Here is a 137,928-nt window from a genome sequence, read left to right as displayed (position 1 = left end):
TTAAAGTCTTTTTTTTTTTTGTATTCAGTGCTATTTGCCATTAATTACTTCCCATTGATCCTTTTTTCTTTAAAATGCTGGTTGTAGAATTTGATTTCACGTCAATGTTAGAATAAATCAATTAATACACTATCGAGTCAGCCCGGGATGCTATGTCACATTACAAAGTTGAGTGCAGCATTTTACAGCCCAAGGTGATGCATAATATGTTCCAATGTAGTGGGATTATTCTTTAAAAAATGTGTACCATATCATGCATTAGAATTTAATAAAATAAGAGTAAGTTTATGAAAAGGGGTAAAGTGAAGATTTTCTCTTAGGATCTATTTGTTTTACATGAATAGGGGTCTGAAATTGGAATAGGAATATTAAAATCCTATTCTCATTTTTGGTGCAATGACATTCTCCCGATTAAGGGATTGATCATTTCCTCTCCTCATTTAAAAATGAAAATCGTTTCTAGTTGATTCCTATTCCAATTCTAATTCTCTCTAAATCAAATAAATAAAAAGAATATACCATTTCGATTTCAACTGCAAACCGAACAGACAATTAAAAGTAAAACTGAAACTACAGAGCATTATACCTCTCCCACTCAATTAACCTCGTAAGTAAGACTCTCCATCTATTCCCAAATCCGAGACTGCCAGGTCGATATATCCTAAAAGCAACCTTTTTTTTTGCTCATGAAAAGTTAAAACATTCTCTATATTTTTGTGTGTTTGCACTAAATCATGTCTTCTCTTGATTAATTGAAATCAGAAGCTTTCTAATAGAACCCTTGTAATAAATTAATAAAATCTAGGATTTGACTCCTGTTGGATGCCCTACTTCCTCTCACCCTTGTATCACACTCCCACCACATCCTCCCAAGCCCCAAGCTGGTAGTTGGAATTTCAATGTGAAAATGTGTAGGAAGTACTTTTGTTTTAGCATGTGGGAAATTGAATGATGGAGAATGATATGATGTCATGGCGAGCATGTAGGGCTGTTCAAATGGTAGGTAATATGATGACTGTAGGGCTCTACTGCCTTAGCTACCACGTGGAAGATTCATTGGTTGTCTGTATCTACGGCCACACAAGTGGTCTGAGTTAATCCGTCTAAATTGATGTATTTGGGCCACCCTAACTTTTAAGAGTCGGAAATAGTCGCTGAGTTATTTCCAATTAAAACACTATTTCTAAGGAAAAAAAAGTCCGTATGATCACATGTTTTTAAACATTTTTACTTGAGCATTACGTGCAGGGTTTATTGGAAACATAAGAATCACTTTCCATTGGCATGTATACTCGAATATAGTAACCGGTTCTCAATTTTGGTCGCCGATGTAGTGTGTTTGGTATATTATTGCTGTTTCTATGTGAAATGTTTTGGATTCATTCGTGAGAGATATTTTGTCACATCATGTATATGAATATGAGAGTAAAATAATTATATTTCATATACTAACAACCACTATAAACAAATTCAACTAGATGTATGTCAATTTGTATTGATCAACATTGAACATTTGATATACAAACAGTATCAGACACAGCCTACATGGTACCCAAATTACCCATAAAATGGTGGGTTTTCATCAATTGATTTGAGTTGTAAAAATGGAGATGTGTAGCAACTAATGGGGCGCCACATTGGATGTTTGTGAAAAATAGCATTAGCTGTTTTGGAAGTTTGATACATAATGAGTTTGGGTAAAATAGTATTTACATTTTATAATTTTGAATTAAAAAGGCAAATAAGGACCTGAATTAGCAAAGGTGTCATCTGTAGAAGCCGTCAAGACAGCTTTGGCTGTTTTTTTCTAAACTGTCAAAGTGATCTCCCCCAAGGTTCAAAGTATCGGAAACGTTATGTGTATTGGAAGAGCAAATTTAAGAGACATATCGGTATACGCCTTGGATACGCATAGATACGGACAAAAAATTAAAATACATATAAAAAACACGTGAAAATGCTATAAATACTCTAATAAATCATAAATAAACATCAATATCAATAAATATAAGACTTAAATGAGCTATTTATACATAAAAATCACGTGTTTTAATGGGTTTTTATAAAAAAAAAACATATTATAATCAACAAATGGGAACAAAAATATACTATTTAATAAAATACTTAATTCAGTTCCAATCTTCAAAGTTCCAACTTCAAATTTTAAATCTATTATAATTTACAAATTCAACATTTGAATCCCATTATGATGTTTAAAAGTTAAAACTTTACATGAAGTCATGAATCACATAAAAGTTCAATTATTATATAAATTATCCAATTTGAAGTGTTAATGTGTTAGTAAATTAATTTTCAATTGTTATTATGAAAAATTTTATTTGTTTAAATGTTTTTTCAATTATTATCTACTACAAATATGCAATTAAACAAATAATAACTGTTTTCATATTTTTGAGGCCACAATTATATTCACATTCAAATTATAGATCATCATGTGAAATATATCAGTGCCTTTTATTTTGTATTTTTTTTAACATTTTTAAATATTACTGAAAAATCTTTTTAATCGTTTTAAACATTTTTCCAAGTGTTACCTAATCCATTTAAGCAATTAACAATCATTGAATCAAATAATTATATAAAAAATTGTAATTATTGAATCAAACATTTTTCTGTATTTTTTAAATTATTATTATTTTTACTCAAATAATTATTTTGCATGTTTTGTTCTAAAAACTAAATAATTATTTATTTTTATTCAAATAATTATTTTTCATGTTTTATTCGAAAAATTAAATTAAAATTAGAAAGAAGTAAATGTGTAACAGAAAATTTGAATGAATTTATGGACATAATAGATGAAATACGTATTTTTCATATTTCATTCTAAAATCTAAATAATTATTTATTTTTATTGAAATAATTATTTTGCATGTTTTATTCTAAAAATTAAACTAAAATTTTAAAAAGTAAATATGTAACAGAAAAATTGAATGGGTTTATGAACATAATAGATCATCCATATATTTATTGTAAACATTTATTATTAGAATTTTATCATAGCAAAAAATTAGAGAAATAAATAAATATTTATAATTTAAAAATAAAAATAAAAAAAAAACAAATTAGAATTTTCATTTAATATTTCAATATATTGATGTCATTCTTAGCTCTACAACATACTCAACCTAAAGGGGTAAATCACAAAAAAACTGAAGAAATTATCTATATATTATTCTAAAAATAAAAAATAAAAATAAAAATAAATAAAAAATTAATTACTTAGAAGAAATTTTAATTGATCTATGGACATGATAGATCATCGATAGATATACAATATAATCAATATTTAGAGGTAGATCACAAAAAAAAACCCTAAATTTTTCATTTCTTTCAGATTTTTAATATGCTAGAAAATTTTGAAATATTCACAAAGATCTACATATAGGAGCAAAATAAATGAATTTTTTTTGCACAAGAATAACATATCAACATACACAAAGATGTTTCTAAGCATCCAAACTAAAAAAACACAAAAAAATTGGCTGAGATTGTAAAAAAATTGAAAATATATACATATTTTCGCTCATTTTTTAATAATTTTGAAAAACTTGTGGATATTGGAAATTTGTGGATGTTTTGGTGGGTTTTGGCTAGATTTCAATCTCCAAGAATGGTATCAAGGCTTCTAGAGGGTTTTGGGAAGAAGGAGGACTTCTAAAATGGGTTTAGAAGCTCTCTTTCGAATGAAGTTTTTTTTTTTGTTTTCCGTAACAGTAAAATCGCACTGTATCGGCCGATGCACTACCATATCGGTTGTGTATCGGCCTATACAGCATTGAAATAGGCCGATACTCACCGAAATGTTATCGATACAGACAAAATACGTTTTCGGAACAGAAAAAAGGAACGGTACTAAAGATTTGGTACCGTTCCCTGTGCCGGAACCTCAAAGATACGATACGTATTGACCAATATAGGCCGATACATAACGAAACTTTGAACCTTGATCTCCCCATAGATATACACACCCAAGATAAGTTCTAAGAGATTTCTTGTGTATAAAAGAACATTTGCTGTGATTTTGATTTCAACACTACTTTGTGCCCCTCCCACCCCCTAGTCCCTAGATTTTTAAACACTTCGGCTGGCCCTTTTGGTTCATGGGAATAGGGGTCTAGAACCGGAATGGCATTCCCCTATTCTTATTCTTAGTAGAATGGAATCCCCCCATTTGAGGGAATGCCCATTCCCTCCCCCTCTCTACGGAATGAAATTCCATTCTAGCTTATTTTAATTCAGACTTTGATTCCTATCTAAGCCAGACAAACTATAGGAATACAAGTCCAAAGTGCACTAATATTCCTTGAATTTCTAAATTAATCTTTTAACAGCTGATATTAGTTGAGATGCTTAGGAATCATCAATTGGCTTGGATTGGGAAAATAAATTACCTTCTAACTTCTGCAGGCTTTCTTTAATTTAAGGGTGCTTAAAAAGAAGGATTTGAGCCTAGCTAGGATATAAAAAAGGGTAGCTTCTGAGGCTTAAAATTTAGAAGTGAATAAAGTGTGTTTGTATGTTTATTTGTGTTTTGTGGGATGAAAGGAGGATGGGATGATTGGAACCTTTTTTTAAGGCCAAAATCATATTTCATTCAACTATAGAACTTGTATGAATACAGAGTATTGGTCACAATATCAAGCAAGAGAGCACAACAAAGAAGTGGCAACATTACAAAGCAAGAAAGTACAAATACAAGTCTATAGAAAAAACAAATTATTCATAGTGGATAAAGGAGAAAAGGAAAAAACTGATGTAACAAACATAAGGTCAGGAAGTATTATCAATAAAAGAACAAATGAGCATATCTCGAACCACCAAAATAGAGGGATAAAGACAATAGTGATTCACCATAATTTTAACCATCTGGAACTATAACCACTAGAACTTTAACAGTCTAGAATCATAACCGCCGGAATTGTTATCACTTAAACTTAAAGCAATTGGAACTTTAACCAGACGTATAATAAAAACATATAATTAATTAAATAGAAGGGCTACACAACTGGAACCAACAGTTGAACAAGGGATACACAACTGGGGTAGCACAGGGTTAGCAGCAATGTTTATGGCTACTTTGTTATCACAGAATATGGTCATAGGTCTGTCCACTAGAAAACCCAACTCACTCATCATATTCTTTATCCACATAATTTCAGCCACTCCATGAGCCATTGCTCAATATTCAGCTTCTACACTGGATCTAGCCATCACACTTTGCTTTTTTGTTTCTCCGGGTAACTAGATTTCCTCCTATGAAGGTGCAGTAGCTATTAGTTGACTTTCTGTCATTTAGGGCTCCTGCCCAATCTGCATCAGTGTACACTTCGACTTTCAAATGTCAATGCCTTTGAAACAACAAGCCAACACCTGGAAACCTTTTAAGGTATCAGAGGATTCTTTCTGCTACTTTAAGATGAGTGGTCATAGGGGCATGCATGAACTGGCTAAGGACACCAAATGCATAAGCAATGTCTGGGCGAGTCATAGAAAGATATAACAATCTCCCTATAAGTCTCTGAAACTATTTCACATCCTTGATAGGTTCACCTTGGTTGTCACCTAATTTATGGTTAGGATCAATGGGGGAATCAACGGGCTTCACTCCCATTTTTCCTATATCTTGGAGTAAATATAGGACATACTTTCTTTGGGAAATGAAGATACCCCTTTTTGAGGGGCAACTTCAATTTCTATGAAGTATCTTAGAGGACCTAGATCCTTTACTTCAAACTATGTGGCAAGAAAACTCTTTAACTTTTGGATTTCATCCTTCCATTCGCCAATGATAATTATATCATCAACATATACTACCAAAGTAGTAATTTTACCTTTTCCTCTTTTCACAAACAATGTGTGATCAGATTGACATTGCTTCTATCAATTCTATTGAACCGTTGCATGGAATCTGCTGAACCAGGCTCTCAGTGATTGTTTCAGCCCGCATAAAGACTTCTTCAACCTGCACACCTTTTGTTCATTGCCTTGAGCTTGAAACCATGGGGTTGTATCATGTAAACTTCCTCTTCAAGGGCACATTCAAGAATGCATTCTTGATATCAAGCTGATGTAGATTCCAGTCAAGATTAGCAGCAAGAGAGAATAGAACTCTAATGGAGTTCATCTTGGCAATGGGTGCAAAAGTCTCTACATAATCAACTCCGTACACTTGTGTAAACCCCTTTGCCACTAAACGAGCTTTATACCTCTTCATCGTGCCATCAGCCCTATGTTTAACTGTGAACACCCATTTACATCCAACTGGATCATTTTCCTTAGGAAGATCTACAAGTTCCCATGTGCCATTTTTATGAAAGGCATTAATTTATTCCTTCATAGCATCTATCCATTCAGGTACTGAAAGAACTTCTGCCACATTCTTAGGGATAGGGACACTATTAATGGATGTGAGAAAGGCTCTAAAAGAAGGTGAAATGTTTTCATAAGAAACAAAGTGGGAAATGGGGTGTTTAGTGGTGCACGATCTAACACATTTCCTGTGAGCAATAGGAAGATCAAGGTCGTTAGCAACAGAGGTATCAACTACAATGGGGTCAGGCATCGATGCGAACCAAGATACCTGAGTGGGTATGATCCATCCCCGAAGAGTTTAATGGCATTGGAGGTATAACTTCTAGATTCTCCACAACTCTTGAATTTTTTGGCCTTTGTGACGACAGAAGAATACACGAAAAGGAGGAGGATTAGAAAGAGGTGGGAGATGAACTAGTTTCTCCTCATTCCATTCTCCCCCTGAGGAGAAAAAGGAAAAAAAAAAGACTCACTCTCAAAGAAAGAGACATCCATGTAAACATAGAATTTCTGAGAAAAATGATCAAAACAACGGTATCCCTTCTGAGTGAAGGAGTACCTTAGGAATATGCAAGGAATAGCACGAGGATCCAATTTCCCATGAGTGGGGGATAAATTTTGGACAAAGCAGCGACAACCAAACGCACGAGGAGGAATGGGAATAAGGGGATCCTTAGGAAAGAGAAGTGGATATGGGGCTTTGCACTCTAACCAAGGAGAGGGTATACGGTTGATGAGGTAGGTGGCACAAAAGACAACCTTAATCCAAAAGCGTTTTGGGACATTAATATGGAGTAGTAAACCTCGGGCCACTTCAAGGAGGTGTCGGTTCTTTCTTTCAGCAACACCATTATGTTATGATTTTCGGGCACTAGAGCTATGGTGACGTGAACCACGTGACGCAAAAAAATCTATGAGATCACTATGAAAATACTCTTTGGCATTATCTGACTGAAAAATTTGGATTTCAGTTTGAAATTAGGTGAAGATCATCCGTTGAAAATCTTGGATAATTTTGGGTACCTCATCCCTGGTCCGCATTGGATATACCCATGTATATCTAGAATAATCATTGATAATGGTAATAAAATACTTGTAGCCATTCTTAGATGGTAAACTGATAAGGCCCCACACATCAGAATAAACAATGTGAAAAGGAAATTCAGATTTGTTATTTTTTGAAAGAAAATGAGTTCTACACTACTTACTCAATTAACAAGTTTGACAAGAGAAATCTAAAACAGGCACTGACTTAAACAATTCTAGAAATACCACTTTCAAATACTCAAAAGATAAATGACCAAGATGGCAATCTCATAAATAAACTTAACTCTTATAGGACTAACTCTTAGACTCTGTGACTTGAAGACCAGCCTTATTTTCTAGCATTGTAAAGTCCATCAACCATACATCCTCTACCAATCGTCCTCCCCGAGATTAGATCTTAGATCACATAGTAAGAAGGAAAAAAGGTCACTGAGCAGTTTAAGGAATTAGTATTAGTACTAATAGAGAACAAATTAATGGAAAATTTCGGAACATGTAAAACATCAGAGAGGGTAAGACCGAGAGTGAGATAAATGGTTCCTTGACCAGGTATGGTGGTATATGATCCATCAGCTAGTCTCACATTGTCTCTTCCAGAAAGAAGGTGATAGGTTTGAAACTAAGAGGGCGTACCAGTCATGTGTTTTGACACTCCATAATCAATGATCCAGGGAGTGTCAGGGTTATGAGAAGTAACATGGAAAGCTGTGGCAGAGTTACCTGATGTAGACGTAAATGAAGTTGAGGGAAAAGCATTCATCTAACGAATTGCTCTACCATAGAGCTCTGAATGGTCGCAAAAGGAATTTATAATATCCTCCCTTGGGTTAGATCCAAATGAATGTGTCTGAATCACAGTATGAATGGGGGGTTGATTCTCTTGAGTATCCATGTTTACCATAGTGTGTTTCCTTGTAACTTGTTGTCCTAACTTTTTATTCATATCTGAACTGTGCTTCTTATTCAGATCTTGAGTCCATTCCAGATTCACATGAAGATCCCAGCATGTGTCTCGGGTGTGTCGGGGTTTCTGGCAATGAGTACACCACAATTTGTCCTTGTCATCCATCTTTTTCTGAAAATCTCATTTCCTAGAAATATTTCCCTCATCGGTAGTAACACTCCCTTTCACTGCCAACACAATTGCATATCCTCCAGAACTGTTCATCAAATTTCTTCTACTTTCTTTTGATTATGCAAGAGCATAAACTTCCTGAACTGATGGAAGATCCTTGCTACTTAGGATCTGAACTCTCATAGATTCATATGTAGGGTTCAAACCACATAAGAGCAAACACTTTCTACTGAGAGTCGAGTTTTTTGTACAGTTTTGCATATTCACCACACTCTAATAATGATCTAATTCCTTTCAGATAGAGGTGAAGTCTGAGTAGTACACAGATAGACACCTCTCCCCCTGTTTACAAGTAGACGATTCTGCCTGTAGTTGGTAGATTTTTGTATAGTGTCGCAGTGTTGAATATGTTGATTTTGCTTGTTCCCAGATCTCATTTGTCGTTTCAGCCCACATGAAATTCCTTCTTATTTGATGTTGCATAAAAACTAAAAGCCAAGACATGACCATGTTGTTTTCCCGGTTCCATCTGTCATATTCAACACTCCCAGAATGTGGTTCTTCGATTCTCCCATTAATATAACCTATCTTTTCCCTTGCAGTGATGTACAGTTTGATCCATCTTGACCATTCTAAATAATTTAAACCATCAAGAGGGATAACAACCATGGGAAATGATAGGTCCACACCCCCACTCATCTCATTCAGCATTGAGGAAACACCAGATGTAGCGGAATCTTCACCACTCAAGATTTCAAATTCAAAAACAACTCTTAAATGGGGTACACAACCTTAAAGTGTTGTTACAGGTGTTGTTACAGCACTAACAAGTCATCCCTTGACTTACAAGTTCAACACAAGTGTTGCCACAATGCATCAGGTCATCTCTTGACATACGCGTCAATAGGACTACTGTTACAAGAAGTACTTATCACTTTTTGACCTTCAGTTCACCATAAAAGCTGTTGTTGCAACACACAAGAGGTACTGATCACTTTTTGACCCACAGTTCACCATAAAAGCTACTGTTGCAGCACACAAAAAAAGTTCTCACGACCTACAGTTCCTTAGGGATCAGTCGACCCCACAAAAAAAGAAAGAAAGAGGTGTTGATCACCTCACATCCAATCGACAGACCTAGTACAGGTTCTACCCTGGCACACGACCAGAAAAAAACGTAAGAGAGAGAGAGAGAGGGAAATGTTACTTCAATGTGTGAGATCTTCAATAAGCCGAACAACATATGAGGGCAACAGATCTGGAAATCTGGTGCAAAGAAGAAAAAGGATTGTTCGCTCGACTTCTTTCAGATATGGTAGTCCTGTTATGATACCATGTTATGTAGGAAAGAATAATGAAAGAAGAGAGAAAAAAGAGAGAAGAGAGAACTGACAGATCCCTTTGCAACCATAACAATAGAAAAATAAAAATATTTCACAAAGGTACAAATCGTATAACAAAATCAACAAAACTATCAAAAAGATTAAAAAGTAATGTTTTTTTCCCCAAAATTTCTCAACAATAAAGCAAAAGATATTCTCCATGATTCCAAACTTTAGCCATACTTTTATATTTTTCCTTTTGTTTTAGTACTTGAACTTAACAAAACAAGAACCCTTGCTTGTGGATCGTACGATTACGTACATCTTAGAGCTTGATAATGACAGGGATCATACACAATAGTTGACTGACCTACTCAATTCGTTCATTCTGTGCAATGTGGACCATTTCCTTTTATAGAGAGAGAGAGATTTTACTCCAAATTATAATTTTGGTGAGGACTAACAGAATTGCCCAAGAATAATCTTGAATATGAATGTCAACTTTAGCTAATTTTCTCGGTTTCTCTTCATTCTTCTTCTTGTTTTTATCTTTATATTTTATATTTTTTATGCTTTATATTTATACATCTATAGCTTGAGCAAGCAAGGAGATGGATGTGATTAAAAGTAGTTCTAACAGTTATTATAACAATTGCGTGATACTTTTACTTTTAATTATCATATTACTTTTCATATTGGTCAAAATTTTCATGATTGTTATTGGATATTGACCAATGCTAGTTCCAGGTAGTGGCTCTTGACTCATGAAAAACATGTATTTTAATTATTATTTTAAGTTAAAATATATAATATGTTAAACTCTGCAATTATAAAAGTGTGAATTATCTCCAATGTAAGACTGAGGAGATTCGTCATAATGGATTATGGGTCCTCACTAGATAAAGGCTATTGGCTGAAGGAGTCGCGGATCTCATGATTGACATTTTGTGATACAAGAAACATGTTTCAAAATTTCTACTGCGGAAAGGTAAGCTAAACAGGAAAATAAGAACTGAAACCTTTTTGGTATGTCATGAATCTTTTCTTGTAGACTATGTGTAATTTCCTTTATGAAAATCTAATCAGAAGCTTCTTTTTTTATCCTTTATTTTATAACCTATGTGACTAATTCCATTAGTCCATTAATCAAACTCACTTTCATTAATTATAAGTCCTCAAGTAAAAAAAGATATAAGGAAATTTGAAGTAGGAGTTCTAGGAAATCTTTATGATCTTATTTGTGTCAAAAAAAAAAAAGCAGAAAATCTTAAAAAGAAAACTGCTTCAGCTTCTGGAGTGAGCAGACCTGTAACCTGTAAGGACTTGGTATGGCATCCCCGGAATCTCCCTGAAGAGTTCCCAATTGTTAGTTCCACAGTTGCATAATTAATGTAATTTACAAGGTGAGCAGATAGGTTTGTGTTGTATGAGTAGAGATATGGAAACAATTTGTGGGCAGCAGATCGGTGTATAAGTAGTACTAACATTAACCAAATATTGGATAAAAGACATCACTAGAAAAGCAAAGGAATCTGAGAATTTTGGGGAGAAAGAAATTGGAACAGGATTTGCTCCTTACACTTGGACGCCTCACATGCATATCCACTGTGCATTTGGAACATCTAACATGAATAATAATTTACAAATACGAGAGATATTTCCAATGCATGGTAGGATGTGCGTGTAAGGCACCATATGTGAGGAGCAGACCCGGTCTCAAAGAAATTCATCTTTATGGCTTTTGTATATGCTAGTTTTAGTTCCCTATTATAGATGTCTGTGATTTCGATGTTTCATACCTTTATTCCAAATCCCTATTAGATAGAGCACTATTTGCAGTTGATAGAGAAAGGTAATTGAATGTGTCTTCCAATTATTGGAGTTATTTAATTTGGTCATTTATTGTAGAATTCCTTCTTTCTTCAATGGAAAAATATTATTATAGGAATTGGGTTACTGAAGTGGGGTCAAACTCAAACCTGCGTGGTCAAGATTAAGGGGAAGGTGCAATATCGATAAGATGGTTTAGATTAATTAGCATGTAGTTGAACTAATGCTATAAGGAGGTGAAAAAGGAAGAAGCAGCTTTCTACCACATTAATCTCATGAAATAAAGCATGGCCAATTACTGATTTATATTTAACTATTCATCTAGTTAAGCAACATCCCAAATAAGGTTCAATATTTCGTTACCTGTATCCATCGATATGTACGGTAGATAAGCCTAAAACCTAAAAACTATAGGTATTTCGGGCATTGGATATATTTTAGGGGTAGACAAGCCTAAAACCTACTCATGACCTATTTTTCATAAAAAAAAAAGGTAGATGTGAATACACCCCTTGCACCGTATCAAGTTCACCTTTGGAGATATCACTTAGAAGGTCAAGCATCTAGAGGAACATATCCTCCTCCTTCAGTAGAACCCAACTGGCTCCTCTCCCTAAGAAGAGCTTTGGAACCTTGAAAGCCAATATAACCGCTGGCTATTGTATGAAAAGGAGCTTTGGAGACTAAAGTCTCGGGAGCTTTGGCTCAAAAAAGGGGATCGGAACACTCATTTCTTCCATCTTAAGATAAAGCACAGGAGGAAGTGGAGCAACATTGAATGGATCAACCTAGGAAGTCAAAATTGGGTTTCTGGTAGAGATCAGATAGGGAGGGCTTTCAAAGAGAACATCCTCAGAACAAGTGGATAGGAAGAAGATTTCAATGCAGACTCTCTAGAGGGACTGACCTCACCCATCATAACTGAATCAAAAGGTGATCAACTGATTTCAACCCGAAATGAGAAGGAGGTCAAAGCAACCCTTTTTCAAATGAACCCCCACAAAGCCCCAGGCCCTGATGGTTTCTCATCTTTCTTTTTCCAAAATGTTGGCATATTCAAAGGGGGGACCTGAGAAACCTAATAACAAATTTCTTCACAACCAACACCTACTTGAAGAACTAAACCGAACTCATCTGGTGTTCATTTCAAAAAAGTAGGAGCTGAATCTGTGGACCAATGCCGACCTATCAGTTTATGCAATGTGGTCTATAGGGGGCTAGCCAAAGTCATGGCAAACAGACTTAAACCTTAGCTACCCAAAATAGTTTCTTCTAATCAAGTTGCTTTCATCAAAGGCAGGAATATTTCAGATAATATAATCCTAGCAAAGGAGATAACCCATAAGATTAAACATCAAAAAGGGAAAATCAGATGGGCAATGTTAAAAATTGATGTGGCAAAAGCTTTTGACAGAATGGGTTGCGATTTTATTATCCAAACTTTGAGAAGGCTAGGTTTCGCAAAGAAATGGTGTAATTTAATAAAACAGTGCATTACTATAGTCACCTTCTCAATAAAACTCAATGGGAGCCCTCTTAAAATGTTTCATACTAACAGGGGACTCCGACAAGGAGACCCTCTATCACCCTATCTCTTTATAATTGGCATGCAGGTCCTTACAAAATTACTGGAAAGAGAGGAATTGTGAGGTAGACTACAGGGAATTAAACTTGCCCTAAGTTCCAAACCACTCTCACACCTCCTGTTTGTTGACGATTGTCTCATTATCAGTAGAGCCTCTCTGGAATCTCTCCTTGCAGTCAAGTCAGTGCTCCTCCAGTTTGAACAGCTAGCAAGCCAATAGATAAACTTCCATAAGTCAGGCATCATCTTTAGCAAGAGCACTCATAGAGCTCACCAAAAACTCATCAGCCGTTTGATGGGTATGAAGCTGATGTTGCCCAACATCGAATACCTAGGTTCATGGATGGATGAAGCAAAAAGCAAGACCAAGTTGTTTGAGGAAACTCTCTCAAATGTTGAAAACTAGCTAAACACCTGGAAAGCAAAAGTGCTTTCGCAAGCAGGTAGAACTATTATGTTAAAAGCAGTAGTTCAAAATGTTCTAGTTTACCAGATGCTTACATACTTATTCCGAATGAAGATCCTTAAGAGATTAGACCAACTCCAAAGAAACTTCTGGTGGCAGGGGGAAACAAATCAGCATGGGGGACACAATATCTCCTGAAACAGAATTTGCAAACCAAAATCAGCAGGTGGTTTGGGCCTCCTAGGGCTGTGCATTTGGTTTGTTTGGTTAAAAACTGAACCAAACAAACCGAATTTCATAAAACTGATATGCTATATTCCAAAGCCGAACTTCACCTAAACCGATCAAACCGAATTGAATTTTTTTTCGGTTATTTTGGTTTATTCACTTAAAACTGAATTTTGCCTTTATTTGATTATTTCTTCTTGGATCAGTGGATTGTACTCTCCTAAATCACAATTCAGAAACAGTCAAATCTGGAAAATGGTCAACACATAGAAAGGTTTGAGGCAAGCCATACTCTTCTAATGATCAAACAATGGAAAAAATAAGTGAGAAGTCTCCTCTTCTTTATTACAGTTTGCATAAGGGTCTGACATGTTAGGATCATTAGGAGATATACTTTTCCATAGGCAGAGCACCAACAATACAACTTAGTCTTAGGGGTCAGGTGATTGATTTTCCAAAACAAACTCCAGGAGGTATCTCCCAACACATACTGTTATACTAAAACGAAGATGAATTTGTGTTGCCTCCAGTTCATACTAGCCCAAGTATGAGACACATTATGCCGATTAGGTGCAGTCTAAAAACTTTCATTTGTTCTCAAATACTTTGGTTTTCAAACTCCAGGAGGTCACTGTCATCGCCTTGCCAGTTTCTAGAATATCACTTGCCACTGCCGTTGGTGAGTGAGTGACTGAGTGGTGTGGCTGCCGCTGGTGCCAGACTGAAGAGATGAGAAGACGAAGAAAAACTCAAAAGTCACTAAGTCAAAAACGAAGATAAGAGAGAAACCTGAACGAGTGAACTCTGAAAAAGTGAAGAGTAGAAGACGTAGTGGGCAGTGAGAGGTGTTGTCGCAAAGGGAACTGGGATGGGTGAAGGGAGACTAGAGAGTGGAGACGTGTCAAGCTTGAGCCCTCAAGGGTTTTGTGTTTTGGCCTAATGGCATATATAATTACAAATTTGCCCTTACATGTTCGGTTATTTCGGTTAACCGAACCTCTAAATATCATAACCGAAACTGAAATCTGATAATACTAAAACTGTATTTAAAAACCAAACCAAACCGTTTAACATGAATTAACCAAACCGATTAAACCGAATCTGAAATTTCGGTTCAGTTATTCGGTTTCAACTGAGCTAGCTCACCCCTAGGCAAAACCAATGAACAAGGCACTCTTTGCCAAGCAATTCTGGACTCTTTGCAAGGGATAATGAGCTTTGGAAGGAATAGATTCAGGTGAAATATTTGGGACACAAGACTCTCTTCAAGGTCAAACCTAAAAGGCCCCATTCCTATTTGTGGAGAAACATCCTAAGTGTTAGGGACCTCCTAACCCCTCATCTTTGTTGGAAAATTGGAGATGGGGTAAAAATAAAATCCCAAATGGATCCTTGGATTCCCGGGGTCCCCACCAATAAACCTCAAATCTGACAGTCCCAACTCTCCACTGATAGACGTTGGATGGTAAAAGACTTCATTACAACTCTAGGAGAATGAAACTCTCAGCTCTTACACCAAGTTTTTGAAGACTCCTCAGCCGAAGTTGTCTTAAACCTACCCTTGAACCCTTGACACTAGGAGGATAAATTGTTATGGAAGAATTCAAAGGATGGTAACTACTCAGTTCGCTCGGTCTATAGAAGCTTCTCAAGAATCGAAATAGTGTGTCCTTACAGAGAACAAATCAGGTGGTCATGGTTGTGGACCATAAAAGCTCCTCTCCAATGTCAACTCTTTGGCCGGAAAGTCTCAATGAATGGAGTCAAAATGAAACAGTCAACCTGGTTCCTACGGCACTCAGGGGACTTCTCTTGTGTTTTTTGTGGAAATGCTCCTGAAACTCAGGCGCATCTCTTCTTTGAATGTTCTTTGGCGAGAGCAGTAAGGATAATGACTCAAATTGGCTTTGATCCAGATGCCTTCATCGCATCAGGGTCACTAGACTTCCTAACCTGGTTGCTAGAAAGGAATCCTGAGAAAAAAGATCTCCAAGATTTCTCCATGACTAGACTATTAGCCATTCTGAGAGCATTGTGGGATGATAGGAGTGATGTGATCTTCAAAGGAAAGTCCCCGGACCCCCTTGAAGTCATGAGAAACATAAGGTGGAATGAACAGACACTGCTCGGGCACATCAAATATTTGCTTTTTTTTTGGCAAAACTAAATATGATGTATGTAAACAGGAATTATGTCGGCCCTAGACCCCTCTCTCCGAGGCATAACTCATATCTCCGTATGAGGGGTCTTATTTTGTATCCTTAATTTTTGATGTTTCCAATGGATCCTTTGCATATAAAAAAAAAGGTGTATTTGATACTTTGAATCCTAATCTTAAATAACTAATATATAAGGATTTTAAAACCGGACCAGATAGGAAACCATTTTGGGGTCCGGTTTCTAGGTTGAATGGTCTGACTATCATGTCCGAATGGATGATCCGTTTTGACAAAAAATAAAAATATAAAACTAAAAATAGTTAAAAGCCATTGTTTGGATCAAGGATTTGACTACCTGGATCAACGGTTCACTGACCATATCAATGTTTTTTTGACCAAAAAATGGTTTCAGATTAAAACGGAACCAGTTAGGTGACTGGTTTCTGCTTTTTTCTGGTCTGACCATCCGGTCCATTCCTGTTTTGAAAAATATGAATATATATCATCTGTCGACTGTAATCTGGGTTGGATTTTCTAACCGCTACTGGCGATTACCAATTAGTTAAGCGGCTGATGGTGATGATGATGGCTCAATAGTCATGGTCCATTGAAGGTGAATTGGAATGAAGGCTGAAGCAAAAACTTGGAACCCATAACATGTGGAGCCCTAGTACAAACCGCCCTTTGTAAATACATTGTTTATACTTTGGACAAAGAGTGTGTGAGAGACAATTTTGCTGGGTTGTGCTTGTGTATGGGGGCGTAGGAACAACAAGTTCATTGATGGGGGTTTTAGAGCAATGAAGTGAAGTCACCGTCGACCCGGGCCTTTCTATTTTTCACGTGGAGATCATATATATTATATACTATATATAATAAAAATTGAAAGTTGGATTGATTCAGTTAACCGAATTTCTAATTCTAAAAACCAAAATCGAAAACCAAATTAATCAAATCGATTTAATCAAAAATCAAAAACACCGTACTGAAAAAACCAAAACCAAAATTTTCAATTTAGTTCTTTAATTTTAACCGAATAGTGTTCATCCCTACCCCAAATGAAAGGACTAGAGGCAATAAGGTTTTAGAGAATTGAATACTTGAACAGTCCTCAAATACAAATATGGGAATTGGGATCTTGTGCCAACAGAACATGTTCCAAAACCCTACCATGGACACTACAGATCTCGTACATGGCGAGCCTGATTTTTATGGTTGGTCCCCGTCTCATGGTGAGATATGCAATGTCAGATCGAGTGTTGGAATGTGCTTTCTTGGCAGAAGATCTGGACTCTATATATGGTCATTTGCATTGAAAACCTGCTGGATTTGGCAACAAGGATGTTGAACTTTAAAGTAATAAAGCCTTTTTCTTAGAGAATTTTTATGCCATTTGAATGCATAAGTTCATGTGGTGGAGATTATAAGAATGCTTTTAGAAAGCAGGACCACTGCTAACAGTTTTGGATCCAAATAATTAACTAATTGCGAGTTATGAAATTAAGTTATAACTTGGGGGTATTCGCCAATGTGAATGTATATTCTAATAAATCATACATTTTTCAAAAAAAAAAAATCATACATTTTGGTGAATACCCCTAATTTCATTCAAGCACTTGTCAGCTAGCCTAACATTCCTTCAAATATGAAAGAAAGAATATGCGCCTTAATTAGGTTCCATTGGGAGTTGTTTTCTTTACTTGTTCAAAAGTTTATGGTGTGTTCAAATGTTTGTAAATACTTTATGCCATGTACTTTTGAGGGTATAAAAGTATAAAATACATGTTCTGTTTTTGCTTTTGTACTTTTGGTGTAAAATATATTTGACAAAACTTTTTTAAAGACATGTTTTTCCATGAAAAAGTAGAACATGGCATTTGAACATGACAAAATGTTGTTACCATGTGAAATATCACATACGTGATGGGATCTGTTTCTCACAAATGGATGTGTTACAGGTACATTTATCGTACATTGGGAACATCTCCCATAAATAATAATAAATAAATAGGGAGATGTTTTTAATACATGATAGGATGTACATGTGAAGCGCCTGTGAGACACCAGGTGTGAGGAGCAAATTCAGTCTGTGATATATACATATGCTATTATACGTGTATCCAAATGTCACGTGGCATATCCTTAAGTATTAAATACATTTAAATGCCACGTATCATCCATGTATATCACTAAATGGCATATACATGTCATTGGTGCCGTGTGGTAACTGATAACCATATGTGGCACAAAATGTCACTAAATGCATTCAAATATCAGGTGAATATCTGCTGACATGTGCATAAATATATCATTAAAAATACTCAAATGCATGTACTATATTGACACGTGTCATCCAATACATTGATATGTACCTTAAATGCCATAAGGGATCAATATATGTTGTCACGTGGTGGAAAGCTTAAATACCGCACGTATAGTTAGTATACATTTTGGAAAGCGTAAAATATTTTAGAGGCCCGAAAATGCAAAGCATATTTGGTGCTTTTAATCCATTTACTTTATATTTTTAAAGTGAAGACACAAAACAAACATGACCTTGTACTTTTCATATTTTTACTTTTCATATTTTAAAAGTATGAAAATACTTTGAAAATCTCTATTTAAATAGCAGGAGAATAAAAGTACTTTCAACATGAATGTATATTTTTCGTACTTTTATACTCTAGGTCTGACTTTATTTTGTTTCTTTGCGAGTAAAACAGAAGGTAAAATAATTTGGCGCTCACTTTAAACAAAGGCCAATAAAAGCAGGGATATTTGTCTAGATGAGTGAGAACCAAGGTAGACGAAGGTGGTACAAATTTTACATCAGTTTATTGAAGATAAAATTTTAATTGACGATGAATACATTGGGACAAATACAAATTTTGCACTTGATTAAGATTTATACTCCAATATATATATATATATACACACACTACCTATAAAAGAGTGAATGCCCTTTTTTTTCTGGAATTTTTACTGAATGTTTTCTATTCTCTTGTCTAAGAATACAATAAGCATAAAGAGTACATATATGTCATTTACTCTCACTTCAGAAACTGTCCACTTATAACCATTTAGAAACTGCCATGAATTATGAATTGTTGTCTTAGAGATACTGTAACGTGTAAATGTATGCACATGTTTACTAATATGTTCAAGAAACGTTATATTTTGTTTTATTAATTTGTTTAAACATTTTTTTTGAATTAAACATGTTAAAAAATTTTAGCATCAAAACAAACTTCTCTTTAGTTTAATCTACTGAAAATTGCATCCCTCCCAAGACCCCAGATAGCTGGGACTAGGACCAACAATGAGTAATGATCTTTTCGACGTACTAAAAAAATGCCATTGATATAATATAAGAAGGATTGTTAGTATTACACTACAAACTCTAGGCGGAATCATGGGATGATTTGAGGAGTACAAACTCCAGGCGGAATCATCGGATGATTTGAGAAGTTTCTCATTTTAATAAGAGGGGTTGTAGTGCTACGAGCTATAGTTACCTATGGCCTATGAACCTTTAATCACAAGTTAGACAAAAGCTAAAGGGGATTGTTAGTGATAATGCATAGGGTTTAGGACCTGCTTAACTTTTGTGTTTTTGTTATTAAATAATTTAAATTACACCTGCTTCCAGCCTCTTTTCTTCAATAAATTAAAGAATATATAAGAGAAAGAATCAATGAGGATATCATGATCCCCACACAGTGAAAACAATGAATCTAGATACAAAAATAAATGGTTGGTCAGCACTCATAAATCATAACCCCAGAGAGAGGACGTGGCTAACAGAGATAGGTTTGTTAGGTACTCCACAACTAAACTCTTTAATTACCTAAGATTCAGCGTCTCTATCTCGTTGGATGCTTCTGATTCTTGTTCAAATTTAGAAACGTGACTCATTTCTCCATTAAAATATCATAAGCTAGCAAGGACATGTGCCTGGTGATGAAGTGTCCCGTACATTTTTTTTTTTTTTATGTTTCATTTGGAGCGTTGTCCAATTTTGGGGGTGACACTGTGATTCATCTAAACAAAGCCTTCATGTACGTTTATGGGTTGAATTGATTGGTTGGTAGAGCTGATTCACAATTCACCACTTTACACGCACAGACGGCCCATGAATTAATGCCACCAAGCAGAAGCAGTTGACTCACTTCTCAATCTAGCTAGTGTTTTTCTTGGCTCATCATATAATCAGGTTCGGTTGTTTAAGACCACAAAACAAAAGAAAGCCTAGAACTCCACTCTTGCTCTGCACAGTAAGCCCATGTGCTATAAGCTCGATGATCAATTCTTGCGTGCAGGAGGCCAAGGTAGAGCAATAATCGGAGCAAATGCTCTTCCTAACGTGAGACATGCCGTGTGCCTACTAACAAGGCAGAGGTGGCACAAGACGATATAGACTGAAAATAACTAGAACGCAGAATTTGTTCTGCCCAGGAGACCAATTTTTGAAATTTGAGTTGGTGGGTGGTGGAGGCAACCAACTGATACCCATTACTGAAAAAGGATGGAGAGAAAGAGAGAGAGAGCAGCGGCTTAATCTATTCACAAATTACCGGGTGGAACCTTTCCATTCAGAGTGTTTGACTTGGCTCACCACCAACCAATTTCACACAAATACGCTTCTAGCTATCTAACTGAACCAACAACAAACACATGGATGTCTAACATTGGCGTGGAAGCAGAGACAGAAGCCGTCGTGATAACAAAGAGTCTACTACATTGACTTGGAAGGCTCAAGTCCAAAATAGACAACCAAACCTAATCAGTACTCCACGTATTTCCAGATTGATGATTGAAGTATGCCAGGTGTCCCGCTATTAATGTTAATATGACCAAACGCAAACCTAATGTATTATTCAAATAACTTGACTAGTGCTGGCCTGGTTCTAGATGATTGGTGGATGTAATTAATTCATTATCCTATTGTAGTCAAGGTCAAGGAACAGAATAGACTAGCTAGTAGAGAAGGAAAAAAAGGTTGGGTTCTGTAAGGTGTAAACTATGTAGGGATGATTGCCGGCCGGTCAGCGTTTAATTTCTAGTCTTGACTAGAAACCATACTGCAAAACATGCTACAATGAAAGAATAAGTAGAGACTAGAGAAAAGATCAAATAAGAGGAAATCGTCAAAATTTGGCTGAGATTTATGCGACCTTGCCAATTCAACAGGTGGAATGTGTATACCAGTTATATCTTTGGGTGACTTAATTAGAACGCCACTGTTGAAAAGCAACTAATTTGAACCCCTTCCCCATTATGTAGTGGGGTCTTGCATGGATATTGGAACCAGAATTCGGCCCATAAATGTTACTGAGAATATTTTTCATCATTAGCATAATTGCTTCAATAAAAATGACATACAACTGTTGTTGTTGTTCTTAGTTATTTTTCTTTTTCTTTTTATTTACGGGGGTGCTCCATTTGGTGGGATGTGAGCTTGATGGAGTTTCAAGTTTCTTACTTGAATTCAACTACTTTGATTCGATTATGAAGTTCAAGAATTCAAGAGGATGTTTGGTATGATTTTCATTTATTTGAAAAATGTTTGTATTTGATTTAGCTTAAAAAACAAGAAAAAGTGGTTGATAAATGTTTTTTATTGCTGTTTAGGTGCTATTATACCACATAAGCTGAACAGTAAATAAATACCTTCATATTGGGGGGACATTAAAATGAAGCGTCCTCCAATGGATGGCTCTCACATAAACCTAGACAGCGTTTGTTTAATATACAATCTTACCAAATAGTATTTGAGATATACCAAACACCATCCAAATTAGATTCGTTCAAGCTCAAGTATTTAGCAAGCCAAGCTTGAATAACTCATGAGTAGTCTCGACTAACTTACACCCCTGCATACAGTCTTTCAAGTCCTTTTATGCTGCAGATGATAACAGTAAACAAGGTTAAACTAATAGGAAAAATAAGGCATCCAATCTGGTTAATTTGTGGTATTGAGATCAAATTGATGGACCCAATGTATAATCGTATATCAATTTCCATATGCTTCACCAGGTGTATGGTGCCGGCTTGTTTGGAGCAGTCTAGATCGGATAGGCATAAATTGTAAGCACCTTCAATGAGTACTAAGAAAATTTTTTGACACCTATCCCTTAATATACCCCAAGCCTACCCTCAAAAAACATTAGAAACCATCTTTGACAGTTGTTAGAATATTTATAAATGCTCATTAAACGTGCTTACTATATTATACCTAATAGATCCGGTCCCTGTTTGGAGATATATGCGTGAAATTCATGACTGCATTGGTCATCCAGTATCGTTAATCATTTTGCAATTAGCCAGTTAGTCTGTGCTTATGCGTATGAATGTTACTTGGGCATATTGGCTGGGCTTAGGGCCAATATGGGTCCAACGGTCCAACCATAAGAAATTGACTCCACCCTGATCAAACTGGGCTAAACGCTATACCACAGTTTGGGCAAGTTCAGTGGGCTTTTTGGTTGGGCCTGGGTGGGTCGACTATATTTGAATAACTTCTTGTTCACGTTTTACACTTTTTTTATGGACTTCTGTAAGTGAGTCAAATTCCTTAAAGGCTCCTAACATTTTGCGTGCAGCAGGGGTGTTTAGTCTGGAATGGTATGGCTAATTTTTCCTCTTCCATGGATAATTTTCAATGATGCATATATTGATAGTAGCATTATCAATAATACACTTTAGTGATTATGTAATTATGTCACATTTATAATTCTTATTGTTAAAAAAAAATAATTTTAACATATATATCTATACTATATTCTAAATGCAATTGTCTACCTCATTTTACTCTCTTGTGTTTCCTATCCCTTTAAAATTTTGTGTTTTTTATTCAAAGAAAAAAAAAATCAAACAGCAGCTACTTACAATCCATTCAATCATTCCCTGTTTAACATCGACATCTTTTAACACCAACCACGGTCTCTTTTAGTATAGTACTATTTTTTCAAGAAAAACTACTATGTTAAATTCAACAACATATATAACAATCTAGGTGTTGTTTGGTATAATGGTAGCTTGCAGCTGAACTGTAACATGTAAGGTGTCACATTGCAACTATAATGGCTAAATTCTTGTTTGGGGTTAGTGCCATTTTCTCATGAATCATTTGAAAAATGGGCTACACTAGAAAATTTGTAGGGAGTCATTCGTGGAAATGTCGAAGAGACGTTTTCCCAATAGGCTTTGTAAGTAATCAATTGAGGGGTAGTCCAGTTGGTGCATTTGGAATCTTGTTATTATCATCTTTGTAAGAAAAAGAATTGTTAATGCGATATTGTACTATTCACTTAAAAGAGTAACAACCCCTATGAGTATGTCGGGAAATGATTAATACCAAAAGGAAAATTGTCTAAAACTCACCATGAGTTTTCAATATTTCTTTTAAACTCACCACACTTTTCAAAATGTCTAAAACTCATTATGCCATTAAGTTTTTATTTTCCAAAACTCACCTTTCGTTGGTGCACCATTAATGCTTCTAAACAAAGGTGTCCATGTCAGTATAAATAACAATTTTCATGACCAAATTACCCTTGAATGGTGAGTTAGAGGGAAAATGGTCTTTTTCAGTTTTCAATTTTCTTGGTTTTTTTTGCATTTTTAGTGTTTTGTTATAATTTCCAATGTTTTTTTATAATTTCTGCTTTTACATTTTTCTATTTTCTACAATCTATAAATTTTCCTGTATTTTTGTTATTTATTTACAATTTCTGTGTTTTTCTAAAATTTTTGGTGTTTTTTCTACAATTTTTATTTTCTGATTTTGTTTTTCAATTCCTATAGTTTCTATAATTTGAAAATATTCTTTTTTATTTTGTTTGCAATTTCTATAATTTTTTATATTTTTTGTAATTTTTATGTATTTTATATTTGAAATTTTTTTTTTGAACTTTTCCTTTTTTTCATGTCTAAATATTAAAATGGTAATATATTAACATCCATTAATTTATTTTATATATATTTTATATTTTTCTATGAAGGTTAAAATGATAATATATTAATACCCGTCAATCTGTTTAACGTCAAGTTAATGACATGGTGAACTTTAAACATTTTAAAAAAATTGTGGTGAGTTTAAGAGAAATATTGAAAAGTTATGGTGAGTTTTAGACAATTTCTCATACCAAAAAAAAGGCCATGAAACGAGTCATTACTCTAATGATGTGGCATCGGATGTGGTATATTGAAGTTACGACCAGGTGCATCAAAGAGATGTATATTACACTTGCATTGCAGAATGTATCCTTCTCTAGTTAATATGTTGCGTAGACGTCAATTAAAACCTGGGACAAGGGAAACTGGAGCAATGATTTGTTCTTCATGCTTGCTGCCATGATTAATTGCTTTTGCTGCTGCAATGACGGTGGTGGTATATATGATGGTTGCTGTTGTGGCCGCTAGTAGCATCATCGAGAGGCCTCTGCGTTTCTGTTTTAGTGTTAGCTTTTCTTCTCTCGCCATGGTTGTTGCAGTAATTAATTAGGATTAGGGTTGATCGGTATTTGGGTTAGAAACGGAAGATGATCCCTTTCTCCTTGTTTTGTCGCCTTTAATTCTTTCTTTTTTTTTTTTTTTGGTAAAAAAGGAATTCATTAATGTTATGTTTGGTTTGGGGTAAAAGGTAAGGAAAGGAAGGAAAAGATAGAAAAACCTATACAAAATCTGCAAAGATTTCCCTACCTTTCCCTATTTGTTCCAACAAACCAAACACAACTTAAAGGAAAGTAGATAATTACAAGAAGAGAGAATAATGGTCCACCGGATCAGCCAACCAAAGTTGCATGGCCTCAAAAAAAAAAAAAAAAAAAAAATCCTTAAGCCCTTTTTCTGATTGCAGCTATCTCCCTATCCTTCAAAGGTTTGATGGGAGAGAGATCATCACTCTTTAAGACAAAAGGACTTGTCTAAAAACTATTTAGCTAAAAGTCAGTCGTTGTGGCAGGCCATAGCTTCAGATTGCAAAGCATAAGAATAAGCACACAGACCAAAATTAATAGCCAAAATAGCCCCCAAGTTGTTTTTGATAACCACTCCAAAAGTTGCATTGCCATCCTTATCAAAACTTCCCTCAACATTAATTTTTTAAAACACACACTCTTGAGGAGGATTCAAAAGAAATGCCTCTGACCTTCTTCCTCATGCACTTGTAAAGAATTTTGCCATTTTTTCAGCAAAATCACCTCTCTCTCCTTCTAGTATATATTCAAAGTCATGATGGAAGAAGCTGGATCAAGAGGAACATTTTTAAATATACATTTATTCCTGTTTTTCCAAATAATACACAGTACAGATTATCCAAGAAGTTCAGCTTTTCTAGACGTATCGAATGCACATATTGTTATCCAATATTCCATCCAATTTGCAGAATTTGTAAAGGCCCAAACTTGATCAGAATTGTAACTAAAAACAGAGACAATGAAGAAAAAAATTACAGAGAAACGGGGCATGTAAAACAACTTCATAGGAATTTCCACAAATCTGACTTAGGTTAGAATTCACAATACCTCTCTTTTCAATATTTTCTCTAAAAACAATAGCATTCCAAGCACATCTCCAAATAAAGTGCTTGATTTTTTTTTTTTTTTTGCCGATTTTTAAACTCTAAACATCCTTCCAAATTTTAATGCTTATCTATATTCTTTGGTTAATTTGTGATGAGGTATGGTCCTTTTTGCTCGACAACATAGTTTTTAGCTATGTAGTATATAGACTTGTGCTAAAATTTCCAGAGGAATTTTCTTTCTTAACCAATCGATCCTCCTAGTCCCAATGGCTAGTGATGGGGCGTGATCTGGTGGCTCTCACTTGGCAAGTGACTCGAACGCTGAGTCAGAGAATTGGAATGCTTGGAAGTTTAGAGAACACGATAGCTTAGTCATGTGTACCTCTTGAAGTGGAAATGATACCTTTATATAGGTTTGAGAGATTAGAAACCCTCTGTAGCATGTCTGAGATTCCTGGAGGGCCGTTTCTGCTAGGTTGGGAGAAAATATCTCCACCAGTTACATTATTTGCACAAAGAGTTAATGTCCGTCCGATCAATGTTGATGCAGATGATGCAGGTAGGTTGACTTAACGATCGAGTATTATCACTTCGGAGAACTCGACCTAGGTAACAAATCTATGTAATAGGTCGGCAAGAACGCCTTGTAGGTCGCCACTTATACCCTACTTAGGTCAGGATGCCACGTGTCATGATTCGAATGACCAAATTACCCATCATCAATTTCCCCCCACTCCCGAGTCGATGTTAGCTCAATGAAGGGAGTAACTCGTAGTCGCCTTTCTTAATTTGGTAGTCCAACTAGCCTATAAGTCGTTCGGATCACCCACTTGACCCAGCTTGAAGGCAAGCGGGACTGTGGTAGGATTCAAATTTTAAAATTTAAAGGGGGTGCACAAAATTCAAATTTCAAAATAGTTCACGCACGGTGCTGTCTTCTTAGCCATCATTTCACCAATAGTGTGCCTTAGCCGTTGATCTTTCTCGCTAACAGACTATAAATAGGGGGTCCCCACTAGGCCCGTACTCTCACTGCTTTGAAACGTTCACCGAGGGAGAGGGTGATCGGTTGGAGGAGAGCTCTGTCAGAATACCGTTGCTTGGTCTCCGGTCGAAGTTTTGCTTGCCGTTGGTTTCTGTTCCTCTTGCGACTGGTGAGTCCATTTGTTTTGTAAGTATGTCTTTGGGTTATTCATAGGGTAGATCTCTAAATTTCCGTTGGGTAAAGGGGGGAGCCTCATCGCAAGATCAATGGGGTTCTCAAGCCGAGGCCTTGGTTTCTCAGCAGGAGGTGGACGAGGAAACCTCATTTACACATACCAAGCTGAGTGGGGAACGAATAGTCAAGTTGTATTCAGCACACTATATCCCCAGTGAGTTCAATTGTATTCAACCCGACCTAGACCAATTTCCATGGAGCCATGGATGAGATGAAGTTTGTGTTTTTGAGGAGGCGTTGATTGTCGGCCTCTGTTTTCCCTTGTACCCTTTTATTCCTGTGGTACTTTCATTTTTCGGTGTCTCCTTAGGTCAACTCCATCCCAATGCAATTCAAACTCTTGTGGGAGTGATTTCTTTGAGTCACCACTTAGATTCCCCCTTATATATAGACATTTTTGCTAGGTTGTGTAGCATGAAGAAAGTCCCCAATGTACCTCATTGCTTTTACTTGCCCTTTCGTTGCAGTTATAAGCTACTAAACGGTTTTCCCTCTAAAGTTAAGGATTGGAAGAACAAATATTTCTTCATATCCCGAGAGGTTGACTAGAATATGGATATCGTATGGCGAAAGGATTCGAGGAAGGTTGATGTAGAGTTCGACGAAGATCTGCACCTTGAAGTTCAACACCTTGTGCATCGACGATTTCAAGTAGAATATTTCTTAGTTGAGCCTATGCTTATCCGGGCTAGCCTGAGCCATATAGGTATGTCAGCCAACAGGTCCTTTGCATTTGCTTCAGAAGTTAATTTTTAGCTTAGCTAAATTTCCTTTGTCTTGTTCAGATATGGCGAGCATGCTGTCACTTTTGGCGGCAACAAAGAATAAGACTTCAAGAGAGAAGAGGAGGGTTGTCAATCGTGCATCGATGGAGTGTACATTGATCAGTACCGAGGTAAGGTCTGTGGCATACGCCGCTGAAGTCGTCGACCTCGAGAGGGGTGGCAACCCGATGTCCGTCGAGCCCAAGTAGGCTGCCACAAACCCGATCACTTCCTCATTTCAGGTTGGCCAAGAGGAGCGCACCTCTGGCCCCTACAAAAGACATGTAGTGTTATCGATCGCGTCACCAATCCCCTAGTAGTTTTTCAAATGGAGAGAGGTATCCTTCTTCTAGAAGACATGCAATGTTATAGTGCTTTGGGCCCTTCTAAGGTCAGTGCTAGGATGACTCGGTGCACCTTCAGGTTTGTCTTTTGCTCTCTGATGTTTTAGTTTTCTTTTCCTATAATCCTTGTTTTGACTTTTCTTTTTTTCTTTGGTAGACGAACACAATGGGCCAAGTGTTGATGAATTAGGTTAATTCATCCCGGAAGGATAAATGTGAGATGCAGGCGAGCGTGGATGCTTTGTAGGCCCAACTGCAAGGGGTTCAGCTCAATGCTGAGGAGGATCATCAACGTTTCATTAGGCTTAGCACCGATTTGCAGCGGGAGATGAAAGAGGCCAAGGGGAACATTGCCACTTTGCATGATGAGGTATGGATGAGAGATCGCCAACTAGAGGAACGACGGACCATGTACACTGAGGATATCTACCGAGATGAGGTTGTAGCCATTGAGTGTTTCTGTCTATCCATCGAATATGCCCAGGAGAAGGTTGATAACACTGTCCCCGCGATGAAGAGGGGATTTAAGCTCTATCAAGTTGTCACTTAGATGCCACGTGTCGTGATGTTATTTAGAGAACCAAATTACCCCTCATCATCTAGATTAATTCTAAGGATTTGATTTGCAACTTCTTCAAGAAAATTGTTAGTGTTAGTTTTCTAGCCTCTTCTATATTGATCTATTAGGCCCTTCACCCAAATCAAGTTTTCGTTTGAAGGTTTATGACCTATGATCCTAAAGTTTTGGGAATCTCCTAACCATAGATCATTTCAAATGTTAACTTGTTTCTTGTATTTACTTCCTAATGGCACCTCCTTTTAGGGCCTGTTTGTTTTGTTTCCTCTTAACTCATATTTCTTAAGAGGAGTCTTTTAACTTTAAAAGGAAATCGGTCGTTTGTTTCCTCTAATCTCTTATCTCTTAAAGTGCAATCATACAACTTTTTGTTTTCCAATGATACCCCCAAAAAGGAAAACAAAAACTCTCATATATGGGGTCAAAATGGATATTTGATAGTTTTCAGAGTTAAGAGGAAAGAAAAGTTCGCCAATACCAATATACCTCTTAATGTAAGTATTACACTTTTAAATGTCAGACTTCAGAGCAAACGAACAGGCCCTTAGAGTCTCTCTGCTACTAATAAACTTTGCCAACCGCAATACTCTCTTTTTCTTAAGCTTATCAGATATTTTGTTTTGATGACTCTAATCCACAAATTACTCTCTTCAATTGTACACTCTCTAGGTTTGTTTAGCCAAGAGAGCCAAATTGGAGCAATAAGGTTGTTTGAACCCTAACCCTCCATCATTTTTGTTTCTACTAATTATTTATCAACTTATCCATGTTACTTTCTTCCATATTTTGGAAGAGGCCCACCAAAATTTCCTTTGTGTTTTAGCCATTTCCAAGTAGACTTGTTTTGGAACAAGGAAAGAGGACATGGTATATGCAGATTTTAGGAGGACATCCTTTCCTCCTTGGGATAGTAGTAGATCATGCCAACAAAATGTTTTTGCATCAATTCTAACAATTAAATGAGAAAATATATTCTTTTTTGTTCCCTCAAATCCAGTTAGAAGCCTTAAATAAATATAATGATTATAAATTCTTTTCATCTTAAGGCTTCGGCAATCAAATGCATATTTCTACTAAAAAAAAGATTTGAAATCTATCAAAATTTACCTGAAAGCTTGAAGCCTTTTCATAAGGCTTGATTATTTCCAAGAGAGTTCGGCCTTTAATAGGAATTGTCCTAGTGAATAAGTAACTGCCATCTAAAAAAATGAAAGATCATTGACAGTTTCATATCAACCTAATGCCTGATATTTTCTTTTGCAATACAAGATTATGAAGGTTAGTTGACAGAGCTTAAGAACAAAACTATCTAAGCCCTCTTTTAGGCCAGAATTTCTTGCTATGAGCTCCATTTATGAAGATCTAGTATTTGGATGGCAATTTCCCCATTTCCCCAATCCCCATGTGGACTCACCTTAGGGATGATTTCCCTCGTGGGGATGCAGATGGGAAAATTTTCAACCCCATTGATGGGAACGGAACGGGAATGGTGAGAGCACTCCCTACCCCCATGGGAACCTCGATCCCTGCCTTGTGGGGATCCCCGCTAATATATATATGTATATGTATGCCTGCATCTATATATGTGTGTGTATGTATATTAATAGGACTGTAAATTTTAACTATTTGAGTATATTTGAGTCTTTTTTAATAGGCATGCAAATTAATTACTTTATTTTTAATCCTTTAAATAAAAGATAAATAAAAACAAAATGGTTGACATTATAAAAAATCACAAGTGGGGATCCCCGCAATGAGAATCCTGGTGGGTACGGGGATGGGGATAGCCTTGTCCCCATTGGCCGGGACAGAGATAGGGATGTGGATGGGGATTTTCAAGGAGATGAGGATGGGAAGTAGCTCCCCGTCCTCGCCCTGCCCCATTGCCATTCTTAATCTGGTACGAGAATATTGTGATACAATCCACATTACCCAGTTTATCCACCTATTCCCAAAGCTTATCTTTTCCATTACAAGCTCTACAAACATCCATTCCACCTTATTATAGCTTTGCTCATGTCCAATTTGATGGCCATCCAATTGCTTTTACTTTTGTTTTCTATATAAATTCAATTACTTCATGAACCGACAAGATGTTATCGTGAATTAGCCTTCTTAGAGTGAAGGCGCTTTGATTTCCACTTATGAGTTTATTTAGCAAGGGTTGACCATATTCACTAGAATTTTTGCTATAATTTTATAATAAGTATTACAAGGCTAATTGATCTAGGGGTGAGCAAGAAAAAACAAAAAATTGAACCTAACCGAAAGACTGACCAAAACCAAACAGAAATTCCGGTTAACCAAGCTGGTCGGTTCGGATTTGGTATTTTTAAAAATCTGAAGGCACCAGTTCGGTTTCGATTAACCAATATTGAAAATTGGTGGTTAACCAAACTGACCGGTATATATGTATGTTATATATTATATAATATAATGCTTTGACCTTTTAAAATCAAAATCAACCGCCCAAGCCCAACCTCCCCTTTCCTCCTTTCATTTTAAACCAATACGTCTTTAAACCCTAATTGTCTACTATGACGAAACCCAATTCTCTACTACCTTGGCCTCTTGTTCTCCTCCTTATCTTAATCCCAAATCAAAAATCCAATCCGTTAATCATTGTCATTGTCGTCGGTTACCTCTGCAATCTGCAAGTTCTTACAAGCACTAGTTCGCTACTTTGTCATCTGACGCTCCAGTGACCAACACTTCCACCGGCCACCACTTCGTCATTTGTTGTCTGACATCAAAGTTCATCCATTCAAGTAGGCTTGACTATCTTTTTAGATAAATAGCAAATCAATGAGCAAAGTTGGAACCTGATAGATGGATTAGATGCAATACAATAGAGAAAAATCATTTTCTTGCATAAATAGCGATTATCCAAACTCAAAATAGATAAATGCTTTTACAATTTTGAAGTTGGAACCTATTTTGTTTCAAACTTTTTGCATTCAACAATCAATAGAGTTAAATCTCACTTTTCTCTTAGTGAAAAAAACATACAATAATTAAATTTGGTCCAAGTTAATATAATGTATTATTGTTCTATTTGCGTGAGATTAACAATGCATAATTTATATTGTTATATTTTGAAATTTTTATTAGTATTATTGTTCTATTTTGATCAAGAAAGGTTTTTTCTTCTTTTAATTTTGAGTGCAAAGTTATTGCACAAAAAAAATGAAAAACTGTAGTGCAGTTGACTGGTTCATGAATTAACCGATCGACCGGTTGCATTGGTTCGGTTTCGGTTTGGATTTTTAGGAAATCGAACATAACAATTTGGTTAAAAATAAACCATGGTTCTGTTAACTGAACCATGAGCACTCCTAAATTGATCTATAATGACTAGCACTAGTAGAAGCTTTGACTTTTGGGACTAAGGCTATGCAGGTTGAGTTAAAATCTTCTACAACATGACCATTGCTGAAAAAAAAAAAAAAAAAAAACTTGATAGCGTTAGTTATATCTTCACCTACCACATCCAAATATTTCTCGAAAAACAAGTTTTGGAATCCATTTAGGCCTAGAGCTTTCTTTGGAGCCATTTGGAACAAATCATTTTATTTCCTCCTCTCAAACATCTCTTTGATTATTTCTATTTGATGAGGGCGGATTTGGCCCTCCAGTGACATTATGACAACTAAGTGCAGCCTCGTGACAACTAGACAGCTCGCCACTTACAGGCAGCTCACCTCCTAGTCAAACCAACCACCGCATGACAACCTCGAGGAGCTCACCACCGTACCCCGTGTTTTACGGGATTGTGATTTGTAACGGCTATATTAGCTCACTCACTCCCCGATTTAGGCGGAAATGGGCAACCTTACCGGTTGGTGGCTTTATCCCCACCTAACACGAAAGTTGGTCCCACCACAATCGGGAATCTAGGAATCGCTCCGCCAAACCCATGAGGACTCCAGTATATAAAGGCCTCACCCCCCAGGGGAGAGGAGGAGATGGTAACCCCTGCTCTCTAGCTCTCTCATTCTCTAATATCATTTTCAGCTCACTACTAAGTGCTAACTTAGCCATCGGAGTGATCCCGCCGGGTAAGCCACCCCAGGATCTCTAACTCCTTTTTTGCAGGAACCTTAGTTCTCGTCATTGCTAGCGGCCAGATAGTCTCCAGCAGGGAGCAGCCGGATTACGCCACATCACTATTCAATTGCTCTCTTATTCAGTTAGCTTTCTATTAAGTGCCCTGAGCATTTCCTCAAAGTTCAAGGGGTTTGAGGATTTATAGATGTTTTCAAAGTGGTGCATTGGGGCTCTCTCAATTTTCTTGTCATTTTCCACCCATTTACCCTAGTCAATTTACAATCTAACAATTCTATTAGGACTAATTCTTTCTCCTTCTCTGTTATTTGTCCAAGCATAAAAGACCATAACTTTGCAATTCCAATAGACCACACTCAATTTGGAAACATGCATTTGCTTTAAAATAAGGTGCTCTACCCGAATTCAGCTACTTTCAATAAGTTCCTCTAGGTTCATTTTGGCCCATTTTCCTTCTTCATGTGGACCTTTCTCTTTGGAAATTTCATCTTCAACCAATTTGCAAATGACTATCCCTGAGTGCTCTCTCTCTCTCTCTCTCTCTCTCTCTCTCTTTTTGCTTCTTTTTTTCTAATACTAGTTTGATTGCCACATCAACAAAGTTTTCATTTACCATCACACTCTTCCCCTTCCTCTTTCTAATTATATCTTCCTCGGCGTGCTCCCCTCCTTGAATCCATTGATTGGCATGCATTCTTTCGATAAATTGTTCAAGATATAGGTCCTCTATAACTTTTCGATAGCTTGTGTCACGGTGGCCAATGACACCACATCGTCCACAAAAAATTGGTAACCTTTTATATTGAAAGGAGTACCATTTCTCTGAACCATCCTCTTGTGTGTCTTTGTTCCCTAGCGCAAAGCCAAGAGCAATCCTTATTTCTATGGTTACTCTTATACAATATGCCTTATCCCACAATGTCTATGATCACTCTTATATGATATTTCTTATCCCATGATTAAATGTTAGATATTTAGATTTGCATCTATAGGCTATTCACCATTAAATTTGCATCTAGATGTTAATCTTTGTGTAATAATGAAATATTTAGTTTCATTTTGAATAAAATAAATTTGGGCCATTAGATGTGCATAACCACACTATAACCAAATGAATTGGATCATACTACATCATGTTGATTTCCAATCAAGGTTCAAAATTTTGATACATATCGGGGGGCTTTCCAATACACCCTTATGGGGGGTGTTTCGAGGTTTAACCCAACTCAGGGGGTAAATAGGCCTTAAACTAACCCCTTTGAACAAGGTTTAAAAAACTAAAAAAAAGGGGAGCGAGCTCCGATATAGTCTGATACACCCCTACTGGCATATCGGGCTGTATCGATATTTTGAACCTTGTTTCCAACTACTAGCAATTGTTGAAATAGGGCTGCTGAATAGGTTAATGCAAAAAATGTTGACAAACCGCCTAATCAACAATAAACACAACCAAATAAGTTTATGTTAAAAAAAATTCAAAATCAATACCATGACATTGTAATATTGTTTTAGAAGAGATGCAAAAAGAAAAAAAGGGCAATGACACCAAACCAATGTTTAAAAAACCTACTCGGAACCGAAACAACTTTGGTCACCGGTCTTGGGTTAGTAGTTCAACCGTAATGTTCGAACAAATGGCCCATTCCAAATTAAAAAAAATGGCCAAAAACCATTATCCGAGTCAAATAGGTTATTGGTTCGGTTGCCTAGGTTAGCGGGTTGTTCACCAAATCAACGGTTTTTGGCCAAAACGGGTTAGGGGTGAAATTGGACTAGTTGCCTAGATGGTTCTTAGGCCAAACAATCTGACCATCTAGGTCAATGATGTTTTGAAAACATTCAACCAAGCATCATCTTAATACAATTCTTATTGCCCATTTGGTTTATTGGAATAGGGGTCAAGAATCAAAATCAAAATGAGCCATTCTAATTCAAATTAGTTGGTTGGGCAAGTATGAATTCCATGCCCATTTTTAGTGAAATGGCATTCCCCCTCCTTTTTGAAATGAAATCCCATTTCAACTAATTCCAATTCCCAAATTTGATTGTTTTATGAACCAAAAAAGTCTCCTCGTTGGGCATCACTTTGAAGAATCAATTCTCTCAATTCTCATAATTCTAGGGATGATGATGGTGTTTGGTAGAGACTAGGGGTGGATTCGATCTGAGCCGAGCTAAATATCTAGCTATTCAAGTTCAACTCACCAAAAAACTATTAGGCATGAGCTTGATTCGAGCTAAAGACTTGAGCTTGAATTTGGCTCTACTATGAGCCAAGCTTTTTATAAAAAATAAAAATTATACATCTAAAATTTATTTATTTTATTATACATACAAAAATTAAGAATTACAAAGTTATTTATTATAATGCATATAATAAATAATATATATATATATAATATTTATTATTATACACAAAAATAAAAATATACATATAAAAGTTATTTTTATTTTACATATAAGCAATAAGAATTATAAAATTACTTATTATTATACATAAAAATAAGAATATTATATACATAAATATTATTATACATATAATAAAAATTATATATATATATATATATATATATATATATATATATATATATTAAAATTGGAGAGTCCATGTCAACATGTCTTTCCTTTGAGATATGCTATTTATCTATTTTCTCTATTTTTGTATTTTTTTTCTTTTGTTTTAAAAATATAAAACAATAATCATTGCTTATCTTGATTAGATTAATAAAGTTGCATATTATTAGAGAGAGACCTTTAGGTTTTCCAAGGCCTCTTATTTTAATGCATGTTATTATAACATTTAAAAAAGACATTTAAGAGAGAGAGAGACCTTTGGGTTTTCAAAGGCCTCTTGTTTTAATGTTTGTTATTATTACATTTTAGAGAGAGAGAGAGAGAGAGTAGTAATAATATAAATCAAGGTTTTTAAAATTGAACCGGTCAGAGATCCAGTTCCTAGGTCGAACGGTCCGACCGCTCAAATGGAACAAATGGCCCATTTTGACAAAAAAAAATAAAAAATGGCCAAATCCTTGGACAGTTAAAATAGTTTGACCACTTGGGTCATCGGTTTGCTTACAAAATCAATGATTTTTGGCAAAATAACAGTTCTGGGGTAAAACATAACCAACCACCTGATCGATTCCCGGTTTTTTTCGATTTGGTTTGATTTTGAAAACCAGGACATAATTCAAACAATATAAATAGGTTGAGGTTAAACGATCAAAAAAATTATGAATTTAAAAATCCACTAAACTTTCACTAAAAAAAAATATTAACAAAACTTACTAAATATTAAAAATATGTTTCAATTCTACTTAAAAATCCAACTTAATAAACACAAATAAAAATAAGGAATTTAAATATAAAAATATTAATTGATAGCTTTAATAATATTATCAGATAACTTATGAGTTGAGACCTTAATAAACGCTAATAAAAATATTAATTGATGGTTTTAAAATACCAACAATTAATTAAAAATTCACAAAATACTAAAAACCTAAACATAATTAAAATACTAAAAATAATTAAAAAATATTTAAAAGTAACAATATTTTATATTAATAAGGGTATTTACTAAAAATAATGAAAAAGTACAATTAATAGTATTTTATTATTAAAAAATACCAAAAATTATTAAAAAAATACCTAAGCCAGAAATTATTGAAAATTAGTTGTATTTTTTATTAACTATGGTATTTATTTAGTTATTTAATTTATTTTTACTGAAAGGAAATGCAAATTAATTTTGTAGTGACTAATATGCAAAAATAAATGATGAAAATACTAAAAATTATTGAAAAATATTCATATGCAAAAATTACTGAATAATAATGAAAAAAAACAAAAGTTAATTAAAAACCCAAAATTCTGAAAAACCTAAAGCTTAATTAAAATACAAAAAATAATTAAAAAATTAAATTAATTGTATTTTATTGCAAAAAAATACTGAATAATAATGAAGAAAATAATGTGTTTTAATTATTAATAGTAATATAATTAACAATAAATAATTTTAAACTGTAATTAATAGTAATTATAACTTAAGCTATAAATAGTAAAAAATTACATTTATTACCAAAAAGTTAGATTTAATTACCAAAAAATTACATTTAATTAGTTTTAGCCAAGAAGTTTGCAATATTTCTAAAAATATGATAATTTCTAGAAATTAATGTACTTTAAATAAACACAATAATTTAATATTATAATATTTTAATAATTAATAATAAAAAGTAACAAATCGTTTTTAACTTAACCTAACTCGACTAGATCTATAAATTTATAGGCTTAAGCAACTATTTTCTTTTGATTTAGGTCTAGTTGAGAATGCACCATGCCTACACATTATCAGGGATACTGAGATCCGAAATCTAATTGGGTATCAAACTTTTGGAGTCCAATGATGGTTTTAGCGGATATGGCCCAAGCTAAACAACCCCTAATAAGATCAACTTGGAACTTATGTGCATATATGGTAAATATTATTATATAATATTCAAATAATAAATTTTATATATATATATATTTATACTATACTATAATTAAATAAAAAATTTAATTTGTAACAAATCATAGCTTTATAATTAGCATGGGCCTGTTTATCAATAGAAAATGTGCAAGCTCAAGCCTGAGCCTGGCCTGATTATCGTGCCTAGATTTTGAGCCCAAGTTTAGCCCTTATATAAAACCTGAAGCCTGATTTGTACACTAAATGTCTTATTTTTAGTATACTTTTAAAAATTAATATTATATTAATTTAGTAATAATTTAATAAATTAATAAACTATTTTATTTTTCTTAATAGTAAATTGATATTTATTAATTATTAAGAAGTATATATATATATATATATATATATATATGATATATATATATATTATATAACATAAGTACTTTTTCTGTATATGTAATAGTATTGGGCTGAGTTTATTTGAGAAAGCTTGAGCTCGAGCCCGCGAGGCTAAAATTTTGTCCAAGCATGAAAAATAATGGGTCAGGCTGGGCCGGGCTGTCGGGCTACTTGGCCCATGAATAGGTCTAAATGTATATATAAACAATTGTATACATCAAAAATCATACGAAATACAAATTTAAACATCTTTTTCAAATTTTTTTTTAAATGGACCTCTCATAACTTGGCCCGATACGTAGCCAGGCTTGGCCCAAGGCTTGGCCCAGCATGACCCGGTTTACACCTCTACTTGAACCTTTTCATTATTGAGGACAAGGCACTCCATCATTGATGAAGAGTGGGATGCCTTACCTCTGAATTTGCCCGACATTGAGGAGTGGTTGCCTTGCCTTAAACCCACTTGATCCTAGGGATGGGTTAGAGTGTTTTGATCATGGGGCAGGAAGAGGATAGGGTGCTGCCCTCAATCCACCCCATTGTCATTCTTGTATAATTGTTAATTATTAGTGAAATTAATAAAAATGTTAGCTTTTATAATTATTTTTATTTATTTAAAGTTAACCAAAATTTCATTTAAAAATAAAAAATAATAATAATTATTAAAATTACTATAAATTATTCATAAAACTAAATTTATTAAAAACTATTTGTTCATATTAAATCAACAATAATTATTTTCTATAAATCAATATTAAATGAAAATACAATTACTAAAATTTTGGATATTAACAATAACTTTGAATACTTTTAATTAATTAATAATAAAACCTAATTATTAATTTAATATTAATTAATAATAAATAAAATTATTAAATCTTTCAGATTTTTGCGTGCGATTGGTCGCTGCTGGTTCCATTAATTTTATTTCGTATAAGGATAAAATTTTCGATTTAAAAGCTGGATTATGGGAAGCGAAAATTCTGATTCAGTGGTTGTCCCCCAGGTCGATTCTCGCTACATCTTGGTTAAAATAACGAACACGCGTGGCATTCAGCACACTTGAAATCAGGGGTATTACAGTAAAATCGCGCAAAAACAGGGCCTGGCTCGATTAAACCCTCCCTCGTTCGCTGTTTGTACTTTTTCCCTTTCTTTCCGTCTTCCTCAACATTTCGCCCAATTGTAATATCACCTTCTCCGACGCCGTGGTAGTTTACCTCTCTGCAGTATGCTTTTCTCTTTCGTTTTTTTCATTATTCTCCCATCTATTCATGTCGGTATATCCAAACACCATTCTCATGTTTTGTTTGATCTTTTCTCCAGAAAATCCAGAGACCTTGTATCGTTCAATCATCTTACCGTTTACAGGTACAGACCAAGTTTGTGTCCTTCACCATTCTTACTATTTGAATTGAGTTCTTTAATTAGGAAGTCGTTTTAACTTTTTAAAGTCGTTTACACTTCTTTAATTAGGAAGTCGTTTACAGTTCTATACAAATATGCTTTATAAAACATCTTTTTATACTGTAATTGTCTTTGGACTTTTAGCTCAGTAAGCATAACCACTAAAGTGGGTTTTGATTATAGTTGAACTAGGTGCTGAAAGCATAAAGCCTATAAAAACTTCATCACATGCCATTTATGCCTTGAATTTGGCAAGGGTTTTAAATTTAGAATCTTTTCCTTCACCCTCCTCCTCCTGTCATTGAGCAATTATCATACACAAACTTAGCCGCAATTGTAAAAACCTTTTCCTTGATTCCATCCCCATAGTTCCTTCTCCTTTTCATTTGGAGTTTTCATTGTTCTAAATAAAACACCAAATGAAGGGAATAGAAAAAAATAAAGCATTCTAAATACAAAAGAAATAAAACATGCCTATGTATTGTTAACAGAGCTACCCTTTTGTGCCCTTCATATAATACTGTGTTATGATCCAGTTATAAATCAATCTAAAAAACCTTCAGTTAGCACCTTCTGGGATCATATTAGGCCAGCACCATCAAAAACTCACGGCAATTGAAAAGGTTAATTCTTAAAATTTTCAAAGATTTATATTTACCTTAGGCTGTGAGAATATACTTCAGCCATCCAAAATAGTCCATGTTTTTGCTATTCAATGAATAGTTAAGATTTGACATTTTACAACCCGTGTCATTAAGTAAGCCTCCAAATGAGAGATCCAAAGTTTAATTCATGGGTGGTGCCATGTGCATAATATTGCCTGAAGGACACAAACTTCTAACCTTGTGTCAATATACAACAAGACCACTTTACAAAATATACATGCTAGACAAAATATACAGCATGAAGAGAACCTGAGTTAATCAACTCTGAAAGATACCAAACATATTTCCAATCTTCGCTTCATGGGTTTCTGAGGGCTTCCAACCTCCTCTCAAGCTCATTTACATCCAAACTGTAGACAAAAGAAGAACATAATAGTTGCAAAAGTTAGAAATTTGCTTCTAGAAGTGGAAAATTGGGGTTCGCTATTCACTTGAATTTTGTCCTAGTAATAGGAAGCAAGTATATAACTTGGTTCTAAACCAAAGTCAGAACAAAGGAGTTTACTAGATCTAATCCCTCTATGAGATAAAACTGCTGCATTTAGCATGTCATACACCCACTTAGGTTTAGAACCAAGACTCAATCTAGATGATTTACTACACTTACCCAAAATGCAAGAGCTCATACACTGAATATAAAAGATAACTCTTTATAAGCTGATTCCTTCTGCCACTGGAATATGTTATAATAATAAGTCAAGCGGCACAATTGTGTTAGGAGATATTAAATGCTTTTAAAGCAACAGTACTTAAAAAACAACAAAAAAATGGAACTTCTATTGCCACTCCTCTTATTACTCGGCACTCTTCCCACAATTATTTTCAATGTCTTCAGGCTAAATAACACTAGAGGTCATGTTACCATTCTGTTTTGATTGTATCTTAACCTATGTATGTATGTCTAAGAAATTGGGTCTAAAAGAACTAGAAAGGTCCATATCTCCATGAGCTGATCACCCCAGATTTCCACCCAATTTTGATTATGTAAATCTCTGCTAATTACAGAGTTATCATTAGTACTAATATTGATTCAATTAGGCTGTTTTTGGATTTTCGAAGCAGAATGGATTGGAACTTTGATTCCATATAGATGAAATAGCCTTTGGGAAGAATTCAAATTCCACTGAAACATAATTTGCAGCCTTCTTTTTTCCTGCATTTCTCCAACTTCTATAACATGCTTTAAAAAAACATCTAAATGACATTATCTTGAGATTTACAAAATTGACCAATCAAATTCCACCTCCAATTTCAAATACCAAAGACAACCTTAGACTGTGCTATATCAAGAGCATTTTGTTAATTAACCACTTGCTTGTCATACAAAATAACAATAAATATATGCCAGACAAAGACATTGTGGGATTCAAAGGGTCAAGGAAATGAAGATAAAAAAGGTGGTTATAGAAGGTGATTCTGAAATGGTGGTGAAATGGCTAACAGAGGAAAGTGCTTTGATGTGGAGATACAGCAATAAAAAGAGGAAATATAATTGGTTAACCAGGGACATGGAAATCCAATGTAATTGGATCAAGAGAAGTGCAAATGCATTGGCTGACGGTCTAGCTAGGCAAGGGGTAAATAGAGACACATTATTCTGGGCTGTTTTGTAAGTTCTTGGGTTACTGGAGTTGAGACTTTTTAGCTCCATCCCTTTGTAATCTTGTTTGTCATTAATAAAATTTCATTGTTACTGATAAAAAAAGACATTGTGGGATTAGATGGGGGCAGAGAAGAGTTACAGAAGATTATACATGGTTAGATACTTTCTAACAATCTTAGTCTTCTTTCCTGCAACTCTTCCTTCTGGAGCTGCTGGCAACTATTAAGAATTCCAGTAGAACCTTAAATTTAGATTAATCATTAATAACACAAAAAGGAGTTGACATTAAAAAAGAAACTCCCATGGAATAAGTTTGGAGAATTCCAGTGAACTTATGGTTTTATGTGTTTTTTGTTTGGATAATTGATTTGAGGAAATAGGGTGATGCCAAACATGATTCTGATTTTGAGAAACAGAAATCAGATGACTGTGCCAAACATATCTCGCAAATTCTCTGGATGAGAATTCTCAAAATCCGTTCTTTCCTGGAAGGATTCATCAGAATATGGAGAATTGATGCAAAACAGGGCCTAAGCATCCTAGATTTTCCTTTTCAGTCCAAGTTACAACAAACAAAAGCAAGTTTTCCACCATAGGTTGAAGACATTGTGATTTCTTTTGTGAAAATTTAAGAAAAAAATTTAAAAGGAAAGGCAAGGTGGCTGGAAAGGAATTTTGAGGAAGAAGAGATTAAGCAACCTGTCTTTCTAATGGATAGATCCTAGGCTCCAAGTCTAGATGGCTTTACAATGGCCTTTTATCAAGATTGCTGGGAGGTGCTAAAAGAAGATTTAGTTAAAGTCTTTAAGGAATTTGCAGACAATTACATAATAAGCCCTGGAATCAATGCCACATTCTTGGCCTTAATCCCCAAGAAGAGTGATGCCAACCACTCAAAAGATTTTAGGTTTATTAGTCTGGTGACAAGCATCTAAAAAATTCTGGCTAAAGTGCTCTCTTTGAGGATCAAAGCAATTCCCCCATCTATCATTAGTGAAACTCAGGGGTTTTTTCATTCAAGGGCGACAAATAACAGATCAGATTCTAATTGCGAATGAATGTGTGGAGGAAATGAAAAGGTCTAGGCAAAGAGGTTTCGTTTAAATTAGATCTTGAAAAGGATTATCACTTGGTTAATGAGAAACTTGGGTGTATTAGTACTTGTCACTACTCTATTGTAGCTGGATACTTGGGTGTATTAGTACTTGTCACTACTCTATTTTGGTTAATGGTGTGGTGAAGGATTTCTTTCTAGCTTGTAGGGGTGTTAAGCAAGGGGACCCACTCTCTCCCTTCCTATTTACCTTAGTAGCAAATATGATCGGTGGAGTCATTACTTAGGCTGATAGAGAAAGGGGAAGGGTGACACTCTAGTTCCTAGTTCCCAGGTAAAGGAAGGGAGGGAGAAAGGGTAAAAACAGGCAAAAAAACAACAAAGAGGAGAAATAGGAAGAAAAGTAAAAAAAAAAAAAAGAATAGAGCGGAAGAACAAGATAAATCTAAGAAAAAGCTTGAAGCAGGGACACATAAAAGGACGAAGAAGAAATTGAGTGAAGTGGAGAGATTGAGATGTGAAATGGACTTTGATAAGGGGTATTCTGAGAGAAAAGGAAGGTAGTTAGGTTAGCAAAAGGTGGCGTCTAGGGTTGCTCATAAGTTTGTTTCTCAATGAAGATTATTAGTTGGAATGTAAGGGGATTGGGGAGTTCCAGGAAGAGAAGAGTGATAAGGGAAATGCTCAGAAAAGAAAAGCCAGATGTTGTGTTGATTAAGGAATCAAAACTATCAGAGGTGGATAGGATATGGGTGAGAAGTATTTTGTTGGCTAGAGGAATGAGTTGGGCTTTTGCACAGTCTTGGGGGGGCCTCAGGGGGTATTTTGACATTTTGAAAAAGTGAGGATTTGGACTGTATAGAATAATTAATTGGTAACTATACAGTTACAGTGAAATTAAGAAGAGTTGATGGACTGGAATGGGCTTTAACAAATGTTTATGTGCCAAATTCGTATAGAGAAAGGGAAGAGTTTTGGGAGAAATTAGCAGCTATAAGGTGATTGTGGGAGGGTCCGTGGTGCTTGGGAGGGGATTTTAATGTCATTAGGTTTGCCATTGAAACAAATAACCCCAACCATAGGATCATCTCAAGTATGAGGAAGAAAACTATTTTGTGGATTCTTTTGAATTGAGGGAGCTGCCGTTGGTGCAAGCTGATTTTACTTGGTCTAATTTTCAGGAAGAACCACTTTGTTGTAAACTAGATAGATTTTTATTCTCTTCAAATTGGGAGGAAGTATGGGGTGGTTTTGTGATGAGGGCCCTACCTAGACCTACGTCAGATCAATGTCTAGATAGACTATCTCAAGAAAGACTAGGAGGAGGACCTTGCCCTTTTAGATTTGAAAACATGTGGCTGTTACATCGAGATTTTCAAAAGAAAGTGAAAGAATGGTGGGAAGAGGATCAAGTGGTGTTTAGATGGAAGGGGTATAGATTTTATAAGAAGCTACAAAAGCTAAAAGGCAGGATCAAAGCTTGGAACAAGGAAGAGTTTGGTAAAATTGAAGACAGAAAGGAGGCTATTATTAAAAGGACTCAAGAACTCGATGATGCTGAGGCAGAGAGAGGATTGAGGCTTGAAGAAAGGGAAGATAGATGGAAGTTGAAATAGGATTTGGAGGAAATTCTCAGAAAAGAAGAGATAAGTTGGAGACAAAAATCAAGATGCAAGTGGTTGAAGGAAGGAGATGGTAATACAAGATTTTTCCATAGTTTGGCAAGTGGAAGAAAGAGGAATTATGTGGAAAGCTACAAAGGCAGCTATTTGCTGGGTGATTTGGGAAGAAAGGAATAATAGAATATTCTTGAACAGGAGTAGAACAATGGAGGAGGTAATCGGCACCATTAAAGTTAAAGTAGCTCGTTGGTTAAGATCTATGCATATCTTTCAAGACTTCTCAGTCATAGACGTTATAAGATCTTGGACAGAAGTAGCACAATCCTCAAGAGTAAAAGAGAAAGTAAGGATGGAATGGAAACCTCCAGATGGTAATAGGTTTAAACAGAATTTTGATGGAAGCTCTCTTGGAAATCCGGGACTGTCAGGTATTGGGGGAGTAATTAGAAATTCTGAAAGGAGAATATTAGCTTTGTTCTCTGGACCGGTTGGCATGGGCAACTCTCTAAAAGCTGAGTTAATGGCATTGCTACAAGGGCTGAAGATAGCTAAGCAACTAGGAATGAGGCATATTGAGGTTGAAGGGAACTCCAAGGTGATCATCTCTTGGGATAAAAAGGATGCAAGGGAGGTAGAGGCTGAATTCAAATGGTTAGAAGGAGTGCAAATGGGCTAACTGATTATCTTTCTAAACAGGGGGCTTTGATGCAACAATTGTTTTGGGCTGCAATGTAAAGTGGGACAGAAATATGTAATAGTGTGGGAGCATTAATCCCATACACAAAGCTGTAAAACTTTATTTTAACCCTAATTTCAAATAAAATTCTCTTTTGCTGATAAAAAAAAGTGGAAGAAAGAGGAAGAACATTGTTGAAAGTTTGGAATGGAATGGGGCAGTATAGACAAGAGAGGAAGAGATTGCAAAAGCTTTTGTGGAGCATTTTAGTAGAAGATCAAGACTGTAATCAGTCTTGAATCCTAATAGGTTTTAGGTTTACAAAATAGAAGAAAAGTGAGAGAAAGGAAAAAGAATAGAAGAGAAACAGGAGAACACAAGGGGTTGAAAGGAGGGACAGATTCTAACAGATCTGCCGCCGCCACTCTCTTATTATTTATAGGTTATGTTCAGTACAAAATGGAAAGGACACATCTGCCCTTAGTACTTACATGATAAATTAAGTAAATAAAAGCTGAAATAAATAACAATTAAATTAACAAACCGACTCAAACTGACACTACTATAACTGAAATAAATAACTACACATGCTGTCCTACGAACACAGTGGGGACCACTGCAGTGGGGCCCACATCAGTGTGCAGTGGTCCCACATCAGTGTTCTCTATACTCCCCCTCAAGTTGGGAGTAGATATCTATCATTCCCAACTTGGATGGGTCTGTCTCTAACTTCTTCCTTGGTACAACCTTGGTGAGGATATCCGCGAGTTGCATATTAGATGTGATGTATGGAAGACACACTTCTTGTGATGTGACCTTCTCTCGCACAAAATGTCGATCAACTTCAATATGTTTAGTTCTGTCATGCTGCACTGGGTTGTGGGCTATATTAATAGTTGCTTGATTATCACAATACAGCATTAAGGGCTTTTCATAGTCAATACCCAACTCCTCAAGTAGTGACCTCAGCCATAAGATTTCAGCCACTCTGTTAGCCATTGACCTGTATTCCGCTTCAGCACTGGAGCGGGAAACAACGCTCTGCTTCTTACTCCTCAAAGAGACAAGGCTACCTCCCGCAAGGGCACAATATCCAGAGGTAGACCTTCTGTCATCAACACTCCCAGCCCAATCGGCATCTGTATAGACTTCCACTCTCATGTGATTATTGTTCTTGAGCAGTATACCTCTATCCGGGCATCTCTTCAAGTATGCTAATATTCTCTTTGCCGCAAGAAGATGAAAAGTTCTAGGGGAGTGCATGTACTGGCTAACAACACTAACTGCATAGCTGATATCTGGCCGAGTGAGGCAGAGATATAGGAGCTTTCCAACCAACCGTTGGAACATAACTTTGTCTTCAAGAGGCTCCCCGCCCTCTGCCCTAATCTTGTGATTTTGTTCGATGGGTGTATCAACCGGCTTAACACCCAACTTTCAAGTTTCCGCCAACAGATCTAGAACATATTTTCTTTGAGAGATAAAAATCCCCTGCTTGGATCTAGCAACCTCAATACCCAAAAAGTACCGTAGTGCACCAAGATCTTTCACCTCAAATTCTTGATGAAGGAGCTGTTTGAGGGACTCAATCTCATGGCTGTCATTTCCTGTCACCACAATATCATCAACATATACTGCAAGTAGTGTCAGAGAGGACTCTACCCTCTTGATGAATAGTGTATGATCTGACTGGGCCTGTACATAACCAAACTTTCCAAGGGCTATCTGAACCTATCAAACCAGGCTCTAGGCGATTGATTCAAACCATACAATGCCTTGTTCAGTCGGCAAACCTTCTCACCTGTCTCTGTATCATAGAATCCAGGAGGCAACTGCATGTAGACCTCTTCCTGTAAGTCTCCATTCAGAAAGGCATTTTTAACATCCATCTGAAATAAGGGCGAAGAATGATTTGCTGCAAGGGATAACAGAATTCAGATGGTGGTCATCTTGGTTACTGGGGCAAAGGTCTCCAAGTAGTCTATTCCATAAGTCTGAGTGAAACCCTTTGCAACCTGTCGGGCTTTGTACCTTTCAATAGAGCCATCAACATTATGCTTCACAGTGAACACCCATCTGCATCCCACCGGTTTCTTTCCTTTTGGTGGGTCAACCAGTGCCCAAGTATTATTCTTCAACAGGGCATCCATTTCGACTTGCATTGCATCTTTCCATTTTGGAATTGATAAGGCTTCTTGCACTGTTCTTGGAATAGGGACATCGACAATGGAAGTGAGATAGGACCGGTAAGATGGAGATAGACGATCATAGGATAAGAACTGTGAGATGCTGTGAGCTGTAGAAGTGGTGCAATGTCGTTTCCCTTTACGAATGGCAATAGGGAGATCAAGGTCATCCACAAGAGGGGAAGTGGCAACAGTGGAGGTGTCTCAGTAGGCTCTGGATTTGGAGCTGCAGAAGGAACTGGAGCTGGCCGGGACTGTCGATGACTAAGATCAACCTGCCTGCATCGCCAGTGATAGACTCTCAACTCCGGCTCCCTCTGACCATCCTCACCACTACAACTTTCATTACCCAGTGGAATAGGTAAAGGAACAACCCCACTCAAAACAGCCCCACTTCTACCAGCCCCACTTCCACTCTCACTGTTCTCCCCCTGAGGAAAGAAACTCAAAACAACCCCACTTTCAATGCTTTTCCCCTGAGGAGAAACCCTAGGATAATAGGGTGTCTCCTCAAAGAAGGTGACATCCATGGAGACAAACCGTTTCCCTGAAACTGGATCATAGCAGCATTAACCCTTTTGAGTTTGTGCATAATCGAGGAAAATGTATTTGGAGGCCTTAGGTTCAAACTTGGAATGATGAGGCCCGAGAAGCTGAACGAAACGGGTACAACCAAAGGTTTTAAGAGGAACAATGAACAACTCCTCGTCTGGGTATAGAAGGAAAAAAGGGGTTCTCATATCAAGAACCCGGGAAGGAACTCAATTAATGAGATAAACTACCGTGAGGATAGCATCACCCCAGAAGCGAATAGGTACATTGGAAGTAAACATAATGCTTCTAGCCACCTCCAAGATATGCCTATTCTTCCTTTCGGCAACGCCGTTCTGCTGTGGTGTGTATAAGGGCAAGTGCTTTGGTGAATAACTCCATGGCTAAGAAGGTAGGAGGTCAATGGCTGAGCAAAGTATTCATTTGCATTATCAGATCTAAGGACTTTGATTTTGGCCCCAAACTGAGTGAGAATCATCTGATGGAAGTTTTGGGTCAGAGCAGGAACCTCATCTCGAGAACGCATAAGATAGACCCAAGAAAAGTGGGTATGGTCATCAACAAACAACAGAAGATATCTGTACCCACCCATAGAAGAGATATGATATGGCCCCCAAACATCAGTATGCTCAATATCAAAAGAGGAATTACTCTTTTTATTACTTAAAGAATAAGAGGTTCTACAATGTTTGGCAAACTCACAACTCTCACACCTCAACTTTGATAACTCAACAGACTCAAATAAAAAATGGTGAGACGACGTCTCTTCAAAAGATCAATACTATGGATGTACTTCAAAGAAAAGGCTAGATTGGTGCCTTTCCCCATGTCTGTTACCTTCGCTTGAGAAATGGTGAGACGATGACTCATCTTTTGGTTTCTTGTTCTTTTGCTTCTTATTTGTGGGATTGGTTCTCTTCTTTGTTTGGTTGCAAATGAAATCCTCCCTTGGGTGTGTTCAACCTTTTTGACTCTAGCTTCTTCTGACAACCAAGGAAAAGAGGTAGGGTAATGTGGAGAATAACAAGAGCAGCCATCCTATGGTCAATTTGGGAAGAGAGAAACAATAGGATCTTCCTAGGGCAAGAAAAATCCAAGGAATCACTTGTTGAGGTTGTCACCATCAAGGTTATGCATTGGCTGAAAGTACATCATCTCTTCAAGGACTTCTCCTCAGCTGACTTAATTAGAAATTGGAGTGCTATAGCTGTATCCTCTCTTTCGTCCCCCGTGGTACAAGAAAGTTGGGTACCACCACCTTAGTTCAGGGTGAAGCCAAACTTTGATGGAAGCTCCTTGGGTAGTCCAATTCATGTCGGGAGTTGGGGGTGTGTTCAGAAATGAGGATGGAAAAGTTTTGGCCCTTCACTCGGGCCCAATTGGGGGGCAGAAGTAATGGCCTTACTTCAAGGTTTGAGACTAGCAAAACAATGGGGAATGCAACAATTAGAAGTGGAAGGAGACTCCTAGTTGGTAATAGGGTGGATTGAATTTGGAAACTTGGGAGTTTGGTCTCTTAGATAGTCTCTAAGAGAAATTATTAGCTTAGCAAGGGAGATTGAGGTGCATTTTAAATGGGTAAGAAGGTCAGCAAATGGAATGACTGGCACTTTCGCTAAGCAAGGAACTACTAGGGAGGCTTTGTTTTTGGCTTGTTTGCAAGTTTTTGTTTTTTTTCCATCTATTTTGTGGGTGGTAAGTCTGTTATCTGTTCAATTCTCCAAAGAAAGTTACCTTTTCCTATGAAAAAAAGAAGATACCATTAGGGGTTAGAGAATAGGGAGAAACTAGATCCCAGTCACCCACCTTCAGTTTGCAGATGACCTGATGATTTTTTGTGAAGGAGGTATTAGCGAGAAGGTAGCGAACCTAAAGGAGCTAATCAAAGGTTTTGAAAGAGTATCTAATTTGAAAATAAATTTGGAGAAGAGTTGCCTAGCGGGTATAAACTTGGGAGGATGGGGAGATTGAGGTTATTGTGGAGTGTCTTGAGTGTTCTATCTCTTTTTGGCTTATGTCCTACTTAGGGATTCCATTAGGTGCAAATCCTAGGGAGTGTAGAGTTTAGACCCTTGTGCTAGAAAGATTTGAGAAGAGATTAGCTTTGTGGAAGAAGAATAACATCTCTTTGGAGGGAGAATCACCTTAATAAGAGCTACATTCGCTAACTTACCCACTTACTTCCTGTCTATTTTTAGGATACCACCTAGGGAATCTAGGAAGCTGGAGAAACTGATGAGAGATTTCCTATGGGAGCCGGGACAAGGAAAAAGGATCATTTGGTAAAATGGGAAATTGTTTATAGAAGTAAAGAAGATGGGGTTTGGGACTAAGGAGGGTGGTTGAAAAAAATCAAGCTCTATTAGGGAAATGGTTGTGGCGATGGCCATTGGAAAGCGAGAGGTTGTGGCATGAGGTGGTGGGAAGCATTCATGGGATTCCAGAGAATGGATGGAATGCTGGTGTATCAAGGTAGGCTAACTTGGCAGCACTTTGGAAGGCCATTCACAACATCCTTCCTCAATTTATCAGGTTTATCAGGTATGAAGTTTGTTCTGGCAATGCTATCTGCTTTTCAACTTTTGGGAGGACATTTGGGTAGGGGACACCCCTCTAAAGGACCTTTTCCCTTTGTTATTTTTTGTTTCTTTATATAAAAAGGATGTGGTCTCAAAATTTGTTTCATCCTTAGGAATGCCTATTGCTCCTAATTGGGATTTCCGGTTTCGTAGGGGATTAAGGGATGGTGAAATTGAATCTCTCTCTGACTTGCTTTGTTGCCTTAATCAGGTCTGCTTGGATCCCTTCAAGCCAGACAAAAGGGTGTAAGCTCCTAGACCCAAAGGGATCTTTACTTGTGCTTCTTACCAGTGTTTTAAAAGGCGTGGGAGGTGTATGTCTGGAGCCTCTTCCAGGTGAGGCGCTCCCAAAACGCCCTGAGGCGTATGCCAGAGGTGACGACACCTTTGAGGCATATGCCTCATGTGCTTTTTTCATGAGGCGTGCTAGAGGCGTAGGCTCCTAGACCCAAAGGGATCTTTACTTGTGCTTCTTACCAGTGTTTTAAAAGGCGTGGGAGGTGTACGCCTGGAGGCACGCCTCCAGGCGAGGCGCTCCCAAAACGCCCTGAGGCATATGCTAGAGGTGACAACACCTTTGAGGCATATGCCTCATGCGTTTTTTTCATGAGGCGTGCTAGAGGCGTACGCCTCATGCACCTCATGCACATCTTATAAAAAGATAGAAAAAAAGAAGAAAAGGAAATGAAAGGAAAGGAAAAGAAAAGAAAAGAAAAAAAGGAAGGGAAAGAAAAAGAATGAGAAGAGAAAAAGAGAAAAGGAAAGCAAAGAAAAGGAAAGGGAAGAGAAGAAAAGATAAGGGGAAAGAAAGTGGTTTGCCCCTTGCCCCTTTGGCTGGGGGCTTCACCCCCTAGACCCCCCTGGCCCCTTTTCGATGCAGCCCAATTTGTTTTCACTGGCCTTCGCTTTGACAAGACCCCCTTTCAACTAATGTTATGCATCTTTGTTCTTCTTAATATAAAAGATTCTTATTAAAATAAAGAAAAAATGAGATCCCCCCATCCTTTTCATCCTCCTCCCCTTCCTCCTCCTCCTAACCCCCACCTCTTAAGGAGGTGTATTCCTCCTTGTGTTCGGGAGGCTTACACTTCTTGTGTTTTGAATTACGCCTCACACCTCTAGGTAGTGGAACGCCTCGCGTCACGCCTCCGTGTTTTAAAACATTGCTTCTTACTTCAAGTCCATCTCTCAATCTTATGCCCAACAACCCTTTCTGTCCAAGGAAATTTGGTGTAAGCCAGTTCCCCCTAAGGTTATGGCTTTTTGTTAGGAAGTATACTATGGGAAAGTAAACACTCTAGATAACTTACAAAAGAGAAGACCTTTCCCATGTATTTATCCCAACTAGTGTATCTTCTGTAGAGCTCATGGGGAGGATTGATACCATCTACTAATATCTTGTCCATTTTCTTCAGACCTATGGGCTTGGTTACTCTTGTTGTTTGGGAGTAGTTGGAGCTTACTAGCAGAAGTTCGCATGATCTTTGATCATTCTACTTTCTCTTGGCCTACAAAAAGAGGGAGAATTATGTGGAGATGTGCTCATGCTGCCCTGATTTGGACATTATGGGAAGAAAGGAATGTTAGAATTTTTCAAGGAAAGGAAAGGAGCAGCCAGGAATTGGAAGACCGTGTGCTGCATAGGGCAATACTGTGGCTGAAGACTGGAAAATTTTCATCAATTCTCATTTAATGACTTTTGGAGAAACTGGTCAGCAGTAGCGAGGTGTTCGTTTTTTAAGAACAAGATAATTACAAGCTGGGCTCCTCCGTCTGAAGGCTCATTGAACCTGGACTTTGATGGAAGTAGCATGGGTAAGCCAGGATTATCCGGAATGGGGGGTGTTCTGAGGAATGAGAGTGGAGAGATTGTTTTGCTTTACTCAGGCCCTTTTGGATTTGGAGACTCTATAAGGGCAGAGCTATTCGCTGCTGTACAAGGGGTGCAATTTGCAAACCAGTTGGGGGTAGAACATTTGATAATTGAAGGGGATTCCAAGGTGGTGGTGGGCTGGTTGAAAAATCCTGAGGATGTCATATGGTGCTACAAGAATGAAATGAAGAAATTTAGTTGGTTGACAAGGAATATGTTGGTTTCTGTACAGTGGTGGGGAGATCAGCAAATACTTTTGGCTGATGTGTTAGCCAAGCAAGGAGTAAATAGGGAAGAACTGTTTTGGGCTCAGCCGTGATTTCTGTAATTTATTCCTAGTTTACTTGTAAGCTTCCAGGAGGGGCTGCAGCTTGCGCCTCTCAGTGGGATGTTGCATGAAATCACGATTCTAATTCTGAATTAAAAAAACATAATATTACTCGTAAAAAGAACTAAAACTATGAGCAAAAAAAAGCCATGTAGTGTTCAATTAACTAAGCAAACTAAATTTACTGGACAATATATTTGAGCCCAAATATCTCATGTAAATCATATAATAGAACCAAAATATTTGCAGAGCACGGGGAGGGGGGGGAGTTCTACTTCTTCTCCCTGTAATATGGTTCATTGAAATTGATGGTTTGGAATTTTAAGTACCACTTGTGCAAACATTTCTCTATGAATTAATTAAGAATAATGCATTTGAACATGGACTCATGAAACTTCATTGTTGCCCTGCTAGTAGAGTCCACATCTCAGAGGAAAATGGGTGATGAAAGAAATCTAAAGACATGGGTCTCAGACAAATTGATGTCACTCTTTGGATATTCACAGCCTACGGTTGTTCAGTATGTGATTGGATTAGGTAAGTCAATGAATTTCCCTACTTTACAATTTGTTTGTAGAACCACTTATGTAGCATTAGTGTGGATATTGCATAAGCTGCCTGTGGTAAAACTGTTGTTGATTTTGAAGCTAAGCAAGCGGCTTCACCTGCTGAGGTTGCGGCTAAGCTTGTAGAGTTTGGGTTATCATCATCAACTGCAATGCGGACATTTGCTGAAGAGATCCATGCCAAAGTTCCTCATAAAACATCTGGTTTGAATGTAAGTCCATGTGTTTCATGACATTTAAGGGATATTCTTATGCTAAATCCAAATTCATCTTTTGTTCTAGACAGATGATGCTTCCAAAAAATGTTTATTTGTTCCTTTTTTCCACGGGCTTTATTTAGTCTATTGGATAGATGGCCTTTTCTTCCTCTAGGGCATGTGATGTCAGAGAGAGGATGATGCTGGATCTGGTGGTCCATGGGGAGTGGACTATGATAAGGAGGTATTTGTATTATAGACTTGGTTGTTCTGTGGAGGTTCAGTTCTTTCAACTTGGGTGATTTCAGGTGTTTGTCTACTTTAGATGTCTACTGATATTTTTGAGTTCCTCCCAAGACGGAGCCTTGTAAAGTTAGTTTGGATAGAATTATATATATTCCTGAACCACACAAGTTATCTTTTTGGTCTGTTTTGTTTCCAATAGAATCACTGTATGTAATGTGTCTCTAGAAATAAAGTTGTTTACATTCTTTTTCATTCTGTAAATGATATCTTAATTATCTTGTATGAATTTTCTTTTTACCCCTTCCCATGTGGTCAGTTGTATCAAAAACAAGAAAAAGAAGCAGCTATGTTGGTGAGGAAGCAAAAGAGCTATGCAATTTTGGATGATGACAATGACGATGGCGATAATGGTGACCATCAAGTCTCTTCAACTGTCATTTCTTCTCAATCTAAAAGAGTAGATTCCCGTCAAAAGCATTTTAGGAAGAAAACTGAAGGTCCAGATGATGATGATGATGAGGCATGCTTTTATATCCTTACAGATTTGACCTGTTGTTATGCATGGTAACTCCTGTGTCAACTTCTATTGTAATGACTCAAATTTATTTTGACTGGATGTTGTATTGAAGGTGACTGCAAAAGAAGAACAAGAAAGACATGTGCGAAGACGGATCTCTCATGATGAGGATGACTTAGAGGTATCTTCTTTATTTTATTTCTTTTGTCAGTAATGGAAACTGTTCTTTAAATCAATGAAGCAAGAAAAGTGTACAAGAGGAAAAAATGAAGCAAATCCAACATAACAAAAATTGGTAAACCCTAGCCTTCCAATGAGGCAACTGGCAACTAAATAATTACTAAACCAAACTCCAATTTAAATAGTGAAATCAAAACAACTGTCTCTTAGCAAATTAACCCCTTAATGCAGCTTCTTTCTGATTGTTTTTCCTTTTTGCATGTAATTTTTTACTTGATCTTGATTTTTTGTTTAGCCTAGACATTGAAATTTCAAGTTCCTAAATATTATCTACTAACTGCTGTACCTATTGGACAGATTAGTAAGCAAAAACAGAGAGGAACCATTATGTTCATATTGAAACTACTTTTTTTGGTAATCTTTTTAAACATATGCCGTTTTTTTGAATCAGTAACTAGGGTTCTCAATGCAATGGGTCCGGTATGCCCGACAGGACCAAACTGACCCAATTACATAGGGTTTTAATCTGCATTACGTCTCCTGATGATATATATTAGCCAAATACAAAGATACCCATAGTCTAATACCTGTCTTTCTCATGGTATGGTTGTAATATTATCATGTCCAAATGTGTGAACATAACAAATTTGCAGGCTTATTGTCAAACTACAGGTTAATATAGAGCTCTCAATTATAATTGAATCTACTCGAGTCATACTCAATACTCTCACTTAATAACTGGTTGGTTCTGTGTCTGTTACTATTAGGTCCTATGGGGTTTGGTTCTGTACATTTATTTATTAGTTCAGGACTGGATCTGCTCTAACTTGGTCCAGATCCAACCCATTGACAGCACTATCAGTAGTAATCAACTTTTATTAGGGTAAATTACATGTAGGTATGCTGTACTTTGGGGGTAGTGACAGATATGTACCCTGAACTTCAAATGTGACACTTAAGTACCCCGGACTTCTAGAAATAGACATCCCAGTCCAGTGCCGTTAACCCACGTTATATTTATTTATCTCAAGCAAAATGCCCATATTTATATTTATTTATCTCAAGCAATACAATATCTATAACTACTACAACAATAAAAGCTACTTGTTTCACTCTTCTATTATTATTAATCACTAGGTTTATCACAAACACTTAGAGAGAATAATATATAATTCTTTGATCTGTTATTATTTATTAATGGCTCTGTTTTATTATTATTAATTACAAGGTTTATCACAAACACTTAGAAAGAAGGGTAGTTTTGGATTTTGGAATGTTTAAAGTTGCATGTGGCGTTCACATGCTATGGATAACTGATGGAATACTAATGGTTGGACTGGAATGCCTATTTCTGGGAGTTTGGGGTAACTCAAGTGTCACATTTGAAAGTTCAGAGTACCTATCTGTATTTTACCCCTTTTATTGTTATGAATCAAAGAATATGGTATATACATCGATGTGCCCTACATCTGGGGTATAGGGCTGCAAGCAACATCCAGTTCTCCAAATTTGAATTCAAATTTGATCATGTTAAGGGTGATCTGAATTTGATATGTTTATATGGGACAAGGAAGTGTGGGATGTGTTAGGGTGCACAGAGGGTTTGGATTTGGGAAGAGGAATGAATCAGGAGATACAGTTTTAGATTTTGCAACTGCTTATAATATTGCAATAGTATATGCATAATGCATACTTTAAAAAGAAGGATGAATATAGGTGCTAAGAATTATTCTAGGGGAAAGCCTAACTACACAAAATAAATTAATGGTGGTGGATGTGCGCATCAAAATATGAATGAGAAATAAATGCTAAGAATTAGGTGGATAAATGTAAATGGAGAAAGACTACCACTACTTAAAGAAAATAGGGGTATCGGTAAGGTCTGATGTTGGGGGTAAGGTACCCGGCAGTAAGGGTATCCGATGGTCTTGGGCCCATTGAGGAGGTAACTGGGTGGGCTCATCGATGACATCTTTGTGTTGTCCAATAATAGCTTCGGGGCCTGCTGCTGATCAAGGGTTATTGGGCTGGTTTCAGAAGCTACAAGGGTAGGGCTAGTGGGTTCAAGGTCCGGGTGCATAAAAATTGGTTGGCCGGAGGCATATGAGATGCATATGATGGTTTGGAGTCTTTCTGGCTGTGGGGATCTAGGTGGGTGGCCCTGTAAATGGCAAGATGAGCTGTCTTTTGTAAAGTCCATAGTCATCTGGGCTCAATTGTGCATGACTGGGCCCAATTGGCGTAACCAATTGTACTCCTAATACAATATCAGCCCCACTAAACTCGAGGGGGTGGAGGTCCACCGTCCACCTAGAAGTTATGACCTTTTATCCTTAGGCCCTCATTCTTACATACCCCATCACAGGTAATCTGCTGACCATTATCTACATAAACTGAAAAGGAAGGAGTGTGATGGATCACCATGACTAGCTGGCGGGCAAACAGCGTAGTGATGAAGTTCAAAGTGCTGTCACTGCCGATTAAAATGGATATTTTTTTTGATCAATAACTGAATTTCATTAGAACTATAAAAAATATAAAAATAATTACAGGACTGGGAGAGGTAAACTGTCTTACCTCAAAACAACAAATATGCAAATACAATTGAGCCCAAAACAATTGATTCCTTCCTGCCCTTTGTTTTGCTAAAACATCAGAAAAAGCATTTGCAGTCCTTTTAACCCAGCTGAATTGCACATCCATATCTTTAGTCAGCTATTTGAATTTCTTTTTCTCATTGTTGAAGATCCAGAGACCTTTTCTTCCTTTTGCAACCACTCCACTACTAACTTTGAGTCACCTTCGATGATCAACTTCCTAACATCCAATTCCTTTGCCTTTTGCACTCCTCCCATGACAACCATAACCTTAGCCCTTAGAGGAGTCACCTACTCCAATTGGGCCTGAATATAATTTAATAACTCTGCCCTCACCATCTCTAAAGACCCTTCCAATATCAGAGGACTTGGGTTTCCAGCACTACTCTCATCAAAGTTTAGTTTGATGTAATTAAACATTGGAGGGGACCAAACTGGACTTATATTGGTGGATCTATGACAATCAGAGCTGGCCACTTCCTTCCATTTGTTCAAGATATCACCTGTTGAGAAGTTGACAAACATATCCATAAATTTTACCCAATGAACCACTCTCACCATAATGGTTTCCATTGGTAGCTTCTTTACTTCTTTCCTTGTCTGAAAATGGTCTTTCATTTCTTTCTTCCCATATGGTCCAACTTACAGCCACCCTAACACATCCTCATAAGACTCGCCCCCTTTTCTTTGGCCACCTCAAGACAGAGGAATCAAACAAGCTTTGCATATTGGTTGGGGGAGACCACCTGCACCCAAACGATGAGAAAAACCATTCCCAAATAAAAGTAACAAAAGGGCAGAAGATTAATCTCCATTATCCTTGCACATGACACACCAGTGTGGAGATAAGCACTAGTTTGTTCTTTTCCTTTGGAGTAGATCATAGGTATTAATTCTTTTCAGGAAGATTTCCTAACAAAGACCCCCAACTCTTGGAGGGAAAGGATTACCCCAAACCTCATCCATTGGAAATGGAATTCCCAAAGAATCAATAGGCTGAATAAGGGCCTTGAAAAAAGAAGCACATGAAAAGGAACCAGAGGAGGATAGGACCCAAATATGATTGTCAGGTTTTGAGGATTCCAAGTATACCCCATCAAGGATATGAAGTGAACCCAGGACCTCAATAAGTTCTAAATACCTCATACCCCTCCTTAAACCCAAATCCTAAGCAAAGCCAATTCTTGAGCTTGAAGGAACCAGGAAAGATAACACGGGTTTATCTTTGTATCGCCATAGGGCAAAGACAAAGGGGTATTTATCTTTCAAAGAGAGATTACCCACCCAAACTTGTTCCCAAAATTTTATAAGGTTGCCAGAACAAAGGTCATACATAATAAAGGATAGGAAGGATGGGAGGACAACATTAATGGCTTTCCAAGGAGAGGCTCTGGTAGGCCCAGTCAGCATTCCAGCATCCCAACCGCCAGTTGCAAGCCCATGAATACCAATCACTATCTTTGCCTGCTTGTCTTTCTCCATAGGTAGGGGTCATTTGATAACACTTTTCAGACGTCTAATGTCTGAAAAACTTGCTTTTTAGACGCCAAACACGTTTGAATTTGCATTTGAATAGATGATCTGAAACACTTTTTCAGATCTGAAATGGTAAGACCCAAAGTCAAAAATACCCTCAATTAATTTCAAAAAGACTGTCAGATTTCAGACTAAGATATTAGCTTTTTCACTTTTCAGACTTCAGATTTTAGATTTATCAAACGCCACCATAGTTTCCAGAGCCACTTACCCCGCAAAGCCTCATTCCTTTTCAGTAAGTTGCCTAGGTCTAACCCACCAATCTTCTTGCTCTTCACCATTTCCCAGCTAACTTTATGGTTCTTTTTCTCCTCCCTTGTCTCCCATAAAAAATCCCACATCAACTTTTCCAATTTTCTATTCAGACTCACCGGCATCTTAAAAACAAACATAAAGTACACAGGCAAATTGGCCAAAGTAGCTCTTATCAAAGTGATCCTCCCTCCTAAGGATAGATGGCTTTTCTTCCAAGATGCGAGTCTCTTGACAAATCTTTCTAGTACAGGATCCCAAAAAGAAGCCCTCAATACTTCAGTGGCCATTCTGGCCTCAAAACCCAAAATGCTTGCATACTCCAGCATCTCCCCTTCTTCCATATCAACATCCACAATACAACTCTTGTCAAAATTCTCCTTGAGGTTAGACATTAGCTCAAAGAGTTGTACTGTCAACTTGAGATTCCTAACCCAGTTTCTATTTCCTCCACAAAAAATGCCAAGTATCATTTGCAACTTGTAAGTGAGTAATTGGAACATTGCCGCGACCTACCTTCCAGCCCCTTAACAGCTCTTGTGAGTTTACCCTAGCAATAAGCATACCAAGAACCTCAACAATCAGAGTGAATAGAAAGGGGGATAGGGGGTCTCCTTGCCTAATCCCTCTCAATGCCAGGAAAAAATCCACCACAGTTCCATTTACCAGCAAGAAGTAATGATAGGACTTAAGACACCCGTTTATTCATTTACACCATCTTTCTCCAAAACCAAAGCTCCTCAAGACTTCAAACAAAAAGGTCCAATCCATCAAATCATAGGCTTTCTCCAAATCCAATTTTCCAACGAAGCCTTTCTTTCCAAATCTTTTGAAGTCCTCCACACATTCATTAGCAATAAGGATTTGGTTTGTGATTTGGGTACCCTTACAAAAGCACCTTGGTTTGGAGAGATGATGTAGGGGAGAGCAACCCTAATCCTCAAAGATGGACCTTAGCTATAATTTTATATAGACTGTTCTTCATGTTAATGGGCCAAAACTCACGAGGATGTGTTGCATCACTTTTTTTATGCACCAAAGCAATGAAAGTTGAGTTAGGACCTGGATTAGTTATTCCCCTTTCATAAAATTCCTCAACCAGTCCCAACAATTCGTTTTTCAAAATGTCCTAGCAATCTTGGTAATAGCCATTGTGAAACCATCTAGCCTTGGTGCTTTGTGTCTATCCATTGAGAAAATCGCCTTCCTAATTTCCTCCTACTTGAATCTCCTCTCCAGCCAGTTTTTTACTTCACCTAGTATCCTCGACCAATCAATCAAGCCCTTCAAACCACACTCTTTACTTCAAAGGTCTTTTATAAATTGATCTAAAATGTTCTTTAGAACCCTTGACTATCTCACTTTGGAGTGTCAAAGAGATCTTGCCAACCACTAGTTTTGAGATAAGACTCCCCTTTCTTCTAATAGCCATTGCATGGGAGAACCTAGTGTTCTTATCACCCTCCTTGATCCACTTATGCTTAGACTTCTATCTCCAACTTATTTCCCCCTTATGAAGGATATTTTCCATTTGCTTCCTCAGGGATCATCTGGTTTCCTTATCTCCTTCCTCAAAAGCACTCTCTCCTCCTTTTTATCTAAATCCTCAATTTGGTTGACCAAATATTGCTTTCTCTTTTCAATCTTCCCAAACTCCAAGATGTTTCAATCCTTGATTCTAGATTTTAAGTCTTGCAACTTCCTATGAAATCTCATCCCTTTCCAATCAACTCTTGGAATGCTCTCTCCCCACCATTCTTTAATCTTATAAATCCCAGATGACACAACCACATGTTCTTAAAATGAAAGGGAGTTGGTCCTCTCCCAACAAAATCCTCCTTGCAAATGGATATAGGCCAATGGTCCGAAGTAAGTCTAGGTAGAGATCTAGACACAAGACCACCCCAATGTTCCTTCCAATCCACTGAGAAAAGGAATCTATCTAGTTTGGAACAAATTGGACTAGCTTGGAGGTTGGACCAAGTATAGATACTATGAAGAGAAGGCAGCTCTTTAAGCTCCAACACACTAATGAATTGATTGAACCTTCTCATACTAGTGGTAATTCCCTGTCTCTTATTATTTGTTTCTTTATTTAGTAAATTTGATCACATTAAAATCTCCGCCAATACACCATGGCCCCTCCCATAATCCTCATATATCTCCTGATTCTGCTCACATTTGAATGCTCTCCTTGTACTCATTTGGACCATACAGATTTGTTAATATCCATTCAAAACCATCCTCCATTTGCTAGAACTTTATAGAAACTGTGAACTTTCCCACAAGTTCTTCAATTACAATCATCTTTTCCTTACTCCACAGGGTAACTGTACCCCAGAAGACCCCTAGGATGGAGCCATTGCCCAACTCACTCCTCTATCTCTCCAGACAGTTCTTGCCCACCTACTAATAAATTTTGCCAGTTTGGTTTCCTAAAGGATAAGGGCATCTGGATTCTGTTTCCTAACCACTCAATGATTTCTCTCTTTCTAGCACTACCTAGGCCACAAATTTTCTATCTTGAAATCTTCATATTGTAACTCTCTCTATTCCCCTTCAATTAAACCCTTCCTACTTTCTCTTCTTGTCTTTCCCCTCCTTGCGCTATACTCCTTGTCACTTGCAATGTCCAATTTCAGTCTTTTAACTTCACTCATCTTCCTTTTTCTCACCTTTCCTTTACCCTTATTCTTCCTTAAGCTTTCATATTGAATGGCTCCTTGACACTACACCCTAGTTTTTCAGCAAACTCCACAAATTCCTTATTCTTGTCATCTTTCTTCTCCAATGTGTTGCTCTATCTACCTCTCTTTCTTTTCCACTCCCATCTACCCTCAAACCTTTATAGCCATCCTCATTTTTACTAATGCCACAATCTCCCTCAACTTCCATCTCCTTCCATATTCTCACCCTCTCCAATCACCCTTTGATCAACAATAATCTGGTTTTGAAAATATGAAGGCTGTAGAGTACCTGGAGAGCAACTGACAGGCATAGAGCAAAAGTTAGTATCCAAAACTGAAATGACCATTGTACCTGAACAAGAATGCTGGGGAGAAGACTGGAGGGAAGGTTATGCAATAGGTTTTGTTGGGAACATCCTCCCGTCTGTGATAGTACTCACTGATCACCCTCAGGAGTCAGGACTCTATTGCTTATCCTTACCTAGTGTCTCACTATTAGGCATTTGAAGATCTTCAACATTTCTCTTATAGGCACCCTGCCAAGCACTTTTGTCTTGGTCTGGATTTTCTCCTTTCAGGCACCGAAAGTTTTCCCCAATGACCTTGTGCGAGTCTTGTTCTCCTTCCACCCCTTTTGGTGGAAACAAAGAAGGATTTGGAGTAATTCCAATTTCTTCTCTAAACAGAACCACTGTACCAGATACCTCCTTTCTATCTTCTTCGTCCAAGCCAAACTCCCCATTGCTTCCAATCATTGAGGCAACAAATTGTTCTTATAGCCGCAAGAGATATTCTAGGCTTTGCATCTACCCTAGCTGTAAGAACAATCCGGCCTTGTATCTTGTCCTAGGGGAGGCATTTGAAAGGCATTGTGGGCCTCTAGGCTAGGGGGTTGGCCATTTCCCCTAGCGGTTTATTGGTACGAATCTCAGACCGGGGGTGTTTTGAGAATGGGCCCCACAGACCGAGTGACTGGCTTAAGTTGTTTGAGTCTCTTCTCTTGAACCCTAGCAATGCGCACCACTTTTATTACAGTTGTTGTTTGGAGAGCCTTCACCTCCAGGCGTATATCATCACGAAGACCTCTGACGAAGCACCCTACTAAGGCCTTTTCTGGCCAGTCAAACACTCGAGTTGCGAGCTTCACGAACTCATTTTGGTAGTCATGAACAGAACCCGTCTGCTTCACTCTGGGCAGCTGTTCATCATAATCCTTGTACCTTGTTGGACCAAATTGGACGCAGAGGGCGTCAGTGAACTCAACCCAAGTCACTTGGGGGTGAGATTAGCGGTACCATTGGAACCACAATATTGCCTCTCCCTCCAGGTGGATCGCAGCAATGGAAACTCTCTAATGACCGGGTGTTTCATGGTACTCAAAGTACCTATCCGCCTTTAAAATCCATGAAATAGAGTCCCCTTCTACATGATTCCATTGGTAACAACTTCTAACAGAGGATCTGCTGATGCGGCACTGAGGTTCTTCTTCCTTCAGCTGATGGCATGTTGGATAAGGACTGGTGACGGGCTCTAGCCTTCATGGGTAGTGTTGTTCCCAATAGGCTGTTTGATAGCGACTGAAGTTGCTTAACAGAATGACTTATTGCTTTGTCTTTTAGTTGATAAAATATATAAATAATAAAACTTCCAAGGGTATAGTGATCAATCCATTTTTTTTTGATAGGAAATGGTAACTTTCATTAGATAATTGAAAAGATTACAGGCTTACCACCCACAAAATGGATGGAAAAGAAATTCAAAAACTTACTAACAGGCCCAAAACAAAGCCTCCCTAGTAACTCCTTGCTTAGCTAAAGTGTCAGCCATTCCATTTGCTGACCTTCTTACCCAATTAAAATGTACCCCAATCTCCCTTGCTAAGCTAATAATCTCTCTTAGAGGCTGTCTAAGAGACCACACTCCCAGGTTTCCATTTTGCATCCACCCTATTACCAGCTTGGAGTCTCCTTCCACTTCTAATTGCTGCATTCCCCATTGTTTCGCCAGTTTCAAACCTTGAAGTAAGGCCATTACTTCTACCCTTAATGAATCTCCCACCCCAATTGGGCTCAAGTAAAGGGTCAAGACTTTTCTTTCCTCATTTCTGTACACACCTCGAACTCCTGACTGACCTGGATTACCCAAGGAGCTTCCATCAAAGTTTAGCTTCACCCTGAACTGAGGCGGTGGTACCCAACAATCTTGTACCATAGGGGAGGAAGGCGAGGAAAGAGCTATATCACTCCAATTTCTAATTAAGTTCGCTGAGGAGAAGTCCTTGAAGAGATGTACTTTCAGCCAGTGCATAACCTTGATGGTGACAACCTCCACAAGTGCTTCCTTAGATTTTTCTTGCCCTAGGAAGATCCTATTGTTTCTCTCTTCCTAAATTGACCATAGGATGGCTGCTCTTGTTATTCTCCACATTACCCTACCCCTTTTCCTTGGTTGTCAGAAGAAGCTAGAGTCAAAAAGGTTCAGCACACCCGGGAGGGGGGTTCCATCTGTAACCAAACAAAGAAGAGAACCAATCCCACAAATAATAAGCAAGAGGACAAGAAATCAAAAGATGAGTCACCGTCTCACCATTTCTTAAGCAAAGGTAACAGACATGTGGGGAAAGACTCCAGTCTGGCCTTTTTCTTTGAAGTACATCCATGGTATTGATCTTTTGAAGAGCCACTTCCTAGCAAAAAGCCTTAACCTTTGGCCGCACAGGAGAATACCGGATTTCTTTAGCAGGAAAAGAGATAGACACAGAAGAAGACTGAACTAAGGCGTTGAAAAAATATGAACAAGAGAAAGTCCTTGAAGAGGACTCTTTCTAAATTCTACTTTCTGGGCAGGAAAGATCTAGGAAAACTAAATTCAACACAGTGAATAACTCATCTGCAGAAGCCAATTTTGAATCCCTCAACCCTCTTCTCAAACCCAAATCCCAAGTCCCCTAAGACATAGGAAGTGAGCAGATGGTTTTGAATTTATTTAGGGAAAGAGAATACATTACCGGGAATCTATCCTTAGGGGGGGTGTTCCCAAGCCAAAGGTCCTCCCAAAACAAAATTTTATTACCTGAGCACACATCAAATCTGATGAAAGGCTGAAAGGAAGACAAGACTCCAGCAATTGCTTTCCAAACGGAGAAATGAGAAGCCTTGGGGTTGACGCCAACATCCCATCCATTAGCTGCCATCCCATGAATACTTTCCACCACCAAGTGCCACAAACTGTCCTACTCCAAAGGAAAATTTCACAACCACTTTCCTAGAGGTCCTTGGGTGTTGTAGTTTTGGAGATAGATGGTGCAACTGGGTAAAGGGTTGCATTAGCTTCTGTCATTACTCAGTCTTGGTGAATGGGATGGCCGAAGATTTTTTCCCAGCTTGTAGAGGCCTTAGATAAGGTGACCCACTCTCCCCATTTCTTTTCACCTTAGTTGCAAATGTCTTCAGTAGATTAATCACGAACAATATCTGGGTTCCCCACCTATAGTTTGCTGATGATATCCTAATATTTTGTGAAGGGGGTGACAGGCAAAAAGTGAGGAATCTCAGATCATTGTTACAACACTTTGAGGAGGTCTCCAATTTGAAGATAAACCCGAATAAGAGTTGTGTGGTAGGTGTTAATATGAATGAAGGGATTATTCAGTCTGTGGTAGGCTGTTTAGGTTGTTCTGTCTCTTCTTGGCCATTATAGTGCTTAGGTCTCTCTCTAGGGCTAACCCAAAAGAGAGTAGTTTTTGGACCCCAGTGTTGGAAAAGTTTGAGAAAAGGTTAACTTTTTGGAAAAAGAACTACATCTCTATAGGGGTAGAGTGACTTTATTGAGAGCTACCCTAGCAAACCTACCAGTCTATTTTCTCTCCGTTTTCAAGATTCCTAATAGGGAAAGTTGGAGAGATTAATGAGAAATTTCCTTTGGGAGCCAGTGGAGGAAAAGAAAGACCTAATCAACTGGGAAATAGTTTGTAGGAGTACAGAGGACGGTGGCTTGGGACTAGGAAGGTTAACTTTCAAGAATAAAGCGCTTTTAGGAAAATGGTTGTGGAGATGGCCTAGAGAAAGGGAGAGGTTGTGGAATGAAGTGATAGCTAGTATACATGGTAGACTGGAAAATGGATGGGATGCGGGTGTATCACGTCAAGCTACGTTGGCATCTCCTCGGAAGCAATCCAGAGTATCCTCCCTCAGTTTCTCAACTTTGTCAGGTATGATGCCAATTCCAGTATCTCTGTTTTATTTTGGGAAGACACTTGGGTGGGTACTATTGCCCTTAAGGACCAATTCCCGTCTCTCTATTCTATTTCCTTTTACAAGGAAAAAGCTATCTCTCATTTTCTCCCATCTTCTATTTCACCCCACTTCTTAAGTTGGGACTTTGGCTTTCGGAGAGGTCTGGGGAATGATGAACTTAACAGTGTTTTAGATCTGTTGTCCCTTTTTGGCAGTGTCTTTCTGGACCCTCTTAGCTTGGATGTGAGGTTATGGTCCCCTTACCCAAAAAGCTACTTCACTTGTGCTTCCTTTTTTAAATCCCTTTGCTCTTCCCAGGGGCAGTGGGGTTTTTCCATCCAAGGAGATATGGCCTAGACTGGTTCCACCTAAAGTTATTATTTTTCTGCTGGGAGGTGTTTTATAGAAAGATTAATACCTTGGATTGCTTGCAAAAGAAAATGCCTTCTTTGTGTTTGTCCCCTAACTGGTGTGTACTTTGTAGGGCTAGTGGTGAGGATTGCTATCACTTACTTGTATTTTGTTCCTTTTCTAGTGCTATTTGGAGTTGGATTTTCTCTTTGTTTGGATGCAGGTGGAATCTGTCCACAGCTTTAAGTCAGCTGTTCGGTCCTTCCTTTTTTGTGTGGCCTACAAAAAAAAAAGGAAAAATAATGTGATGTATTAGAGCAGCCGCCTTGTAGACAATCTGGGAAGAAAGGAATGGAAGGGTATTCTAGGAAAAGGAAAGAAACATTCAGGCTGTTGAGGACAGTATCTTGACTAGGGCCATTCATTGGTTAAGAACTATGGACTTATTTCATACATTCTCCTTTGATGATTTTTGGAGAAACTGGATAGCGGTGGCTAATAGCCATACAAGGAAGGACAGGGAATCTGTAGTGTGGATGCCTCTGCCTGAAGGATGGGCAAAGCTGAACTTTGATGGAAGCAGCCAAGGAAACCCAGGCCCATCGGGGATAGGAGGGGTGTTGAGAGATAAGGAGAGCAAAATATTTGCATTGTTTTCAGGCCCCGTGGGAATAGGAGACTCCAATACAGCTGAGATGTTAGCAGTGGTCAAAGGTATTCAGATTGCAGAACAATTAGGAGTTCAACACTTGGTTGTTGAAGGGGACTCTAAGATTGTTGTGGGGTGGCTGATATACCCAGCTTCAACTATGTGGTGACACAGAGACTTGTTAAGGAAAGTCAACTGGCTCACAAGAAACATGACTGTTACCTCTCTTTGAGTGGGAAGATCAGCAAATACCTTAGCGGATGGGTTAACTAAGCAAGGGGCTTCAAGGGAACATTTATTTTGGGCTGCTCTGTAATACTTGCTAGAAGAGGTAACAACTCGTGCCTCCTCTTGGGTCTCCTGTATTGCCTCATATTTCTGGTTTAATAAATTATATTCATTCATAAAAAAAACAAAGCTACATTTCTTAATCTGATATTGCCAATGCCTAGACCCCCCGCTTCCATTTTCGTAGAAACTACTTCCCACTTCACTAAATGGTCCTTTTTTGAGTCACTCGGTTCCCATAGAAAATCTCTCATGAGCTTTTCTAACTTAATGGCAACCTTGGTAGGAAGCTTAAAGGTAGACAGAAAATACACCAGGAGGTTGGCCAGAGTGGACTTGATTAAAGTGATTCTACCCCCTAGTGAGATATAATTTCTCTTCCACCCTGCTATCTTTTTAGTGAATCTTTCTAAAACTGGGTACCAATGGTTTTCTGTTCCAGGATTTCCCCCCAGGGGCAGACCTAAATATACCAGAGGCCAACCACTTACCTCACAACCTAAAGCCCTAGCCACCAACTGCACTTCATCATCCCGTAAATTCACCCCCGCTAGACATCTCTTGTTCCAATTGATTTTTAGATTAGAGACTCTCAAAATGCATCACCCCCAATCTCAAAATATTCATCTCCTCAATTTCCCCTTCACAAAAGAGAATGATATCATCCGCCAATTGTAGGTGAGTAACAATCACTTGTTGCCTCCCAACTCTCCATCCTTTTAGTAGATTTCTTGAATCAGCCCTAGAAATCAAGACACTTAGAACATCCACTACTACAGTAAAGAGGAAAGGTGACAAAGGGTTTCCTTGTCTAAGGCCCCTCTTTGCAGGAAAGAAGTCCCTAGCTACTCCATTCACTAGGATTGAGAAGTGACAGGAGGTAATACAATCCTTCATCCACTTACACCATCTCTCCCCAAAGCCTCTATTCTTCAAAACTTCTAGCAAGAAATCCCAATCCACCAAATCATAAGCCTTTTCTAAGTCAAATTTACAGATCATACCCTTTTCTCCTTTTCTTTTTTTGTAATGCACACATTCATTGGCTATTAAAATCTGATCAATAATTTGGCTCCCTTTCACAAAGGCCCCTTGATTCGGTGAGATTAAGGAAGGACTTTCTTGAGTCTTAGTGCAAGAACTTTAGAAATGATCTTATACAGACTCCCAATCAGACCGATCGGTCTAAAGTCCTTGGGCTGAAATTCAGGCACCTTCTTAGTGATCAAAGCTATGAAAGTAGCATTTGCACCTGCATTTCTTTTTTCCTCTTTCAATGAATTCCAAGAGGACCTCCACTAGGTCATTACCTAAGATGTCCCAACAGTCTATAAAAAGCCATAGTGAATCCATCAAGGCCCGGGGCTTTTGATCTTTCCATAGAGAAAACTGCCTCCTTTTTTTCTTGAACCTCAAAAAATCTTTCCAGGGGTTCCAACAATTCCCTTTCTCCAACATGCCACTCAAAGTCAGTTAGAGTCTCTCTTACACTATTGTGGCTGTCATTAATGGATTTAAAATGCTCCACAAAAGCTTTTGCAATCTCTTCCTCTCTTGTCAGCTTTGCCCCATTCCATTCCAAACTTTCCACTATGTTCTTCCTCTTTCTTCCACTTGCCAAGCTATGGAAAAATCTTGTATTACTATCTCCTTCCCTCAACCACTTGCATCTTGATTTTTGTCTCCAGCTTATCTCTTCTTTTCTGAAAATTTCCTCCAACTCCTGTTTCAACTTCCATCTCTCTTCCCTTTCTTCACGCCTCAATCCTCTCTTTGCCTCAGCAACATCAAGTTCTTGAATCCTTTTACTAATAGCCTCCTTTCAGTCTTCAATTGTACCAAGCTCTTCTTTGTTCCAAGCTTTGATCCTGGCTTTTAGCTTTTGTAGCTTCTTATAAAATCTATATCCCTTCCATCTAAACTCCACCTGATCCTCTTCCCACCATTCTTTCACTTTCTTTTGAAAATCTGGATGTAACACCACATGTTTTCAAATCTGAAGTGATCAATCCAATTTCAGTTTTAGCCATTGAGGAATCTACAACCTCCTTAAAACTTGTTCACTGAAAGACAAAGCAATAAGCTTTTCAGTTTAGCATCTTCAGCTGTTATCAAATGGTCCCATAGTCTTGAACCCTTTAAGACTGATACATAACTTAGGAGAACTCACCCCTAAAAGCTAGCTGTTAGAGGGAGGGAACTCAAGCACATATATACCCCACAACAGCATCCCATTCTACCGATGTGGGATACCTCACATTAGCATCCCATACTACCAACATGGGACAAATGGATCGTAACATCCCACCACGCTTCTGCAGTCCCGACGCTCACGCAGGCTGGCTTTGCACTAGTCCACCTAGTCCCGGCCGAACACTGCAATACCGACGTCACCACCTGTGCCGTGTGATTGCAACTGAGAGGCATAGTGTAGGCTCTGATACCATTTGATACGTAACTTAGGAGAACTCACCCCTAAAAGCTAGCTGTTAGAGGGAGGGAGCTCAAGCACATATATACCCCACAACAGCATCTCATTCTACCGATGTGGGATACCTCACATTAGCATCCCATACTACCAACATGGGACAGATGGATCGTAACATCCCGCACTACCTATCTACAACTCAGCTCTTTTGGAAAGAACTTTTTTGCCTCCAAGGTGTACAGCTCAGCAAATCCACAACACTACCTATCAAATATCGGCTGGGATGACCCCTTTTAGGGCATTATATGGTCATGATCCACCCGCACTGATTCCCTATGAAAGGGGCTCCACAGCAGTAGCTTCACTAGAAGAACACCTGCTAAATCGGGATAGCATTCTACATGAACTTAAACAGAACCTACTCCAGGCCCAACAATGGATGAAACAATCATATGATAAACACCATAGGGAAGCACACTATCAAGTTGGTGATATGTTTTACTTGAAATTGCTTCCCTACAAGTTGCTTTCTGTACAAAAACAGAGATGGAACAAACTGGCACCTTGCTACTTTGGACCCTTCAAGATCTTGGAGAAAATTGGACCCCTTGCATACAGATTGGATCTCCCACCAGATTCAAGAGTGCACCCAGTCTTCCATGTGTCAGTTCTCAAAAAATGCCTGAAACCAGAGGCTATAACTCAACCCCATCTTCCAAAATTCTCAAGTGACATGAACCTAGAAACAGAGCTAGTGCGTATTACTAATTTCAGATGGGTCAAAAAAGGCTCCCACATTGTTCCAGAAGCCTTAGTTGTGTGGTCACAACTACCGGAAGAGGATGCCACATGGGAACCCTATCTACAACTGCAACACCAGTTCCCCCATATTGACCTTGAGGGCAAGGTCCGGCTTCACCAGGGGAGTATTGATAAGACCAAGAGCTGCGACAAACCAATGCCTGTGCACGGGAATAGCCAGCCTGCCTACCAAGTTTACAGAAAAAAGGGAGAAGCCACGTCAGCAAGAGTGTAGTCCAAGTGGCTGACTGTTAGAACAAAATAACAGTCCTACAACAAGCTGTAACCATCTTGTAACAGACTGCAACTGTAAACAAATTACCTGTCTATAAAAACCCAAAGAAGAAAGAAAGAGCGGAAAAAATTCCATCTGAACAAATCTCTCTCTCTCTCTTTCTCTCTCTCCCTCTGAATCCCCTTTTTCTTCCCCTCTCTCTGTTTCCCTTCAGTTCCTCTTCTCTCACGAGCTTGGTTCACTCTACGAACCCTGAGTTAGGCAGCACCTAACAAATACTTCAAAACTTGAATTAATAAGAAGTAAGTTGAAGAGTTTAGCTAATTGACACAAGAACAATCCCTAGGACATCATCATCATCATCTTCTAGGGTGAAAACAAGGGCTCAACCCTTGTGTTTTGTATGTTTTCTTTCCTTATTTTTCTTCTCATAAATATGTTGATTTTTTATCTTTTGATATGGAGTTTATGCGTATTTCATGAGGATTATGGTAATCCTAGGCAACAAGGCAACAAGGCACTCCCCTATCACCTAGCTTTGCCTTGGTGCCTTGAAAACTATGCCGTTTACCATATCCAAGAACCAAACAGAACTTATCCACCCTTTTATCTACCTCACCCATTTGTTGCGAAAACCCATCAATCTCAGAACCCTTGAGAGAACTCCCATTCACAAAACCCTTTTATCCATCACTTGGTATCCCAATAGAAGATGAAGATGGGAAAGGTGTTAAGAAGTGGATGACATCCCGATAGAAGTTTGGAAAGATATGGGAGAGGTAGACCTATCATGGCTAACTAGACTATTTAATAAGATAATAAAAGCAAAGAAGGTGCTAGATGAATGGGGAAAGAGTGCTGTGGTTCCTACATTTAAAAACATAGGCTATGCGCAGAGTTGTAATAATTATCATGGAACTAAACTACTATGAAACATTGAGAGTAATTGAGCAAAGGTTATGGCATGAAACAAGTATCTATTTATTGAGACTATTGATAGAAAAGTTTATGGATCTTTATATGGTATTCATTGATCTAGAGAAGCATATGGTAAGAGTTCCTAGAGAGATAATATGGTTGGTGTTGGAAAAGAAAGAAGTGCCAAATAGTTACATGGATTTAATTGAGGATATGTATGAAGGTGCAACAACCAATATTAAAACACCTATGGGAGAAACATCAGAATTTCCAATTACAATGAGACTTCACCAAGGGCCTGTTCGTTTGCTTTGGAGTCTGACATTTGAAGGTGCAATAATTACATTAAGAGGTATATTGGTATTGGTGAACTTTTCTTTCCTCTGAACTCTGAATGCCGAAAATGTTGTTCTGACTCCTGAAAATTATCAATATCCATTTTTGACCGCATATATGAAAGTTTTTGTTTGTCTTTTTGAGGGTATCATTAGAAAACAAAAAGTTGTATGATTGCATTTTAAGAGAGAAGAGATAAGAGGAAATGAACAACCATTTTTTTCTTAAAGTTAAAAGATTCCTCTTAAGAGATAAGAGTTAAGAGGAAGCGAACAAGCCCTAAGGCTCAGCATTTGGCTCTTATTTACTTACCTTAATTATTGATGAACTAACTAAGCTTATAAAGGAGGTTCCGCGATGTATTTTGTTTTCTGATGAAATAGCATTAATTGTTAAAACTAGAAAAGGGAGGGACTGAGTTGCACTGGAGAGATCAAGGGGGATGTTGCTCATAAATTAGTATAGGATTGGGAAAATGGAGGTATGCATCTGGAATATTATGTGATAAGAGAAAACCCCTCAGGCTAAAAGGAAAAGTATATAAAATAGTTATAAGGCCAGCAATGTTGTATGGAGCAAAGTGTTGGGCACTCAAGAAACATGTCCAAACAATGAGTGTAGCAAAAGTGTGAATGTTGAGACTTGAGATGGATGAGTGGGAAAACTACAAAGGATAGGATCAGAATGGACTTCTTTAAATAAACTTAAGAGTACATCCAATAGATGATAGCATGAGGGAAAGTATACTAAGATGGTTTGGGCACATGTAAAAGAGACCATCTACAGAAACAGTGAGAAGAAGTGATCTATTACAGATTGTAAGGGTTAGAAGAACACTAGGGGCAGACCAAAAGGGGCATTTGCTAAAGTTGTAAGAAATGATTTAAGGGCCCATTATATAACAATGGGTATGGTATTAAACAGAATGGAATTGTGGAATAAGATTCATGTAGCCAACCCATATGGATGGAAAATGACTTAGATGAAGATTATGATGATGATGGGGGAAGAGAATTCCTCCACTAGAAAGTCTTCTTTACAATGATATGACCAAAAAGGGAAAAAGAAGGGACCAAATTCTCTGTTAAGTATATAGGTTTGTTATTCAAGCGGGGGGAGGGGAGAAAAAGGTTTAGAGAAAAGAACATTCAGTGCATTGTTTGGATGACCTCCAAACTTGATTTTTCTTTATGGCTTTACTATTTTGCTTCCTAATTTGGCTTCTCCACTTGCCACATGACTATTTGTGATTTGTTGTGAAATTAAGGGTCACATTCTTTAAATACAAATATTTACTGTCAATTTTTCTAGCATGCAGTCAGAGGAAGCCAGGTTACGTGATCAAGAGGAGCGGGAACAGCTTGAAAGGAACATGAGAGAAAGAGATGCAGCAGGAACACGAAAGGTAAATGATGGATTTGATATCGTTCTGTATAGTTTTCTGGGATAACCTATGTGATTCAGGTCTAGTCCATGTGTCAAAGTAAAATCTAGGGGGCAGCCAACAAAGACATAATATCATTGAGGAGAGATTCCTAAATGTGTTTCTCTTTCATCATACTAAGCTTTGTGAATGTATTGAGCTATTTTTGTATTCTGCACTCTATCAACCTTCGGTTAAGTCTCTCTCTCTCTCTCTCTCAGAAAAAAAAGAACAAAGACCAAATGCACAGATGCTTATGCATACACTTAATATGAATTTTGTGCTGGTGTGCATGCATATAGCCATTTACATATTCACATATCATCATCATCATCTAACCCTTGTACCAACTATATATGCATGTATCTATATGTGCCATGTATGTTTACATGTCAATAATTAATGATAATATGCATGCTCACATATGCATATAAAGTTATAAACCTTCATTTACCCACATCTGGGAATGCTGTCAATGGGAAATTTCACATTTATGTTTATATGCATACATAACTATGCACACACACATATATCTTCTTTTCTTCGTTTTGTACCATTGTTTTCAATTTGGAGTCTCTATGAAAATTGTATTTCCATTTCCTTATATTTTTTTCTATTGACAGTTGACAGAGTCAAAGTTGACAAAGAAGGAGGAAGGTATGAATCCTGCTGCTAAATTAATCTAATTATTTATTTATTTTTAAATCTGTGCCTTGGGTCTGATGCATATTCTTTTTAACAGAGGAAGAAATTCGGAGATCTAAAGCTTTGGAGGAAAATGATATTGAAGCTCTAAGGTTTTTCCATTTTATCTTTTTTATCTATTTATTCTTGGATATTTATTTAATTGGGCTGTCAGTGCTCTTTATTGAAAAAGTTATTAAGATATTCCGTTTGTGGTTTTGGATATTCCAAATTTCCAATGCTTAGAGAGGTTATAATGACTTAGATATTACGTTTTTGAATGCCTGAACATTGATTTTGTATTACCTGATTGGGTGACAACCCAATTGAGTTTAAGAACTTAGTGATAAACTAAGATGGTTGCACAATGTTTAAAGAGTATAGGAAATTGAAAAAGAACATGCTAGACTTTGCTATTTGTTTCCTGATGGACTTGGTTTTCTACCAATTAGGATGAAGTTGGCTGGGTGTGACCGTTTGAGGCATGTTGGTTATTAATAGTTGTCTTGTTTCTGTTGCAGAAAAGTCTCAAGGCAAGAATATTTAAAGAAGAGGGAGCAAAAGAAGCTTGAAGAGATTAGGTATGACGTATATAGTATATACCTTGTTTAACTGTTATTTCATACCCTGTGGGTTTAGATATTTTTTGCTTCATATTATTCACATATCTGGCATGCAAAAAAAAAAAAAAGAATGTTATTCACAGCATTGCCTTACTCCCTCTCATTTACGCTCAATTTCAGGGATGATATCGAGGATGAGCAGTATCTCTTTGATGGTGTTAAGCTGACTGAAGCAGAATATCGTGAACTAAGGTAATTAGTTTATGCTTCACCTTCTGCATGCATTTCTTCAAAGGGTTAAGAAAACAACTGAGACATTTGTCTGAGAATGGTTGCAATGCCCCCAAGCCATGGCTTTGGTTTACATTTTTCAAGAGATCTCCATAGCCCCAAACAGCACTGTTCGGATTTAGCAGCCAACCCACTACCACCTTAGAGTGGAAAGCATCATTTGGCTGTCATGGTCTTCTCTCATAGTGGAAAATTTTCAGTTGTTATGTTATGGAGGAATATCAACCTGGGTTGAATTATATACTTTTTTTTGGTCTGCAGATACAAGAAACAAATTTATGAGCTTGCAAAGAAACATTCTGAAGATGCGGATGATATCAGTGAGGTAGTCAATTCTTGTTTTTTTGTTTATATTATATTTGATATAAATAAAAATGTATTCTTATTTTCTGTTGACACATTGGCTGGCTGATTTAGGTCATTAATTAAGATCTTGCTGATTTTCCTAGTTTATAAAATAGTGATTGATTACTGGTTAATGCGATTAATGTTGGAATAAGAGGAATACAAGTTTTGTTTTAGTTTGCAAGTGTGAGAGTTACTGGTCATTGCCTTGAAAACCCTGGGTTCCCAGAATTGCTGCAATACCAGTTAATGGTTTGTGTGTATGTATTCTTTGAAAACCTTGTTTCCTTTATGTCATTCTGTAACGTGATTCTGATTAAATCATTTATAGGAAAGTCTGTTCTGAGAGAAAGGTATGTTCCATATGTCTAAGGTGAAATCTTTTTTTTTTTTTTGTGAAATAAAAGACAGAAGAGTGCAAGTATAGTATTACAGCGATGCTTTCTAACTTTAGTTTGACTTGAAATTTCTGTAACAATGGTTCCCTATCTACTACCTTTCATTCAGCAAATTTGCTAAAGCATTTATTGATATCAGAGTCCAGGAGAATGCTTTGTTCAGCCTGGAACCTGTGGTCCTAGCCTCTATGAGCATACACAGTAATATTCATGGAAGTGGGTGGTGTGGAACCTAAACTGAAGTTGGCCTTAATCTTAATTTTTGGGGTTAGCTTTGCATTCTTAAGGTTTTTGTTTATGAATTATAGGGTTATTGTCTTTCTGTAGTATCCCATACATCCTCTCATGTAGACATATTTTTCATTGTCAATGAGTATATTGTTATGTATCTCTCCATAAAAGTTTGCAAAATATAATGACTTTTAGCATATTCATTATCGGTGTTTCTGGGATTTTTTACTTGAATGCCATAGTTGTCTTGCTTTGGTCATGTTTTCTCAGCGTAGTTTGTGACAAAATACAGAGAAATTTGAGTCTCATTTATTCTTGATTGCTAATACTAAGATGAAATAATCGACTTTAGGATTGAGGGATTGTCTTTAATTGGTTTTCTTTTGGGCGTCAATAATTGAAAAAAGAAAGTATTTATATTGAATTCATTGCTCTGGGGTTTCTATTGACACATTCAATTCTGTAACCTATAGTTTCTATAGAAGAGCTCTGGTGGGCTTTCGTGCCAAAACTTTTCTGAAACTGGAAATTTGGTGGAGAAAAACAAGCCCTTTGTACAAGAATACCAAATAGATTTTTTTAATATATTTAGTGAAGGGGAAAATGCAGAAATTTATTAATAATGCATGTAAATTATTTCATACTATCCATGCCTTTCACGTCAACAAAAACTTGCTTTTCTCATTGTTTCTATGAATTTGGTATTCTGGTTGCTTCGACGGAGTTCTCATTTAATAGATTTGGTTACTATCCTTATATTTATTTGGAATTGCAGTATAGAATGCCTGAAGCATATGATCAAGAGGGAGGTGTAAATCAGGAGAAGAGATTTGCTGCAGCTCTGCAGCGGTATAGGTCAGTTTGCTTTCTGAAATGTTGCCAATGTTTCTCTCCACCACCACCATACAAAATGAGTGCATTCTGGGAGTTTATAAGAACTTCATGTTCTGCATAGCTCTTGGTGTCTATTGTATGATAGATTTGATGTATTTATTTTTTTTTTGGTCTAATAGGGACCCGAATTCTGTTGATAAAATGAACCCATTTGCAGAGCAGGAGGCTTGGGAGGAGCATCAAATTGGTATCTTTTGTTTGTAGCATTCTATATTTCTTTGTGTTCTATAACATGGATCATACTCATTGTTGAAGTTCCTTGTTATGATCTTATCATCTTTCAGGGAAAGCAACCTTAATGTTTGGTTCCAAGAATAAGAAACAAATATCAGATGATTATGAGTAAGTTCTGTTTTTTACACACTTGCAGTCCCATACACCTTTCTGAACTCGATGTGCCAGTTGTTGTACTTACTGCTAGACCATCAGCCTTAGTTCTTAGAAAATAGGATTTACTTCAAGAAACTTGTATTTCGTGCTTTATATGGATGCCATATTCTGTCTCCCAAAGGTTTTAGTTTTTAGGTATGTCTTTGAGGATCAAATTGAATTCATCAAGGCAACTGTGATGGATGGGGATAAGGTATGCCAAGACCATGAAAAGCTGAAAACCATTATTTCTTTCTATTATTAGGTGGAACCTTTTTATGTCATATTTATTTATGTATTTAAATGTGAACATTCTTAATGTAAGATAATTACTCTTTCCTGCACAGTTTGATCATGACCTTCCTTCCGAGCTGCTTGATAACTCTCAGGAGAAGTCAGCATTACAGAAGCTCCAGGTTTGTGTTTCCAATTTCTTCTTGTATTTGCAATAATGCATTTTTACTAATTCTTATCACTTACTGTCCTTTAGGCTTAGTTTGTAAGGGGTATAAATACAAATATGCACAGTACATATCCATACAAAATAATACAAAATATAAGGTTTTGCACTCTACATATTTGTATTTGTACTCCTTCCAAATGGAGCCTTATTTATCTCAGTTATGGTTAGATTTTTAACTCATCTCATTTAAATGCTATAAGTAAACACTAAGCATTATAAAGTGTAATTCTTAGTATAGTTTATCACATTTTTGACGTTAAGAGGTAGTAATGGTTAATTTATTTTCTTGAGAGACAGGAGTATAGATTTTTCTTCAGATTGCCAAATCAGTATATGTTGTTTGGTGTTTTAGCATCATTTTCTTATATTGTTCCATTTGCTTCTGTGCTCTTTCAGGATGAGAGAAAAACTCTACCTATCTACCCATATAGGGAGGAGCTGCTCCAGGCGGTTCATGATCATCAGGTTTCTAAGTCCATTGCATCTTTAGACTTCCTGATTTGAACCTACATTATTATTTTTTTTTCCCGAAAAAATCCTAATTGATATATCCTACATGGGCTTGGTGGTGGGTTCTTTGGAGGAAAGGCAAAAGATACTTGTATTATTAATGTGTTGGCATGCGTCTAGGAGTTGGATCTACCTCATTCCATACTCTTGGGATGCAATGACCTGGCTAAGATGGGACTATCAACTGGGTGTTGGTATTGGACACAGACATGTCATACACAAAGCAATGAATAGATAATTCCAAATTGAGCATGGAAGTTGTATTTGACATTAGATGCCTGTCATCTTTGGTGTCAATAAAGAAACCAAGCAAAAACCAGTAACAGACAAAAATGCAATGATGATTTAGATATGGCAATTAAAAACTGAAATGTTTAATGAGCTAAAATTGTCAATGCCCAAGGTTAATGTGACTGTTTGGGCATTGCATAATTTTAAGTTTCAGGTTCTAATTGTCGTGCCTTTTAACAAATTGTTTTAGTAATTAATTTGGTGCATGTCCAAATATTGAGTTTCATCAAAATCAAATTAGAAAAGTCTTGGTGGTTTTAACAACTGTCCCCATACATCTGTGTCATGTGCATATTCATCAAAAAGCCAAAAAATGAAAAAAAAAAGAAAAAAACTGTGTCAAGTGCATACTTAGCATAAAATGAATTATCTGGATATCATGTGGTGAATTTTATTTATTTATTTATTTTTTGTTTTTGACATGTTCTCATCCTGTATTTGAGAAAAATTTTCTTTTTTTTTTGCTTTTATAGGTTCTTGTGATTGTTGGGGAGACTGGTTCTGGAAAAACTACTCAGATTCCTCAGTATCTTCATGAAGCTGGGTACACAAAACGTGGCAAGGTAAATGCATCTTAGCTCTTATTATTTTGCATGTGGATAAATACCAAGTAAATTGTCAGGTTATTTTTATGGTTAAGTTTTTCAATAACTTTTTGAGAAATAAAATGTGGACGAGTGGTTCTTTACCACTATCACTTCCTCCTATTTTTATGTGTTAAAAGAATAGTCTTTCTGGGTATATTGGGTGGCAGGACAGAGGTGTCTTTTTATTTTATGTTTTGGACACTCCTGTCCATTATTTATCATAAACAGGGGCATATATGTAATTCAGAATCTCTTTATTATTAGTATAAAAGGTGGACCAACTGCTAAGAGAGGATTATGAAGTCTAATCCTTCTCTAAAACAGATCGGCACTTTTCTCTCTTCTCTCCTTTCTTGCCTTCATTTCTGGTTTGAACTCCATTGTAGCTCTGCTGTACCACTTTTCACATGGTATCAGAACAGGTAACAAAAGGAAGATCAGATTAGGGCTCATCCTTACCATCGATCTGATTAGGGTTTCTTCTAGAAGACTGCTATAGCTTGCTACAGGGGATCGAGCTAGGTTCAGCAGAATTTCTGGGTGATTAATGATGGTTCTAACCATCACAGGTGCTGTGATAGGTGATGAGCTATTGTTTGTGAAATGTGTTGTTATCTGGGTTAAGCTTGAATGGAAGTATTTTTGGATGGCTAAGTTTATTGAATAGGAGTTTGGTGGGTTGCTTTATTAATTTGGACCCAGACAAAAATGCTGTGGAGGAGTGGGCAATTGTAGTATGGAGACCATCCATCTTCTTTCAAGTAAGGAACTTGAATGCTATTTTTTTCCTGTTCAGTTTTGATAACAAGGAGGAGGCATGTGAAACCATGTTTCATGAACAATCTCAGGTCCGTTCTCCTGAACTAAGGATTGGGAGATGGGATCCTTTAGTTCGAGCTCTCAGAGATTTGGATCTGACGAGTTTGGTTTGGATAAGCATTTATGATATTCCCCTACATGTCTGGTGTTTCTAGATGTTTGAAGTAGTGGGAGATTCAGGTTCGTCGATCCTAGGACTAGCGCTTGTAAGAATTTGGTCAATGTGCGCTTGTAAGATTCAGGTTCGTCATCCTATCTCGACCAATCTGTTTGCCTGAAGATGTTGCGCCTAGAAGAAGATTTGAAAAATGGACGAGGTTTTTCTTAGGCCCTAGCGGATCAAAATTTAAAAAGTGCAGGACAGCCGGAAAGTATATATCATCGAAGGATGGAAAGAGAAGGGAGGAGAGATGGGTTTGGGTGATCGCTAGGTTTGATAAATGTGGCAAGAAGAGTTTTATTGGAGGAACAAGGGATAGTATCATTGATGATCAGTCTTGTTTCATGGAGAATGGCGTTGGCTGCTGCTCACAGGTCGTTAGTGAGTCTGCAGTGATTTGCTCCCCTACCGAGTCTAAGACTATGGATGCGACTTCTCAAGAACTGGGTTATGAAATTGGAATCTCAGCTTCTTTGGGTATTGAGGAGTTTGTCCCTAAGGAGTCTGGGAGGTCAGAGGAGGATTTAAAAGAAGATGGCAAAGGACATATCAACTCCGATGCTGAATCTAAGGATGAAAGTGTGATCGGAGAAGAGGAGGTATCAAATGGTGGTGGAAATGTTGGCGATAAGGAGAGTCATATTGACAAAAACTTTTGCTTTGAGGAGGTGGTGATGGGAAGGTTGGGTGTAGACTTGGGTCGTAGAAGCAACACTAGAGAAGGAGAAGGTGACACCTTTCGAGTTGACTGTTAAAAAAAACACACGCCTCAAGAAGTCATAATGTCATGCATGTGACGAAAGTTTTTCCCAGGTTGAAGCTTGGCCTGGTTGGAACAGGTCCTACAAAGAATTATAAATGGGTATATAGGAGAAAAGGTGTGAAAGGTATCGGGTCAAATGGAATTGATCATAAGGGGTTAATGACATAGGCTCATTCATCAAGTTCCCAATTGGGAAAGGGAAAGGAACATCAAGAAGACAAGGTGAGCGTTGACGGTTCTGATATTAATGGGAATTTGTTGTCACAAACTGACAACGATAAGCATGATGATGCTGGCTGTGTGCCTCTCAGAAATTAGTGGAAAGAGAGGTCACAATTGGTAAGAGTCTGGGTTTATTCTTTTGGGGTGGCTAGGAGTTTGATAGAAGGGCTTTTGAGGAGTTTGAGAGGAGGAAAAGAGATGAGAAGTTGAAAAGAAAAGTTCGGTTGGAAGTAGGTAAAGATTGGGAGAAGATGACTCAAGGCAGGAAGATGCAATCATGGATGAAGAATGAGTCCTATTTGTTCGCAAGCTAAGATTTGTTGGATTAGGTGTCTAGCTGGTGGTCATCTCAGTTCAAGGGGTTTCTTTTTATTTTCTGGATCTTTGTGTTGTTCTCCAATTGATTTGTTGAGCCGTTAGGTCTTTCATCTGAATGCTTTTGGGTCTTGTTATGGTATGTTGTCGTCTCAGTTGGGGTCCTTTGGCTGTTTGTCTATTTTTTGTGATTCCTTATCACCTTTCTATTGTATTTCTTTTCTTTTTAATGAATTTTCTCTTTATTCTTCAAAAAAAAAAAATCAGTGATTGTTTATAACCCTCAAATTGATCAAAATCAAGAAGGAAAGGTGACAACTGAGTTTGTTTAGTATTGTGAAGTGAATATCTCTTATGAATCTATGATGAGACTGATTTCCTGGTGAAGCTAAGTCCGTGGAACTCTATGGGGACAAAAGAAGATTTGGGAACAGGTAAAGAGGATGTACTTTGGGATTAATAATGTTAATAGAATTTATCAGTTATTTCAGCCATTCTTTAACTTACAGTGGGGAGATAAGTCCCTTGAAGGTTACTCCTTGGATATGGTGAGCATTTGTGAGGAGCTTAATGTATACCATCCTGTTAACAGTGATGTAATATGGAAAAGCAGAGAAAGGAATTGTATGTGGCTAAATTTCTTTCAAGAATTAAACCTGAATACGAATTAGTGAGAGCTCAGATATTAGGCAATCTAGAACTACTTGACATGGAGGATGTGTTTTCCTGACTATAGAGGGCCAAATTATTTGAACCCATCCAAACATCTGATCGAGCAACATTGGTTGTATCCGGAAGTAATGAATGGGCTTGTGGTACCTATGGAGGATGTCATGGAAGTGGTGGTTGTGGCCCTCCAGGATTTTCAGGTGGTAGAGGTGATAATGGTGTTCGTGTGGTTGTGGACGAGGCAGGAATGGTAATACTAGGTTTTGTACTCATTGTGGGTTAGAAGGACACGCTGTTTGCTATTGTAGAGATCTGTATAGAATTCGTTTTTGCTCACATTGTCATCGTGAGGGACATACTGTGGTGTATTGTCGTCTATTGAAGAAACCATGAAGTTATGCCAACTAGGTTACCTATTCAGATGATGTATCACATCCCAACCACAGACAGTTTCTACAAACAATCAGCTAGATGGGAAGACGATGCCTATTTCTAAGGAAGAATATAATCAGTTGGTTGTAGCCTCATCTTCCTCCAATGCTACTCTTGCCCAGGCCTCAAGTATTGGCTCCACCCGTCTTCTCTCTACCTCATCACCATCTCCATGGGTCATTGACTCAGGAGCTACTGATCACATGTCAGGTACTTCATTTACTCTTGCTAATGGATATAAATCGTCTGTTCTTAATGCACCTCACTTTCCTTTTAACCTTATGTCTGTGGGTAAGCTTACAAAATCACTAAATTGCTCTATTAACCTTTTTCCCTTCTCATTGCGTGCTTTAGGACTTAAACACGAAGAGGCAGATTGGTGGAGGAGTTGAATCTGGCGGTCTTTACTATTTGCAAGGTGACTTAGGGCCTACTGCCTTATAGTCTTCTTCTTTTGGTGTGTCTCCTTTTCAACTTCATTGCCGATTAGGCCATCTTTCATTGCAGAGTCTTCGTGTTATAGTTCCTTCACTTCCGTCCAACACCAGTTTTGAGTGCGATGCGTGTTAGCTTAGCAAGCATCATCGGGTTGTTTTTGCTCGAGTTATGAGTCGTGTGTCTAAACCTTTTCAGTTAGTTCATCAGATGTTTGGGGTCTGTGTCCTGTGGTGTCTTATTTGGGGTTCAAGTATTTTGTTACCTTTGTTTATGACTTTTCAAGAGTTACCTGGTTATATTTGTTAAAGGAGAGGTGTAAATTATTTTCTGTATTCAAATGTTTCTTTGTGGAAATAAAAAGGGTTTCTAGCCGATAGAGGTAACTTTTCACTCTTAATGTCATTAAAAGGTATGCTCCTTTGAGAATTTCGGCTTTAAGGCATCTTTTTGAAAGAAATATCAGATAGGGGCACTGATATATGACATGTATTCACCCTATGACATACACATTGTATTTATTTCATAGAGGACAAAATTACCCTCTCCGTTAAAAACCCCCTCCTTCCTCTGGACTGTTCTTAGAAATTAGGAAATATGTTTTGCTCTGTTCAGTGATCAAGGTGGTAATTGCCGGTTGCTTTCTGATGGCTTCCCGACATGGGCCTCTGCTGCAAACCGGAATCTTCTTCAGTCACCAGTGCAGTTTTACAAGCTGATTTTGTGGTGGCTGCAGATGGCCCATCTCTCAGGCGGTGGCTACTGCTCCAAGGAGATCTTAGACAAGTACCAAGAACTGACAACAGAGGAATGTGGGAGACTAATAGGAGACATCACCCACATTGTCTATGTCTCCTCCAGCGAAATCAGATTACCAGGAGGAGACCTCTACCTGGCGAGCAAGCTCGGCCTACGCAGTGATGTCAGTCGTGTAATGTATCATTCTTGGCTGTTACAGCAGCGTCACTGGTCTTCGCGTGGCCAAGGCTGACGTCATGAGCAACAAAAAGTGGGTAGGTTTTCACATCATGAGCAAGGCTGACACCCAAAAGTTCATCGTCGGGAGCTTCTTGGGAGGAAGCTCTTGGATTGCAGCTGCCGGAGTTTATTAGCAACAAAAAGATGACCAGGGTTCCATATGAAGATTGAAGGCTACAAGGTTTATTTTCAATTTTGGAGAGAGGACTAGGATTTCTTATAGTTTGTCATTTCTTTAGGAAGAAGAAGAATGGGTTTCAAAAGCTTCAGTCGATTACCAGGAAGAGAAAGGCGGAGAGATTTCTTTGGGTTTTTGATACATTTTGCAGAAAAAAAGAAAGAGGGGTAGTTTTGTCATAAAAAGTGGCATCAAAGGCATTTCCCATATGGTGGATGCACCTCATGTTTTACTGCCCTTTCGTGATATTACCTTGCAAAAGATGCCTTGTCTATGATATTTTACAAAAGAGCTACTTTTTGTTGCTAATAGAGGTCAAAAGCTACCTCTTTATGCTAGAATCCCAAATAAAAGCCCAGTTTGGCTCTACTATTTGTGCTATTCAATCTAACAGTGCTAAAGAATACATGTCTTCACTATTTATTGAATTTTACAGTGAGCATAGAATCATGCATCGGACTTCTTGTGTTAATACACCACAACAAAATAGTATGGCTGAAATGCTGAATTACTTGACTATCACCCGTCCAAACATCTGTTTTGCAGTGGGGGTTGTAAGTCAGTTTTTGAGCTCTCCACATGTCCCACACCTTGAAGCTGTGCACAGAATCCTAAAGTACCTTAAGGGATCACCAGGTATGGGAATCATCTACAGAGATTCTGGTCATTTGACTATATTTGAGTTGACAGATGCTGACTGGGTTGGATCATCGATGGATAGGAGGTAGAAGAAAAACAGTCCTTGAGAATAGATGACTGTTTAGGATAGATGCAGAAATAAAAAGAAAACAACAGAAAATACTTCTTCTAAGGAAGAGGAGATGAAGAAGAAGATGGCGGCAATAAGGGTTCAGAGAGAGAGAGAGATATGAACCTTAATCTCTCCTCTTACCCCCTAACACTGTTTTATTAAGTTAAACTTGAATAATTTACAAAGAGGCCCTTAGTTGTGTAAGAAATAAAAAAAAACATAATGTAGGAAGAATGGGCCCAGAATAAGGCCCACTACAGAAAATAATATAAACATATAAAAGGATAGACAACCTATGCTCCATTCGGCCCATCTTCTCTACACTCCCCCTCAAGCTGAGCATAGATGTCAATCATGCCAAGCTTGCTAGTATCATGCTGAAATTTTGCCTTGGGAATGCCCTTGGTGAGAAAATCTACTACTGTCCTTCAGAGGTGATGAAAGGAAGACATACTTCACCCGAAGCCACTCTTTCTCGAATGAAGTGTCTATCAACTTCAATATGCTTAGTTCTGTCATGTTGCACTGGGTTGTGAGCAATGTTGATGGCGGCCTGATTATCATAGTATAACATAATTGGCTTGTCATGCTCAATCCCCAGTTTCTCCATCAATGATTTTAACCACAATAGTTCGGAAACTCCATGTGCCATGGCTCTGTATTCTGCTTCTGCTGAAGATCGAGCACCAACAAATTGCTTCTTGCTTCTCCAAGAAACAATATTACCAGCCACCAAGTTGCAATATCCAGAAGTAGATCTTCTATCATCAATGTTTCCAGCCCAATCAACATCAGTATAGGCTTCAAGTTTCATATGGCCATGCTTGGCAAACAGAATTCCCTTTCCAGGGGAGCCCTTCAAATAACACAGGATTCACTTTGCTGCTGCCATATGAGTGTCTCGGGGAGCATGCATGAATTGGCTGATGCAACTGACAACATATGCAATGTCTGGCCGAGTCATGCATAGATACAAAATTTTTCCAAGAAGTCTCTGGAAGGCTCCTTTATCTTCAACAATGTTCCATCTGAAGCAGAGAGTTTATTACTCATATCAATAGGAGTAGCAACTGGTCTAGCACCCATCTTCCCTGTTTCAGAGAGCAAATCAAGAACATACTTCCTTTGGGAGATAAGAATCCCATCCTTGGATCTAGCAACTTCTATGCCAAGGAAGTGTCTAAATCCCCCTAGATCTTTAATCTCAAACTCTGTATGGAGGAAAGATTTGAGATCATTAATTCCTGAAACATCATTACTAGTCACAACAATATCATCAACATACACAATTAGGTATACTGCCAGGAGTCCACTCCTCTTCACAAAGAGAGTATGATCAGACTGTGTTTGTACATAGCCAAAGTTAACAAGGGCAGCTCTAAACCTCTCAAACCATGCTCTAGGGGACTGTTTTAGTCCATAAAGAGATCTCTTCAGCTTGCATACCTTTCCTTTCATATCTGCTTCATACATCCCTGGAGGAAGAGACATATAAACCTCCTCATGTAATTCTCCATTCAGAAATGCATTCTTTACATCCAATTGATAAAGTGGCCAGTCAGAGTGAGCAACCAAAGATAGAAGAACTCTTACAAATGTCATCTTGGCAACAGGTGCAAAGGTCTCCAGATAATCAATCCCATATGTCTGTGTATAGCCTTTTGCAACCAGCCTAGCATTGTACCTCTCAATGGTGCCATCAACATGATATTTGATGGTAAAGACCCACTTACAACCAACTGGATCCTTCCCTTCAGGCAAATCAACCACTTCCCAAGTGTCATTCTTGTGCAGGGCAATAATTTCGGATCTCATAGCATCCCTCCCTTCTGTAATATTAAGAGCTTCTGACACAGACCTGGGAAAAGGGTAAGAGGCAATAGAAGAGAGGTAGGCAAAGTATGAAGGAGAAAGCGGACTATAAGAAAGGTGTTTGGAAATGCATTGTGCAGTACACTTTCGTTTTCCTTTCCTAACAGCAATGGGAATATCAAGGTCAGGGAAGGATGGCTCCAAAGGGGCTGAAACAATACCTGTTGTCTCATCTGTAATTGGAAGTGCATGAGGCTCATGTGTTGTAGGGGAAACAACCTACTCATTTCTGGATCTTTGCCTTTGATACATCCTGGGATTAAAGAGAGGACGAGGAGGTAAAGGGGGAGGAACACTGGGACATGGAGAGTGGAATGATTGATCCTCCCTTGATTCATTTGAAGAAGAAAGAGACTCAGTAAGAGACTCAACCGGGACAGGAAGAGGAAGAGCAAAGACCTGTGACAAATCCTCCCCTTTTGGACAATGTCCATCCATGGAGGAACCATTAAAGGAAGAAATCTCATCAAAGGTGACATCCATTGTGACATATCGAGTACCGGTCTTTGGATCAAAGCAACAGTAACCCTTCTGTGTGGGGGAATAACCAAGGAAGATACACTTGTGGGCTTTTGGTTCAAATTTATGTCTTTGGACACTGGGTATATGTACATAGCAAGTGCAGCCAAAGACACGAAGAGGAATAGAAAAAAGCTCATTGTTTGGATGAAGAAGACTGAAAGGAGACTTAAACCCCAAGACCTTGGATGGCATACAGTTTATAAGGTAGGTAGCAGTGAGAACATCACCCCAAAACTTTGTAGGAACATGTGAGGCAAACAAGGTACTTCTTGCAATTTCAATAATATGCCTATTTTTTCTTTCAGCAACTCCATTCTGTTCTGGGGTCCTAACACAAGAACTTTGATGAATAACCCCCATGTCAGAGAGATAGCAGGATAAGTTCTTCTCAAAATATTCTTTTGCATTGTCAGATCTGAAAATTTTAATCCTGGTACCAAATTGGGTTAGGGCAAATTCATGGAACTGTCTCACAAGTCTGGGAACTTCATCACGGGATTTCATCAGGAATATCCAAGTAAACCGAGAAAAATCATCAATGAACAAGATAAAATATTTGTAGCCACCCATAGAGGGTAAGTGGTAAGGCCCCCACACATCGGAGTGCATAATATTAAAAGGAGAAGAAGATCTTTTATTACTCAAGGGATAATTGTTTCTACAATTCTTTGACAACTCACAAGACTCACAATGAAGACTGGACAAACTGCTTTAAACAGTTCAGGGAATAAATTACTCAATGCAGAAAAGGAAAGATGACCCAAACGAAAATGACATAACATAACTCGACTGATAGACTCTGAAGATATAGACCCAAAAGCAACATTTCCAGGCTGTTCAGGTTACTGTCCCGGAGTATCAAGCAGGTATATTCCATTCGCTTCATGGCCACTCCCAATCACCTTCCGAGACTCTAGATCTTGAAAAACACAGTAGGAAGTAAAGAATGTTACACAACTGTTTAATGACTTAGTTAGACTACTTACAGATAGCAAATTTGTATTTAGTTTAGGTACATGAAGGGCAGAAGGTAGGAACAAGGAATCTGTAGCCTTGATGGTTCCCTTACCAGAGATAGAGGCAAGAGAACCATCGGCTAGGGTGATTTTGTCACGTCCAGGAAGCAAATCATATGAACAAACAAGGTAGAAAGGTTGGTCATATGATCAGAAGCACCTGAATCAATAATCCAAAGGATCTTAAGATTATTTGAAATGGTTGCATGATTGGCAGAAGCCCTTATACCTGATCATCTTCCCAAACTTTTCATATTCTGCTTTCGTGGATGCTAACTGTGCACAAGTAGTCATCTCTTTAGTATGATACTTGTCACAATCTTGACCAGTAGCCGCATTAGCACTCCCTGCCCTTTTATTATCATGTTTTTTCTGAAACCGTAGAGGAACAAGATCAGGATGTAATTTCCAGCACTTGTCTTTAGTGTGTTTTGGCCTTTTACAGTACTCACATACAACCTCTTTCTTCCCTGAGCCACTAGAAGTCCCTGCAACTCTTTTGGGTTTCACTCCCATATTAGCAAAGTGATCACTTAGACCAGCCCCTTGAACCTGGACAATCATTCTGCTCTCTTCACTACTTACCAATGCATATGCTTGTGACTGTGAGACACTCTCCTTGGATAAAATATTTTGTTTTGTAATATCATACTCTGGGTTTAGTCCAATTGAGAACTCAAACACCCTGTTTCTTTCAACCAGTTTCCTATAGGTCTCTGCATCATTAGTGGTGTTTCAGGTTACAACTTCTATCAAGTCTATTTCTTGCCACAAAGACTTCAGTGTTGAGAAGTATACAGCTAAAGGTTTCTCCCCCTGTCTTAAATTCTTCACATCACTTCTCAACTTGTAAGCTCTAGCCACATTTAATATTTGGGAATAGGTTTCTGCAACACTATCCCAGATTTCCTTTGCTGCGTTCATCTACAAATAGTGCTGGCTAATCTGTGGCTGCATTGAGTTCACAAGCCACCCAATAACAGTGTAATTCCCTTGCATCCACTTCTCATAAGATGGATCATCTTCTAAGGGAGCCTTCTTGCTCCCGGAGATAAAACCCCACTTTCCTCTACTACAGATATGAATCTTTACCGATTGTGACCATGCCAGATAATTTGTTCCATCCAGTTTGACTGTGGTCACAGTCAGTAAAGGGTCAACAGAAGCTCCCGGAACCTGTCCGAATTCAGCAACATTCTTGTTTTCAATCTCTGAGGAGTTCATCTCTTTAAACACTTCAAAAAGATTTCAACCAACTTCAAAACAAAAACACCGAATGAGGATGAACAAGGACAGAGTTAAACCTGCCTCAAAGCAGCAGTATCACAAATCTGAGTCGCACCCGAAAGCTGTGAGAACCAGAAACAGAAGTAGCACCTTGTTGACTACACGGGACATCAACCAACTTGGTTTGGCCTTCAAGAAATAAAAACAGAAAACCTCCAAACACTGAGCACCCGGTCCAGGCTCCTTTTCTAAACAGAAATTCCAGGTATTGACCAAACAGTACCCCAAAAAGAGCAGAGAATGGGCAGTAGAGAAGACCACACTGTCAAAAATAAAAACATCCCAAGAACAGTTCAAGGGAAACAATAACCAGAAGTACTGATTCCTGAGGTATTTCAGCTACTTGACAGTCCAGAAAAAATATGAAACCAACCCAGAAATTTCTAGGCTAAACCAGACTAAAAGAACAGCCGAATAGCTGTACTGTTTCCAAAGAAACTTCCGACACTTCAACAGTTCAGAACAGTAAAAGCAACCCAAAAACTACTGAGCACAACTTACAATCTCTGATTAAAGCTCTAAATCAGAAACCAACCTGTTTTCTCTAATTCTTCCTGGTCACCGGACCACTCTCCAAGAGATTTGAATCTTGGGCACCTTCTTCAATCTCCAATGACCTCCAAGAATCAGGTGACTCAAGCTGAAGCTTCCAGCCCTAGAACAACTCTCATGTAGTCGGTTGGATAACACCTACATGAGAGCCCAAGCCAAGTTTAGGCCTGCTCTGATACCAAGAAGAAAAACAGTCCTTGAGAATAGATGACTGTTTAGGATAGATGCAGAAATAAAAAGAAAACAGCAGAAAATACTTATTCTAAGGAAGAGGAGATGAAGAAGAAGATGGCGCCAATAAGGGTTCAGAGAGAGAGATTCAAACCTTAATCTCTCCTCTTACCCCCTAACACTGTTTTATTAAGTTAAACTTGAATAATTTACAAAGAGGCCCTTAGTTGGGCAAGAAATAAAAAAAAAACATAACATAGGAAGAATGGGCCTAGAATAAGGCCCACTACAGAAAAGAATATAAACATATGAAAGGATAGACAACCTATGGGCCATTCGGCCCATCTTCTCTACAGAGGACAACAATAGGGTATTGTATGTTTTTAGGTGGCAATCTTATTTCCTGGAAGAGCAAAAACCAAAATGTTGTAGCTAAATCAAGTGCAAAAGCTGAGTATGGAGTCATGAGTTAAGCAATAGGAGAATTAGTGTGGCTTAAGAGTCTTCTTCAAGAAATTGGAATTCCAGTGGGGACTCATGCACTTGCACTGTGATAATCAGGCTGCCAATTGCCATCCGTATAGCATTAAATCCTGTTTTTCATGAGAGAACAAAACATATTGAGGTTGACTGTCACTTCATTAGAGAAAGGATTCAAAGTGGTACATTGACACACCATTTGTGAAGATAGGGGACCAGTTAGCTAATTTATGGACCAAGGCCCTGAATTGTCCTCGTATTGATTTCATCACTAACAAGCTGGGTCTATATGATATATATACACCAGCTTGAGGGGGGGGGGTGGTGTTAAAAGAATAGTCTTTCTAGGTGTATTGGGCAGCAGGACAGAGATGTCTTTTGTTTTATGTTTTGGACACTCCTGTGCACTATTTATCATAAACAGGGGCATATATGTAATTCAGCATCTCTTTATTGTTAGTATAAAAGGTGGGCCGACTGCTAAGAGAGGATTATGAAGTCTAATCCTTCTCTAAAACAGATCGAAACTTCTCTCTCTTCTCTCTTTTCTCTCTTCTCCTCTCTTCTCTCCTTTTCTTTCTTTCTTTTCTGGTTTGTACTCCATTGTATCTCTGCTTTACCATTTTTCACATTATGGAAGTGCCTATTTAGTTTATGGTTTTCAGTCCTTGCTATGTGATGAAGATTTGCAAGTTTGGGACATATAAGTGGAAAATGATCAGAGACTAATGTTATGTATACCAGTACAAAGAGAAATGTGGTAGAAACTTTGAACTGTTATGTTTGAAGCTGAGACTCAATGAGCCATTTGGAAGCTCAGAACAAAAAAAAAAAGCCCTAGACTTTGGGACTGTTGCATTTGAAACTAGGGACTTTGATACTGTATTTCCTGTTCTGAAACTCATAATTTAGAAAGTTTCTTTTATTTTTCATGCAAAACAGGAAAACTTTGTTAATGAAAATAAATGATTGCAAAATAGTTTAGAAGGTGAAAGCATTACCAGAAGAAAAAGGTTCCTAAGCATTTGAACCACGTGCAGATTTGTTAACATCTTAAAATTCAGGATGGGCCACCATCAGTCCTCTAACATAGTTACTGATGACATCTTCTATTCTTGAATTGTCTGTTTTGCCATCCATTATTCTCATATTCCTTTCTTCCCAAATACTTCGGCAAAATGTAAATTGAATATCAGACCAGAAAGTCCTAGCCTTCTTTCACAAGATGCAGGCCAAGTCTTAAGTGTCCTGATTTAAATGAATTCAAGACAATAAGCAATCTCTAGCAACATTATGACCATTTTACTAGGTACAGCAAGGAAGCAACCATGGTGCAACTTTTAATGTTGGAACCGAAGTCCTGGAGATTGGTGCAGTGTGTTCTGTGGCATCAATAAGATAAAGCAAACACCAAGTCTCATTGCCTGTTAAAATGGGCAGGTTCTTTTTAATGTTCATTAAAATTTTCATTGTCTGTATTGTTAGATTTCTTAGCTGTTACTTTTTTAGAATAGAAATACTAGGATGCTTTTTCGTGCAATTTTTTTCTAATGTTGGATTCTTTAACAAAAAATTATATGACCTTTTTGTACTTTTCTCAGGTAGGATGTACTCAGCCGCGTCGAGTTGCAGCAATGAGTGTTGCTGCTCGAGTTTCACAGGAGATGGGTGTTAAGCTTGGTCATGAGGTCTTATCCTTTGCTTCATAATTGTTATGTATATATTTCTCTCTTTTGGTTGACATCTAGGATTTGTGGGTACCTATGCATACGTGCTGTATTGTGTCAGATACTTCAATTTTTAGTCTAAATTTTGCGTCTGACACCTTGTCTAGCTTTGTCCTTGCCATCACATCTGGGTAAATAGGTTGACATACCAAAGTGGTTGTTGTTATGATTTGGCATTGTAATTACAAGTTTCTGTATTTTCCAAATGCAAAAAGCTTATGTAGTTGTGTATAAAATTCTCCTATCATGTCTCACCTGTTCAATTAATCGGTTCCCCTTACATGAACATTAAATGTCATTTCTTTTTTTAGATAATAACCACTTCATGCATTTTTCAATCCATGTATTTACATTTTATGTCAATAGCCTCCGCATAGCTGACATTTACAACTTCTCTTTCTGCTAACAGGTTGGCTACTCCATTCGTTTTGAGGATTGCACCTCAGAAAAGACTGTTCTGAAGTACATGACTGATGGAATGTTATTACGAGAATTCCTTGGTGAACCTGATTTAGCTAGCTACAGGTGGATAATGTCTTGTTTTTTTTTTCCTCCAGTTATATTGGATGAGTTCCATAAGATGATGGCTTTTCATTTCTGCAAACTATCCAGTGTGGTGATGGTGGATGAGGCTCATGAAAGAACACTGTCAACAGATATTTTATTTGGTCTAGTTAAGGCAAGCCGATACTCCTTGATCTTAGTCTCCTTTCCTTTAGGAGAAACCATTAGATCTTGCATGTAACACGCCATTCTAGTACTATTTGTGTGCTGCCAAAAAAAAAAGGAAAGTACTCTTGGTGCATATCAAGATGGGGCTCATATTTGGCATCTTTTCTGCTAAATAAGCATGATCACTGATCAAGTTCATTCTTTCTTTTTGATGTTCAACAAACATGACAAAAGATTCAAAAAGCTATGGAGCTATTGTGGCTCCAAACCCTTATCCCCTGTGCCACATGCATGGGATATTGATGGCCTTTTCTCTCTCTTTCTCTCTGGCTTATTAACCACTGACATGTAAGGCACATCTCTTGTAGGACATTGCTCGGTTTCGTAGTGATCTGAAGCTGCTTATTTCTAGTGCTACTCTGGATGCTGAGAAGTTCAGTGATTACTTTGACAAAGCCCCAATCTTTAAAATACCAGGAAGGCGGTACCCTGTTGATATACACTACACAAAAGCGCCAGAAGCTGATTATTTGGATGCTGCAATTGTTACTGTTCTTCAAATTCATGTGACCCAGTCACCAGGTGATATTCTAGTGTTCTTTACAGGACAAGAGGAAATTGAGGCAGCAGAAGAGATCCTAAAACATAGGACTCGGGGCCTGGGAACAAAAATTGCTGAACTCATAATATGCCCAATATATGCTAACCTTCCAACTGAACTGCAAGCTAAAATTTTTGAACCCACTCCTGAAGGGGCTCGTAAGGTCGTCTTGGCAACAAACATAGCAGAGACATCATTGACAATTGATGGGATCAAGTATGTCATTGATCCTGGATTCTGTAAGATGAAGTCTTATAACCCACGGACCGGCATGGAGTCACTGCTAATCACTCCCATCTCAAAAGCATCGGCAAATCAGAGGGCTGGTCGATCAGGACGAACTGGTCCTGGAAATTGTTTCCGCTTGTATACTGCCTACAATTATTTCCATGATTTGGAGGAAAATACTGTTCCAGAGATTCAAAGGACTAATCTTGCAAATGTTGTGCTTACTCTTAAGAGCCTAGGTATTCATGATTTGCTGAATTTTGACTTTATGGACCCACCACCTTCTGAAGCTTTACTCAAGGCCTTAGAGCTGCTCTATGCACTTAATGCACTAAATAACTTGGGGGAGCTGACCAAAGCGGGGAGAAGGATGGCAGAATTCCCTCTTGATCCCATGCTTTCCAAAATGATAGTTGCTTCGGACAAATATAAATGTTCTGAAGAGATCATTTCCATTGCTGCTATGCTGTCAGTTGGGAATTCCATATTTTACCGTCCAAAGGACAAACAAGTTCATGCTGACAATGCGAGGATGAATTTTCACACTGGGAATGTTGGTGACCATATTGCATTACTTAAGGTGGTTTGCTATTTATGATTCATACTAGTCATAGGTCTCTTATTTCTCTTGCTTATTTCCTTTCTTTTAGTATTTCTAAGTGCTTAACCTAATTAATTTCCCCTCCCTAACAGGTATACAGTTCTTGGAAAGAAACAAACTACTCAACACAGTGGTGCTATGAAAATTATATTCAGGTAGCATTTAATGTGGTTTATAATGATTTCAAGTGTATCATTACTCAACACAGTTGTGCTGATTTTAAGGTGTTTTTGGAGGATATTCCTATTTTGCATTTAGGGTCTTGGGGGGGGGGGGGAGCTAGGGTGCAAAACTTTTAAGCCAAATCTTGAACATAATGCAACAAGTAAACTGAAACAGACTGGACTAAGAAGACATTTAGGAGAAAATGGGTTCAATCTGATTTTAGTATATCTGAGTTTAAATTTGACAAGGAGTATGAATGTAAAAGAAAATATAGTAAATATATTTTCTGAAGTTCTTGGTCGAAGTTGCAGTTTGAACTGATTAGAAAACTTTTATGACCTACAACTTGGTGCATAGACTTGTAAAGAAAAATTCAGGTGAATACTTGGGTGATGGGTTATGGTGTGATTACTTCTCTAAACTCAAGGGATACTTGGGTTAAGGAAAGGTTATAATGAAAAGGGGATCGACTAAGAATAAATTATTAATATAGGAGCTCTAGTTGTTTGAGCCTTCGAGAAGAGAATTACTATATGTTTACTGGACTTTGCAGTGATTAAATTTCTTAGAAGTTTTTTGTGTTTCATGATTTTCTTGCGCTAATTGAATCAAGTTGGTGGTTGGTTGATCATTTTTTTTCCTGGGGGTTGTCTTTTGGTAAAATTAAGATCCCTGCTGTTCTAACAACATTTGCTCTTTTAATATGTCAGGTTAGGAGTATGAAACGTGCCAGAGATATTAGGGATCAATTAGAGGGTCTGTTAGAGAGGGTTGAAATTGAACTGACGTCCAATCCAAATGATTTAGAAGCAATAAAGAAGGCCATAACTTCAGGTTATTCCATAATTTTCATAATCAAGCATGTAATATTTTGGAACATTCACTTTGTTTTACCGTTGAAGCTAGTTGTGTTGTCTTTCCAGGTTTCTTCCACCATTCTGCAAGGCTGCAAAAGAATGGATCCTACCGAACTGTCAAAAATCCCCAAACAGTTCATATACATCCAAGTTCTGGCCTTGCACAGGTAGGCAATTTATGGGAGAAGTTGGATCATTTACAATGCATAGTTGGCATGTTTTCACTGCATAATCTATTTAGCTTTATTTTTCTATTAAAGGTGAGTGTATTAAAGATGGGGGATAAGAACCCTTGCCAGAGCTCTACAAAAATAAGCTAACTGTTGAAGACAACTGGCCCTCAGTGCTATACAAAAAAGTTCAGAGCTATTAGCTGAATCAAAAATAATACTTATAAGCTGTTGATATAAGTCATTTGATATTTGCTTTTTCCTTTCAGCTTCTCAATGACCTGACTTGATTCTCTAAAGATCTTTTATTTCTTTCTTGCCATAAACACCAGCTAATTGCAAATGGAATTGTTCTCCATAAGATAACACCTTTTCTGCTAAAACCAGTCATTGGCCATGCCACCAACAGAGCCTTAAAGTCTTGTGGAGTCACCCATTGCACACAAAACAGCTTTAGGCAGTGGGACCAATAGCTTTGGACCCTGACATGAATTAGGAAATAGGAAGCAGACTCTAGATGGTTCATGCACAAACCACATCTGTTTGCTAGCTGAACGCCCCTACTCTGCTGCTTGTCAAGGGTAAGGATTCTATCTAACACTGCAGTCCACAAGGAAAAGATCACCCTAGATGGCACCTTAGATCTCCAGATCCATCTCCACTCCACCTTCTCCCCTCCAGCCTGCCAAAGCTTAATGAAGAATAATTTTACTGTGAAGCTCTCCTTCTGGTCCGCCCTCCAGAAAACCAGGTCTTCCTGTTCACTATTGGGCTGGACTTTATTAATGATTTCCATCATCAAGGTCAGCTCCTGTTATGGATGTCTCTTCTTAGTCTTGGGGGGGTTCACACTACTTGATCTCCTAGCATTTGGAATCAGTCATCAAGTGTCCCTCCAAAAAAGGATATTATGGCCATTGCCTGCTCTGAAATGAATGTGTTTGGCATATTTCTTGAGCTTCATGATCCCCTTCCAAATGCTTACCCCATATGAATTTTGGGGGCATATTAGAGAACCAGTCTGTCTTATCTCCCCCATATTTGCAATCATAGTTGTCAAGGCAACGCCTAGGCACCCTTGGAGGCTCGCCTTGCCCAGTCGCCAAGCAGTTCTGCATACTGTGTAATAAAATACGTTTTTATTGTTATTTTTTTGAGATTATAATTATAAAATAGGCATTACTAAAGAAAAATATTCATTTTTTTTGTGTTTATAAACTAATTTCTTTTTATTATTTTTTTATTTGTTAGGGTTTAATCAACACAAACATTGCTAATTGCTGTATTGAACCCTCAATTACTTCAAAATCTGAACCAATAAGGGAAGAACTTAAAATATTGTCTAATCAACACATTTCTTCTTCCACATCTTCTTCGTCTCCTTCTTCCACCTTTTCTTTTCTTCCTTTCCTATAACAAAAATAGGGGTTCAGCCCCGATATTTTTTGGATTTTCTTTCCTTTCTTCTTTTTCTTCTCATAAATATGTTGATCTTCTAGACTTAAACATGAAGTTTAAATTTTCTTATGAAAAATATGGATAGTTATTAAAGAAAGTTGTTTATGAAACCTAGGGAACTACCCTAGGATATGTGATTTTTACTTAAAAAAATCCATTGCCTAGGTAACTAGGTGACAAGGCACTCCCTTGTCGCCTAGCCTCTCATTGGCACCTTGAAAACTATGTTTGTAATAAATCAGCTTCCTTCAATGCTTTTCTTTTGACTGTACCTCCATCACTACTTTGCTAGAATAGCCCTATTTAAGAGAGCTAGCGGTCTATTAGTAGAAGAAAAGAGGAGAAATAAGGAAGAAGAAGAGAAGAGAGAGAGAGAGAAGAGAAAGGTTTGGATGGTTCTAAATCTATCTGGCGGTGCCAGCTTGTATTGTTATATATAGGCGACCATAATTAAAAGGGAAAAGACCCTTATGCCCTTGTTGTAGTCAATGTACATAAACAATGATAAAAAAGCAATTTTAACCAGACCAAACAGACCCTAACTAAGAAGAATAAAGACATAAGATGTAAACATTCCAACACTCCCCCTCAAGTTGGGACATGGATGTCAATCATGCCCAACTTGTCACACAAGGTTTGGTCTCTGGGTAGCGAAGGTGGTGAGTGACGGCGGTGAACGATGGCGGTAGTGTTGGAGGTGAACGACGAAGCTCAGCGATGTCAAATGTTGGTGAGCGATGGTCTGCTAATTGATGGTCGGTGGTGAGGGTGTGAACAGCGATAGGGGTACCTTTTCGGGTTTTAGTGGAATCTGTTTCTTTCTCCTTTGAGATTAATCGACGAAACATGGTGGTAAACGAAGTGGTGCACGAAGTTGGAGAATGATGGTGGTGGTCGTCATAGCACGACGGCGATTGACGGAATTAGGCAGTGATCAATGGTGACAGATTGTGCTGGAATCGAAGGTGCACAACGAGGTTCGAGGGTGAAAGATGTAAACCGCATTCTCTCCTAAGTGCTGCGTAAAAGGAAAGTGAGTGGTGATTGTGGTGGAGAATATTAGTAGACAAGTGCGGTCTTGCCAGGGGAAGAGGTTTAAAAAGGATGTTTCCTTCTAGCTATCTCAAGCTAGAAGAGGGGGTGGTAGGTGGGGTATGGAGATGTGGCACAACTCTGGGACGGTGGGTGGTAGATGTATAGGAACACTGGGCTACAGACCAGTGGTTGAAGGAGGGTGGTGTGAGAGTCAAGTATCTTCTGGAAGATTTATTGCTGTTCATTTTATCGTTGATGGAAGAAGCTGAATGGGTCAGGCGAAATGGGCTGTGGTATGTTGGACAAAATAGGCTTGCGCTTGATTGGTGGGAATCGACTACGGCTAACTAGATGTCAGAGAGAAATGAGCCGATTACAGAAAAGATGGAGGAGTGGGTCAAAGTTTTTGGGTTTTCCTTAGTCCTTTGGTGCCCAAGTGTGATAAAAGGGATAAGGGACATTTGTGGAGGTTTCCTGAGTATAGATGGTTCGACGGTTGAATTGAAGACGTGTGAATGGGTGAGGATCAATGTGAGAGCGGGTGTGGAAATTTCTGAGAAGGTGGAAATAGTGGCAGGGAATTTATCTTGTTGGGTGTGGATTTGGAAGGAAATCAGGCCGGAGGTGAGACAAAGGGGAGGGAATGAGATAATTACTGATGAGAGGGGAGGGGGAAAGGAGGAAAAGGAAAAAAGGGAATCAGAGGTGAGTATGCGGTGGTCCTTTTGTCGGAAGAAGAAGGAAGCTCGAGTAGGGGTAGGTTGTTGGAGATGAGGAAGATGGAGGGGTGGAAGATGGGGTAGGTCAGCCTGTGTTGCGCACGGATGAGGGGGAAAGGAGGAAAAGGAAAAAAAGGGAGTCAGAGGTGAGTAATGCGGTGGTCCTTTTGTCGGAAGAAGGAAGTTCGAGTAGGGGTAGGTTGTTGGAGATGAGGAAGATGGAGGGGCGGAAGAAGGAAAAAAGGGAGTCAGAGGTGAGTAATGCGGTGGTCCTTTTGTCGGAAGAAGGAAGCTCGAGTAGGGGTAGGTTGTTGGAGATGAGGAAGATGGAGGGGCGGAAGATGGGGTAGGTCAGCTTGTGTTGCGCACGGATGAGGAAGTGCTGCATTCATACCCGTTGAAGGAGACAGATCTGTTAACTCCACCCGTGACTTAGATGAGGTTAGCCCAGCCTCAGGATGGTGCGAAAAAGGAGATTCAAAATTTAAATATGATAATTAAGTGGGAAGAGTGCTCAAAGAACTGGCTGAAAGAGATGCTTCTGGAATGTCTCGTGGAATTAAATGTGGTGCCAAATAGTATGATGTTGTATCCAGAAAGGAACCGAGAAGGAGAAATGACAAGTGGCGTGTTAGGAGAAAAGGAAAGGGCATGCTTGGTTGCAGGGGGAGGTCAGAGAGGCGAAGCAGTCAAGTCTCAGTTCGGTCAGGGTGGTGTGGGGTCAAATGTGTCCCGTGAAAGAACGGGCCCAGAGCAGTCTACCAAGAATGGTTTGGACCAGGCCTAGCCGTCCTTAACAGGCCCAAATTGGCTATTAGCCACGGTTCAGACACCGAATTTGCAGCACAAATGCAGTGGGGCTCGTCACCAAGACGATGTCAGTAATCTCGTTTCGGATAGTGAGGACCGGGTGGTGTTTTCCTAGTTGAGAGAAGAATTTGAGCAGATCCATTTCTCGAGACATCGGTAGGAGGTCCCTTAATTGGCAGCCCGGAGCAGACTATCCAGTCCACTCAGCCGATGGAGCTGATGGAATCACTCCGTTGGTGGTGTTCAGGGAGGACATAAATGTTGTCCACAGTGTTCCCCCCACTGTTGAAAGTAATTTGCAAGTTCATAACATAGGGGAGAAAAGGGAAGGAGTAGGGGTGGGGGAGAGGCCAAGACAGAGGGATGAGGGGGCAAAGAACAAGGAAAATGGGGGAGTTAAAGGGAAGGGGGTGGAAGGTTCTTCAGATTGGGTGAATTTGAAACTCCTGGGTCTAGGCAAATTTCTGGGGATTTCAATAGCAGACACGGAGGCAGAGACAATTAGTTATTTGGAAGCAATTGAAAGGAGGTGGTGGGAGGAGAAATGTAAAGGTAATGTGAAAAAGGGGGTAAAGGGTTGAAGCAGAACAGGGAGATGTTGAGATCGGCGTGGGGCCGTGGGGGTTGAATGATTCAGCAGGGAAGGGGGAGGGAGCAGCAAGGGGAGGGGGAAAAAATAGAAGGGGAGGGAGGAAGGGGAGAGGGTTTCAGGGTCGTGAGTGTTTTAATGGATCTGTCTATTTTGTCTTGGAATGTTCGGGGCTTGTGCTTTGGGCGTAGGAGAATGGTGGTTTGTAATTTACTGAGTAAGTGGAAATCAGAGGTGGTATTCTTCCAAGAAACAAAGTTGGAAGTAATGGATGCAGGTTTGGTAAGAAGCATTTGGGGTCAAGGTCAGGTGTGGTAGGTTAGTAAGGCAGCTAGGGGCAGTGCAAGAGGTTTATTGACCTTGTGGGACAGGTCTAAATGCAAGTTAATTTCTTCTCTCATGTTGGTGAATTTACAGCCTCAGTTGTGTTTGAAGTGGAGGGGGGTTTCAAGGTATGTTCACTAATGTATATGGTCCGACGGATAGTGGGGAGAAGGAGAAGCTGTGGGAGGAGCTATTAGTAGCTAGAGGTAGCTCAAACCTGCCTTGGGTGGTTGGAGGAGATTTCAATGTAGTGAGATTTTCAGAGGAAAAAAAACAATGGTTATGGGAGCACGAGGGACAGAAGAAAATTTGCTGATTTTGTTAATCATGCCGATCGTTTTAGATCTGCCTTTGATGGGGGCTCAATACACCTGGACAAATAACCAAGAATCCCCGATTCTGGTGAAACTTGACAGACTTTTAATCTTCTCCAGTTGGGAAGAGGCATTCCAGCAAATTAAACAAGTTGCTCTTCCTAGACCTTTATCGGATCACTCTCCAATTCAATTACTATGTGGAAAGGTGGAGAATCAGGTGAGAAGTAAACTCTCTTTCAAGATGGAGAATGCTTGGTTTGAAGAAAAGGAGTTGGTTCCTCTGCTTACATCGAAATGGGTGGATTTTAAAGTGGACGGTACCAGCTCTTACATCTTGGCAAATAAGATTAAAGGGATCAAAGAGGTGATGAAATCTTGGAAAGTGGATCTTCAAGGAAAAATGGAAGCGGAAAAAAGAAAGTGCCTAGAGGTAATTAAAGAACTGGATTCGGCTGTAGAAGTGGGTCTCCTTAGAGAGGAAGATAGAAGGAAGAGACTGCTAGCCAAAGTGATTCTAGATTCACTAGCCTACAAGGAGTTAAAGAGCCAAAGTTAAATGGCTTAATGTGGGAGATAAAAACTCTGGTTTCTTTCACAAAATGGTAAAAGCAAGGAAAAGAGTAAATCAAATTGAGAAACTTGAATGGGGAGAGCAAGCGGGTGAAAACTGGACAGAAATGAAACACATTGTCACGGGTTTTTTCTTGGAGTTGTATAAAGAAAACTGGGCAAGAACGCCCTTTCAGATCTTATATTCAAAAGTCTTTTGGTGGATCAGCAGAGGGAGTTAGAAGTGCCCTTGACAGAAAATGAGATATGGCAGGTAATAAAAAATCTGGGGACTGAAAAATCCCCAGGGCCGGATGGTTTGACAAATACTTTCTATAAAAGGTGCTGGGAGGGGGTGAAAGGGGATCTATTGAAGGTGTTCCATGACTTTCACCAAAATGGATCATTGGTTAGAAGTCTGAACAGCACTTTCATCTCCCTTATTCCTAAGGTGGAAGGTGTAACAAACATTAAAGACTTCAGGCCAATTAGTCTACTAAACAGTTTTTATAAAATTCTATCCAAAGTCCGTGCAGAAAGGATGAAGAAGGTTCTTAGTGTGATCATTGAGGAGAATCAGTTTGCGTTCGTGCCGGGTAGGCAGCTGTTGGATAGTGTGTTGGTGGCAAATGAGTTGATTGATTCAAGAATAAGAGAAGGTAAACCAGGGCTGATTTGTAAGCTGGATTTGGAAAATGCATATGAGCATGTAAACTGTAAGTGTTTGGATTTGGTGCTAGAGAAAATGAAGTTCGGACAGAAGTGGAGAAATTGGATTAAGGTATGTATTTCCTCTCCAAAATTCTCAGTTTTGCTTAATGGGCACTCCATGGGATTCTTCAAAAGTTCTAGAGGATTAAGACAAGGGGGTCCCCTCTTCCCTCTTCTGTTTATATGCATAATGGAAATTCTAACTCTATTTGTGTAGAAGGTGGGGGCTGAGGGTCTGTGGAAGGGTTTTGAGGTCTCTCTGGGTGGGGAAAGTGTTCAGATGCTACAGTTCGCCGATGATACTCTGTGTTTCATTGATGCAGATGTTGATAAGCTGAAGATTCTCTTGGGGGTGCTTAGTTGGTTTGAAGTGGTTTCGGGATTGAGAGTAAATTGGACCAAAAGTAGATTGACTCTGGTGGGTAAAGTGGAGAATCTCGGAGAGCTCATGGAGATTTTTCCTGGTCAGATTGGATACTTGCCTATTTCCTATCTTGGCCTCCCTCTTGGAGCTAAATGTACCTCTGCGGTGGTGTGGGATTCGGTGGTTGAGAGAGTGGAGAGAAAGCTTATGTCTTGGAAATCCAAGTAGCTGTCGTTGGGGGGCAGAATCACATTACTAAAAAGCTTGCTATCTAATCTTCTGACCTACTTTTTATCTCTTTTCCCAATTCCAGTCAGAGTTGCCCAAAGAATTGAGAAAACCCAAAGAGATTTTCTTTGGAGGGGCTGGGAGGAGGAAAAGAAATGTCATCTGGTTAACTGGGACCAGGTATGTAGCCCTAAGGAGAAAGGGGGGTTGGGAATCAGGAAGCTTAAGTTGTTTAATAAAGCTCTCTTGGGAAAATGGATTTGGAGATTTGAGAAAGAAAAAGACAGATGGTGAGGGAAATTAATTACAGCAAAATATGATACTGACAGTGGGGACTGGGTAATCACTAATCAATTGAATTCTTTAGGTTGCTCCCTGTGGAAAAAAGTCATGGAAGTTCTCCCTTGGATGAGTACTGGTCTAATTCCAAAAGCGGGGAATGGGAATAGGTTGCGTTTCTGGAAGGATACTTGGTGTGAAAGTACACCCCTGGCTGAAGTATTCCCTCAGGTGTTTCAGATCGCAGAAAATCAGAATGGATTGGTAGCTAGTCAATTTGAAGTGAGTGTGGCACTATTATTTGGAGCCCTTCTTTCAGAAGGTCATTTCAGGACTGGGAAATTGGGAAAGTTGCTGATCCCTTGGGGTTGCTTTACAGGCAGTCCATTGACTTGTCGTCTAAGGACTCTTGGAACGAAGTTTAGTGTGGATGGTAGTTTCTCGGTTAGCTCTTTTGCGGAGGTTCTAAATGGATCTGTGCATCTCTCAATAGATGCGTTCGAAAGACTCCCTGATTAGAAGGGGTGTTCAGATTCAGGACCAGCTGTGTGTTCTTTGTGGAGATATGGAGGATGGCAGGCACCTATTCATTCACTGTTCGGTTACAGCTGCAATATGGAATCACTTTTTATCAGGGGTGGGGCTGCAATGGTGTATGCCTTATTCAGTTCTGGACATGATATGGAGTTGGGAGCTGAAGGGTGGTTCAAAATTGGCAAAGTGTATTTGAAGTGTCATGCCTGCAGCCATCTTATGCACAGTCTGGACGGAAAGAAACAGAAGGATCTTTCAAAATAAGGCCTCTAGCATAGATTGCTTGATTGCCTTTGCATTTGGAAAGATAGTTTCCTGGGTGGCGGCGACAAAGGACATTCAGGCTTCAGTCCTCTGTTCTCAGCTGAGATCTAGGATTTTTCTTGAGTTATGATGTACTGTAGTTGTTAAAGTAAGTTTTCGGCTCTGTCTTAGGGGCCCGGGTTGTAATCTGCCACATTTGGCCATTTGAATAAAATTTCACCTTATCCTTTTTCAAAAAAAAAAAAAAAATATGCCGCACATGATAAAGGGCCCTTAGTGGAGATGTTTGCAAGTTGTTCTTCTGAACTGACATATGGAGTGCACACTTCTCCACTCACAAATTTTTCTCTAATAAAATGCTTGTCCACTTCAATATGTTTGGTTCTATCATGGAGGATTGGTTTAGCAACAATGTTGATGACAACTTTATTGTCACAATAGAATGACATAGGTTTGTTAACTGCAATACCCAGTTCACTAATGGGTTTTTCATCCATATGATTTCAGCAACTCCATGAGATAAAGCTCTGTATTCTGCTTTAGCACTAGACCTAACCACCACACTTTGCTTCTTGCTTCTCCAGGTGACTAAGTTTCCTCCCACAAAGGTACAATACCCACTGGTAGACTTTCTGTCTTCGACTGCCCCTGCCCAATCAACATCTTGTATACACGTCAACCTTCAAATGCCCATGTTTCTGGAATAGCAAACCAACTTCTGGGAACTTCTTGAGGTATCTAAGGATCCTTTCTACAACTTCAAAGTGAGTTGTCTTAGGATTATGCATGAATTGACTAAGGACACCCACTACATTGGCAATATTAGGCCTGGTCATAGACAAATATAAGAGCCTCCCTACAAGTCTTTGGAATTTCTTCACATCTTTCAAATACTCCCCCTGACTGTCTCCCAGCTGATGGTTAGGTTCAATGGGTGAATCAATTGGCTTCACCCCTAACCTGTCTGCATCCTCTAATAGATATAGTACATATTTCCTTTGGGAAATAAAGATGCCCTTTTGAGAGCAGGCGACTTCAATCCCAAGGAAATAACGTAAGGGGCCTAGATCTTTCACCTCAAATTGAGTGGCTAAGAATTTATTCAGCTTCTGTATTTCAGCCTTCCAGTCTCTTGTGATCACTATGTCATCAACATACACATCTAAAGCTACAATTTTCCCTTCACCTTTCTTCACAAACAAAGTATGGTCTGATTGGATAAAGATTTTGCCACATTCTTAGGAGTAGAAAGATTATCAATGGGGGAAAGGAACACACGATATGAAGGTGAAATACGAACATAGGACACAAAGTGAGAGATAGGATGATTAGTAGTAGAAGATCTAACACTCTTTCTCTTAGCAATAGGAACAACAAGATCATTAATAACATGGGGATCAATATCAAGAGGTTCAGGCATATCAATGGGAACAAGTGTACCTAGCTGATGAGGAGGATATGCCTTGGAGAGTCTGGTGATGTTGGTTGCATAGTTTCAGGTTCCACGACTCTTGAACTCTGTTGGCTCTTATAGCGGCGAAGGAAGACACGAAATAGAGGAGGATCAGGAAGAGGAGGTAATTGAGTTTGAGCCTGGGGACAGAGGAACCGTAGGGACAAGTCATGAACAAAGCAATGACACCCAAAGACACGCATTGGAATAGGGGAAAGAGGAGCCGTAGGAAACAAAAGTTGATGTGGGGCCTTATACTCTAGAAATCGAGATGGCATACAGTTGATGATATATGTAGCACACATAACATCCATCCAAAAACGTTTTAGAACATTCATATGGAGTAATAAACCACAAGCTACTTCGGGAAGATGACGATTTTTCCTTTTAGCGACACTGTTTTGTTGGGGTGTCCTAGCACAAGAGCTCTGATGAAGAGATCCACATGAAGCAAAGAACTCCGTGAGATCACTATAGAAGTACTCCTTTGCGTTGTTCGACTGGAAAATATGAATCTCAGTTTGGAATTGAGTAAAAATCATGTATTGAAAATCTTTTACAATCTTTGGCACTTTATCTCTAGATCGCATAGGATAAACCCATGTATATCTAGAGTAATCATCAATCAAAGTAATGAAATACTTATATCCAGTCTCAGAAAGTAGAGTAATAGGACCCCAAACATCGGAATGGACAATATGAAACAAAAATTCAGATCTTTTATTTCTTAAAGGAAAGGAATTTCTACAATGTTTGCTCAATTGATATATCTGACGTTGTAACTCAATAACTAACAAAGACTTAAATAACTCAGGAAACATAAGTTTTTAAAGATTCAAATGGAAGATGACCAAGACGACTATGCCATAAGTAGGCATGACTCTCACTAGATGAACTTAAGGACTCTATAACCACAAGATCGGATTTATTCTCCAACACGTAGAGACCATCCACCATGCTCCCTCTACCAATCGTCTTCCCCGAGGCCAAATCCTGAAACAAACACGAAGAAGGAAACGTCATTGAACAATTCAAGGAGTGAGTAATACTGCTAATGGAAAGTAAATTGATAGGTAATTTAGGAACATGCAACACATTAGAGAGGGTAAGACTGAAAGGAAGGGAGATGGTTCCTTGATCGGCTATGGTGGAGAATGACCCATCAGCTAGTCTCAACCAATGTTTTAAAATGCGGAGGCGTGACACGAAGTGTTCCACTACCTAGAGGCGTGAGGCGTAGTTTAGAATGCAAGAGGCGTAAGCCTCTCGAGCACAAGGAGGTGTAAGCCTCCTTAAGAGGAGGGGGTTAGGAGGAGGATGAAGAGGAAGGGGGAATCTCATTTTTTTCCTTATTTTTAATAAAAATCTTTTATATTAAGAATAATAAAGATGCATAACATTAGTTGAAAGGGAGGAACAAGATCCCCCTAACTCAAAAAATAGAAGAAAAAAACAGAAAAACAAATTGGGCTGCATCGAAAAGGAGGGGGGGGGGTCTGGGGGGCTTTGCCCCCAACCGAAGGGGCAGGGGGCAAACCACTTTCTTTCCCCTTATCTTTTCTTCCCTTCCCTTCCCTTTCCTTTTCTCTTTTTTTCTTCTCTTTCTTTTACTTTCCCTTTCCTTTCCTTTTTTTTTTTCTTTTTTTTTGTCTTTTTATATCAGATGTGCATGAGGTGCACGCCTCATGAAAAAAGCGCAAGAGGCATACACCTTAGGGCATTTTGGGAGTGCCTCGCCTGGAGGTGCGCCTCTAGGCGTATGCCTCCCACGCCTTTTAAAACACTGGTCTTAGCTTATCTCTCCTAAAGAGGAGGTTATATGCCTGAAATAAAGTTGACTTACCGGTCATGTGGTTTGAGGCTCCAGAGTCAATTTTCTAAGGGGAATAAAATGTACGAGATGACACATGGAAAGTAATGGCAGTGTTACCTGATTTAGACATAAAGAAGGTAGGAGTAGGGCCAGAATCCATCTGGCGAAGTGTCGTACCATATAATTCCAAGTGGTCACGAAAATAGTTGATAATCTCTTCCTTGGGGTTGGAACCTGAGTGTCACTCTTGGGGTACCATGGGACTAGTCTCTTGAGATGCAACATTTGCTGAGTTATATTTCTTCTGACTCTGTTGGGTTGGCTTCTTACTCTAATCAGATGCTGGTTTCTTACTCAATTCTTGAGCCCATTTAGGCTTGCCATGGAGTTCCCAACATGTGTCTGGACTTCTGTGTTGAGACACAAATAAAGGGAATACAAGTGTACAAGAAAAGGCCATGACAGCCTTTAAGACACAAATAAAGGGAATACATGTGTCTGGACTTCCTGTCTTCGCAGGGGGAGATCCCACATCCTGGCTTCGATTACCACGATAAGCAGGGACTTGATCGTGTTCCATTAGCTTCCGCACACCTGGAAGGAGAGGCGATCGTCTGGTACCAGTGGTACCGGCGACGACTCCTATGATCCACATGGGTGGACTTCACCGATGCCTTAACCATGAGCTTTGGAGTCTCGGCCTTTGAAAACTATGATGAAAGCCTCGCTAAGCTACGACAGACCGGCTCCGTCCAAGATTATCAGGTGGCGTTCGAAAGGTTAGTTGTGTGCATGCAAGGGTGCCCAGAAAATGCACTTGTCGGCAGTTTTGTTGGTGGACTCAAGGAAGAATTGTGGCTGGAGGTGAAAGCCATGCAGCCCACCACCGTTCTTGACGCAGCAGCCTTAGCTCGACTCCATGAAGACAAACTGAATCGGGCAAGAAGGATTAATCGACCTTTGGGAGCTGCGGTTAGACCAGGTATACCGAATCCAGAACCAGGAATCTTGGGTAAACCGGAGTCCAGACCAGGAGTAGGAATTACAGGCAAGGACACCAACTTTGGTTCAGGTCCCGACTCAGCCAAGAGGTTAACCTAGGCTGAGATGCAAGCCCGATCGGAAAAGGGCCTTTGTTATGCATGTGGAGACAAATTTGGACCGGGCCATCACTGTAAGATCCTGCAAGTTTTCTTCCTTCAACCCGAAACTGAAAACGTCGAGCAATCAACAGACATGGAAGAGCCAGTGGACAACCAAGAATGGGGTCAATGGACAAAGGAATACCCGGAAGTATTCTTGCAAGCCTTGACCGGCCTTGCCTCCTCTCAAACTATGAGAGTAACCGAACTGGTACAAGGGCGCCATGTGTTGGTTCTGATAGGCAGCACTCTCAATTTCATTACCCAAATATTGGTCAGACAACTAGGGATTTTGGTCCAACCATGTACAACATTCTGGATGCACATAGCTAATGGGAGCAACCTGGTGTGTGACAGTACGTGCATAAGATTAAAGATGAAGATACAAGGACAGGAGTTCGAGGTAGATCTACATCCCCTGGAAATCAGTGAAGCAGATGTAGTTCTCGGAGGCCAATGGTTAAGGCAACTAGGGCCGATGATATGTGACTGGGCCCGTCTCACAATGGATTTTCAAGTGGGTAGCTCATAGGTGCATATTCAAGGAAAGCTTTCCAAGGGTCCAGGACCCATTAGTCTCACCACCCTAAGAAAACAAGCAGCAGACCTAGCCCACATTATTTTAATGCAGATAGACTCCCACGGGAACAGCCCAATTCTAGCCCAAGGAAGTAACTCCAGCAGATCCAAAGAAGCCCACTGCAACTACAACAACTACTTCAGAAGTTTTCAGTGATCTTCTAAGAGCCTAAGGAACTACCACCGAAACGTGTCCATGATCACTGCATTCCATTGCTGCTCGGAACGGTACCCACAAATGTAAGGCCCTATCGTTACCCCTATTTTCAGAAACTAGAGATTGAGAGACAAGTGCAAGATATGCTTGATAGAAAGATTATACAACCCAACCAAAGCCCATTCTCCTCGCCGGTATTGTGAAAAAGAAGGATGGGCCATGGCGGTTTTGTATAGACTATAGGGCCTTGAACAACATTACTGTGAAGGATCGATTTCCCATACCGGTAATCGATGAACTACTAGATGAACTCGGCAGGGCCACCATGTTCTCTAAACTAGACCTGAGATCGGGATATCATCAAATTCGGGTCCATGAGGGTGACATCCACAAGATTGCCTTTTGTACACACGAGGGGCATTATGAGTTTTTGGTCAGGTCGTTTGGGTTAACCAATGCTCCAGCTACATTCCAAGCACTTATGAATGACATATTTCGACCTCATTTGTGCAAATTTATACTCGTTTATTTTATGATATACTTGAATATAGCGCTACATGGGACGAACACCTAGTACATCTACAAATCACCTTGGAACTACTAAGGACTCATAAACTCTTTGCAAAGGAGTCAAAGTGTGCATTTGGACAGGCGCAAGTACACTACTTAGGGCACGTAGTCGAAAACGGCATTGTAGCAGCAGACCCGGAAAAGATCTCAAGCATGATAAATTGGCCCCGACCTCAAAATGTTAAGGAGTTATGAGGTTTCTTGGGTCTAACAGGGTACTACCGGCGATTTATCAGAGGGTATGGACTGATTGCTGCCCCCTTGACAAGTTTACTTAAGAAGAATGGTTTCTACTGGACTAGGGAGGCCCAATAGGCCTTCGAGAAGCTCAAAATAACTGACTCATCCCCACTGACGCTCGCACTTCCAGACTTCTCAAAGGACTTCATCATTGAATCTGATGTGGCAAGCCAAGGAGTAGGTGCGGTCCTCATGCAAGAAGAAAGGCCACTAGCGTTTTTCAGCAAAGCAATGACAATACAGAAATGGGCCAAGTCAATATACGAACGCGAACTGATGGCAATTGTTCTCGCAGTTCAGAGGTGGCGGCCCCACCTTCTATGGAGGAGGTTCATCATACAAACTGACCACCATAGCCTGAAATATCTATTGGAGCAGTCCGTACTATCCCCGGAACAGCAACGATGGATAGTCAAATTACTCGGCTATGACTATGTCATTAATTACAAGGCAGGGCACACTAACAAGGTGGCGGATGCACTGTCATGCCAATCACACGGGCCCAACATGTTCCATCATGAGCCAGTTATGGGAAGAAGTTGAAAGACACCCACAACTGAACAAGCTACGTTCATAGGTCCAAGAGGACCCTACTAGCCACCCCAGGGTACACAGTGGAGAATAATTTGTTGTATAAATGCCGAATGGTGATACCACAGGATTCAACCCATATTCAGCAGCTTCTGGAAGTGTTCCACTCATCACTAGCTGGAGGACACTCAGGGATTTTGTGCACTTACAAGAGACTAGCCACTCAATTCCACTAGAAAGGCATGCAGAATTCGGTCCAAAAATTCATAGTTGAATGCGTCATTTGCCAGAAAAATAAGGCTGATACCTAGTCTCCAGCAGGACTGCTACAACCACTCCCAATTCCTACACAAGTGTGGGCGGATATATCCATGGACTTCATAACGGGGCTTCCCCTTTCCTATGGCAAATCCGCCATTCTCATAGTGGTTGGTAGATTCACCGAATACTGCCATTTTCTCCCTCTTTCCCACCCCTTTACAGCTTCAATGGTGGCTGTGATTTTTACTAAGGAGGTGGCATGACTGCATGGTACCCCTAACTCTATTGTCTCAATCCGCAACCCAGTTTTTATGAGTCGTTTCTGGGCAGAATTTTTTCGGCTACAGGGAGTGAAACTCTTCAAATCTACCAGCTACCATCCTCAAACAGATGGGAAAACTGAGGTGGTCAACCGGAGTTTGGAAACCTATCTAAGGTGCTATGCAGGGGATAGACTACGTCAGTGGCTCAAGTGGCTTCGTTGGGTGGAATGGTGGTACAATACCACGTATCATAGTGCAGCAGGATGACTCCCTTCTGGGCTCTATATGGACAGGACCCACCTCCCCTACTCCCATATGAGAAAGGGTCTACAGTAGTAGCAGCAGTGGAAGACCAACTCCTCCAGCGAGATAGGGTGTTACAAGATCTCAAATCCCACCTCCATCGAGCCCAACAATGGATGGCAGACTCTTACAACAGAAAGCATAGGCCAGTCCAACACCAGATTGGGGAGCAAGTCTTCCTTAAACTACAACCATACAAGCAAGTTTCAGTAGCAGGCCACAGGTGGAACAAACTGAGCCCAAGGTACTTTGGCCCATTTCGGATTGTGGAACGCATTGGGTCTGTGGCATATAGGCTTGACCTTCCAGCAACATCAAAATTGCACCCTGTATTCCATGTATCTCTATTAAAGAAATGGCCAAAAACAGGAGCAATAACGACAACCACCCTCCCATCATTCTCGGAAGATGGCCAAGTTCAAACTGAGCCCACCCAGATAACAGATTTCAGGTGGATACGCAAAGGGAATCACATCGAAACAGAGGCATTGGTGGTATGGCCAGGTCTCCCACTTGAGGATGCAACTTGGGAACCTTACTTGGACTTATAGAATAGATTTCCACATCTTGACCTCGAGGGCAAGGTCGCTTTCAGGGGAGGAGGGACTGTTGAGACACAAATAAAGGGAATACAAGTGTACAAGAAAAGGCCACGTCAGCCTTTAAGTAATGTAACTGACAGCCATCCACTAGAACAAACTAAATAACAAACTGGACAAGTGGAGAGGCTGATATAACAGAATTGTAACAGAAGTGTATAAATAAGGAAAGGAAGCCAGAAGAGGAATCATTGATTTTGGGAATACAATCTCTCTCTCTCTCTCTCTCTCTCTCTCTTTCTTTCTTCTTTCTCTCTCTCTCTCGTTTAGGAGGCAGTCTTCCTCGAAAAAGTCCTTGAGTTAGGCAGTTCCTAACATTTTGATAGTGAGTTCACCAAAACTTGTCTCTGTCATCCACTCTCTTCTGTGAATCACCCTTCTTAAAAAAGCCTCCAGCATTTGAATTTGTACCTCGGACTACTAGTGCAACTGACTCCCCCTTTGTACAATTCATCACACTTCTTTTACTCTTTTCAGATTGAACTAAGGCATAAACTTCCTGAACTAAAGGTAAGTTCTTACTTCCTAAGATTTGTACCCTCATGGACTCATATGTAGGATTCAGCCCCAAAAGAAAAGCAAATACTAGTTGTTGGGAGACAAGTGATTTGTAGGCCTTTGCATCTTCATCACACTTCCAGTTCATATTTTGATAATAATCCATTTCCTTTCAGATTGATGTCAGATCTAAGTAGTACACCGAGAGACTTCTTTCCCCCTACTTGCAAGTGGAGGATTCAGCTTGTAATTGGTATATCTTTGCATAGTTCCTCTGTTCTAAATAGGTAGATTTCGCTTGTTTCCATATTTCACAAGCTGTTTCAGCCCACATAAACATCTTCCTTACTTGTGGCAGCATGGAAACCAAGAGCCATGACATCACCATACTATTTTCTTGGTCCCACCTGTCATGTTCAGCACTTCTAGTCTTTGGTTCCTTCACTTTACCATTAATATACCCTATTTTCCCCCTAGCAGTAATGTAAAGTTTAATTCCCCTAGACCATTCAAGGTAGTTTAGTCCATCAAAGGGAATTACAGCCATGGGGAAACTCATATCCATCCCCCCACTCATTCCATTTTGACCTCCTGAAATCCTAGAAATTGCAGAATTCTCAGAGGACATGATTCAAACACGTTTCAGTTTCGACACACACCTTACGATCTCCCCCTAGCAGTAATGTAAAGTTTAAGTCCCCTAGACCATTCAAGGTAGTTTAGTCCATCAAAGGGAATTACAGCCATGGGGAAACTCATATCCATCCCCCCACTCATTCCATTTTGACCTCCTGAAATCCTAGAAATTGCAGAATTCTCAGAGGACATGATTCAAACACGTTTCAGTTTCGACACACACCTTACGATCTCTCCCAACACCCAAAAAGGTCTTAAAAACACACTAGAGATGCAACCCACATGCACACACTCTGGTCTGGACACAATCTGAACACAGACCAGCTCCAGTTCTCCAAAAAAAAATATTTTTTTAGGTTGATTGCAGCACTACACAGGTTTAACAGTTGAGTCACTGTCACAGTCCAATTTTCCAGTCATCTAAACACACCAACTACTAGAAGAGATCATAAAACAGTCGAGTCACACCAAAACAGGGTAAAAGCAGGTCATTCGCGACCTACAAGTATCCCATTCTCAGATACAGGATCACACGATCCACAAAAAAAAAAAGGCCTGAACCTCACAATTCCTCTGACAGCATTCAGCAGTTTTGTTTCATAGGGTTTTTTCTTGGTACACGACCAAGAGAAAAGGAAAAAAAAAAAGGTAAAACAACTTTGTACCAGTCGTAGGTCAACTTCTCTGATCTCAGTTGAAGAAGACAACAAGATAAATAAGAACTTATTCAATCAGATAGTGCCAAACTGGAGGCTATGTCTCTGTTGAAAATGAGTGAACCGAAGGAGGGTTATAGACTGGCTATTCTGGTTGACTTTGAGCCCCTCAATGAAGCCACCAGCTTCAGCTCTACTGATCAGCCTGCTTAAAGTTTCCACCATAATGATGAATAAGAATTGGAAAAAGGGTTGCCTTGATGTAACCCTCACTTTCACTTGAAATAACCTTTCAGGGGGCCATTTAAGAGGATTGAGAATTTGGTGCTAGATAGACAAGTTGAGATCCACCCACTCCACAAAGAGCCAAAACCCATTATTCTCATAAGGTAGTCGAGGAAGCTCCATTGGATATAATCATAAGCTTTTTCCATGTCCAGTTTACATACTACACCCAGCATGCTTGACCTCAATCTTGAGTCGATGCATTTATTCGCTATTAAGGAGCCGCCCAAAATCTGCCTGCCATCCACAAAAGCCCCTTGCGAGGGAGAAATTATCCTGCCTTAGGACTTTCCTTAACCTGTTTGCCAAGACTTTAGCGATAATCTTGTAGATACTGCCAATTAAGCTTATGGGGTAGAAGTCCTTTATGTCCAAAGCTCCTTGCTTCTTTGGGATTAATAAAATAAAGGTAGAATTTGCAGCCTGTGTGGCTATGTGATAGTACTTTCCTCGTGGAATTATTTCAAAACTTCCATTAACTCCTCTTCAATGAAAGACCAACATTTCTTACAGTATTTAAAGGGAAAGCTGTCTGGCTGGAGTACCTTATTGCTCATCAGGTCATTGATAACCCCAAACACCTCATCTTTGGTAAAATAAGCTTCCAGGGAATCCCACTCATCTTCTGTCAAGCTGTTGAAGACAAGTCCATGTAGTTCTTGTCTGTGTTGTGAGCTGAAAAATAAGTCCTTGTAGAAGTCCAAAATAGCTTTTGCATTCTCTTGATCTTCCTAAATGTCCCAGTGTTCTTCCATACTTTGAATCTCACTCCCAAAGCTGTCCCTTTACTGAGTTGAGTTTGGACTTTGGGCCATATATCAAACACTAGCAAGTTCTGCCAGAAAGATTAATGGAGCGAGCTGCAACTGAGAAAAAGCCTATAATAGTCCTGTCTCAGATGACAAGGATCCCCACCCCCACCCCCCGAAGTTCCCACTGAATGTTTCATTAGCTATCTACAGCATCTCCTACTCCAGACATCCTCAACAAATTTAGCATTGCATGCCTCTTTGTCTCCTGAAGAATCACCATGCCTGGATTCTATTTAATTTGACTGTTGAACTTAAAAGGATTAACTTGTAGTTCTTTAGAAAAGATGGAAACAGTGTGCATGACAGTTTGCACTAAAGCTTCCCTTCTGCATCTAGTATCCAGTATCCTTATGACTGTCAGTTGGACAGAACATGCATGCAAAACGAAGTCCTTTAATCCAGTTAAATCTTTAAGAATGTGACACTCCCAGAATCTACCATCCTTTGTGGTTGTGGGTGGATGGACCCTTCAGGCTTGAACAAATAACCAGATGTGATAACCTGGTCATACTATAACTGAACAATGTGTTAGACTGTGATGGGTTTTTTTATGTTTATGCTTTTCTGCGTGGTCTTTGCATACTTGGCTGATGCTGGATGCGATTAATCCAGTTATGTAAGTGGTTCTTCACTTGAGAGAAGTGATAAGGTGCCATGATCGTCATTGCTGGATTTCCTTTAGTAAGCTTTGTAGATACAGGATTTAAGTGCCTACCTGCCAGGGGAATATTCATAATGAGAGTGCGAAGGTCGTTATGTTTGAATAGAAATAATGTTGTTGTCAAACATGTAAGCTGGTTAATTTATTTTGTTTCTCTTTTTCCCTTTCTCTTTTCAGGTGCTGCCTAGGTGGGTTGTTTACCATGAACTGGTGCTCACAACCAAGGAATATATGCGCCAGGTAGAAGCTCTTGTTTGAACCCAAGCACTGTTTTTTATTCAGATCATCATTTTAGCAAATGCAATCATTGCTAAAACACAATTTGACATTGCAGGTTACAGAATTAAAACCTGAGTGGTTGGTAGAAATTGCACCACACTATTACCAGCTGAAGGATGTGGAAGATCGTATGTTCTCTCTCTCTCTCTCTCTCTTTCTCTCTCTCTCTCTCTCTCTCTCTCTATCTATCTGTCTATCTATCTATCTATCCATGACAGACGGGCAAAGATCATTTTATGGGGGTACACCTCACTTGCCTAAGTGCTATTTTTTGATGAACTAACCTTGAATATATATAGCCCATGGAGGACTTGAATTTGCATGGTTACAAATTTGGTGTTAAGACAACACTCTAATCAATTAAACTATAAAGTTTTGAATTACTTTATTTCTTTCAGCATGTAGATTTTTTTTTTTTCCAAAAAGTGATGGCACACCTTCTTCAGACCTGCATGTTGCCTTGCTCCTCGTGCTTTGGGAATCCCTTTTGCTTTAGTTGCATTCCTCCCTTTTATGTCACTAGGTTCACTCCTCACGCTGAATTACTTTATTTCTTTCAGCCTTTAGATTTTTTTTTTTCAAAAAATTATGCCTCACCTTGTTCAGACCTGCACCTTGCCTTGCTCCACATGCTTTAGGAATCCCTTGTGCTTTAGTTGCACTACTCCCTTTTAAGTTCCTTGTGGTATTCAACACAATCCCAAGTTTTTAGTTCCAAGCCCAGTCCAAAGCCTGAAAAATCCACACCCAACCGATGCAAAACCACCAGTCGGACCTGACCAACTTGCAGCCCTATCTCGAGTGTACTTCTCTCTTCTCTCTTCTATCCTTCATCTCTCTCTCTGTAATCCCTCCATTGCTAATCCCTTCTCTTGAACTTTAGGAACATTTGATCTTGGTGACAGTTTGGCTTCTTCTAGTTCCACATGAATCCTCATTACAATTTGACAAAGCCACTCTGCAATTTTACAGCTTTCCCGTCTCTTTTCAAATAACTGCACTGCATTTCTTATTTGTTATCAGAAAGAACAATGGGTATATTTTAGTTGCATTTTTTATAATATCCAAAGTGCTAGATTTATTGAAAATCGTAAAACATACCCCTATTGGTTGTACTATGTTAGGCTTAGCACTAAGGTGCCCCTATTTTGTTTTTACAAAAATGATTTAGTCTTTTTACCAAATAGTAAGGGTTAGGGTGGTCAGTTGTATCGAGTGTCAAGAATTTTGTATGAGCAAACAAGCAGAGGAAATGTGAAGTTGTTATATTAGTGGTGCTGATACTAAACCCCTGGGGTGGTCATTATTCATTAATCTGCTGTCTGAGCCCTGTTGGAAGTTGGGACATCCACAATAATCCATAAGCTGTTATTCAATACTTGTCCAAAAAATGCACCTTTTGTGACCACAATTTGGAATTATCTATATATATTTTCTTATTGATTTTCCACATGCACTTTCAGATGGTCTTTATTATTGGTTTAGCAGTTTGGCTGGTCTAATGCATAAGCTCATGTATTATACCATTGTGTTGATGACAACCTCTGCAGTATATTAACATGCATTATGTAACTATCATTTGGCCTTCCAAAATCCAAATAAAGTCTCCCGATCCCTTAGTGGTATTTTGGGAGCTTACCATAAGCAGCATGCTGGGGATACATCTACTTGTGTACATTAAGCCAGTGAATACTAGCTTTTGACCAACTTATATTCAAAACAAAATCAACTAAAATGTGCTTATGTGTAATAAGATATTATGCAATTTAATATTCCTTATATAGCACTGAGTAGTCTGAAATTATTTAATTTATCCGCAACAGCTGGATCAAAGAAAATGCCGCGCAGTCAAGGACGTTCGGTAAAGGACTAACAACCAGGCATTTTAGGGATTGAGATGATGGTGAAAAGAGAAAGAGATCCTGTAGATATATATTTTTTTGTACGAGTAGTTTACCAAATACAGTTTGTAGAGGATGGAGATCAAACAATTTTCTCTGCAGACGACCAAAAATCGGTTGTCATGATTCCTTGGTACCAATTTTGTAATTGTAGATTTATCCCAATGTGTATATAGCTAAGTAGTTGTAATTTGATGATCATTTTTTGAGTTTCTCGGTATTTTTCGTTTGTATGGATTGTCTTGGTTCTCTTGGGATTAATGTGTTTTAACTTTTAACAAAGTCACTAGGTTGTGGTTTGCTTCGCTGTGTTTTAGCTTTGTTAGTAGGTGCAGCTGGAAGGCTGTCGAGAACCATCTGAAGAGACACCAGTTTGATTCAATACTCGTTCATGTTTTGTTTTTGGCCCTTCATTTATTCATTTTAGTTTTCTGGGTTTCAAACACTTGTTCAAATTCTCGTGGTAGAAGCTTGGGATTGAATCATGTGCCATGTCGATGAAGTAACTGGGTTTTAAAATGCATATTTGATGTGACAATCGCTTCATTGTTTTATTTAATTCACTTATAAATCTAACTAATGTAGTTGATGGATTATACATTCGATTGTTCGACGTATTTTTCAGCTTAGAAGCCCCAAAAGCCATTATCCAATCTTAGTTTCAGACTCCCAGTTACCTAGGGTCTTTGGAGTGACTGGTAGAGACTGAACCTGCGCTCTGGATAAGCTCAAGCGGATGATGTAGTGTCAATTGGACTGGATTTGGTCCAATCCGATCCAGTCCAATGTGAGTCCATTATAAATGGACTAGGTCCAATCCAATCCAATGAATGTTTTGGATCAGTCCAATTTAATGTTTGGACCGTCCAATCTGTTCAAATTCATTTTGATTTAAATAGCTTTCATCCCAAATCTGATCTACTGATGCATATATTCTTATCTTATATCAATGAACTAGATATTGGATTAATCCAACCTAATTCAATATAAATTTGTTACAGACGGACCAGGTCTAATCCAATCTAATAAATATTTTGGATCGGATTGGTCCAATCCAATGTCTTGTTGGTCTGTCCAATCCATCCAAATTGATTTTGGACTGAATGGGTTCAATCCAAAACAGGTCTATTGACACCCTTAGATGTAAAAAACCTTTCAGATGACTGATCTACTGCTCTCCATATTTTTGACCAAACATAGTTTATAAGCTGTCACCTGTTCGAAATTTTGCATTGTACAATGCATATCGTATTGGTATGGGAAGTTTTGGGTTATGACCAGTTTTTTGGGTAACCAGGCCTTATACCGACCCCTCTGAACATGTTTAAAAAAAAATAATAATAAAAGTACATTATCTGGAAGTCTGGTATGCCCTCTTATGCGTTGGACTGTATTGGTAGTTTAAATCAATGTTTTAAAAATCGACCTGGAATTGGAATTACTTTGGCCATTGGTTTTGGGGTCAATAGTTCGATCATTCGGTTTGAATGGATGACCTATTCTAATTTAAAAAATATATATATTCAAAATAAAAATGGTCAAAAACCATGGTCTGGGTCAAACAGATCGATGTTAGATTGCCTGGATCAGCAGTTTGCTGGCCAAGTCAATGGTTTTTGGTCAAGAAACATGTTAAGGATGAAATGAAACCAGTTGCTTGGATGGTTCCTAAGATGAATGGTCCGACCGTCCAGGTCAACTATGTTCAAGAACACTACTTAAAAGCTAAAACCTTGGCGTCAGCACTCCAAAATAGGAACTTTAGCATTACGTCAAGTAACGACTCCAGCCTAGCACAGCTCTAAGGAGTCTCATGTTTCATAATTCATGAAACTCACAATCAAGAGGTCTTTTATGGTATTCAATGTGATCAACCAGGCAAAAATTGGAGGATAAACATGTTTCCCAACTCGGCTTGATTTCCAATATTCCATGTTCTGGAATACTGAAATTGAACCATTAATCTTGGGTGGAGTTTGGAAACCATCAAGTTGTATTCTGGATTCAGGTGAAGCTCAAAGACTATGACATAAAGCCCATAGGCTGTTTAATCCCAAACCTTGGATTTGACCAAGGTTAAAAGCATTGGAAATGCAATTTTAAGCAAGGTTTTAAAAGGCTAAAGGCGGAGGCAAGGTGGTGGTGTCTCATAGGGGTTAGGTGTAAGCCTTGAGCAAAAAAAGAAAAGGATATAATTCATAAACATTAAAGACATGAAAACATAAAATTGGGGTCTTATATGGCTTGTATAATATATTAGACATGGATTCATGGTTCAAAGTGTCAATACACCCCAATATGTTGAAAGGGATGTATTGGATATCAACACTTTGAACCATAAATATTTTTTTCAGTTTTAATTTATTTTACAATGTTAGTTATATATTATTTAATTTAAAAAAAATTAAATACCTTTAAAAAGGGTAATACAATACAATTTGGGTTAGAATCTTACCAAAGTAGTTTTTTACTTATCAAACTTTCAATTTAGGGATATGAACCAACATTATTTTAAGAACAAAGCAATTCCTATTTCATTTCTTGCACTAATATGCATTCTGAAGACTATATATATGATGCATGTGCTTTAGAAGAAATAGAATATCAAGTATGAGATAAATGAGCAAATGAGAATTATCAAATAATAATAATAATAAAGCAAGCTATTTTCTTACATATTCTATATGCATTTTTGTGTTATTTATATGTTTATTTATTTGCTCATTACACCAATACATACAAAACAAGGTTTTTTTTTTGTCTTAAATTTATGTTTGCCCCTATGTAAACCTTCATATTCCACATTAGCAAGTTGAATAGTTGAAGCCTAAGCCTTGGACATTTTGAGGCCAAAGGCCCAAAGGTGTAAGCCTCAAATAACTCAAGGCCCTAAGTCTTGCTGATGGGGTCTAAAGCTATTGAGGCCAGGACTTTTTTCATAGCTTCGCCTCAAGGCTTAGGCCTTTGGCCTCACCTCAAGAGGCTTTTAAAACAATGATTTTAAGAGGTTTATTGGGTGCATATAGATAAGGTGGAAACCTTGTAATGGTTACCCTACCTTTTCCTTCATTTCCCTACTTTTTCCTTCAAACTGAACATAGCCTTAGGTATGCATGAATAACTTAGATAAACTTGTATAAATTCTAAAAATATATTAATAACATTAAACATAAATTTTAGATGATTATAAATAAGAAACACCTACTTTAATGGTTTATATGAGCTACGAAGCATTGTAAAACAATTGGTTAATGTTGAAAAATGATGGAAACATACAAATTTAAAAATCAAATTTTTAACGCTGACTTACAAGTTACAAGCATAACTAAGAAGAGAAAATTTCCATGAGAGAGAGAGATTTGACATTTTTCCACCTGGGTTGCTCACCTAGACCTAGCCTAAGCTAGAGTTACACTTAGGTTGAAGACTAATCACCTAAACCAACCAAGTGTGATAAGCTTCAATTTGTTGAAGCTCTAAATAATTTTGCATATCAAGAGTATGGATACTTTGAACTATGTTTATTAAAAACCCATGATCCACAATTTTTACTTATATCAATATTTTAAACCTTCTTTAAGATACTAAATTAAAGGATGGTACACATTAGAGGCTTCTTATTAATGAGGCATGGAGACTCGGGATCAAGTCCCTCTGCTGCCAAAAGAGTTGGGGGGTTATGGATTGGATACCCTGTTGTTTAGGCATGTGAAGGTTAAATAAATAAATGGGAAAATTCCGCTTTAATACCCTGAACTTTGGGGGTAGTGTCAAGTTAGTATCCAAACTTTTAAATGTGTCACTATAATACCTAAACTTTCAAAAAGTGTTAAGTTGATCCCTGCTGTCAATTCACCGTCAATTATATGCTGAAAATGTCAAAATTACCCTTAAAATAGACATTGTTCATTGTTTTGTACCTTGAGATTGAACCGGTTATTTTCAAAGAAAAAGAGAAAAAAACATGAAATATGATAGAGGGAAACAATAACTGAAAGCAATAAAATGACCAGAAAAAAATGCATTTCAGATCTAAAGGTAGAAGACAATGAACAATGTCTTGTTTTGAAAGGTAATTTTGACATTTTCAAAAGATAATTAATAGTATGGACCAATTTGACACTTTTTGAAAATTTAGGTATTGGCGTACTACAATAACACCGTTGAAAGTTTGGGTACTAACTCGACACTACCCCCAAAGTTCAGGATACTAAAGTGAAATTTTCTCTAAATAAATAAACGAGTTAACCTAATCAGTTAACTCATTGTTCAATTAACTTAACTAGGACCCAGATAGGTCAGGTAAATGGATCACCGGTTCAACCCTCTGGTGTGGGTCGTTATGTTTAATGTGGGGTCCAGTTTTGCCCACAGCAAAGGAACCTACTTGGTTTTGCTTTCCATGGGCGTAGCCGTGTGTGCAAGTGTAACTGTGAACCGCGTAGGCTTTATTTAACTATTCATATAGGCCTCAAAAGACGTCTTCTTTGTGGTTGTGAAGCTCAGTTGACAAAGGTCGACCAAAAAGTAACATGAAGAATCAACTCCCACTGATTTTGCGGTAATTCTCGCGCTCCTCTTTTAGTTTTATTCTTAGAATGAATGAATCACCGATTCATTCCAAATCTAGTGTTTCAGTCCAAAGCCATGTCCGAGTGATGTAAAGAGCTGAAACTGGTAATGACTTTCGTCTCTTAAGTCGAGCTCCAACTCTCATGAATCGATCCAGTCGAACAAAACTGAGGCCCCGTTTGTTTGGTTCACAGAAATAGAGGTCTGGAATCGAAATCCCATTATATTTCAATAATTCCTACTAGAATAACATTCCCTATTTGAGCGAATAGTCATTTTCTGCCTTTTTTTTTTCCTTGGGAATAAAATTCCATTCCTATTTATTCCAATTCCCGTTATTATTCTGTTTAAACTAAACATATTATGTAAATAGACCATTCCAATTCCCATTCCGATTTCAACGGCGAACCAAACAAACCCTGAGCTAAAACCTCGCTAATAAAGAGATGATGTAGTGAAAACTCGCCAACCAGACCAGCTGTCTTCCATTGTGTTGGCCAATCGAAATTGACGCTCGAGCGACTGTTGGTGGAAAAGTCAAGGAGTTGAATTAAGCAACTATTGAGTGTTGATAGAAAAAACGAAGGTTGGTTGTGTTTGATACTATAATATGTTTTTACCACAAACCTACAAATTGGCAATGGGAGAGTATCAAGTTATGAGTAAACCCCAAGAATATTACAAGGGACCCTTAGCAATGCTGGCACCAGCAGGTTGGAGGATAGCCTCAGCCTCTAATCTAGCAGTGAGGATTGTCGGTGCAATGCCAAAGGGACCCTGCTTCAAGTTTTTGATGTTCTTATTTGTATGCCATTGGCAACAATAATTAGACCAGAGACACCATGAAAAGACAAGGCAGAGACGCATTTCACCAATTGTATGCATCCTGAAATATTCTTGGGTAATGGGAGAGTTATTAGTTAATCCCTCCCACGATTTTTATATAAAACATTCAAGAAGAATATCAAAAGCAATGTGAGCCGCCTACTCTTTGTTGGAAGTAAAATGAAGAAAAGGAGTGACTTGGAAGTTATAAAGAAAAACAAGGTACCGAGTCTTTAGAAGAGTTCGAATAAAAAAATAACAGAAGATCGATGACAAATGCTTTCTAAAGTTTCAATGAATTCATTTATAACGGCTTATTAAGCCAAGTAAAAGGAAGAAATTGATCATCTCAGGTCACGGAGTACATTGTAAGGCAACATAGAGAGCCTCTTAATTGGTTTCCATAAGATGGAATAAGCCGTAGTTTTTAATTAGGGCCGTGTTTGGTACCATTGCCATTTTGATCTATTTGGGGTCTTGTCACATTGCATTAAATAGCCACTTCCACTAAAAAATTGGCATTTATAGTGGAAACTCAAATTCATGAAGCAGCAGCAATGGTATAAAAAAAATATCCTATTGACCAACCCCAAACATTGGAGGTAGAAGTAGCAATGGTACCAAACACAACCTAATATGAACCGGTAAGAAACAACATCAACCAAGACTAATAGCAATAAACAGAATAAGGAGTAAAAAGAAGAGAAAAATTGAAGAATGAAACTTTCTTCCTCAAATCTCAGTTCAAAAGAAAAATTGAAGAATGAAACATTCTTCCTCAAATCTCAGTTCCGAGTGATCCAGTGCAAGCCGTGTTCAATCCATACTTGTATTCTACGCCACAGCAGGCATGTCCTTGAGCCATGGATCCAAGGGCTTCCCTATGGAGTACACGATGAAACCAATCTCTCTCAGCTTGTCCACATTAATAATGTTCCTGCCATCAAACACAAATGCTGGTTTCCGCATGTTATCATATATCCTCTGGTAATCAAGCGTCTTAAACTCATCCCACTCTGTCAAAATGCAGACACCATGAGCATCCTTGGTTGCCTCGTATGCATCCCAAACAACATTCACTTGCTTCACTGCGGTGGGGCTGAGGGGCTGGAGGTGAAGTGGGTGATCCCAGTCAAACTTGTTCATTGAGAGGTCCCTTTGGATCTGGTCCTCATTGACCTGAGGATCATAAATGCTCAAGCGGGCCTTGTCCCCCAAGAGCCCTTTACACACATCAATGGCAGGGGTCTCCCTTGTGTCACCTGTGTCCTTCTTGAATGCAAACCCAAGAATAGCAATCTTCTTGCCTGAGACTGTGTTGAACATGGAAGAGACAACCCGGTGGACGAAACGGTTCTTCTGGTAGTCGTTCACCTTGATGACCTGTTTCCAGTAGTTTGCTACTTCAGGGAGGCCATTGCATTCACAGATGTAGACCAGGTTCAGGATGTCCTTCTGGAAGCAAGACCCACCAAAGCCAACACTGGCACTGAGGAACTTGGGCCCAATCCTAGAGTCCTTACCAACAGCATGGGACACCTGGGTAACATCGGCACCAGTTGCCTCACAGAGTGCAGACATGGCATTGACAGATGAGATCCTCTGGGCCAGGAAGGCATTTGCAGCAAGCTTGGAAAGCTCTGCTGACCATAGGTTGGTAGCTATAATTCGGTCTTCAGGCACCCAATGGGCATATACATCCTTCAATGCTTGGATTGCTTTCTGGCCATTGGGGGTCTCCCGGCCTCCAATGAGCACCCGGTCAGGTTTGAGGAGGTCTTGGATGGCAGTCCCCTCAGCAAGGAATTCTGGGTTTGACAGAATTTGGAAGTTGATGCCCTTACTGTTGTGGGTCAAAATCTTCTCAATTGCCTCAGCTGTTCTCACTGGGACTGTTGATTTCTCAACTACAATCTTGTTGGATTTTGATACATCAGCTATCATGCGTGCTGCACTCTCCCAGTAGGTCAGATCAGCAGCTTTGCCTGCACCAAGGCCCTGTGTCTTGGTTGGTGTGTTCACAGATACAAAAATAATATCTGCCTCGCTTACATGCTTTTCTACATCAGTGCTGAAGAAAAGGTTTCTCCCTCTGCACTGCTTCACCACATCTTCCAGGCCTGGCTCATAGATGGGGAGCTGGTCGCTATTCCAGGCATTGATACGATGGATTGATATATCCACAACAGCCACTTCAATAGAAGGGCACTTGAGTGCTATGACAGCCATGGTAGGTCCACCGACATACCCAGCTCCAATGCAACAGATCTTCACCATTTTCAAATTTAATTGTTAACCTGCAACAATGGGTTTCATATCATTCCAGAGAAAAAAAAAAAAATTCAAGGTCACAACTCACAAGTTCTAGATCTATATATAAATTATATACCAGCAAGGCAGCAAGGAGGGGAGAAGAATAGCTAGAGTCTAGCTAACAGGATGCAGAGCTATCATGTGTATTTGCTCATAGAACACTAACGGGTAAAAGTAGAACTCTGCTAACGCATTGAAGGAACACAATATTATCAAGAAATTGTCCACGAAAGTGTTTGTGACTGAGTTCCATTTCAAACAAGAAATTGAAAATTATCCATTTTGAAGGAGGAGGGTAGAAGGTGATAGCAATAGGAAAAGGCTAGGTTTTTTTTTTTTTTTTCAGTGCAAAGAAATCAAAGAAACTCCATGGAGTGAGAAATAGTAACAATTATAAGGAATACATAACGAACCAACAGACAGACAAATAGAAACAGTTGACACGAGAATAAAACAAGGATCTGACCAACAGATCCAGAGTTTTAAGGAGAAGTTGATGAAATTGCCCAAACATATGGCTTCTCTAACTGGATTTCCAGTCAATCCTTAAAAAAAAAGCTCGACTCCTAGTTAGAATTCCGTAAATGAAAGCCAACGGAAATGACAGTCCTGAGTTACAGTCGTAGATATCAGATCTTCCAAAAATGTCTCAATTTGTGCATTACGTGCAGATTCATTCAACATACAAGAGAACCCATTAAAATATCCAACAGAAAAGAATGAGGACGTCTCTCGGAGACCAATTCACAGCAAACAATTAGACGGAGGTCAGGCAGCAAACCAAAATGAGAAACCGACAGATTCTCTTTGAACAGAAAATTAGCAGTACAAACAGATCATGAGATCACGAACACTTTGGCTATAATTGATTCATGTATTCTGCTTGAAGCTTGAAGTTCAGAGCAACATTACCTTCTTTTGCTCCCTCTGGTTTACTTCCGAAAGATCTAAAAAGGGAATACAAAAAACAGGAATAGATAGCTGGAAGCAGTAAATCTCAGAAGAGAAAAAGAAACTACGACTTCTCTTACGGGGAAACGAGGAGACCGAGAGCTTCTTAAATACCCAAAACCCATAAAAATTCTACCCCTCAGATCTCACTATCCCAGCAATTAAAAAAAGTCAGATTTAACAGAAACTAGCTAAACTAGAACATACTCACATTCAACACGTTTTCTGGTTTCAGGCATACTTTACACTAACAAACAAAACAAGAGGTAAAAAATAGAAGAAATGAAAAATCATTTTAAACCATTCATTTAAGACTGGTTTTTCAGTAACACCCCATATATTAAATTCATAATTAAACTCAAAGACCAGTTTTGCAGAAAAAAGGAAAAGGGAAGAAATTAAATCCATGTTCAGACAAAATCCATATAACCGACTTCAACAGTTCAACGAATGAAGTTGCATGTCATCGCAGGCTTAAGCCTTCAAGCCAATACAAAGATGACTTTCAGGCTCGTAAAGTTTCCTTACGAAAAAAAAGTAAACAATTCAAACAACAATTTGAGATTAAAAAGTAAAAAAGAAAAGATCAAGTTACTTGTATATTCAAGAAATAAAAATAACATATTGATCCAAATAAATAAAACCCAGGCTCTAAAGATATAATTTTAAGGGAAATTGTCATGAGTTTTCAGCATTTCTCTTAAATTCATCACAACTTTTTAAAATGTCTAAAACTTACCATCTCACTAACTTCACATTAAAGACTAATGGCTGTTAATATATTATTATTTTAACCTTTATAGAAAAATATAAAATATATACATATATTTTAATATTTAGATATGAAAAGAAGGAAAAGTTCAAAAATATTTTCAAATATAAAATACATGAAAAAGAAATTGCAAAAAATATAAAAAATTATAGAAACTGCACACAAAATAAAAAAATTATTTTCAAATTATAGAAACTACAGAAATTGAAAAACAAAATCAGAAAATAAAAATTGTACAAAAAACATAAAAAATTATAGAAAAGCACAGAAATTGCAAATAAATAACAAAAAATACAGAAAATTTTATAGATAGTAGAAAATAGAAAAATGTAAAAAACAGAAATTATAAAAAACATTAGAAATTATAACAAAACACTAAAATGTAAATAAAAAAGAAAATTGAAAAATGAAAAAGACCCTTTTCCTCTAACTTGCCATTCAAGGGTGATTTGGTCATAAAAATTGTTATTTATGCTGATGTGGACACGTCTGTTAAGAAACATTAATGGTGCACTAATGGAAGGTGAATTTTGGAAAATAAAAACTTACACGAGGTGAGTTTTAGAAGTTTTGAAAAATTGTGGTGAGTTTAAAAGAAATGCTGAAAACTCATGGTGAGTAACAATTTCCCTTTTAAAACCTACCCTTTGGGCATATAAAGTGCCAAAAATTGTTTTGTTTTTCTATAATCAATAAATAAAGGAAATGGAGAAGTATAGATAGGCCCAATGCAGATTTCTGATTTCCACTACAAAATTATAAACATTCAAAAGGTCAAAAATCCACACTCTATGCACCTATACCTGCCTGTGAATTGGCATTAATTCCGAGCTGGCACCTACCCAAAATGTACTTTGAGCCTACAAATTCTATCCCTGGGTTGAACCATCATTCTCCCTAAAGGAAATGATCTATTTCATTGTTTGTATCGTTAATTTTCTGTACTTTCTGTTTTTTCTATTATGCTCAGTTGGAAGGAATATAAATACAAATTTGTAGAGTGCAAATCTTGTATTTTGTATTATTTTGCATGTATTTGTACTGTATATATTTATATTTGCATTTGTACTCTTTCTAAATTGACCATTTTAGTGAAATTGTCTAAAACTTACATGACTTTTCATCATTTCTCTTAGAACTATCATAACTTTTCAAAATGTCCAGAGAACCTCATGTTAATAAGTCGATGTTAAATAGAAAAACGGATGTTGGTAAATTGCTAATTTAGCGTTTATTTTATTATAAATGTAAAATAAAGCAAAACTTTGATAAAATAACAGCAAAAATATATCTCAAATATTTGGGTCTAAAGAATTTTCTACCCGATTAACATATTCAAGTAAAAAAGGAAACTTAAAATAAAAAAAAATAAAAGAAAGAATGCTTTCGATTCAAATCAAACTCATCTTAAGCTCCATATCTACTTGCACAGTACAATTGTCATTTTAATAAGATTAACAAGTCGTTTAGGGGTAGTTTGATCATAAATATTTTATTTATGCTGATGTAGACAATTTTTGTCAATGAATACTAACAGTGATCTAAGAGATGGTGAGTTTTGGAAAATAAAAAGCCACTAATGCAATGCTTTCTGAATGTTTTAAAAAATTATGATGAGTTTAAGAAAATGCCGAAAAGTCACGATGAGTTTTAAATAATTTCACTTTCTATAAATATATAGTCACGATAGTTATTTATTATTTTTGAATAACATTATTAATAAATTAAAATAAAACTTCAAAATACAGAAAGAACGTGATTGATTATGACCACAAAAAGAGGAGACGAGTGAGATGGAAGCCATGAATTAAGGAAAGCAGCGACGATTGGGAACCCAAATTATGAAGAAAAAGAGCATGGCTTCCACCAAAAATAACCATCCGCTGTAAAGGTTGAGAAATGAAGCGTACGTGATCAACACTACAAAAGTTTCCTTTCCTTTTAATTAACATTAAGGTTATATTTGATACAAGGTTTTTAAAACTGGACTGGACACATAATTGTTTTTGGGACCAGTTCCTGGATTGAAATGGTTCAATCGTCTGGGTCGAACAGATGACTCGATTTGATTAAAAAAGTAAAATGAAAAAACAGATAAAAACCATTGTCCAGATCAACAGTTCAATTATCTGAGACATTGGGTGGCTGATCAAATCAACGATTTTTGGCCAAAAAGTGGTTTTAGAGTGAAACAGAATTGATTACCTAATCGGTTCTTGGGTCAACTGGTCCAACCGTCAGGTTCTACTTGATTTTCAAACCATGGTTTGGTACCATTCTATTTCTACTTCAAATGTTTTGTATTATTAAAGGTAAAATGTTTCGAGTAGATTTCCTCTTCAAGAAAACAATACTGGAACCAAATACAACGTGAGTGAAAAAATTGATATTAACGTCTTGAAGTTTTTCTTTTATTTTTGGTAAGAGTCTTGAAGGTTAAACCTTAAACCGTTTATGACTTATACTCATGTTTCGGAAGTCAAGAAATTTTTATATGGGAAAAGTACAGACAGACCCATTTTAAATTTATGAATTCTAACCCAACCCAGCCCATTTCAGATTTGGGAAAAGTAGAGACAAGTCCATTTCAGATTTTGATAGTTAGATACCTGTTAATCACACCGGTGTTCAATTGACAATTTCTAATGCTTTAGTTAGGGTTGTATTGGGGAAAGCCCTAGTGTGGAGTTTAAAAATGAAAATACTTAAAGCGCAACCTCAAAGTTACAAGAGAGAAAGAAAGAGAGAGAGAGGAGAATAAATTTTTGAAGCAAAGTTGTAGGAAGAGAGGTTAGAGTGGGAGAGACAACGAAAGAGGAGAGAGCAGGAAAGATCAATAGACCCTTCTTTTTTTAAGCAGGGTCATTTTAGTCTTTATATGTTAAGGGCAATTTCAAAATTAAAAGAGAAACTTTTCAAAATTAAAAGAGAAATAAGAAAGAATGTGATGTGAATTCCACGTTGTATTGCCATCTCATAGGCATAGTAAAATGCTTAGTTGGCGTAGAAATCTGTCTAAAGTTTTCAAAAATTGTATTTGCATGTCTTTTTGAAATCTGCATCGACTAAGCTGGAATTCAAAAATCTGAAGTGGGCCTATCCGTATTTAAAAGCTATAAAACCTGTAATAGTGTGTTTGGTTTTAAAGAAAACATTTTTTGGGCAAAACCAGGTGTAGTGGGGGGGGGGGTGGCTGTTGTGTTTGGTTTTAAAGAAAACCTTTTAGGGAAAAACCCCCTCAAATGATTTAAGATTTTTCACAATTCATTTATATTTTTACTTATATCCATTTATGTTTATTAACTATTGGCCTCTTAATCTATATTTATTAGCTTTTGGCCCCTTACAAGTTACAATCAATCTTCAAGGTTAAGTGTTATGGTTGACATATTACCATATAGCCAAGATTTTTGACTGATTGGTCTAGTGTGTAAAGATTGATGCCAGAACCTACTGAGTAAAAGAGAGCTGTCTAAAGTGAGTTATTGAGACTTGGCCTGACATGTTCTAAAATCCAAGTTTTGAGGTTCTTGGGCTGTTGGTAAAGTAGCAAACGAGAAACGACCAATTTCTAAAAGGGCAGTTTAGAAATTTGAGTAACCCAAAAAAGTGAAAAGCAATCAATTTGTAAATGGGCAGTTTAAAAATTGCAATTTTAATATAATAAAATTATTGATAAAGGTGCTCAATATCTTATAAATTATTACTAGACAATATAGGACTGTCAATGGATTGGGTCTATCTAATAGAATTGAAGTGACCCAACCAATTATATACCCGTTTCTGATTCTATGACTTTGTCATGGTTAATAATTGGATCTGTTTATATAAACTGATTATATAGTTGATAATATATGCAAAGCTTCTGTGTTTTTTTTTTATAAATTTTGTTATATTTTATGTCTATAAGAATAAATTTCATAAGTAATAAATAAAAAATATATGATTAAAAACATATATTTTATCAACAAATAAACAGTGAAGTTTTTAATGTCACTTTTATCAAGGTTATATTATCAATATAAAATTCTCAATTGTTAATAAATATATATGTCAAGTATTCAAGTATTAATCGGGTCAGACCTGATTCTCCTGATTAATAAGTGGTAGGGTTCAGGGTCTTTATCATTGCTTCAATCACTGATTGGAAAGGGATTAATGTTTAGGGTTGGCCACAAGCTGAGTTTCTCATGAGCTATTTGAGTTTGGCTCGTGAAAAGCTTGGTTTGGCTTGAGTTAAACTGAGTTTTGAGCCAAGCTTGAGTCTGATACATAGGCTCGTTTTCTAATCGAGCTGAGCTTGAGTCCAGTGAAACTCGCAAGCCTAATATAATAAATAAATACTTTTATTATGCACATACATACATATACATATAAATATATAAATATATATAAAGTAAATAATTTTTATTATTTATATAATAATATTTTTATTTTTTATGTATGATAGTAAATATTTTTTTTATAATTTTTATTTTTTTTTGTATGTGAAATAAAAATAATTCTTATATGTATATTTTTTTATTTTATATATATATATATATATATATATATAATAATAAATAATTTTTATGATTCTTATTTTATTGTATGTAAAATGAAAAAATATTTTTATATGTATAATTTTTATTTTTAAAAATAAAACTTGGCTTATAGTTGAGTTCGAGCCAAACCGAGCTCGAACTTGCAAGCTTTGAATTGAGCTGAACTCGAATTCAAGTCTCTAACTCAAATCAAAGTCAAACTTGAGCTCGAGCCTAAAACTATTTCAATGAAAGGTGGGTATACAAACTCGGCTCGACTCTAATCCACTCCTACTAATACTCCCTATCTCAAATCAGACCCGATTCATTGACAGCTCTAACAAACTATCTTGACTATTGAGTGAATGTTAATCTGTAGTAGTGGGCCAGTAGCTTGGTCACACCACATCACACGTGCCCGAAAAAGACTAAAGAAACATAAGTTGGATAAGTTTATATGAAGCTAACAGATTCATGATTGGTCCAATATCATCCAATTCCATGAAGAACTCACGCCAATGAAAATATTGAGTCCATTCTAAATTTCTAATTTTGATGGACCAATGCGAATTGACTCTCACCTCTCGCACACAGATATGAGATATATGATATTTATGGCTTTGCAACTTAACTGTTTTTGACCATAAATTCGCCCCTGTAATCCGCAAATCAGAAAACAAGGATGAATCTACAACAAAATTTGAGCAGATTTTGGCAGTAAATTAAGGAAGCTGACAACTCTGAAAATTTTAGTATTTATTTTAGCCTGTAAAGCAGTGGAGGGAGTCATGGTGGATCCAAACCAAAAAAATAGAGATGGTGGTGGTACTTGTTAGGTGAGATCAACAACTCTGAATTTAAATACAAATTACATAGAATATGTGGCTCCAAAACCAACAAACGTTAGTTACAAGCACACTTTTGTGTCCTGGAAGGAATGTATAATCGTCAACCGACCCACTTGACCAAACAAGTCACAAGTCACAGCACAGTATCTGATGAATGGTGGGATTTAAGCATCAGATCGTTTCTGATGAATGGTGGGGATGACTGCCGGACTGGGGACCCTTTTCTCCTATGATTATTGATCTTGTTGATGAGGTTGGTGGGGTGGGACCTCATTGATGGAATCATATAATGAGAAACTTCCTTTCAATTAATCAAAAATAAAAGAAAGATGGTAACTTCAGAAATGGGCGATGTCTTCCTTTCAGCCGAAAAGGATTAAAGAAACCAAAAGAATTAAAAAAAAAAAAAAAGAAGCTTGAGTTAGAGTTACTTAGGAGTTAGGGTTTGTTCTGTACCGTGGTTTAAAAAGGTGACATGCCTTTGCAGCCATGCATTCGAAACATCTCCCTTGTGGTAAGATGTTCCCGATATACAGCTGCAATGGCTGTTTGTGGTGTGTTTTGTGATGAAGAGAGTATTTTGAAGTGTGAATTCTTTTCTATATTTTTAGTATTAAAAACAAATTAAAATTATCTTGTTTGAAAATAAAATGTTTCTCAAAACAAAAATATAGAAATATGTTATAGGTTGTGTATGTATTTTTCTTTAATTTATTTTGCAAATGTTTGAAGGGTGAAAATTTGTCATTTTAGAAATTATAATTTGATGGTTTTAAAAGCTTGATTCTTTTTTTGTTGAAAATAAAACTATCTTGCTTTTACTTATAATTTGAAAACAAGTGAAAGACAGTGGTGATGTGTTTTGAAACATAAGAAATGAGTTCTGAAATTTGTGATACTTTTGTGTTTCAGTATCAAATACAGTCGGTTGTAAAACATGCCATGGATTAAAAGAAAGCGTTTTTATTTTGGTGCATTCTATAAGAAACTGAAAAAAGATTCTATCATGGTAGTGAATGACACTTTGCAATTGGGTCTCCTGAAAGCAGAAATCTTGTGCAGAGCATAGCATTTAACCGTGTGTAGGCAACATCTCCCCATGAATTTAACATAATATGCATGTATGGAGTATATTTTTGATGTGTGGATGGATGCCGTGATTTTAGGAGCCCAGTAACATTTATGGTCCGTAATGTATTTAGGGAATAGGAGTCTGGAATCCGAATGGTCTATCCTAATTCTAACTATTTGGTTGGACAGAATCGAAATTTTATTCTCATTCTTAGTGGAATGGCATTCCCCATACCAGGGAATAACTATTTCCTCCCCTCTCTTTAGAAGAGAATCTATTCCGATTCCAATTCGAATCTGACTATAAAACCAAATGCGCCCTTAGAATCAGTGACTCAATCAATCTTATTAAGTCTTATATTTTTTAATAAAATAAAAGAATCATATTAAATAATTGAAAATTTTCATGCACCTGAGACTATATTGGAGGAATGATAAGCAACTCAGACTTTTGTCCACGTTAAAAATGATATCATATCTATGCCCTACAAGAAGGCACCCCACAAACGCCCCATAGCATATCCTGCTGTGTATTGTGAAACATCTCCGGATGTATCAGGAGATGTTCTTAATACACAGCGGGATATACTGTGGGGCGGAGATGTGAACTCGATAGAGATAACTTTGGGCTGGCAATTTAACACTTTTTTCTTTCTTTTTAACTTTTGGCTGCATTTATTTTTCCCCAAAGTGGATATTGTTTTTTTTTTTTATTATTCTTTGAAAATGAAATATTTCAACTACTATTGTTTTGTTTTTACCTCTTCTAATTAATTTGTTTTGATGTCATGACACGTTTTCTTATAAACAAAGGCAAAATACAGATCAAATGTTTCAATTAGAAAAAGAGTTTGCCTCAATTGAAATAAATGCACCTATATTATAACTGGGGTCTTTTTTTGTCATGTGAATTAAATCTACATGGCAAAGTTCAACACAAAAGACAAGCATCCATGCCACATGTAAACGTGGTCTATACTCCACCATGCCATAGGACTCTCTTGCGGGTTTAATTTCCATTTTTTTTTAGAGAGTGGAGGTTGGTGGTAATTAAATGCTTAAGTTTAATGTCGGTATGTTTGCATATGTAGGGTTTGTTTTTTTTTTATTATTCAATAGGGTAAAATGGTTTTAGCGTGTGCTTGGCATCGATGTCGTTGCTTCAGAAAATGGCCATACATCAGTGCCATCTAAAAAAAATGGTGATTCAGGAAACATTTGTTTGTTTGGAACCATTTTGCATAAAAAAAAAAAAGCGGTGTTCTAAACCATGCCTTAGAAATCGGGAAGGCATGATTTGGAGCAATGCCAAATTTGGTGTTTTCTGAAAGTGCAGCTCATTACTGTCAACAAGGACATGAGGTGGCAGTGACAGGGACATGACGTGGCACAGGATAATAGGTACCAATACCAGTGCTGAAAACGTTTCCTGAAGCATTTATACCAAACAAAAATATTGTTGTTGCTCGAGGAAACGTCCTACCTGACAACAACATTTTCAAACAAAAAAAAAAAAGACATCATTTTCTCAAAAAAAATGGTGTTTCCAACCCACAAATCAGCAGCACTGCTTTATAAGAAAACGGTGTTGTATCTATAACATTAATGCCAAACATATACTTAGAGTATTAATAATTGGAATCAGCGACATGCATGGACTTTGTTAAGTGAAATTAAAGCAGAAAGATCTTTATCACATTCTCAATTGAACCAAGTCGGTCTAAATCCATTTCAAGCGTTACTTTTTGGCTATATCTACTTACCCTTGTGACATTACTAATAAGTTAATCAACAAAATGATTAGATTAAGTTTTAAACTATAATACTTTTATAATTTTTATTGGCAAAAAAATGAATAAATTGAGGCAAAATGAACTACTAATTTTGAAATAATACCTTAGCACCGAGTTCTCTTACTTGCTTTAGCAAAATGCTTATCTCCTTCATTTAGGGCTGATTATTTTTGGCCTGTCTCAGAAAAGAATGGCCTGAAAATTTCCAAGCTGGTCTTAGGTCTAATAATGCAGGCCTGACCTGCACATGGGGTTTAAATTGATGAAAATGAATTTCAAAATCAAGAACTTGATATTACTTCGTTAGATAATATTAATTCACTATATATTAATTTTAAATGAAATTAGAATGGATATTAGTTTTTAATTTATTTTATTAATTTGGGTTAATTTATTTATTTTTATTCTATTAATAAATATTACTTTTATCAATAATAAAAATTAATAATTATTTTTATTTTATTTATTTAAATTACTAAATCATTTGTGTTATGTTTAACTATTTTTATTATTTTCAAATGGAATGTAAATGGGTTATAATTTTTATGATGTTTTATTTGTATTAATTAATTTTAAATTTTCTTATCAAATAATTTAAAAATTGATGGTTTTTTGTTAATACTTTTTAATACATATAATCAAAGTTCGTTAGTAATAATTATAATTAAATGCAAGTATATTAAGTGGATTTTAAATTTGAAAGAAAATTTAGATGGGTTACAACTATAATTAAATGCAATTTTATATTTCAAATATTAATAATTATATTATTGAGTGAAGCAACTTATATTTATTCTGAAATGCAACTTGATTAATTAACTTAAAACTTAATTATGTTTTAAATGGAAGTAGATTGTTGACCTTAATAATCTACCATTGTATATTAATTGGGTTATAAATTATAATTAAATATAATTTTTTATTAATAATTATAAATAAATGAAAATATATCCAATGGATATAAAATCATAATTAAATTTAAATGGATATAGATAGATTTGATGAATTTTAGGCAATTTAATGGAGTAATAAAGAGCCTTAATGGCATAATTAATGAGGTGAGATAATTGGTAGAGTTATTGAGAAAGAGGAAAGAAAGATTTTAAGTAAATGAGGAGAGAGAATGAGAATAGCCTTAAAGATGACTGGCTGCTTGAGTTATTTTGTTTAATTTTAAAAATATAAAATTTCAAAAATACCAGAAAAGAAGCATGGACCCATAACTAGAGAATGGGATGGGAATTGCAAACCTTGCAAAACCCTAATCCAATCCAGCTACAAGTCCTTACTTCAAATCTTGTTGCAAGTCCCCTTGCATCCACTAATGACTTCAATAAAAATTTCCCTTCAATTTTTCGAGACCGGATCTGCTCCTCACACATGGCACCTCATGCCGACCTCACAGGCACATCCCACAATGCATTGGGAACATCTTCGGTACTTATGTGTTATTATTTATGGGAGATGTTCCCAATGTATGGCGGGATGTGCTTTGTGAGGTTGTTGTGAAGCACCTTGCGTGAGGAGAATATCCCAATTTTAGTTTTTCTTCACAAATACAGGCCAAATCATGCACGGAGTGGGGCACGACAAAAAAAAATTCAAGGTATAATTCAGGAGGTGTTCTATAGTGTGGATGATAAATTAGTGGGTGTGGACTGGTCCACACCTCACCTTGTGGCAGGGACCAATCCACACCACATCATAGTCCACAGTTATTTTGAATTGTGGATAAATTGTGTGGACCGGACCAGTCCACACCCACAGTGGTGTTCTGTAGGTGTGGTGTGGACCACACCACACTTTTTGATTCCATGTATCTCATATACATTTTGTGTGAGATCTACACAATCGTTCATAAATGTCTAGTTTTTGCATTTTATATGGTAAATAAATTAAAAAAAAAAGAATCAATATGTAGACAACAAATGCATTTTTTAAATAATTAAAAAAATATTAAAATTTTAAAAATTAAAATTTTAAATATTATTTTATTGATAAAAATATTAAAAAAATAATATTTAAATAATGAAAAAAGAGTTGAGAAGGAGAACTGTTGGACTTATGCTAGAATTAACATTAAAAATTATTATTTTATTGATACAATATTAAAAATTAAAAATTATTAAAAAACTAAATAAAACGAGAGTAATTGGACCAATGTAATGCATGTGCGTTATATTGAAACCTTCCCACAAAATGGTGTAGACCATTCACGAGAAAATACTGTGGACAATAAATTAGGGTGTGGCTCGTCCCTGTCCACGCTATTTTATGGACGGAAACTGTCCATACATAACAGAACACCATATCTTACTGTGGATAGGACCAAAGCAGTCCTGTCCATGATATTTACACACTACCCAACGCCACCTCAATACCATGGAATAATGACACTGATGGAAGCCATGTGGCAACACAAACTATTGAACGGGGTTGTCACAAGCGCTAATCAAAGAAAGTCCAAATTGGGTATTATCACACCACAAAGTCAAAATTGTAATAGGGGTGAAAATTGGGTAGGCCCAACCTGAACTTAGATCAACCCAGCCCGCAATTTTGCACTGGCTAGGCATGGATCCAAAACTTTGGGCTTTTTTATTTATTTTTGGCTTGGGCCTGGCCTAGTCCTTAGGAAGTTCGAATTTGGCCCAATCTTATCCTAATCTAATCTCAATTTGAGCCCAGCATGTATACATCAGTACATACCTATATAGCTATATATTTATATATACATATATCTACGTATACATATTTATATAAATGCATACATACATGTATGAATGTATGTATACCAAATTTCAGAGTGGACTCAGTGGCCAATCTGAATCCGTCCTGGCCCAAATCCAACCCAAATGCATCAAATTTCATTGCGTATTGGACTTGTATTAAAAAAATCACTTGACCTTGTACTTGGACAGGGCACGGGCCTTAAACACAAATCTTTAGGGCTGAATTGAACCTGCCCGACTTGCACGCCTGAATTGTAATGGCGGTAATCACAATAGACCATGTCGATTTTATATCAGGCAGCACCGACAGTTGTATTGGTTGTTCTCTAGGGATGCAACTTAGTCCAGATTTTAGGTTGAGGTCAGCCCTGCCCCAATCAATGTGTCAAAATCTAAAAATCAACCCCTACAAACTTGTCTAGCAATGGTTGAAGTCTAAGGCCTGACCTAGACTAAGCCCGAAGTTAAGCCCAGTCTTCCCAATCCGAGAGCCCAGCCCAAATCATCATCCTTTAATCAAATGCAATAGGGCTTGCTTGTTTCTCGTTTACCTCCAATACAAGTACTGGGGATTCTAACCCGGAGAAATCCTGTATGAGCTATCAAGATTTTGGGGGTGGGGCGGGTTTGGCCATGTTAATCCAGCCACACATCGGGAACATCTGTTGTAATTTAGATTGCCAATTTTTTCGATGTGCGGCTGGGTAAACGTGCATGGCCGGAAATGTATTGCGGTCAACAGATCAGCTTCTGATTGGATATTTATTAATAAGAGAAGACAAGACTTTACGAAACTTCTCTTGATTTATTTATGACAGACAAGTAGGCTGTAAAACAAACTAATTGATTCAGGTAATCCATTAACAATTAACAATCACAATTTCTATATTGAACTGCTATATATTTTTCTCATACTCAAATTCTTAATTTGATAATAAAGCGCAGATGAAAAGGGAAAACATAAGTACGAAGACGTTTTAGACCCAATCAACCTACTTGGGCAATAAGGGGTGTCAATTGTATTGGGTTTGGTCCAATCCGATCTAGTCTAATGTGAATTCATTACAAATGCGTCAGGTCTAATATAATCTAATGAATATTTTGGATTATTTTG

At 38.0% G+C, this 137,928-nt stretch overlaps 2 protein-coding genes across 5 annotated transcripts; one reads left to right on the top strand and one right to left on the bottom strand.

The window, feature by feature from the left end:
* Window positions 1-38,438: 38,438 nt before the first annotated feature.
* Window positions 38,439-116,696, top strand: LOC148870645 (pre-mRNA-splicing factor ATP-dependent RNA helicase DEAH1-like). Of its 4 annotated transcripts, none has more exons than XM_088969534.1 (29): window positions 38,439-38,549; window positions 38,665-38,709; window positions 52,301-52,420; window positions 52,531-52,661; window positions 53,209-53,412; window positions 53,522-53,590; window positions 72,221-72,307; window positions 72,949-72,982; window positions 73,068-73,122; window positions 73,531-73,590; window positions 73,753-73,824; window positions 74,125-74,188; window positions 75,613-75,692; window positions 75,851-75,918; window positions 76,016-76,073; window positions 76,257-76,314; window positions 76,448-76,516; window positions 76,960-77,028; window positions 77,838-77,927; window positions 91,175-91,261; window positions 91,710-91,825; window positions 91,913-91,979; window positions 92,341-93,381; window positions 93,495-93,557; window positions 94,278-94,401; window positions 94,491-94,591; window positions 114,412-114,474; window positions 114,569-114,641; window positions 116,337-116,696. In XM_088969534.1, the coding sequence occupies exons 3-29, from the start codon at window positions 52,321-52,323 to the stop codon at window positions 116,384-116,386; spliced, it is 3,153 nt and encodes a 1,050-aa protein (XP_088825660.1). In that variant the 5' UTR covers window positions 38,439-38,549; window positions 38,665-38,709; window positions 52,301-52,320; the 3' UTR covers window positions 116,387-116,696. The 4 variants fall into 4 exon arrangements, with proteins under 4 accessions (XP_088825660.1, XP_088825661.1, XP_088825663.1 ...); XM_088969535.1 differs by having other exon boundaries at window positions 38,474-38,567; XM_088969537.1 differs by having other exon boundaries at window positions 38,483-38,549; window positions 52,298-52,420.
* A 5,825-nt stretch (window positions 116,697-122,521) lies between these two features.
* Window positions 122,522-125,314, bottom strand: LOC148870644 (UDP-glucose 6-dehydrogenase 1-like). Its single transcript, XM_088969533.1, has 2 exons — window positions 125,037-125,314; window positions 122,522-124,108 (listed from the first exon to the last, which is right to left on the bottom strand). The coding sequence occupies exon 2, from the start codon at window positions 124,086-124,088 to the stop codon at window positions 122,646-122,648; it is 1,443 nt and encodes a 480-aa protein (XP_088825659.1). The 5' UTR covers window positions 124,089-124,108; window positions 125,037-125,314; the 3' UTR covers window positions 122,522-122,645.
* Window positions 125,315-137,928: the final 12,614 nt, after the last annotated feature.

This window comes from Nelumbo lutea, chromosome 2, assembly GCF_056320005.1.
Source record: "Nelumbo lutea isolate HS-2025 chromosome 2, American lotus-T2T, whole genome shotgun sequence".
Classification (NCBI taxonomy): Eukaryota; Viridiplantae; Streptophyta; class Magnoliopsida; order Proteales; family Nelumbonaceae; genus Nelumbo; species Nelumbo lutea.
The sequence above is the reverse complement of the archived record's forward strand: the minus strand, read 5'-3'. Positions and strand labels throughout refer to the sequence as shown.

Coding starts and splice junctions, on each gene's coding strand:
- LOC148870645 (XM_088969534.1), top strand. CDS start 52,321: ATGGGTGATGAAAGAAATCTAAAGACATGGGTCTCAGACAAATTGATG. Junction 76,315..76,447: donor CTGTGATGGATGGGGATAAG/GTATGCCAAGAC, acceptor TTTCCTGCACAG/TTTGATCATGACCTTCCTTC. Junction 91,826..91,912: donor CCTGATTTAGCTAGCTACAG/GTGGATAATGTC, acceptor CAAACTATCCAG/TGTGGTGATGGTGGATGAGG.
- LOC148870644 (XM_088969533.1), bottom strand. CDS start 124,088: ATGGTGAAGATCTGTTGCATTGGAGCTGGGTATGTCGGTGGACCTACC.